The sequence below is a fragment of the Ranitomeya variabilis genome, chromosome 2 (assembly GCF_051348905.1).
Source record: "Ranitomeya variabilis isolate aRanVar5 chromosome 2, aRanVar5.hap1, whole genome shotgun sequence".
Lineage (NCBI taxonomy): Eukaryota > Metazoa > Chordata > Amphibia > Anura > Dendrobatidae > Ranitomeya > Ranitomeya variabilis.
In genome coordinates, this window is record NC_135233.1 from 48,989,385 (window position 1) to 49,133,563 (window position 144,179).

Genomic DNA, 144,179 nt, shown 5'->3' on the forward strand with positions numbered 1-144,179 from the left:
CAGTGTGACCCCCCTTTGATCCTGGAACCAATTTATCACTTGTTAAAGGGATGAACCATTTCAGACTTATACTTTCTGTATCACTCACACTGCACGGGCGTCACATTATACAAGTGATAACACAACGCCCAGAGCTCAGCGTGTAATATACAGCTCGGAATAGTGAGGACACGAGTGGAGGTTACAGCCCCACACCATGTAGTCACTTCTTCTGTGTGACCTGTGGGCGAAAGTAACTAAATAAACTACACTTCCCGTCAGGCAGTTCGGCAGTGACGTCATCGAAGCGCGCCGCGGCCCTGCGTTACTATAGTGACGGGAGAGCGTTTCCGAGCCCCTGATCTGTATTAGTGAGACGTGATGCCCCGCTCCAGGTAAGTGCATGTGCTGGGGAGAGGGGGAGAGGGGGAGAGGGGCAGGGGGGCGGTAGGAGCCACCGTCAATGTCTGAGGTGCCCACGACTGGTGGAAGCGATCGTATCGGCCGATTGCAGACCGGCCTTTATGTCTGTGGTCGGCTTACAAGTGGTTTGCATCGGTGAAATCTAAGCTTATATTGAGCCATATTCATTGTTATATTAGTATTTATGAATATTTTGCTAGTTTTTTTATATTATGGAGCCGATCATTTGCATGAAAAGTGTGATGTTTGCAGCAGGCCCTGGAGACAGACAGCACAGGAGTCAGGACAGCAACCCATGACCCCTACATAGCTATTAAAGGGGTTCTCCAGGCTTGGGTATGAAGGTCTGAGGTCTCTGTCTGTGAATCCTGGCAGCGGGCAGTGCACACACTGCCAGGATTCACCGCTGCTGGTGAGAGTGTTTTTTCCATGGATCGCACTCGTCAGATTTCCTCACACGTGTGAGCAAGCCCTTCTGCCCACTCCCGGCCACATTCCTACTAGACGTGCTCGGCCTCACTTAATACAAGTGAATTGATCGAGGCTGCACACGTCTAGTCTGCACGTGACCGCTGCTCTCGCAGGAAATACCGGTGGATCCTGACAGCGTGCGCACCATTTGTTTCAGAAAAGCAACCTTTTTATTATGGAGCCTGTTCCTCTGCAGCTGTTACAGCGTCCGCTCTTCTGGGAAGGTTTTCGAAAAGATTTTGGAAGAATCTGTGGGAATCCAGTAGAGCATTTGTGCGGTCAGACCCTGAGGTTGAGGAGAGGCCGGGCCAAAAATCGTTGTTCTAGTTCCAAGGTGGTGGATGGGGCTGAGGTCAGGTCTCTACGGCCGGTCATGTTCTTCTACACCAAACTCCTGCCATGTCTGTATGGACCTTGTGAACTGGGCGCAGTCATGGGGAACAGAAGACGGTCTTGCCCAAACTGTTCCCACAGAGGTAGAAGCTGCAATTCTCCAAAATGTCTTGTATAGTGAAGCATTAAGATTTCTCTTCACTGGAATCAAGGGCTGAGGCCAAACCTTGAATACCACCACCACCAAACTGTAGAGCTGGCACAATGCAGTCAGGCAGGTAATGTTCTCCTGGCATTCACTAAACCCAGACTCCTCCATTAGATGCCAGATAGAGAAGTATAATCCGTCACTACACAGAACACCTTTCCTCCAGAGTCCATGGTGGCAGCTTTACACCACTCCATCTGACGCTCGTCATTGTGCTTGGTGATGTAAGGCAGCATGCAGCTCCTTGGCCATGAAGCCCCCAGAGGAGGTTTGGACAGTTATGGGGCCATGGGGTCAGCGGTGCTTTGGTGATTTTTCTGCCCTCTGATCCTCAGCACTTGGCCCCCGGCTCTGTAATGTTACGGGGTCTCCACTTTATGGCTGGGTTACTGTGATTCCTTCTACTTCTCAGTAATATCACTCACCGGTGATGGGGGAAGAAATGTCCTGAATGGAATGGTCACCCCGATGGCTCCTATTACAGGACCGCGCTGGTATCGGTGAGCTCTGCACCATCAGGAATTGTGCCACATGTTAGTAAAGGCAGACCGTGGGTGAGGGGCCGGAGGTTATACACTGACAGGGGGGTGGATGAAAAACCAGAAATCAATTATTAATTTATGTGCCCATACTTTTCCCCATCAGTATTTGTAACCCAAAATACTCCAGAATTAGGAATGCAGCTCTGGAGTAAAAAACACTACAGGCTGCAATTCAAGTTCAGTAATGTTTGTACATATTGTTATGTGGAGAATATATCTATCCATGAAGCTCTCGGAGTTGAGCAGGCAGGTAATGGTGGAAGGGTCCCGGTATAATATCACTCTGCTGATCCTGCGTCGTCTTCTCTTGTTTCAGTGATAATCTTTGGGACCTCGCAGTCGCCGAGGTGCAGATGAAAGAAAACACTGAGGATGAGTCCATAACGTCCACAGACACTGACAGATCCGTGTTCTTCATAGGCAACAAAAATGGGGTAAGATGTCATAATGGCAGATCCTAGACCACAGAGATGAGAAAATAGCGAAGTCAGAGACCCCCTCCGGCTATATGCACTGCGTCTTTTAAACGCCAGCAGCAGCTACCGAGTTATCCCAGGTGAAGCCGCTTCAGGAAAACGCCGGCAGTCGTTTTGAGGTTTCGCCGTTGTTCTTGCAGCGGCTTCACCACTGGCATCACTTACTCCATGCTGTGTACAATGAGCATGTCACTTCTTTTAATCGATTCATGGTTTCCGAGCCTCGAAACAGATAAAATAAGTGTGATCTGATGCAACATGCACAGCAATGTCGTTTTTATATTGCCGTGAACAATGTTCATTTTATAGAGCATTTTTGCGGCGCTTTTTCAGGCGGAATCTGGTCGAAATCCGACTTAAAAATATAACTTGTGCACATACACTTAGGCTGAAATCATACCCACCATTTCTTGAGTTCACACACCAAAAACTGCCTTGTGTGATTCCAGCCCATATATGTATAAATAAATATTAATTATTAAAAAGCAGATGCTGACCTAAGAAATTAATAAGGACTGTAAACAGGCCATGTGCTGCCGAGAACAATGGCATCTTATGATCACTGAACGATAAGTTACAGATCATTCAGATCACATCTGAAGCGCGGTCAGTTAGACAACCGCCGATCAGCCGCGGTTTGGTGCCACACATTGTCTAATGGACCTTTACGTCAGCGTGCTCCTGGTGTATGGAATGCCGGTATTAGTACATTTCCTCTCTACAGGATCCACAGATCTTTCCTGGGCAGATGGTGGCTGATTTAATCAGCCATCATGTGCCTCTAACAGCACAGGTTAACCTGTTACATCCCACTCACAACCTCTGACAGCAGCAATAAACACACGCCGTCAAGGGGGGAAGGGTGCGCCATTCTACGCTCCCATCGGTGCGCCCATGATGTGATTGCGGCGCTCCGATGAGTTACCATGACAACCGGAGGTCTGCTGGGGACCCACGTGCCTGTCATTATGATACTCCTGTGAGTACCGGCGTTCATAGGAGATCGTGAATTTCTCTATACATAGTAGTGCTGATGCACCGCTGGGTAACAGCACAAGGGATCGGATGATCGCAGCTTCAAGTCCCCTAAAGGGACTATTACGTACAGTAAAAAGTCAAAAAAAATGTTTTTAAAAATATGGAAATAAGAAAAACCCCTTTTGCCCCATTAAAAATAAGACAGTTAAAAATATTTGGTATCGCTGTGTCCGATGTATCAAACTACTGTATAAAAGTAAATTAATCTGACTGGTAAACCAACGTAACGAATAAAAAAATCAAAACGACAAAATTACGTTTATTTTTTGGCCGCCGCAACATTGCAATAAAATACAATAGGAAGCAAACAAGAACATCGTATCTGCCCCAAAATGATATCAGTGGAAACCTCAGCTCAGGGAGTGCCCTCACACAGCCCCATATCCCGAAAAATGAAAACGTTACTAGTCTCGGGAAAATGGCAACAAAAGCATTTCCTAACTTTTTCACCACTTAAAAATAAAAAATAAACGATACATGTTTGGTATCTGTGAACTTGTACCGAGCTGCGGAATCATATTGTCAGATTAGTTTTACCATATAATGAACATGGTAAATTAAAAACCCAGCACAGAATTGTAAGATTGCACTTTTTTTTGCAATTTCACTGCACTTTGAATTTATTTAGCGTTTCCCAGTACGCGATATGGTAAAATCAATGGCGTCATTCAAAGGTACAACTCGTCCCGCAAAAAACAAGCCCTCACACGGCCATATTGACGGAAAAGTAAAACAGTTACGGCTCTGGGAAGAAGGGGAGCGAAAAAACGAAAAAAAAGAAAACGGAAAATCGTTGTGTCATGAAGGGGTTAATTGACAGCGCTGTCTCCTATTGAAATAGGGCACTTGCACAGAATAGTAGAAATCCCAGGAGAAAGACTGTTCTGTGCCCGCAGCGGCACTGTGACCATGGGTGGGAGTGGAGATGGCCGGCGAAACATCAAAACACAACCTCGTGACACATCACTGGAATCAGGGTCTCTGCCCCTACATCATGCTGCTCTCAAATTGCATAGCAAAAACCTGCTGTCAGATTCGATTTGATGGGAAGGTACAGTTCTTCTATACACAAGGACCTGTGCTTTTATGTTGATACAGATTTGGAGATGGTAGATTTCCTTTACGGTGCCTGCATGGTATAGAGCGCTGCTGCGGCACAATGCTGCTAACCAGGCATTGCCAGGCTGGCCATTGACACTTTACCCTCCGATTGCCGGTGGTTGGCTGATCAGCTGATCGATCCTTATATATCCCTGATATATATGTAGAGGTCCCTTTTGGAGGTGGCTAACAATATAGTCTTTTTCCTCTTCTTTCTGGTAGAGAGCTAATTAGCATTTTTATTACCATGGAGCATTGCTGCTCTGAGTCCATATACAGCCGCTCCTTCCCCAAATGAGACGTGTTGTGTTCCTGCTTAGTGTTATTAGCATTTTATATTGACATTTTTTTTCTTTTTGTTTTTTGGATGCAGGGGAAAACCAGCATCATCCTGCGCTGTATCGACAGGTATTCCTTAATCAAAGTGGATAATAAGGGACGGGAGACTTCTTACAGGAGTATTTGCCAAGACGGTGCCAAGCATTGTGATTTCCTGGGGTCTGACTGTACAATAGGAAGTAACAGATAACCGTGCGGAATATGTTGGTGCTATATGAATAAAATTATTATTATTATTAACCCTTACAAGCGCACTTCATCATTGCGATAATGGGGTCACACAATGTCACCGCTGACAGGTCAACCACAACTCAGAACTGTAGTCTGGTAGTGGACAACCCCTTTTTAAATGAAGTAGTCCTCCTGGCAAAATAAAAAAAAAACCCCATATACATACTCTCCTCCTGCTTTGGAGCCGTTCTATGGATGTCACCTCTGGCCTGCTTGGGTCCGCATAGCATTGTTATGCCACATGGACCCTGCAGTCAGTCAGCAGCCACTGTTGGGTTGCTGTGCTCTCACTTCTTCCACTTTGGCTACATATTTCAGAGGGAACACTACTTATGGGACTGCATATGCATTAATAAGCCAGAAGTCCTGAATACTCCATACAAGGCTGTGCTGTATTGATTTCCTAAGCACTCATAAAGCAAATCTTATTTGGAGTTCAAAAGGCATAGAATAAAGTGACTTTTGCTCACACCCTTGTCCGATGGAAGTAAGAGTGCAGCAAGGAGGGCAATTTCATCTAAAAATGGGTTGGACAATCCCATTAAATCGAGAAGTGTCAGCTGCTCAGCTCAGAGCTAAAGTATCACATGTCTGCAGTAAAGGTATGTGTCCACGTTCAGGATTGCATCAGGATTTGGTCAGGATTTTCCATCAGTATTTGTAAGCCAAAACCAGGAGTTGAACAATTAGAGGAAAAGTATAATAGAAACATATGCTCCACTTAAGCATTTATCACCCACTCCTGGTTTTGGCTTACAAATACTGATGGAAAATCCTGACCAAATCCTGATGCAATCCTGAACGTGGACACATACCCTAATGGTGGACCTGTGACTTACGGACTTGTGCCTTCTGATGGTTGGGATATTTATTGAATGCTTTGTCACCTGGGGAGGATCTTACAGGTGGATGTCGCTATCTCCTACAGTCTTACCCCTGTTAATCAATAACTCCTGCATTCCTATATATTAACCCTATACCAATCCCCATGGGATATATTGACCTTTCTGAACCAAGGCTTTGTGCACAGTAAGGCCCTTTGTCAAAATTAGTTACCGTAATTGTCATATCCATTAAGGCTATGTGCACACGTTCAGGATTTCTTGCAGAAATTTCCTGAGCAAAACCGGACATTTTCTGCAAGAAATCCGCATGTGTTTTTTCACGCGTTTTTGACTCGTTTTTTCACGTTTTTTTCCGGAGCTTCCCAATGCATTAAATAGCGGGGAAAAACGCGAAAAATCCTCAAAATTAATGAACATGCTGCATTTTTTAACACGATGCATTTTTTTTTTTTTCGCGGAAAAAAACCGCATCATGTGCACAAAAATTGCGGAATGCATTCCAAATGATGGGATGCATAATGTATGCGTTTTTTATGCGTTTTTATAGCGAAAAAAACGCAACTTGTGCACACAGCCTATAGGCACCTGTCCATTTCACAAGCTCTGTAGAAAAGCCTGGCCTTGCTGTTCTCATACCTACACCATAACGCTGCTTTTGGAGCAGATTCCAGTCTAAGGCCACATTCACACGATCCTTTTTTCACTGCGGATTTTTCAGGTCCTTTTTTGGAAAATCCGCAGTGAAAACCGCGGTGCTTTTTTCCTGCGGTTTTGTGTCCTTTTTCTTCTGCGGATTCCACTGCGGGTTTCCAACTGCAGTTTCCTATTGGGGCAGGTGGAAACCCGCAGCGGAATCCGCAGAAAGAATTGACATGATACTTCTTTTTTTCCGCAGAAAATCCGCGCGGATTTTCTAGCGGAAAAAAGGATCGTCGGCACAGCGGATTTCGTTTTCCATAGGGTAACATTGTACTGTACCCTGCATGGAAAACGTCTGCGGATCCGCAGCTGCAAATCCGCTGCGGATCCACAGCAAAAACCGCATCGTGTGAACATAGCCTAACATGTCCGGGAACTGTCCCGATTCTCTTACCATCTCCTCTTCATAAAGTGATTGGCAGAATGTGCATCTGACACAAGAGATGTTGACGCTGGTGTTAGTATTTTTTGCCTTGAAATTAAAAAAAAAAAAAAAAAAACAACAGACAAAATATATATAATATAATAAATAATTTAATATGTATAATTAATTAATACATAATTTTTTTGTAAGAACAATCAGAATGGATAACATTACAGCATACGATAACGATTACTGCAGCGAGGCCATATTGGATGTTAGGAAGCACCCGAGACCCTCTGTAGCCGATTCCGCGCCCGCACCTCCGCTCATTTTCAATGGGTTTTGTTTTTTGCACCTTTATAACCAATGTAACAGCTGTGAAACGTGTCTGTACAATGAAGGAGATGATCATTGTGTTTTCTAATCACAGGGATGAAGCTCCTAAACCCACTTTGGCATTAGAGTATACCTTTGGTCGGAAGGCAAAGGGACACAACACTGTAAGTATTCCGGGCACCCCAATTTTGGAGCCGTTTGGTAATTACTTGTCGGAAAATGACCTGATTGTTAATGTATACCACCAAGGACGACCCCAGTCCATACGATCTCTTAGGGCACATGGATGTCATAGACCAGTGTTCCCCAACTCCGATCCTCAAGAGCCACCAACAGGTCATGGTTTCAGGATTTCCTTAGTATTGCACAGGTGATGGCACCAACATGATCTCTTGAGGACTGGAGTTGGGGAACACTGTTAAAGAGCCTCCAGCCGCTAAAGTGACCACCGCCCTGCCTTTCTCAAGTATGGTCACCCTACCTGGTGCCCTCCACCTATGTCCTGATGCCTCCACCGGTCAGATCAGTGTTCCTTCCACCTGCTTCAAAGATGGCTACAGCAATGGGAGCACAGTGGTAAGTCTAAACCACGTCTTCCCTGCTTTTCTTGTACTGTGGGATCAGAAAGGCAGCGGAGGCCCAGCATAGATTTCCCACCGTAGCTCCCATGCCGCTGCAGTGGCCATCTTGGAAGGCTGGTGGAAAGGAACGTCGATCTGAGCAGAGGAGGCATCGGGAGGGAAACTGAGTAGGGTGACCACTCATGAGAATTGTATAGTCACTTTCAGTTCCAGGGTGGACATTGTCATCTTAAAGGGGTTTTCCACTCTTTTCTAAAAGCTAGCTAACGGGAGTTTTACTTACAATTAGGCCCCCCCCCCAGCACTCCAACACCCCTGCTTAAGTGGTCTACGTTTGGCCCAAAAATGATGACATCATGTCCAACAGTCACCTGACCCTGCAGACAATCCGGGTCCTCAATGGTCAGCCGCCATTTTTATAACGGCTGCCCCTTATGTTCTATGAGTTTTGTGTAATATATGCAAAAGGGACGGTGTCACCGAGTTTACACAAGGCAATATAAGAACTATCCGATCTTGCGCCATAGATGAAGCTGCAGGGGCATTCTGAGCGTGAAACGTTGATAATTTATTTTCCTAGGGAGATAAGATTAGGATTTATGTTCTGTACTAATCAGTATAGGACGCTGCCTCCTAAAGATTAATGTACGTCACCCGCCCTCATATAGTCCTGACAGTGTTGTAGCAGTAAAGTATCTTAATTAGCGCGCATTCTTCAATCATTACCACTTATTTTATTGACAAAATCTTTTTCCCCTTAAAAATCATGCATTTAATTAAATTAAAAAAAAATTGTCCCCAAAGGGTCTGAATCTTTATCCCCAACCACTCTCCTCCAATCATGCGCCTCCCGGGCAACTTTTGAACTTTCATCTTTTTTGTCCCCATCTGTATTTTCGCCATTTTGTTTTTTCTTTTTCTTTTTATGGCGTTCACTGCACAATAAAAGTGAACTGACATCATGAATCTCCACCTCAGTACTATCACGACTTTGTTAAACTTATAAGTTTTTTTGGGGGGGGATTTTAGAAATTCAAAAAATTCTAAACCTTGTAAAATGAAAAAAGTTTTCTGATAAACATAACTTTTTTTTATTTTTCTGTCGACGGAAGCTGTGAAGGCTTGTTTTTTACGTGGCGAGCTGGTGTTTTTATTGACACAATTTTTGGGTACAGGGGACATTTTGATCATATTTTATTGTATTTTACGGGGGGAAAGTTGTGGCATTTTGGTTTGGATAGATCTGACATGATGTTACCAACAAATAAGAAATTGGCAGCGAGATCAACTTTTAGATATTTTTATAATTTGCTCAATGTTTAGTAAATAGTTTATTTTTTTAAATTTATGCTTTATTTTTTAGCCTTTGGTGGATTGGAACCTGCCATTGTTTGGGCTCTTGTTCCATATAGAGTGTGTAATGAAATTGACAATCTTCTGTGAAGCCGAGCCACAGGCCCCATAGGATTCATAGGAGGACCAAGATGCTAACGACAGAGGCCTTCAGTAGGCTCCCAGCCGCCATGATATTTCCTGAGCTTCGCACCCCACAATCTTATTTAGAGAGGGGAGGAGGGGTTTGATGAGCACCGGTGTACTCGAACCCCGGCACACAGTCCATTTAAATGCTGCTGTCTTTGATTGGCATCGGCATTTAAATGGGTATTCCCATCTCCAAGATCCTATCCCAATGTGTAGAAGTTATAACAATAATAATATTGGCAAATGCCTCCAATTAGGAATGTAGTCTAGTTCTTCTGATTCTCTATGTCACTTACCCCATGTGTAGGACATTGCAGCAGCCTCGGTATTCATGATCAGGACCACTCATATAGTGACAGTTAGTTAGCTGTTAGTAGTTGTAACCATGGATACTTAATGCCCTATACATGGGGTAAGTGACATACACCATGTTCCAAATTATTATGCAAATTGGATTTAAGTGTGATAAAGATTTAATTGTTTTGTTTTTCAAATAAACTCGTGGATGGTATTGTGTCTCAGGGCTCAATGGTTCACTGAAATCAATCTTAAACACATGTGATAATTGGTTTTCCAGATGATTCTAATTAAAGGAAAACTACTTAAAAATGATGTTCCACATTATTAAGCAGGCCACAGTTTTCAAGTAACACGGGAAAGAAAAAGGATCTCTCTGCTGCCGAAAAGCATCAAATAGTGCAATGCCTTGGTGAAGGGATGAAAACATTAGAAATTTCCCGAAAACTTAAGCGTGATCATCGTAGTGTTAAGAGATTTGTGGCTGTATCTGAGCACAGATGTGTTTGTGCTGATAAAGGCATAATGAGGAAGATTTCTGCCAGGCAAGTTCATTGGATTAAGAGAGCAGCTGCTAAAAAGCCATTACAAACCAGCAAACAGTTATTTGAAACTGCTGGTGCCTCTGGAGTCCCTCGAACCTCAAGGTGTAGGCTCCTTCAAAGGCTTGCTGTGGTGCATAAACCTACTATTCGGCCACCCTTAAACAGTGTTCACAAGCAGAAACGGTTGCAGTGGGCCCAGACATACATGAAGACTAATTTCCAAACAGTCTTGTTTACTGATAAGCGTTGAGCAACCCTGGATGGTCCAGATGGATGGAGTAGTGGATGGTTAGTGGTGGATGGTACCATGTCCCAACAAGGCTGCGATGTCAGCAAGGAGGTGGAGGAGTCATGTTTTGGGCCGGAATCATGGAGAAACAGCTGGTAGGGTCCTTTAAGGTTCCTGAAGGTGTGAAAATGACCTCTGCAAAGTATATAGAGTTTCTGACTGACAACTTTCCTCCATGGTATAAAAAGCAGAAACGTGCCTTCAGGAGCAAAATCATCTTCATGCTGACAATGCCCCATCTCATGCTGCAAAGAATCTGAGTCATTGGCTGCTATGGGCATAAAAGGAGATAAACTCATGGTGTGGCCACCATCTTCCCCTGACCTCAACCCTATAGAGAAGCTTTGGAGTATCATCAAGCAAAAGATCTATGAGGGTGGGAGGCAGTTCACATCAAAACAGCAGCTCTGGGAGGCTATTCTGACTTCATGCAAAGAAATACAAGCAGAAACTCTCCAAAAACGCACAAGTTCAATGGATGCAAAAATTGTGAAGGTGACATCAAAGAAGGGCTCCTATGGTAACATGTAACTTGGCCTGTTAGGATGTTTTGGCGTTAAATAGCTTTTTTGTTCAGTGAATGTGACCTAATGCTGCAAATTCCAGAAATGAGCATTTTCAGTTCTTTAAAACATATCAAATGTTTAGAAATTCTACTGTGCCTAATAATTTGGAACAGTGCATTGTGAGTTTTTATTCATTTTGGAGATTATACTGTTATCATTGGGAGGTTTCTTCAATAAAATTCGATGTATACTTTAACGGGTGATGACTTTTATTAGACTGACTGTGATTTGCACTGACCATTTAGGAAAATCCGAGAAAAATGTCAGTTGCATAATAATTTGGAACATAGTGTAGTGAATCAGAAGAACTATACTACATTTCTAGTTTAAGGCATTTTCCAATATTATTATTGTTATACTTTCTACATATTGGGATAGGATCTTGGAGATGGGAAATACCCCTTTAAATGATTAGATGGTTAAACAGAATGTTGATCCTGTTAGTGGCAGGTGCTGGCTGTATAACACCTCTCCTGAGACGTCTCCAGAACACCTACACTTTACATCAGGAAGGGGTAAGTGGTGACAGAATGGGGTAGCTATTCTGCACCCATCATGTCTGACCAGATAGAACCCTATATTTGCTGTGCATTGTGCTGTGCCATTGACTAGTAACACACTCTGCAGTTTTCGGTGACTACTTTGATCTCCGCTCTCTTTTGAAGACCAACGTCAAAGTCCTCTACTATAAGGCTTTGGTGCATCACCAAAACTTCCACAGCCACATTTTCTCGACTGAACATGGCTGGTGAAACTCGTCTGTCCCTCTATCCCCTGGGCTTCTATGCTGGGTGTGATCGTAATATGTGTTTTTCACTTAAATAAAATAATAACTAAAATATATATTATTTTTTTTTTTTAGCCAAAGAACATTGCCCACTTTTGGGAACTTGGAGGAGGGACATCGCTGCTGGATTTAATTCCAATTCCTATTACTAGTGAGAATGTCCGGTAGGTGGACAACATTATCTGCCATTTATTTGCAGGACCCTCCTGCATTTTTATTTTGATCAGTTTTTCTATCACCAAACAGCCGCAAAAGTGTTTCCCTTAGCAAGCCGATATTTCAGTAGGTGCGTTTAGTATTTAGCCCTTTCCTCACACAGGACATACGAGTACGTCCTATTTCAGGTCCCTATGGGAGCAGCAGGCTCAGGAGCTAAGCTCGCCCCACACATGGCAGATGCCGGCTGTATTATACAGCCGGCGTCTGCCTCTATTAGCAGCAGCCGTAGTAGGTGCCGTTCTATGCTGTTAATCCCATAAATGCCACTGTCAATCTCTTGACAGTCTGAGGACACACCATTTCGGATGTCTATCGTCCTCCCTCCCCCACCCCACATAAAATTTAAAAATAAAGTAATAAAAATAAATAAATAAATACTTTTGGTATCATCTTGTCCGTAACGACCTGATCTGTCAAAGTGTGAAATTTATTTAAGCCGTGCTGTAAAAGCTGTAAAGCAAGTCGAAAGGCTGAAAAGTTTTTTTATATTTTTTAGTTGCCTCAGAAATGCAATAAAAAGCGATCAAAACATCTACCCCCCCCCCCAAAATGACACCGATAACTTTTACATTTCTAAATTAATAAATATTTCTAAAATATTTTCATCAATTAAATTAAAGAAAAAAACCATACGTTTACTATCACCTTAATCATAGTGACCTGGAGAATCCTGTTTTTAAAACATAAGGAACTCCATGAATGCAAAAGCCAAGAAATGATGGCGGAATTGCATTTTTATTTTCACCAGTTCACCGAACTATTTTTTTCCATGGCTTTCCGTACATTATATGATAAAGCAAATGGTGTCATTAAAAAGTACAACTCATCAAGCAAATAATAGGCTGTCAAGGAAACAATATATAAGTTATGGCTCTTGTTATGGAAGAAAAAAGGAGGAAAAAAGAAAAGCGCAAAAACGGAACATCGCCCTTTGTTAAAGGGATTTGGGTTGCTGTAAAACTACTTTGGGTGTATCACAAGTCAGTAAAGAAGCTCATCCTGTAGCCGCTCTCGGCAGCAGGCAATATATTGCTCCTAGATGTTTTATTAGATCATTTCTTTATTGCTTTTTATATCACTTTTATTTTATGTTAAAGGACCTTTTCTATAGTACTCGTCCTCGACCTGTCAAAGCCTAATGACCTGTGGCCCACAATGGACAGCCTCTTACAAGTCACCAGAAAACACGTGGATAAAATTGTCGCAGATATTGGGAAATCCAATCCCAAGGTGGCAAAAGAAATAACGCAGAACATTTGGAGGACGATTCCCAACAACCATCCTGTAGGTATCAAGAATGTGTCCATATTAATAAGGCGTATCCTCATCTCCTACATTTGTGGCATAACCACTGCATAGGCCATATACGTACAGTAGATGGGGGGCCGAGGAATGGGATTTATGTCTGTCTGGAGGCCGTCCGCTGTCAATGGAGAGGTGGTCGGCCTTCACATAGAAATGAACAGGAATTCAACCACCTCCCCACTGACCGTGACATGCGTCAGGGCCCCATTGTCTTAGCCGTATACACTTACCCTATGGATATGTCACAAATGGGCGAGAAAGTAGTAAGGATGTTGCAAATCATGTCATAGGACCCAGACCAGGGGCCACATCAGCAATCTGTGGCTGTCAGACAGGAGCCTTGTGAACAGCCCCAACCTGCCAGCATTGATTAGCCGGCCTGGCCTGACATCACAAGCATGTCACAGCATAACTCTGACATTTTGCCAGGCCAACTAATCAACAGAAGAGCCACGGATGCTCTCAGGTAAGACGAGGTTCCCAGGGCTACTGTTCAGTAGCAGCAGATTACTTTGTGAGATAGGAATATCACTTTGAGGATGAAATAATGTGTTATTCTTCCAAGTATTCATAGCATCCCACAAATCCATTGAATTGAAGAGTTGGTCAAGGATTTGAAAAATATGGTTGCGTTCTTCAAGAAACAGCACCACACCTGTCCACAGCTCATGAGTGGTATTGCAACTTTGCCCCATTCATTTCTGTGGAGCTGACCTGCAGTACCAGACACCTCCCAGGTGTGGCGCTGTTTTCTTGTAGAAAGCAGCCTTGTTTTTGTGCTAATCAGTTTACGCCCTGTGTTAATGTACCTACAGTTGTGCTGTAGTGTATGCTATTTTCCTATGAATCTTTCATTGTATTAAGATTTCTTATTTCTCTTCCAAACAGGACAGAGAATTGATCGACCCCTTCCCATTGCCTTTATTAATTATTGGAAGCAAGTATGATATCTTCCAGGTAAGAAATTGTGTTTTTTTATTTTACCAATAAGCAAGTCTGTTAAAGGGAACGTGACAGCTGATACATTCTGCCCGATCCAATAGCCGTATGTATCATGTATCAGGCCCTGGATATGATGTCAGCCAGGTATGTTTGACTCTGAAACACTGCGGGGACCGAGTCACATGGGAGACCAGTCGGACAGGGGGATCCCCTTTGATTTCTCCCTGCCCTCTCCCTTTAATGACAGGTCTCTCCCTATGCACCCAGACCTGTCACTTACTGGCAGCGGGCAGTTAGAGGGGGTTCCTGTTGGCAACTCCCGCCCCCTCTCTGTGAATGACAGGTCTCTCCCTATATACAGAGACCTGTCACTCACTGACAGTGGGTGGTTAGAGGCGGGTCCCCGGGTGGCCTCTCCCTGCCTTCTCCACTTGAGTGACAGGTCTCTCCCTATACACGCAGACCTGTTACTCACTGGCAGTGGTTGGTTAGAGGCGGGTCCTCATTGGCTTCTCTCCGCCCTCTCCACTTGAGTGACTGGTCTCTCCCTATACATGCAGATCTGTCACTCACTGGCAGTGGGCGGTTAGAGGCAGGTCCCCGGGTGGCCTCTCCCTGCCCTCTCCACTTGAGTGACAGGTCTCTCCCTATACACGCAGACCTGTTACTCATCCTCATTGGCTTCTCTCCGCCCTCTCCCCGTGAGTGACAGGTCTCTCCCTATACACGCAGACCTGTTACTCACTGGCAGTGGGCGGTTAGAGGCGCGTCCTCATTGGCTTCTCTCCGCCCTCTCCACTTGAGTGACAGGTCTCTCCCTATACATGCAGACCTGTCACTCACTGGCAGGGATGGTGAGACATAGGTCCCCGGTGGCTTTTGAAGTGGTTTTTTTTAGGACATATGGAGGTCATAGGGTAAATCTCCCATTTAGGGCCTCATCCTACATGCCACAGCACAGAAGCGCTAATATTCAGTTACTCTTGCTGTGGCAGACTGGAGCAGCCTATGAATTACTTAAACGGATATTTATTGAAATAGTCACCTTGCAAGTTCCTCTGATGTCCGCTCGGTGGCCCCGGCAGTCCCGTGAAATCATTACATCACTTGACTGCTGCAGCCTTTACTATTCCGTTAGAGCGGACGTTCACCCTGAGGGAGGACTGAAGGGCTGCAGCTGATCAGTGGCCAATGATCGGCTGCAGAGGTCAAGTGACAACAATTTTCTGTGACCGACGAAAGACAAAGCGCGGATATCGGAGGAGCAACACCACGCGGGGAGGCAAATATCGGTTTATGCTTTTTTGTTTTTTTTCTGGCCACTTTAACAGTTAAGAAGGGGTTATCCTTTAAGGTTGTTCCACAGACAAATGGCACACATTGCCACGTTTCTGGCTCAGACAGTCCTGGCAAATATCTTAAAGGGGGTGTCCAGTACTAGGACAACCCCTTCTTGAACTAAATGTTTGGCTCCAATAAAATAATAAAACCCATTCTCCCCTCCTGTGCCGGCGCCGTTCCCACGGTGTCAGCACTCACTCTCCCCGGGGCTCTCATGTGGTGTTGTGATCACCCAATCAGCTCTTAAATCTTCAGAATGTCAATTCTTTCACCTTTTTTTGCTGCAGATTTCATCCATACTAGTGAGTGGGGAAAAATCTGCACCAAAAATGCCTGTAAAAAAAAAAAAGCTTAAAAAATGCACCGTTTTTCTTACCAAGAAATGCAGAAATGGTGCAGGAATTTTTGCACAAAAAAACTTAGTGTGCATCTATTCCGATCAGTGGTCCGCACATGCCCACCAGAATAGAAATCATGATTTCCTGACTGATTCTTTGAAGCCGTCATTTATATTGAGGGTTTTATTTTAGTTACTGTTAATTGGTTACTAATTATTTTGTTTTATTGATTTCAGGATTTTGAGTCTGAAAAAAGGAAAATAATAAGTAAAACGCTCCGATTTCTATCCCATTACTTGGGAGCATCACTACTGGTTGGTATCCATCTTGGGATTTTAACATTTATGTTGATTCTTTATAGATTTGGCTCACAATATAAAAGCTGAACTGGTTTATTCTGCAAGTTCTCGATAAAAGAGATGAAATAAGAACTTTACAATCACTTAGAATAGTTTTCAGCTTCAGGGAGAAACCCTCCAGAGAGTCCTTATATACAGTGCATGGCTGGAATATATGGAAACTTGAAGGGTTATTCCTGAAATAGTAGCTTATCCCTTACCCCTTATTGAGAGGCATTCATGCCGAAAAACTGACAGAATTGCAATGATGGAACGGGCCCATAGAGCAGAATTTGTATTTCTTCAATTTGCATAGAATCAGGAAAAAGTATAAAACCAGATGCTGGCACAATGGAGACCTCGTGGGCCTTTATTATAAGGCTGCCTTATTCCTGCTCCATACACATATATGTTCAGTACACGCTTGTGCACGAGGCCATAAAGTCGTCGCTCTGCCAGGACATTTCTTCCTCTAGACCCCGATATTGAGGCTGTATCTTTGTTCTTTCTTACAGTTCACTGGTAAGGCCGAATCGCACAAAAGTGCGTTACGGTCATTTGTAAATCATTTGGCATTTGGACAAGACAAGAGGTAAGTCACTTACTGATGTACAGATATATAACTACTTGTTACCCAGCCCTATCTTAATCATCTGCAGCGACATGTGCTTTTAAGAAGTCGTTCACTACTTGGACAACTTCTTGTCACACCCCTCGCTTGGCCCCATAAAATAAAGCTTGCACTCGCCTCCTGTGCCGACGCCATTCCTGCGGTGTCGGCACTCACTCTCCCCAGTGTCGGCACTCACTCTCCCCAGGGCTTCGGTGCTGTTGTTGTGACATGTGACAACGACGGCCAATCAGCGCTGGCGTCACTGTCCCCGCCTCCTGTGGAACTGAGCATGAAGAGGAAGTCAGAGATCGGCTGCAGCCCGGACTTCCTCTTCATGTTCTACATGTCTGAAGATGGGGACAGTGATGCCAGTGCTGATTGGGCGTCGGTGTCACTTCTCACAACAACCACGAGAGTAACGGCACCGGTACGGGAGGTGAGTATAAACTTTATTGTTGTATGAGAACCAAACATTCTGATCAAGAAGGCGTTGTCTTAGACCTTTCCTTTAAAGATTATAAGTGATCTCTTCTTAATAGGATCGGTGGTAACTTACTGATCGGTGGGACCCACTCCGAACCAAAGAAGGGAAAGTAGCGGAGGTCTAGCACATCTACCTCCGCTCTATTTATTCTCTATAGGACTGCCAGAGATAACTGTACAGCACTTGGCGGTCTCCGGCGCTCCCGTAGACAATGAGAGGAGCGGTGATGCGCATGCTCGACCTCTGCTCCATTCAGACCAGTCCTTTCTGAGCCCTGTTCTCAGGATCGTTGCCCAGACCCCCAGCTATCAGTACACTGTTCTCCCTCCTATGGATGAGGATAACTTTCAGTCCGGAGTCGTCTTATCTGGACAGTCCACGACGATCAGATGTTATTCTGGAGGGGAAAGTTGCAATAGGAGCGTGTTTCTGTATGTGCGATTAGTCTCTTACCAATTAGGTTTATAATTATTAATCATTAATGAATGACCTTACTTGCATCACATTGTGACCCCATCTGCTCCTCTGTAACCTGCAGCAAGGTCACGTCTGTGGATCACAACAAGCCGCTCATCATCCCAGCTGGATCAGATTCCTTAAGTCAGATTGGTAAGATGTTTTTCATTCTTAAATCCTGGAATCTCGATTTGTGGTTTGTGTTCACATAATTTTAACCCCTTCCTGACATTCGCTGCATGTGTACAATGCATGTGAGGTGTGGGTATGCAAAGCGCCAGTCCCTGTTATTAACCTTTGAAATGTCAGTCTCTGACAGCGCCATGAATACGTGACATTTACGTGCGTATTGCCCTCCACTTTCACCCTGATGATGCCGATGGGTTGCCTTGGCAGTTGGCGGCCTCCTGAAAGCCCCCTTGGCTTCTGTGTTGGTACTCCTGTGAAGCCTGGTCACGGGCTGGGCTTCATAGGAGACTGCCGTTTTAGTTATATATTGCAATACAGGAGAATTGCTTTATATAAAACAATGAATCATATAATCAAAGATTCAAGTCCCTAAGGGAACTAAAAGTTTTTATACCCATGTATGTATAAAAAGAAATAAAGGCTTGTCAAATTGTCTTTGGAGCCGAAATGTTGTTTTTTGCAGACATGGCAAATTAAAAGTTTGCATATTTACACATACTGTGATATATACACAATATGTATATGTTACCCAGAGTGGCATCAGTAACAATGGTGATTCATCATCAACAGAAAAATGTAAAAGTCTACGAGTCTCAGCAAATGGCGACACAACTATTCCTTTTTTAACGATCCAATATTACGGTTGTTTGGTGTCGGACCCCCACCGAGCTGAAATTGGCGGTGCTGGTTGTCGGTCTCCCACCCATCCGATATTGACGACCAATGGAGCAACTCTTTAACCCTGCTGTTCTGTTAGGTCAAAAATGACCGTTTTTGAAATTCTATAATGTTATAAAAATGCAGCGTGTGATTCTGAGACTTGAGGCTCCCTGACTTTTCGTCATTAGGGGGGTACTCTCTGTGGGAATTTTTTTTTTTTTTAATTTTTGTTTACTTTATTTGGTACAATTTTTTTTACACTTGTACTGTTCGGTCAAAAATGACCGATAGGCCTTTATTCAGCTCTCCAGACAATTTTTGACAAAAATAAAGGTGCTATCACCTCATTTTGAACTATATATTGCATCTACTACTATTTATCAATGTATCTGACTACTTTTGGTCAGAACAGATTTACACATACCAACATTTTCAAGTTGCGATACAGCCGACGGATTCGCTTCCAGTATAGCTATGCACAATTTATTTCACTGGTTTTTATTGACCCTGCTGTTCATATAGATCTAGTTCCATTCAGTTGTCAACATTTCATATTGTAAATCATGATTTTCTGATTTTCCATGTGTTTGCTGGTTGTACAGTATTACACTGTACATAAATGTTAATTTATTTGATTCAAAAAATAAAAGTTTTTGATTTAATTTTTCATCTGATTATTGAAAACCATGTTCACATACAGTAAAACAATGCAACAGGTAATCAAATAACACTTGAATTAGGTACAAATCACAACTTTGTTAGGTCCGGTCAAAAATGACCGGGAACAGTATAAGTGTATAAAAAACAACGTTTTTTGCCATTTTATAGAGAAAAAAGCTTTTTTTTTGCCTTTGAAAAAAGTATATCTACATAATGTTTGATATTATTACTTATAGTTAACATTTAGATCAAGATTTTTTTTTTATCTGCAAAAATAATCAATTTTTACAAAAATCGAAAAAATACCATGTTCCCTTTTGGATATAAAAAAAATATAAAACAAGCTTTGTATTTATTTTTTTTTCTGGTATTTGAACAACCATCTTCACAAGCAATATAATAGTGCAAAAACTGTTTAAAAAAACCACTTAGATTAGCTAAAAATGATTATTTTATAAGGACGGTCAAAAATGACCGGGAACAGTACAAGTGTATGTGAAATCTAAACAGAACAGCAGGGTTAAATTTACCAATACTTTTATCTTACCTAGGAACCCCTCCTGCCTCTGACGGTGACCTGAGACAGGTTAGCGCCCGAACACCCATGGAGCTTTGGAAGAAGACGTATGAGAGAGCGTTTCCTCAAGAGGTAATGCAGTTGGAGCTCCAATAATTGCAACACCAAAGTTGGTGAAAATGATGACAAAAGAAACATTTTTTTTTTTTTACAAATTTGTAAAGAAAAAAAAAACAATTGTATTTGTATATTGTTTTCTGTTTTTTTTCTCTTTATGGAGTTTCCCATACCTTGTAACTAATTTACTGTATATTTTGTTTGACCGAAAAATAGAATTTTTTTCTTCATTTTTTAGCTCACTAAGGGAACATGAACCTGCAATCGTTTGATCACTTTTTCGACAAACTACAGTTTTGAGAATATAGTCAAAATGATGTTCTCCTATGAAGCCACTGGCTGGGCTACACAAGAGAACTAAATCGGCAGCCATGGGGACCTTCAGCATGCCCCTGCCTAGCATAACCACCCTGGCACCTCATGATCATGTTGCGAGGAGGCAATGGAAGGCAGTGCATGCATCGGCAGGGACGCCATTTAAATGCCGCCGTTAGTGATTAATAGCGGTATGGTTGTACGGCAGCGCTCAGAGCTCCCTCCGGTCACTGCTGTTACAGGCAGATGTTGGCTGTATAACTCAGCCAGAATGTCAGTGGTATGGGGTGGACTTGGCCCTATCATACATGTGGACCCACCTGACTTACTATTACATCATGCTTTCGGAAGGGCTTAAAAGCAGTCCTTTAACTGCATCCCATTGATTGCAATTTCATGTTCCCACTCCAGTTTTCTATTCTCTTTGTATATTTTGATTATTCGTCCTGTTCCCGAAATCAGATGTTTAGAATTTTTCCATGTACTTGAAACGCCCAGGGCTGGGGATGAGAAAAAGCCTTATAACGAAGCAGCAGAGCATCCACTTGTGTGGAAAGATCACCAATCTGATTACAACTTTACACTATAATAAAAGTAATTAGATTTATTGTGGGCCTAATTGTGCACAGCAATAAACCTCAGGTCACCGTGTCTATTTCAAGGCTAAAGGTACCTTCACACGAAGCGACGCTGCAGTGATAGCGACAACTATGCCGATCGCTGCAGCGTCGCTGTTTGATCGCTGGAGAGCTGTCACACAGACCGCTCTACAGCGACCAACTATGCCGAGGTCCCCGGGTAACCAGGGTAAACATCGGGTTGCTAAGCGCAGGGCCGCGCTTAGTAACCCGATGTTTACCCTGGTTACCAGCGTAAAAGTAAAAAAAACAAACAGTACATGCTCACCTGCGCGTCCCCCAGCCTCTGCTTCCTGACACTGACTGAGCTCCGGCCCTAACAGCACAGCGGTGACGTCACCGCTGTGCTTTCACTTTCACTTTAGGGCCGGCGCTCAGTCAGTGCAGGAAGCAGACGCTGGGAGACGCGCAGGTGAGCATGTACTGTTTGTTTTTTTTACTTTTACGCTGGTAACCAGGGTAAACATCGGGTTACTAAGCGCGGCCCTGCGCTTGGTAACCCGATGTTTACCCTGGTTACCAGTGTAAAACATCGCTGGTATCGTTGCTTTTGCTGTCAAACACAACGATACACGGCGATCGGACGACCAAATAAAGTTCTGAACTTTATTCAGCAACCAGCGACATCACAGCAGGATCCTGATCGCTGCTGCGTGTCAAACTAAACGATATCGCTAGCCAGGACGCTGCAACGTCACGGATCGCTAGCGATATCGTTACAAAGTCGTTTCGTGTGAAGGTACCTTAACTCGTATCAGCGTCCGAACTCTGCTGCTGGTGATATTTCAGCAAAGCAACGCTGACATATAGAAAATGCTTGTGAATAATTGCGATATGGTTTGTTACGCTGTGCTCGCATGTCCGTTTTCGCTCATCTGTTCTGTTTAAGGACCAGACAGACAGAATTAGTGATTCTGTGCATCAGGTCTGCAAACAGAAGTAGAGGAGCCCACGGATTATTATGGGGGGAAACTTGATGTCCGTTTTATAGATAGGAAGAAATGGTTCTGCATGCTGATCTTTTTTTTTTCTGTTCTACAAAAACAGGGCCCAGGCGGACCCCATAATAATGTAGCACCTCTACTTCCGTGTGCAGAACTGATGCTGGTCCTAAAACAGAATGTCCGATCGGACATGTGAACAGAGGCTTATTTGGGATGTAATATACAAATTACCGTATATACTCGTGTATAAGTTGACCCAAGTATACGCCGAGGCACCTAATTTTGCCACGAAAAACTGGTAAAACTTATTAACTCAAGTATAAGCTGGGTATGCATTGTCCCCTATTCCCTATTCTGGTATGCATGGTTCATCATCCCAATCCTTGTATGCATGGTTCCTTGTATGCATGGCTCCTTATTCCCATCCTTGTATGCGTGGCTCCTTATTCCCATCCTTGTATGCATGGCTCCTTATCCCCATCCTTGTATGCGTGGCTCCTTATCCCCATCCTTGTATGCATGGCTCCTTATTCCCATCCTTGTATGCGTGGCTCCTTATTCCCATCCTTGTATGCATGGCTCCTTATCCCCATCCTTATATGTATGGCCCCCATGAGAAAAGCATTACAAAATAAATCCTACTTACCTTCCCTGCACGCCCTCGCAGCATCTCGTTCTGGCTTCCAGCATCTCCTGCGGCCGGGCGATAACGTGTCCCCGCTCATTAAGGTAATGAATATTCACCTCTCTATGCCTATGGGAGTGGAGAGAGGTGAATATTCATTATCTTAATGAGCGGGGACACGTGATTGCTCAGCTGCAGGAGCTGCTGGCACTGGAGCGAGATGCTGCGAGGGCGCGCATGGAAGGTAAGTAGGATGTTTGTTTTTTTGTTACACTGGAAGCCGGCGGCTGCGGAAGCAACTGTGCACGCAGTAAGATAAATGAATATTCATTGCCAGTGCAGTGAATATTCATTTATCTTTAGCAGCGGGCACAAGCTTTAGCCGCAGCGTCCGGCTCCTGCCTCCTGTCACCCGCTGCTCCACCGCTCCCCCTACCCTGCTGTAAACTGGGACAATGACTCGAGGGGGCTTTTTCAGCACAAAAAAGTGCTGAAAAACTCGGCTTATACACGAGTATATACTGTAATTGTAAGTGACAGCTGAAATGATCAGGTACCTACAACACAATTCCCTGAACGCAGAGCACAACCCAAGCGATATGCCCTACCTATTGTCATCAGACCTACCAACCGCACCGTAAAGAGCGTTATAGAAGCCATAACTTATCAGTAACTTTTGCAGAGGGTTTATTATCCACGTACGTGATAAGACTCTGTATATAGAGGTCAATGACCCCGAGTTACCTGTACTACAGTGCATAGTGGATTTGACATAAAAAGCAGAATATTACATTCAGGTAAATTAGGAGATTCATTTATATGTCTTAAGTCCCCCATACACCTTCGCATAACGTAGACTAAACACTCTGATATTGACGGGTTCAGCCGACAGTCTAAACATCCCAACAGATGGTGTCAGGGGGACAAGGATTTGGCATGTTCGATTTCAGACTACCAATCCTTTTGTTCCCTTGAGATAAGCTGCCGCCATAGATGTCTGGCAGCGGCCTTCTCATACAGAACACAGGAGCATTTAGCAGAAGGAGCGTTCCTGTGTGCGGCTGAACGGTCGGCCTATATATGTAAAGTATATAGGGGGCATTACGATACAAACACACAGAGCCAGAGAAAGCCGAGTATGGCGCCTGGCTATTTCTAACATCCCATAGACAATGAATGAGTGGAGGTCGAGCATGCTCATCTCAGCTTCATTCTGGACGGGGCTCTGCAGATTATTATTATTATTATTTATTTATAAAGCACCATTGATTCCATGGTGCTGTACATGAGAAGGGGTTACATACAAGTTACAGATATCATTACAGTAAAAAAAAACCTAACAATGACAGACTGATACAGAGGGGCGAGGACCCTGCCCTTGCGGGCTTACATTCTGCAGGATTATGGGGAAGGAGACAGTAGGTTGGGGGTTGCAGGAGCTCCGGTGTTGGTGAGGCGGTAGCTCCGGTAGTGGTGAGGAGGCAGCGGGGTCAGTGCAGGCTGTAGGCTTTCCTGAAGAGATGAGTTTTCAGGTTCCGTCTGAAGGATCTGAATGTGGTGGATAACCACAGATCCGGATTCATGGGTTCAAGAGCCTTGATCTCGGGATCGCTGTATTCCTGAGTTCTAGAACCCTGATCTTGGGATTGCTGGGGCTCTGCAGAGCTGGGTTCCTGGGTTCTAGAGCCCTGATCTCAGGATCGCTGGGGCTCTGCAGAGTCAGATTCCTAGCTTCGGTTCCAGAGCCCTGACCTTGGGATTGCTGGGGTTCTGCAGAGCCGGATTCTTGGGCTCTAGAGCCCTGACCTCGAGATTGCTGGGGTTCTGCAGAGACGGATTATTGGGTTCTAGAGCCCTGACCTCGGAATTGCTGGGGTTCTGCAGACTCAGATTCCTAGGTTAGGTTCCAGTGCCCTGACCTTGGGATTGCTGGGGTTCTGCAGAGCCGGATTCCTGGTTTCTAGAGCCCAGATCCCAGGATTGCTGGGGTTCTGCAGAGCCGGATTCTTGGGCTCTAGAGCCCTGACCTCGAGATTGCTGGGGTTCTGCAGAGACGGATTATTAGGTTCTAGAGCCCTGACCTCGGAATTGCTGGGGTTATGCAGACTCAGATTCCTAGGTTCGGTTCCAGTGCCCTGACCTCGGGATTGCTGGGGCTCTGTAGAGCCGGATTCCTGGGTTCTAGAGCCCTGACCTCGGGATTGCTGGGGCTCTGCAGAGTCGGATTCCTAGCTTTGGTTCCAGAGCCCTGACCTTGGGATTGCTGGGGTTCTGCAGAGCCGGATTCCTGGTTTCTAGAACCCTGATCCCAGGATCGCTGGGGCACTGCTTGCTTCCCTATCACGTCAGTGGCGTCACATCTGCAGATATCCGCTAGCTCACATGCATGAGCTGCAGGTAAAACTCGCCTCTACTATTCATTAGCCATCACTGGCCCCACTCACCTGCTGATATAGATGTCAGCAGAATTAGATTACCCCCCTTAATTATTATTATAATATTTTTCTATCAAAATATAAAATAATTTTTACCCAAATAGTAAAAACACAACAATTATTATTTTTCATTTTCCCACCTCCCCCAAAAATGTAGTAAAAAGCAATAAAGAAATGCTGCCAATAAAAACTTATTCTCACCATGGAATAAAAATAAGTCTTCACACATTTATCAATGGAAAAAAAGAGAAAACACTATAGGTCTCAGAAAATGCTGACACAAACCAAAACTTTGTTGTTGTTTTCTTTTTTGTTTTGTTTTTTCTGAATTTCATGGAAAAAAATATTTTTTTATTATTATTTCACCACACTTGGAGTTTTTTCACCATTTTTCAGTACAATATGTGGTAAAAAGAACAATGTAATTCATAACTACAACAAAACAAGCCCTGCTACATCTATGGAAAGATGAATAAAAAAAAAGTTATGGCTCTTGATGGAAAAAGGGGAGGAAAAAAAACAGAAAAATGGAGAATCGCCTATTTGGGAAGGGGTTAATTAATTCTAAAATGTAAAATATGATCTTGTTGTCTTTTATTAGAATAAAAATGACTCCAAAGATATGAAGGACCCAACGAAAGACGCCCAATATGCGGAAAGGGAGGTTGATGCCACGCGAGCTGTGAAGGATCAGGTATGTGTGTGTCACTAGTAGACGTCTCCTGCTGGGTTACTGCAGGTCACATACTGGGATTTAACCAGCTGTTCTTTTTAGCGTCTGTGCCGGCTTATCAGCAATACTTTTGTTGTGTAATACCATACAAAGGTAAGTTATATGGCGAAGATAATTTCTGGAACACGGAGAAAGCTGTTTTTCTTCATCCCTTCCAAGTAATGTCACCTTGACCTAAGCGACATCTTATGTATCTGTCCTGACCTCATGACTAACATTGGTCTTGGTAGGGTGTGAGTGTTTTGGCGGCCAAACGTGCCGATATCGACAGTATAATATGTACCGACTCTTCCCTGACAGATAAGGATCTGGCATGTCTGATTTTGGACCGCTGATCCTTTTGTTCTCTGTGTCGCCCCCAGAGGATCTCTCATAGAGAACACAGGAACAAACGTCGCTCCTGTGTATGGAGGAGTTGGGAGAGATCGGACGTACCATCGTTCAACTGACAGCTATCTACTGTATGTGGCACCCCATCTCAAATATTGAATCATTTTCAGAAACAGAAAATTGAAGAAAAGTAGGCAGGCAATGACTTAAGGAGTTGTTCGCTTTTAGACAGTATTTTGCCCCGGCTGCAATTTATTACTATATAAATCTTCCTTGAGTCCACCGTCGAGCCTCCGCCACTGGTCCCGGTGTCTGGCATTGACTGCGGCACTGCAGAAAGTCAGGCTTTGCCCATGTAGATAGAGTTCACTAATTGGCTGCCACCCTGTTGAAATGGCGTCATCGCCTTAGCCAGCGCCGTACACCGGGAGCAGCGGCAGAGACTCGTCATTGGACCCAGAGAAGGTGAGCCAAGAAAAGTTTGTTATGTTTAAACAAACTGAAGCCGGGGTAGAATATCGTCTGAAAGGGAACAACCCCTTTAATCTAAATGACTGCACACCACTAAAATAAAGTATCATGAAAGAGAAAGAAAAGGTAGTGTGTGTATGTAACCAGCAAAAAAAAGTATCCTTAGCCATAAAATAAATTAATTTGATTAATCATAAATAACAGGCCAGATCGTATCCTAAAAACACTTAAAAAGGGCCTGAAGACAAGTCAAAGGACTGAAGTCAAGGAGTATCAACCAAAAATGGCTGCACCCCAACCAAGTAGACAATAGAGGAATAGAAGCACAGGTAAAATAGGTGAAAGTTATCCTGACCAAATGTAAGAAATGCTAGAAAGCTGCAAGAAAAGCATGTGACGTGTACTCTATGAGGAGAGCATAGAAGGCAGGAAGGTATTAGAGAAGAACACCCCACGGGTATCGCTGCTCACAGAGGCTTCCTCAATCAATAGCGGTAAAATGGTGAAGCGCGATTCCACCTTTGTTTTTAGGTCTCCTTTTTACTGCATACATAGTATAGTAAAAAATGACCTAGAAATACGATTTGACAAGTCAGTACTAATACGTCGGTATAGAACTTTTATCATTTTTTTTAATCAGCCCAAAAAAGTCTGTTAAACCAGCTGTTCAGTGATATAAAGGACTTAGCGCCTATAAGAATGAGACTACCACTGTACATTTTATGGGGTCAGTGCTTGAGAGAATAACTTTTCAAATCCAAAATAGGGGGCTGTGGTGGTTTGTTGGTTTGGCAATACGCTCAGTGCACCATTACGCCTCTCAATGTTCTTTTTGAGGACCCTCACTTCTGATTGGCACTGCCCGCTTGCACAGAGTGAGCGTTGCCTGAACCCAACCTGTGTGCCTGCGCATGCACACTGACACCGCCTGAGCCTGGCCGTGCACACACAGCGCTGGCGCTCTCCACCTGGGATTCTCCCTGTCTCTGTGGCTGCCCCTCGCTTCTCTGATGCACCTGGAAATGTACCGAGAGAGCAGCTTCAGAGAGGAGCCAAAATTATTTGTGTAAATTTGTTCGCTTTGTAACATATAATTGGCTCCTAAATGTTTCAGCTTGGAAGCCAGAGGGGCGCGCTAGCCCCCGGCAGAAAATCCCATGATGTGCACCATACAATAGACCACACATGCTGTACACATCGAGGCTGTATTCGGGGTTTGTACATGTAAAAAGTTGTATTTTTCACTGGTAAGTTGAGCATTTGGCCGAGAATAACCTCGAGACTTGTACGTCAGCTTATCAATGCTTAATTACTTATCAGTTACATTTGGAGAATGTTTATCGTCTCGGCACATAATAACACTGTATATTGAGGTCACAGTGGCCCAGAGTTATCTGTCTATGGAGTGGATTCTGTTATCATGTGTTTTACTCGGCCTTTCTGCAGAACTAAGGCCCCTGTACACATCAGGTTAAAATTGGTCAAACCTGTCGAATTCAGTGGGATCTGCCGACCATTGACCACATAAGTGCTCGGCCGAGTGTTCCCGTGTATGGAGGAGCCGGGAGAGATAGCTGTGGGCCACACATGCGCTCGGCCAAAAGCTCGTCTTACGGCCCCTTTACACATTAGATAAAAGTCAGGCAAACCCATGAAGATTGGCAGGATTGGGCAACAGTCTAATGTGTATGGTGGCCTATCGGCTCTCCCCCAATAGATCATGTCGGAGGAGAGAAGGATCCGCCTGTTGAATTTCAGTGCCTGATCCTTTTGTTCGGGTCGAGATAAGACGGTGCCAGACTCCTCTATAATAAAGAGCACGGCGCTCAGCCGAGCCGAGGACATAGAGGATGAATGATCTTTTGACAGCTTTCTAATGTGTACGGGCACCTTTACAGAAGTCTCAAAACAGCCATTGGAGGCATATCAACAGGATCCGTCATAAATGTTGGGTCCCCAATCTCCATTCCTACTGGTAGTTCTAAGTTTATCATTTCCATGGCACCCAGCTTAGAAGTTACCTCCATTAATCTTGGTATTGATAAGGTCAACCACGTTTGCTTTTCACCAGTTCAGCTGGGTCTGTGCACATGTCAGTGTGTTTCCACAGACCGTGTGTTTGTGGGTAAAATACATTGACATGTTAGTTTTTTAACTGCAATCAGCGCAAGAAGGGAAGAATGTTGAGTGCTATATTCAACTGATAACAGCTAGAGCAGGCGACGGCTGATGGGACTACTACTCCCTTCAGCCTACACCTGTTTCCACTAATAACAGTGACAGCAGACGGCGGCTGATTGGGAGTATTCATCAGTCGCCACCTGCGTTATAAATAAACTAAATGGCAGCCCGATTCTAAAGAATCGGGAGTCTAGAATCCATATATATTTTATTTATTCAAATGTAAGAATAATTTGGTGGGCGGGGACCCTCGGCCTCCGATTTGGTTGGCGGGGCCCCACGGCCTCCGATTTGGTGGGCGGGGTCCCTCTGCCTCCGCTTTGGTGGGCGGGGCCGCTCGGCCTTCGATTTGGTGGGCGGGGCTCCTCGGCCTCCGATTTGGTTGGTGGGGCCCCTCGGCCTCCGATTTGGTAGGCGGGGCCCCTTATCCTCCGATTTGGTGGGCGGGGACCCTCGGCCTCCGATTTGGTGGGCGGGGCCCCTCGGCCTCCGATTTGGTGGGCGGGGCCCCTCGGCCTCCGATTTGGTGGGCGGGGCCCCTCGGCCTCCGATTTGGTGGGCGGGGACCCTCGGCCTCCGATTTGGTGGGCGGGGACCCTCGGCCTCCGATTTGGTGGGCGGGGACCCTCGGCCTCCGATTTGGTGGGCGGGGCCCCTCGGCCTCCGATTTGGTGGGCGGGGACCCTCGGCCTCCAATTTGGTGGGCGGGGACCCTCGGCCTCCAATTTGGTGGGCGGGGACCCTCGGCCTCCGATTTGGTGGGCGGGGACCCTCGGCCTCCGATTTGGTTGGTGGGGACCCTCGGCCTCCGATTTGGTTGGTGGGGCCCCTCGGCCTCCGATTTGGTTGGTGGGGCCCCTCGGCCTCCGATTTGGTTGGCGGGGCCCCTCGGCCTCCGATTTGGTGTGTGCTCTGCCTGGGGCCACTGTGCTCTGCCTGGGGCCCCATATGCTGCCTGGGGCCCCTGTGCTCTGCCTGGGGCCCCATATGCTGCCTGGGGCCCCTGTGCTCTGCCTGGGGCCCCATATGCTGCCTGGGGCCCCTGTGCTCTGCCTGGGGCCCCATGTTCTGCCTGGGGCCCCTGTGCTCTGCCTGGGGCCACTGTGCTCTGCCTGGGGCCCCATGTTCTGCCTGGGGCCACTGTGCTCTGCCTGGGGCCCCATAAGCTGCCTGGGGCCCCTGTGCTCTGCCTGGGACCACTGTGCTCTGCCTGGGGCCCCATATGCTGCCTGGGGCCCCTGTGCTCTGCCTGGGGCCACTGTGCTCTGCCTGGGGCCCCATATGCTGCCTGGGGCCACTGTGCTCTGCCTGGGGCCCCATATGCTGCCTGGGGCCCCATATGCTGCCTGGGGCCCCTGTGCTCTGCCTGGGGCCCCATATGCTGCCTGGGGCCCCCATGTTCTGCCTGGGGCCCCTGTGCTCTGCCTGGGGCCACTGTGCTCTGCCTGGGGCCCCATATGCTGCCTGGGGCCCCTGTGCTCTGCCTGGGGCCCCATATGCTGCCTGGGGCCCCTGTGCTCTGCCTGGGGCCCCATATGCTGCCTGGGGCCCCTGTGCTCTGCCTGGGGCCCCTGTGCTCTGCCTGTTGCCCCATGTTCTGCCTGGGGCCCCTGTGCTCTGCCTGGGGCCACTGTGCTCTGCCTGGGGCCCCTGTGCTCTGCCTGGGGCCACTGTGCTCTGCCTGGGGCCCCATAGGCTGCCTGGGGCCCCTGTGCTCTGCCTGGGACCACTGTGCTCTGCCTGGGGCCCCATATGCTGCCTGGGGCCCCTGTGCTCTGCCTGGGGCCCCATATGCTGCCTGGGGCCCCTGTGCTCTGCCTGGGGCCACTGTGCTCTGCCTGGGGCCCCATAGGCTGCCTGGGGCCCCTGTGCTCTGCCTGGGACCACTGTGCTCTGCCTGGGGCCCCATATGCTGCCTGGGGCCCCTGTGCTCTGCCTGGGGCCACTGTGCTCTGCCTGGGGCCCCATATGCTGCCTGGGGCCCCTGTGCTCTGCCTGGGTGTAGGACACTGGTGACGTCACTTATCTCCGGACATTAGCTCCGGACATTAGCTCCGGACATTAGCTCCGGACAAAGCCACGGAAGTTGGCACAAATTGCAGGAAGTAGTATTCTAGGCAATTATATATTAGATAAGTAAAAGATTCGGCATGGGTTTCCCTGTATTTTTGATAACCAGCCAGGGAAAGCTGATAGCTGTGGGTTGCAACCCTCAGTTGTCAGCGTCAGCAATGCTGGTTATCAAGAATAGAGGGGTCCCCATGATGTTTTTTTTTAAATTATTTAAATAAATAATTTTTAGAAAATTAAATAAATAATTTATAAAACCGTTGTGGGGCCCCTCATTTTTGACAACCAGCCTTACTAATGCAGACAGCTGTGGGCTGGTATTCTCAGTCTGGTAAGGGGCCATGGATATTGGCCCCTCCAACCTAAAAATAGCAGCCCGCAGGCTACCAGAAAAGGCGCATCTATTAGATGCGCCAATTCTGGCGCTTTACCCGTATCTTCCCATTCGCCCTGTTGCTGTGGCAAGTGTGGTAACATTTGTGGGGTTGATATCACTTTTGTATTGTCTGGTGACATCAAGCCCACGGGTTAGAAATGGAGAGGTGTCTATGGAAATTGAGGTGTTTAATTTTGGTGAAAATTACTCGCACAGAGCAACTTAACACCGTAGGTCTCAGTGCAGACACTACCAGCAATCGCGAGTACGGGGGTCCTGAGTCCCCTGAGTGCACACTCCCTCTTCATGTAAAGTCTGGAGGATTGGCACAGATAGCTAAGCTCTGTTCTTGGTTGCCTCTGTCAGTTTCATAGATTATGTATAAAGCGGCAGCGCACATGTTTGTGCCCTATGCCATTGAAGGGGGGATCCTGTTACTGTGATTGGTGGTACCCCGGTGGGCACCAGCTCGTCAACTATCCTTTAGATAGTTGCAGTCTTGGTAAACCAACTTTAACACCTTCCTGACATCTGTTGAATACAAATAGTGGATCTCGGGTGCATGTGTATGGAATGGGCTTGGGAGTTGAGCCTGCTTCATACAAGGCAGATGCTGGCTGTGTCATACAGATTGCGCCTGCTTCTGCCAGCAGTGATCAGATCTAGCTCAAATAATCCCTTAAAAGCCCCCTGACAATCTCTGACAGCGTCACCTAAGTATTGCAATCCGAGACGGGTCACCCACTACCGCTGTGACGCTACCACCAGTAAAGGCCCCAATCACCAGGACCTTTGTGCTCCTGTGAGTGGCTGGGATTCCTAGGAGATCATTTTACTGTATACTGCAGTACTTCAGTATATAGTGTAAGTGATTGGAAAATTGCAGGTTAAATTCCTCTACGATAAGTAAAAATAAATAAAAAGGTTTTTAAAATATTAAAACAAAAAAATATAAAACTAAAACGATAAGAGTTTAAATCAATCCATTTTAACCGGTACAAAAATAAAAAGAAAGAAAATTAGAGAAATAAACACTTGGTATCATCAAATCCACAAAAATCCTATCTACGAAAATACCAAAATAGTGAAGCTATAAAGAAACAAATAATTGCAATGTCAGAATTTCTGTTTTTAGACACTGCACATCACCCCCACCCACCCCCCAGAAAATGAAAAAAAACTAAACGATCCAACCTGACATTCATGGTTGTGTCTGATACAGGTAAACTGAGCGACGCCGTGCACGTCTAGTCGGAATGTGGCCAGAAATGTGCATATCGCAAGCATGTGGTCACATGACCGCCTCGGCACCTGAAAATCCTGACAGTGCGCACTGTGCATACAGTGAGGATTCACAAGTCTGCGGACAATCCCACTCTCTCAAAATGGGCGCAATAAAAACACATTGCTGTAAAGCCAAAAAAAACAAACAATGCCGCAGTTCAGATTTTTTTATTATTTCATCCCATAGGGAATTTTTTTCACGACAAGGTTAATAGCCGTAAAGTGCCCCTCTACCGGTCCCGAGGTCCTTTCCTTAAGCCGTGAGCTCTGCCTCTTGGACACCACACGTCGTATATTGGCGGTAGATGTGACCTCTCACTGGTAATTCCCGGGTTGCTGCCCTTTGCTCTGTCATGGCCGCTCTTCCAGGCATCTCTGGCACTCCTTAGACCTATTCTTGGGTTTCATGCTGATATGTCATTCTGGGCGTGAATATTGTACGATTATCTTATCTCAGTAGATATGACGGTATCTTCAGCGGTGGACTACTGCTGTCCTTTACTGAGATCCACATTACCCTCAGTAATAAAGAGTAAAAATACATTTTTCATGTCATTTTAAAGGGACAGTGACCCTAGAAATTGACAAATGAAGTAAACCAGAGATAAATGAACCCACAGTGATTGTGAGTCTGTGGGATTTTATTAATATTCCTGAAACAAACAGTATTGTAGGAATATTGCAGAGAACTTGGGGCTACCCGCTACTAAAAACTAGAGTTGAGCATATCGAATTGCAGGATTCTGGTTTTCGGTGGCCACTAAACGGGACCCCTGCAAACCTCCTACATGCTGGAGTCCACGGCTCCTCTTTACTATTGTGTGACATGGCGCCAGGCCAGCTTATCAGAGAGGCGCTGCAGATGTCCGCAGGTAGGAGGCGGATCACAGGGCTCATATCCGGTGGTCACGGAATATTGACCCGTCCGCTCAACCACGGTCCTCTAAATTTTTGTGCTTTCCTCTATTGAAAATGTTATAAAAATGGGATCATGGCAGTTCTAAAATAATAAAGACAACCATGTTCACTTAGTGGACTCCCACGACTCCTCTGTACTGGTACTTGTGTACTCTTCCGCCCTCTTCATCTCTCAGTTGGGGCAGTCTGGTGACCGGTGCAGCCAAACATTGACTTCTGTTTTCCAGCAGCGGTCGTCCATCTGAGCCAGAACAAACTGGCTCTTGAGTCTTTCTTTATTTTGATTCAGACATAACATGACCACTGCAGCTAATCCGCAGCTATTGATTGGCTGCAGCAGTCACCCGACGCTCCAACCGGAAGCAGAAGCCAATAGAGCTTCAGGACAATAGTAGCCGTAGTGAGGAGCAGCATGGGTCTAGTAGGTTCATTTTTTTATTTTTTTTATTTTAACACCTCCAGGAGTCCATATTTGAAACATTTTTAGTGGACAACCCCTTTAAGTTCCTTCCAGTTTCTTTCATGTTTGGCTGGCAGAATGTTGGTGGTGCGGCTTTTTACTTAGACTCCTTCCTTGCTGATTTTTCTACAACAGGAGATTATCTGTAGTCAGTTGTCCTTTAGAAAGCAAACTGTTCCTTTTAGAAAATATAGTATATGGATTATGCCTTACCCTGTGGATAGGTGATGACGTGCTGATTAATGGGGGTCCGACTGTTGGGTTATGCTCCAATCCTGAGAATGGGCCTCTGCAGAGCCCCATCTGAATGGAGCGGCAATTGGCCGTATGCACCAACGCTCCATTCATTCTCTATGGGACTGCCGGGAATAGGTGAGCGTGTACTCTCTCGTAGACCATGAATGGAGCCGTGGTGCATATGTCCAATCACCACTCCGCCATTCAGATGGGGCTCTGCAGAGCACGATTCCAGGGACTGTAGGATATCCCAGCGCTCGGACCCCTTGCTGATATCATGTCACTCCATCGGATGGGTGATAACACTTCCAATATTGATTAAGATGTTTATTGCTTTTCCTGCCTGTAAAGCGCTGCTAAATATGTTAGTGAAATACTTGTTTAATGAACTCCGGATACAATATTATTTTACTATTTTGTAGGAACTGGAGCAATACAAAAGGAATGCTGACAAGTCATGGAAATCGATGAGTCTCGGACTCCACACACGATAAATTAATTATTTATTACGTTCAGGTTATTATTTTTTTTATATAAATTTGTGATCAAATAAAAACGTGTATGTTTTACATGTAAATACAATAAAATAGTATAAACACCATAATGATTAAGTTGCTTTGTCGAATACGCATTGAGTTTTAATAGGAGCCCATCCTTAGAGGGAACCTGGACTGTCCCCAAAAGCTATTAACTTGCAGATATGGGGTTAATCTGTAGGTTAATATTATTAAAATGGTAATTCTGTACAGATATGCTAGTAGAGAGCGAGCTGTCAAAGTGCGGGGGCGTGGTTACATCCGCCGCCCACTAAATACTGTGTAGTGACTGAAGCCCCGCTTCTATGACTGAAAGCCGGCGGCTCCTGGGAGGAATAAAATACATCTACCCCCGCAGCTGAGCTTTCAGAAAGCATCCAGGGTAATCTGCAGGTTCATGCCATTTTAAGACCTGACAGGCTCCCTTTAAAGGGAATATATCACCTTGTTTATTTTACTAATTAAAGAGTTTTTTTTCTATTTGTTTTTATTCATTGATCGTCTTTGGTTGGATTGTATTTTTGGTTCTTTTGTTTGTTACATATTTATTAGGGCAGTGATGTCCGAGTTTCAGAGACTTGCTTCACTTCTAACACCTTTTCATACAATAAAGATGGCTGCTGATTCTGCCTCCGAGTGTACACAGCACAAGCTGAAAAGTGATCTCTAGAAAACAGGGAGTGTCCTCTTTTTATATAGTTATTGGCATGTAAAAAAAAATAATTTTAATGCAAGGATTTGCCTGTTCATTATCTATTCCTGATTGTATGATCTGCCTTAGGCTATGTGCACACGTTCAGAATTTCTTGCAGAAATTTCCTGAGCAAAACCGGACATTTTCTGCAAGAAATCTGCATGCGTTTTTTTGTGCGGGTTTTTTGCATATTTTCCGAAGATTTCCCAATGCAATGATAGTGGGAAATCTGCAAAAATCCGCAAAATTAATGAAGATGCTGCGTTTTTTACCGCGATCGTTTTTTTCGCCTAAAAAAAGCATCATGTGCACAAAAATTGCGGAATACATTCTAAATGATGGGATGCATAATGTATGCATTTTTGTATGCGTTTTTATAGCGAAAAAACCCCGAAAAATCCGCAAGGTGTGCACACAGCCTAACTTTGGAAAGTGCACATGATGGTTTGCCACAAAGTGAAATGTCAGTGCTGTAAAACTTTTCTCCTGGGATGGCAGCACATTGTAGAATTAGACCAAGGCTTTACTATATAGCACGGTTTCTGGTTCCAACATGACTTTTATCTGGCATTTTCACTAGTTTTACCCTCTGCAGATTCTCTCTAATTTAGTGGTGGCGTTAGTGAGCGGAGGCTAGCTGCATTGATGCCTCTCGTTCACAGCACACACAGACATGACGGATTCCTGCTCCCCTGTCTCTGTGTAGCACATAGATAGAAGCAGAAGTATGGAGGACATTATAGAGCAGTACTGAGCTGTGTGGCTGTGAATTCAGCACCAAAGTTTGCTAGAAGCTGCAGCTTGATCTGTTTGCGTTCTCATTGCGCTGCATGCTCCTTACTTCTCCCTCTTCTCCTCTCCAGAGGCTTCAGTTTGCTCTGCATCCTAACACTTACCTGCATTTGCAGTCCCTCTGCCCTGGCTGCAGCAGGAGCCTCTCCCTCTGCCCTGGCTACAGCAGGAGCCTCTCCCTCTTCCCTGGCTACAGCAGGAGCCTCTCCCTCTTCCCTGGCTACAGCAGGAGCCTCTCCCTCTTCCCTGGCTACAGCAGGAGCCTCTCCCTCTTCCCTGGCTGCAGCAGGAGCCTTTCCCTCTGCCATGGCTGCAGCAGAAACCTCTCCCTCTGCCCTGGCTGCAGCAGGAGCCTTTGCCTTGGCTGCAGCAGGAGCCTCTCCCTCTGCCCTGGCTGCAGCAGGAGCCTCTCCCTCTGCCCTGACTGCAGCACAAGCCTTTCCCTCTGCCCTGGCTGCAGCAGGAGCCTCTCTCTCTGCCCTGGCTGCAGCAGGAACCTCTCCCTCTGCCCTGGCTGCAGCAGGAACCTTTCCCTCTGCCCTGGATGCAGCAGGAGTCTCTCCCTCTGCCCTGGATGCAGCAGGAGCCTCTCCCTCTGCCCTGGATGCAGCAGGAGCCTCTCCCTCTGCCCTGGATGCAGCAGGAGTCTCTCCCTCTGCCCTGGATGCAGCAGGAGCCTCTCCCTCTGCCCTGGCTGCAGCAGGAACCTTTCCCTCTGCCCTGGCTGCAGCAGGAACCTTTCCCTTTGCCTTGGCTGCAGCAGGAGCCTCTCCCTCTGCCCTTACTGCTTTAGGAGGACTGGAAAACTAAACTCTACACCATTAAAAATGGGAGATTTGTAGACCGTTACCGTGTGTACTGATTGACACATAGCCAAATTTATCTTTTTGTTCACCTTTCTCATTCATTTCTAGGTTCAGCGTTCCTTTATTAGCAGCAGTAATGAAATGTAGCACGATCACAATCCCAGCGATTTGCCCACAGAGGCCTATCTACGAACCAAAATGTCTCTTATTTTGAAACATATTATGCAGCCAATGACCATCGCAGGAACAAAGGCGTAGAGCATGAGAAAGTCAAACGTGATTCTGGAAGGAGCTCCCGGGTACGTGCTCTCAATGAAATCATTGCCATTAGTGAACGGACAGTGACTGTTGGGTTCTGTATTGTTTGCTCCTCCTGTGGAAAAGAAATATTACAGAATAATAACTGAGAAATGTTCTTCAATAGATTACTGCAGTCAGTGTGTCCTGAAACTAAAGTATCTAATCAACCATTTATCTTTTATCTGCTGGTTATTAAACACTATAAGGACAGAAGTATTGGGTCATTGATTTTAGGTTTTTCTTTCAGCCCCATTGCCCCCGATGTATAATGTCCGGTCCCCCCCCACCATGCCGTTTACCTATACTAATGCCGTCGACTAAAGAGCTCCCTGATACCAGCGCGATCCTCTAATAGGAGCCACCGGTGTAACAAGTCATGGGCAGAGGCCAGAAAAGTCATCAATGTTCTGCTGATTCCATAACTGATAAGTCCAAACCTCCTCTGGTAGTAACATCAGCACAAACACTGTGCCCCTGCCGGGAGCTTCATGTCCAAAGAGCAGCATTCAGCCTTACATCACCAAGCACAATGCCAAGTGTCAGATGTAGTGGTGTAAAGCCACCATCACTGGATTTCTTTATCAGGCATCTGATAGATGAGTTTCGTCTTGGTTAATGCCAGGAGAACGTTATCTGCCTGACCGCCTTATGCCAGCTGTAAAGCTTGGTAGAGGAGGGATAATACTATGGGATCATTTCTCAAGGGTCGGCCACAGTCCCTTTTTCCGGTGAAGGTAAATTTTCATAGTTTAAACTTCCAAAGACATTTTGGACAATTGTATCTTCCAACAGTTTGGGGAAACAGTTTGGGGAAGACCATTTTTTTTGTTCCCTATGACTATGCCCAATGCACAAAGTCCAGAAAGGCATGACTGGAGGAGTTTGATGTAGAAGAACATAAATGACCGCATAGAGCTCGGATCTCAACCCCATCCAACACCATGGGATGAACTAGAATGGAGATTCTCCTCCAACATCAGTGTTTGGCCTCACAAGTGCTCTTCTGGATGAATGAGCAAAAATTCCACAGACACCTCCAAAATCTTATAGACAACCTTCCCAGAAGAGTGTAAGTAACATTATGTCCAACATGTTATGGACAATATTACCATCGAAAGCCAAATGGCTCCTGTTGATGGAGACACATCAGTCCTCCATCAGAACCCTCATTATCCTCATAGTCTTTCCATCTCTATAAGTAAAGCGACTGACCAGAGAGATTCAGTCTGTACATAATACATATTTACTTCCTATCTCTTGATACATACAGTTAGGTCCATATATATTTGGACAGAGACAACATTTTTCTAATTTTGGTTATAGACATTACCACAATGAATTTTAAACAAAACAATTCAGATGCAGTTGAAGTTCAGACTTTCAGCTTTCATTTGAGGGTATCCACATTAAAATTGGATGAAGGGTTTAGGAGTTTCAGCTCCTTAACCTGTGCCACCCTGTTTTTAAAGGGACCAAAAGTAATTGGACAATTGACTCCAAGGCTATTTCATGGACAGGTGTGGGCAATCCCTTCGTTATGTCATTCTCAATTAAGCAGATAAAAGGCCTGGAGTTGATTTGAGGTGTGGTGCTTGCATTTGGAAGGGTTTGCTGTGAAGGAAACATGCGGTCAAAGGAGCTCTCCATGCAGGTGAATCAAGCCATCCTTAAGCTGCGAAAACAGAAAAAACCCATCCGGGAAATTGCTACAATATTAGGAGTGGCAAAATCTACAGTTTGGTACATCCTGAGAAAGAAAGAAAGCACTGGTGATCTCATCAATGCAAAAAGACCTGGGCACCCACGGAAGACAACAGTGGTGGATGATCGCAGAATAATCTCCATGGTGAAGAGAAACCCCTTCACAACAGCCAACCAAGTGACCAACACTCTCCAGGAGGTCGGCGTATCAATATCCAAATCTACCATAAAGAGAAGACTGCATGAAAGTAAATACAGAGGGTTCACTGCACAGTGCAAGCCAATCATAAGCATCAAGAAGAAAAAGGCTAAAAAACATCTAAAAAAGCCAGCACAGTTCTGGAAGAACATTCTTTGGACAGATGAAACCAAGATCAACCTCTACCAGAATGATGGAAAGAGAAAAGTATGGTGAAGGCGTGGTACAGCTCATGATCCAAAGCATACCACATCATCTGTAAAACACGGCGGAGGCAGTGTGATGGCTTGGGCATGCATGGCTGCCAGTGGCACTGGGTCACTAATGTTTATTGATGATGTGACACAGGACAGAAGCAGCCAAATGAATTCTGAGGTCTTCAGAGCCGCCATACCGTGTGCTCAGATCCAGCCAAATGCAGCCAAACTGATTGGTCGTTGTTTCATACTACAGATGGACAATGACCCAAAACATAAAGACAAAGCAACCCAGGAGTTTATTAAATCAAAGAAGTGGAATATTCTTGAATGGCCAAGTCAGTCACCTGATCTCAACCCAATTGAGCAGCATTTCACTTGTTAAAGACTAAACTTCAGACAGTAAGGCCCACAAACAAACAGCAACTGAAAACCATCACAGTGAAGGCCTGGCCGAGCATCAAAAAGGAGGAAACACAGCGTCTGGTGATGTCCATGAGTTCAAGACTTCAGGCAGTCATTCCCAACGAAGGGTTTTCAACCAAGTACTAAAAATGAACATTTTATTTAAAATTATTGAATCTGTCCAATTACTTTTGGACTCTTTAAAATCAGGGTGGCACATGTTAAGGAACTGAAATTCCTAAACGCTTCATCCAATTTTAATGTGGATACCCTCAAATGAAAGCTGAAAGTCTGAACTTCAACTGCATCTGAATTGTTTTGTTTAAAATTCATTGTGGTAATGTCTATAACCAAAATTAGAAAAATGTTGTCTCTGTCCAAATATATATGGACCTAACTGTATATTTATTATCAATAAGAACCTATACAATTTACTATAACTCACCGCAAGTGAACTCCAAGTCTTGGAACTCATTCACCACCATAAGTTCACATGAATATCTCTGGTAGGTGATATAGCTTAGGAGCTGGAACACCCGAGGCATTTCTTGTAAACTCCTGAAATAAATATGTACAGTAAGGATTTTCTCTTCATTTTGGGTATTATTAACCCCTTTGCACCACAGCCTGTATTGGTGTTTCTGACCAGGCCCAATTGTTCAAATCTGATATGTCACTTTATGTTGTAATTACTCTGGAAGGCCTCTGCATATCCCAGTGATACCGAGAATGTTTTTTTCGTGACACATTGTACTTTAGGTTAGAAATACATTTAGGATAGTATGAGCACAAGGGCACAGTTTATTGCACAACAGAGGGACTGATCTACACAGTAAAGGTGTGACTTGTTTACAGGCGAAGTTCCCAATATGAATATATGCTTAGATTAAATTTGGGGGTGACAGACTCCCTTTAAATGATTAGCACCAATTTCTCATTTTTTAAAGGACATTTCCAGCATTTATTTAATTTAGAAGTAACTGTGAGGGACCTACAGTGGCAAAAAGAATTATTTGATACACTGCTGATTTTGCAAGGTTTCCCATCTACAAAGAATGGAGAGATCTGTAATTGTCATTGCAGAGACAGAGACTGTAAGAGACAGAATCTAAAAAAAAATCTAGAAAATCAAATTGTATGATTTTTACATATTTCATGCTGTGAAATGCAAATTAAACTTTGTTTGCAATTACAGATGTTTCCTGTAGTACTTGACTACGTTTGCACACACTGCAGCAGGGATTTTGGCCTACTCCTCCATACAGATCTTCTCCAGATCTTTCAGGTTTCGGGGCTGTCGCTTGGTAACATTGAGTTTCAGCTCCCTCCAAAGATTTTCTATTGGGTTCAGGTCTGAAGACTGGCTAACCCACTCCAGGACCTTGAAATTCTTCTTACGGAGCCACTCCTTTGTTGACCTGGCAGTGTGTTTCAGTTCATTGTCATGCTGGAAGACCCAGCCATGAGCCATCTTCAATGCTCTTACGGAGGGAAGGAGGTTGGTGGCCAAAATCCTGTGATACATGACCCCATTCATCCTCCCTTCAATATGGTGAAGTTGTCCTGTCCCCTTTGCAGAAAAGCACCCCCAAAGTATGATGTCTCCCCCACCATGCTTCACGGTTGGGATGATGTTCTTGGGGCTGTACTTATTCTTCTTCTTCCTCCAAACATTGCTAATGGAGTTGATACTAAAAAGTTGTGTTTTGGTCTCATCTGACCACATGACCTTCTCCCATGCCTCCTCTATATCATCCAGATGCTCATTGGCAAACTTCAAACGGGCCTGGACGTGTGCTTGTGTGAGCAGGGGAGCTTGTGTGCCCTGTAGGATTTTAATCCATGACGGCGTAGTGTTTTACTAACGGTAATGTTTGAGACCGGTACCAGCTGCCTTCAGGTCATTGACCAGGTCCTCCTGTCTAGACCTGGGCTGATTCCGGACCTTTCTCAGAATCAACCTTACCTCACGAGACGAGATCTTGCAAGGAGCTCCAGACTGAGGAAGATTGACAGTCATCTTTTGTTTCTTCCATTTTCTAATAATTGCGCCAACAGTTGTTGCCTTCTCATCAAGCGTCTTGTCTATTGTCCTGTAGCCCATCCCAGCCTTGTGCAGGTCTACAATTTTGTCCTTGGTGTACTTAGACAGCTCTTTGGTCTTGGCCATGGTGGAGAGGTTGGAGTGTTATTGAGTGTGTGGACAGGTGTCTTTTAAACAGGTAACGAGTTAAAGTAGGTGCAATTAATACAGGTAATGAGTGCAGAGTAGGAGGCTTCTTAAAGAAAAGCTAACAGGTCTGTGGAGCCAGAATTCTTGCTGATTGGTAGGTGATCAAATATTTATTTCATGGAATAAAATGCAATTTAATTATGTAAAAATCATACAATGAGATTTTATGGTTTTTATTTTTAGTTTCTGTCTCTCAGAGTTGAAGTGTACCTACGATAAAAATTACAGACCTCTCCATTCTTTGTAGGTGGGAAACCTTGCAAAATGGGCAGTGTATCAAATACGGTACTTATTTTCCCCACTGTGAAAGGCAAAGCTGTGAGCTTGGATTTATTAAACTGTCGAAGTGCACAAGTCTCTTGTTCTGGCTATCAGTGGGGTCTCAGTTGTGAGACATCACCGATCTAAAAATGATCACTAATTCTAAGTGCAGGAAAGATATATATCTTGGTACCGTGTTAGCCAGTAGATAGAAAAATATTTAGAATTGAGAGTCCTCAGTGGTTGATTCCTTTTAATGGCTAACTGAAAAGATGGTAACGAATTGTAAGCTTTCGAGACTACTCAGGTCTCTTCATCAGGCAAAGACTAAAAGAAATTCTGAAGAATCACATATTTATGCACAACATAGCACAGAGAATAAAGAAAAAAAAAAAACATGGATAAGACAGGTGGCATGAAGCAGAATTACCAAGAGTGATAAACAGTTCTGTCCATAAATATTGGGCCAGTTCTTAAATAGGGAGTGTTGTATTGTCCTCTGATTGGGGTCTGGTTCTGTTGTGATGACCCCACATGGTCTGAGGGGCAAGTTCCTTAGTTGATGTAAAAAGACAAATCCATGCGACACATTCATTCCTGCAGTGAGACTGTCAAAGGTCATCATCGGTTTTACATCAACTAAGGAACTTGCCCCTCAGACCATTTGGGGTCATCACAACAGAACCAACCCCAATCAGAGGACAATAAAACATTCCTTATCTAAGAACTGGCCCAATATTTATGGACATAACTGTTTATCACTCATGGTAATTCTGCTTCATGTCACCTGTCTTATCCATGTTTTTTTTGTTTTTTTTCTGTGCTATGTTGTGCATAAATATGTGATTCTTCAGAATTTGTATTAGTCTTTGCCTGATGAAGAGCCCTGAGTACTCTCGAAAGCTCGCAATTTGTTACCATCTTTTCAGTTAGCCATTAAAAGGTATCAACCACTGAGGACTCTCAAATCTAAATATTTTTAATTCTAAGTGATAATTTTTGTAGGCTGCAGTACTGCTATAATTGACTTTGTAAAAAAGATTTATAATGCCATTACATGGAATTTCACCTTAATAGTCCTGACCCAACAAGGATCCCAGCGATGTTCAGCAAGGCTACTCCAGCATTGACAATATTAGGGTTGTCCACGATCCCAAGGACGGCAAGAGCGAGGAATTCACCCATCAGATGTGGAGCAAAAGCTGCACCCAGAAAAACTCCGAACCTCACGATCTCTGGATTTAGTCCTACTACCCTGCGGTACAAGTATAAAGTCAGACGATGACTATATGTAAGTTGTATGCTTCAGATTTAATGTTTATGCAGAACGTATGGGAAAAAAACCCCAACAACTTACCAATAAATGAAAGCTCCAAATATGACAATGCTGAGGAAGCTGAATGGAAGGACGTGGAAAACATAAGCCAGAAGCATCTGCCACTTCTGATATAAACCATCCTTGCTCTCCTGGTCGCTGATCGCACGTAGAGCTGGGACTGTACAAGTGACAGAGACACATTTACTGATTGTATTAAATGGGATTCTGGAAAAAACACATTAGTGACTTGTCCAGGTCCTCCTGAGACCCCAACTGATTCAAGTGATGGATTTGGGCTGAGCTGCTGTACCATTGACCGTGCCGCAGTGCCTTCATAACAGTGATTGGAGCTCTAAAGCACCTTCGTTCTCGTGATCAATGAGGGTCCTAGGGTCAGACCCCCACCTATCATAAATGCTGATGGCCTTTTTTTAGGGAACGGACATCTGTGTTTTTTTCTTTTAAACCCCAATCAGGCTTTATACACAAGGAAACAGCATTGTACTTGTGGGTTGTTGAAGTGTAACCTCTTATGAAGCCATACTTGCCAAGTTTACCAATTTACAATGGACAATTCTTTTCAAAAGGAGTGTCTCTTATGCTAACCCTGCCCCAAAGCGAGTGGCTTTTTTACATTCAGCCGCCATAGGACCTGATTTTAGTATTTCCAGGTGTCGGACTCCCACTGATCTGATAGTGGTGATCTCTCTGAGGGATGAAGTCATCAATATCGAGGTGTATGGCAACGCCTTTAAAATGTTGGTAAGCATGTAAAGCTACAACCTAAGTATAAAACATCAGCTACTCACATAATGCGACTGCATTCAGCAGCCCTGTGTAGGACGTTCCTCCCAGACACTGATAAATGATTCCCACACGATCCTGCACGGCTCCTTTTAGTACATCGTTATTTAAGCGAATGAGAAAAAATGCAATAAAAAGTGCAAATATTAAATTTTGGGAAAGACGCATGATAATGCCAATCTTATTCCTGGAAAGATTTCTTACAGTTCTCCTATAGATAAAAAGTAAAAGAGACAAAGTATTATTTATGTTATTTAGTAAAATACAATATTTTAATGAGACTGCTCAGGTTAAAAAATAAACACATTTTCATATACCTAATTAAAGAATTCTGAGATATTAAAGGGGGATCACTGTGTAATACCACATTTCCCCTGTAGAGGCAGTGTAGTGAAATGGAACACCACAGATAATATCATTTATGGGGATCCTTGCAGGGGGAACACCTGTGATAAAGCTAGGACTGACCCACAGCAAAACCGGGGAATCTCCTGGTAGGCCCCTCACATGAGCAGCGCTTGGCACAGTACATTGAGTTTTTGAGGAAGACAAATCTAAAAAACAAAAATCCGATATAAAACGCTAAATACCGGACCTGAATAAGACCACAAGCTTGGATATTGCATTTGGTGTCTCTTTCCGCTTAAAAGGAATCTTTTGCTGCTCTTTGGATTTTTTTGATGAGTCGATATACTCCAGCGTGGTCTGAAACTGCTCCGAGTCTCTGTAGGCGCCTATGATGGCGTGCACCCTGCCGTATGTTTCCATTTCACGCTCTTTGGTCCTCGTGTCCACGGAGGTAAGGTCCACTAGAGAGAAGAATTTAAAGAATTAGACATTTTTACTAAATAGATCCTGAGAAAAAGCAACACTTAAGAGAAAATGCTAATGACTGTCACTTCAGGTGGCTTTTCAGAATAAGCTGTCCTATGTGTGTACACGAAGAATAACATTATTTCTGACCATTATATGACTTAGATCCTGCATGTGTGGATCAGTTTTCTCCATGTGTATCTCTGATTCTCTTATTCTCCAAAAACGTCTATAAAAAGCTGTAATCTGATCTCTCAGTGAGCTGAAATCTGTCTACACTGAAGTCGGATTAGAGCAGTGATTTCAAAGAATAATAAGCAGAAAAATAATTACTTTTCTTTGATAAGATACAGTTAGGTCCATATATATTTGGCCAGAGACAACGTTTTTCTAATTTTGGTTATAGACATTACCACAATGAATTTTAAACAAAACAATTCAGATGCAGTTGAAGTTCAGACTTTCAGCTTTCATTTGAGGGTATCCATATTAAAATTGGATGAAGGGTTTAGGAGTTTCAGCTCTTTAACATGTGCCACCCTGTTTTTAAAGAGACCAAAAGTAATTGGACAATTGACTCCAAGGCTATTTCATGGACAGGTGTGGGCAATCCCTTCATTATGTCATTCTGAATTAAGCAGATAAAAGGCCTGGAGTTGATTTGAGGTGTGGTGCTTGCATTTGGAAGGTTTTTCTGTGAAGTAATCATGCAGTCAAAGGAGCTCTCCATGCAGGTGAAACAAGCCATCCTTAAGCTGCGAAAACAGAAAAAAAACATCCGAGAAATTGCTACAATATTAGGAGTGGCAAAATCTACAGTTTGGTACATCCTGAGAAAGAAAGCACTGGTGAACTCATCAATGCAAAAAGACCTGGGCGCCCACGGAAGACAACAGTGGTGGATGATCGCAGAATAATCTCCATGGTGAAGAGAAACCCCTTCACAACAGCCAACCAAGTGACCAACACTCTCCAGGAGGTCGGCGTATCAATATCCAAATCTACCATAAAGAGAAGACTGCATGACCGTAAATACAGAGGGTTCACTGCACGGTGCAAGCCACTCATAAGCATCAAGAATAAAAAGGCTAGACTGGACTTTGCTAAAAAACATCTAAAAAAGCCAGCACAGTTCTGGAAGAACATTCCTTGGACAGATGAAACCAAGATCAACCTCTACCAGAATGATGGAAAGAGAAAAGTATGGCGAAGGCGTGGTACAGCTCATGATCCAAAGCATACCACATCATCTGTAAAACATGGTGGAGGCAGTGTGATGGCTTGGGCATGCATGGCTGCCAGTGGCACTGGGTCACTAGTGTTTATTGATGATGTGACACAGGACAGAAGCAGCCGAATGAATTCTGAGGTATTCAGAGCCGCCATACTGTGTGCTCAGATCCAGCCAAATGCAGCCAAACTGATTGGTCGTCGTTTCATACTACAGATGGACAATGACCCAAAACATAAAGCCAAAGCAACCCAGGAGTCTATTAAAGCAAAGAAGTGGAATATTCCTGAATGGCCAAGTCAGCCACCTGATCTCAACCCAATTGAGCAGCATTTCACTTGTTAAAGACTAAACTTCCGACAGAAAGGCCCACAAACAAACAGCAACTGAAAACCACCGCAGTGAAGGCCTGGCAGAGCATCAAAAAGGAGGAAACACAGGGTCTGGTGATGTCCATGAGTTCAAGACTTCAGGCAGTCATTGCCAACAAAGGGTTTTCAACCAACTACTAAAAATGAACATTTTATTTAAAATTATTGAATCTGTCCAATTACTTTTGGTCCCTTTAAAAACAGGGTGGCACATGTTAAGGAGCTGAAACTCCTAAACCCTTCATCCAATTTTAATATGGATACCCTCAAATGAAAGCTGAAAGTCTGAACTTCAACTGCATCTGAATTTTGTTTAAAATTCATTGTGGTAATGTCTATAACCAAAATTAAAAAAATGTTGTCTCTGTCCAAATATATATGGTCCTAACTGTATATTACAAAGCTTCATGTCTTCACTTGCTCTGTTAATTCATTAAAATAATTAAAATATTGTTGATGAATTTTAATTTGGAGTTTAGGTTAAGGAGCAGGAATGGTAGCACTCCTGATATTAAGCCACCTTTGCGCTGTGAATCCTTTGCTCTACATAGATAGATAGTTAGACCGATAAAAAGGCAGACAGATGAAACACAGCAGCACTCTGTATGAGCCAAGATGTATGCGAACACTGAAAACATTCAATATAAGCTATGTGGCTACTCAATAAGATGTACTTACAAAAACCCATCAACCACGACAAGGTGACCTCCCTCCTACTGTACATGCCACTCTTGGTCTATAAGCCTAAAGTTAAATGGACAAACCTGCCTCTCCTGGGCTATGAGCCTGCAATTTAAATGGGCAAGTAGAACTAATCAGAATCACCTGCAGGTTAATGGGAGGAATGCAGAGTCAGGAGGCAGCCACAACCTCCAAAAGTGTTGCATATATCTTGGCTAATACAGAGTGCTGCTGTGTTTCCTTTTTATATATTGCAGCTTGCACCTATTCACACTTAGGAGGTGCTGGTCACGTTTTATTTAATATTTTACTAATGGAGGCGTGACTACCTCCAGCCTGACTCTGCACTCCTCCCATTTACCCTGTAGGTGATTTTAATCAGTTCTACTTGCACATTTAAATTATAGGCTCGTGGCCCGGGAGAGACATGTTTGTCTAATTAACTAACTGTAGGCTCATAGTCCAAGACTGGCATGTACGGTAGAGTAGGACCCATGAGAGAGGTCACCTTGCTGTGGTTGATGGGAACACGTGAATTGGCCAATTTATGCTCTAAGAACCTTCATTTTTTGCAAGTACATCTTGCTGAGTAGCAACATAGTTTAGATTTAATGCTTTCAGTGTTTGCATATATCTTGGCTCAGATAGAGTGCTGCTGTGTTTCCTTTTTATATATGATGCAGTCATCGCACCTTGGACTTAGTCACATTTAGGAGGTTACAAACAGATAGATACATAGATAATAGATAGATGATAGATAGAAGATAGATATACATAATAGCTAGACAGACAGATAATAGATAATAGATAGATAATAGAGATGATGGATAGATGATAGATAGATGATAGATAATAGATAGATAGATAGATAGATAATAGATAGAAAGATGATAGATAGATATGGGATAGATAGATAGATAGATAGATAGATAGATAGATAGATAGATAGATAGATAGATAGATACTTTACCGAAAAAGTCAAATGGGTTGGAGTGTTCTGGACATTCATATCCACAATCATCAAAAAACGAGATCATCTCTTGAGGTTTTCCACAGAAAATAAGTTCTCCACAACTCATAATAGCAATCCGATCAAAAATCTTGTAGAAGAAATTAAAAAATAGTCAATTTAGTACTAATAACATGTATGTAAATCAGGTTACACTTTCACAACATAATGATGTAAACCTTGTACGACTTCTGAAGTTTTAAGAGCCGTACCCTAAATTATTAGATGAATGCACAGCTGACTGCACGCTTGATAGGGGAACCATTTATAGAGCTATGATACCATGATATGCGAGAATTGCTATTAATGTATTTTTTATGTTCATTCTTTTAAGTTTTTTTTAGAAAAAGTTTCTGTTACAGCTTGCATAGAGAAAGTTCTAAAACTAAAGTCAAGTAAGGAAAATAGGAAAATGTGTTATCGGGGTGTTGCGCTGTGTTAATACTCACAGATGACTGTAGTAAATCCAGATAATTACTATCATTTATTTTTCTCAAACTAGAGTAAATACAAGCATAGACGAGTCCCAGCGCTATCCACCTGTCTGTGTAATGGAGAATCGGAGCCAGAAACATACAATTGTTGGCCACTTACTTTGAACAGTTCTGAGCGCGGCTGGTGAATGGAAATAATCACTATTCTGTCCTTACGCGCCAGCTGAGAAAGAAGTAAAACGATATGATTTGCCGTCATTGAATCCAAACCGGTAGTTGGTTCATCAAGTAAAATGATCTCTGTGGAAGACAGGAGAGGAACTGCGATAAGTAACGTCTTCACAAACATCTTCCTTTATGGGAGCACCGAAAAAAGAGCAACTCCAGCAAAAAAACATAAATAAAAAATGAACGAGTCCTTCAGTCCGCCTCTTCTCTGTTAGTCCCTACTGCCTTCTTGTATCTGGATGACCTTTAATATTACCGGTATTTATGTCCCTATGGTAATTTGCAGGATGTCCTTAGAGGAGAGTTTTAATCTTCTGTCTGTGGAGTGAGCAGCTGCACTGGCCGCCTACTGCCTGCTCCTGAAGACTGACAGCCCGGACTAGAGGCATTGGAGAAATGCAGGGGGACTAAAGGTTCCAGCAAATTGGCCTGCTTCAGAGTGGCGCTTACAGGCTCTAACATTGTACCTAAGTAACTGGCCACTCTCTGAGGACTGCGGGATGGCCGGTCTATAAACTACAGAATTAAAAAATCCCTCTGTTCTTAAGAATGGGAAGGATTTTTAATAATAGATAAATTGCAAAGTTGTTTATTTTTTTACATGCAATTTGCAGTTTTATCCATTTAAAAAATGAAGTCAACAGCTTTTGCTATGTAATGTAAAAGGAGCAAGAAGTGGAGCGCCCCCACACCGCCGCAGGGCCGAGGGGTACCCGGAGCCGGGCCTCTGGGTCTCAGTCCTGGGGTTGTCACGGTGGCTAGACCCGGTCCGTGGCCCTGTCTGTCAGTGGGGGACGTCCGGTACAATAAGTGGTGTTGTAACGGTGCAGTTGTGGGGTGCAGGTCGCGGGAAATAACGAGGACACCAGGTTGCAGTCTCTTTACCTCTTTACTGAAGATCTCTGAGTCCTCAGTCCAGAATACGGTTCACCAGGCTGCGCAAGTCCGGCCGGTCCAATGGCACTTCCAGAGTTCTCTTCACAGGAGGAAATCTGTGCCTTCCCCCTAGCGCTATGTGTTGTAGTCCTTCCCTGCTGTGCTTACGGAAAGTACCCCACAACTGTTGTGTCTGTTTCTGATGTTCCCTCACAACTCGATTAGATGATGTTCTGCTAATCCTCCGTCCCTCCCTGAGGTTCGGGTAGGAACGGCACCCGTTTGACGGGTAGGCCTGGAGTTCTTCCGGGACCCTAGAGACGCCCCTCTCCCGCAATTGCCTCCCAAGACTTCATAGGTGATTTGAGTTAGACAGCCCGCCTGAGACTGACTGCCCTGCCGCTGTTTGGAGTATTGCTTGAAGCTGAATGTTATTCTACTCCCTCGGCGTTCCGGCCACCGGTAGTGCGCCTCAGTAGGATGTTGCTTCGGTCTTACAGCACGACTCCTACTGGTATTTCTCCTTTTGCATGATCCCGTTTCTCACTCAGCACAATCTATCTCTCTTCTAATCCTTTCTTGGGTACCGCCGCTGCCCGGAGCAGGCACGGTCCCATTACGTTCGTTCTCGTTGCCGAGCCTCTGTCAGGATCCCACCCCTGACAGAGACCCTACTGTATCTTCCCCTACAACACCCTCTGCCACAAGGTGTTGCCTGGTTCCAACCCAGTCAGCTTTCTCATCTAACTTCCTGCCTGACCCCCAGTTTACCCACTATGGTGGGGAGTGGCCTAATGAATAGCACCCTTAGCTCCCCCCGGAGGCCCGGCTGTGAAATGTATTGGTGTCTGTGATACCTGATCAGATGAACTCCTTCAGTGCCATCGGACGCACCATAGCTCCCCATAGTGGCGGAGCCACAGTACTGCAACGACCAGGACTCTGGGGCGCTGCACTCCCCCCTGGTTAAACACAGTACTCCGGGACTGGGAAGAAAACAACAATACAAGTTTAGCAAAAAGACATACAATTTTGTTGAGTGCAAATAACAATATGTATACTTGAACAAGCTTCCCTTTATGGGAGGTGAGGACACTTGAACGTTACAAAACATGGTTAAACATTATAAATTACAGGCTATAAATAACTCCTGTTACCCAACCGGGTATTCTACTAAGTGCAAAAACTGCTGAACAATACTTTAACGTTGCCTTTAAGGACATACACTCTGTATCCACCAAAGGCCTTCCTATAATCACATTATAAGGTAAGTTAACTTTTCATTCTCCTTCTTTGAATCTGCAGGACCGCCTGTCCTATCGGCACCAGACCTACTGCCTCTCCTTTCTGTTACAGGACCGCCCCGTTCAGCCAGGGCCTACCGCCTTTTCAACTTCTATACACAGTACAGATCATAACATTACTTTCAGTTTTAGAAGCACTGAGCCATCTACGTATGGCTCCTAGGAGGACTCTCTACCTAACCCCTACGGGTTCACTTTCTGTCCTCTGTAACACATTATTAACTCTTTCTTTACAATAACCAACTTACTATGGAGGACTCAGGGTTTACCTTCTATCCCCACTTTCTATCAACATTATCAATCATTCCTTTTCTTCCGAGAAACATCATCATCATTTCTTCACAATTAACTGGTTGGATACATATAACTTTCTCATGTACACATTATCATTACTTTCTTTCATCAAACATTATTGCTACCCGTCTTAAAGCAATATCACCGTTTAAGTGCAACAATTGAACATCCCCTTTAAGAAGGGACCAAGTCTCTATGAGGTAGCATTTCTTCTCAAGCTACCAGTCCTTACTCAGCAAAGGTTCCAGTGTGGTATCTTCACAAAGAGTCTCTTTCTAAGTAAAACCAGTAGGAAGCGCCTTTAATAAGGTGCTAACTATTTACAATAAGTTTGTATCATGCACTGTTCATGATTGCGGCAGTTCTTGATAACAGGAAACAAAAAGTGGAAAAACAAACCAATCAATTGGGATCCCGGGTCAACAAAGGGATCCCTTTAAAAGTTAACCCTAGACGGGTTCAGCAGCAAAACAGGAACAAACAGTTAAAGGGAAGAACTATTTACATTATCATGGTTTCGAAGTTTATTCTTGCTCAGGTGGTCTTGGCCCCTGGCCCCCGACTACTGTGGCATGGATTCCAGCGGCAGGCCCCGCAGGGACCACCAGATCACCCGTTGTCTGAATTTGAAGACTGACCCTGCTGGCAAGTTCGGGAGCCGCTACAAAGCGTACAGTGGTGACAGTAACGAGATCGGGCAAACCTGGATCAACCATGGTCGGGGCCACAGGTGACACTCCTTCAGGCTCACATCGCTGAACATTCCGGGCACGCCACCCCTGTTCGTTCCAGTGACGGGTGTACGTCACCTGATCCCCCTCTCGCAATGGTTCGCCATCCCGATCACAGCAGGGAGTTTCCACGTCATAGCTGGCAACGAAGACGTCAGTCGATAGGCCCGGTTCCTGTATTGAGCCCCATCCTTTCTTTGGGTGGAAGGCCGACACCCTTCCTCGCTTTACCACGTCTTTCCTGCCATGCACAGACTTCTTGCGTTGCGTCTCCCGTTGTTCAACTTCATTTCGCTGTTTCCAGTGCTGGAGCACGCATTGATTGTACTGGTCCCAGGTAAGTATCGCGATGGTGAGACCATCCACCGGAACCCCATCTTGCTCAACCCAGGGGGTGTCCCACCGGAACATCACTCCATCCGGGCCCATCTCTATGGGCTCCCCCCACCTGGTTGGTAGTGGCGGCAACAACTTCCCGATCGCGCTGGGGCCGAGGACCACCCGCTCGATGGTGAACGAAGGATTACTGCTGCGGGGAGGATCGGTCGCGGGAGCGGGATCGAGCGTTGGGGCAGGGGTATCTGTCGTACCTGCGCCTGATGTGGTTCCACCGGTGTCGATCCGGTCCGCTGACAAGAACGCTGGAGTCGGCTGCCGCTCGGACTGCGGCTCCTCCAATACGGTCCCCGGACGCGGCTCCGCTCGCTGTGATTCTTCCTCCGCTGACTCCGAGGTCAGGATTGGTGGACTCGGCTCCGCTATCGGTTCCAGGGACTTCGGCTCCTCCGGCTGCAGGGAGCACGGGTCCGCCTCCGATAAGCGAGGGCAACCCGGGACTGCTCCTTCCCCGTTCCGGCACTCGCTGTTCTTCATCATGATCTGCTGATCGGTGGCAATGCATGCATCGGTGTCATGATCTCTGCAGGCAGAGATCATAGCAAGCCTATAGAGGGACAAGCTCTCGGAAGATGGAACTATACTGACCATGAACTAAGCCTGCCGCGCAACTAGAAATAGCCAGGTAGCATTTCCTATTTATCGCTAGATGCCCAGCTCTGGCCTAAGACCTAAATAGCTAGCAGAGGGAAATATAAGACCTGGATCACCTCTAGAGAAATATTCCAAAGAAGACAGTAGCCCCCCACATATAATGACGGTGAGTTCAGATGAAACAACAAACGCAGCAGGAAAATAGTCTTAGCAAATTTGAGGTCCGCTTACTAGATAGCAGAAGACAGATAGTATACTTTCATGGTCAGCAGAAAAAACACTAACAAAACACCATCCAGAGATTACCTTAAACTCTGGCATTAACTCATAACGCCAGAGTAGCAATCCCTGATCAACGAGAGCTTTCCAGACACAGTAACAAAACTTCAGCTGTGAACTGGAACAAATAGGCAAAACAAAACATGGACAAAAGTCCAACTTAACTAGTAGTTGTCTAGAAGCAGGAACAAGCACTGAGAGGCATCAGATAACATTGTTGACCGGCAAGAAACCACCAGAGAAATGAGCTTAAATAGCGACACCCACTACTGATGGAACCAGGTGAAACAGGAAAGAGGATGACAAGTCCAATTCCACAAGCGGCCACCGGGGGAGCCCAGAATCCAAATTCACAACAGTACCCCCCCCTCAAGGAGGGGGCACCGAACCCTCACCAGATCCACCAGGGCGACCAGGATGAGCCCTATGGAAGGCACGAACAAGATCAGAAGCATGAACATCAGATGCATTGACCCAAGAATTATCCTCCTGGCCGTAACCCTTCCAGTTGACCAGATACTGGAGTTTCCGTCTGGAAACACGAGAGTCCAAAATTTTCTCCACAACGTACTCCAACTCACCCTCAACCAACACCGGAGCAGGAGGCTCAACTGAAGGTACAACAGGTACCTCATACCTGCGCAATAACGACCGATGAAAAACGTTATGAATGGAAAAGGACGCAGGGAGGTCCAAACGGAAAGAAACAGGATTAAGGATCTCCAATATTCTATAAGGGCCGATAAACCGAGGTTTAAACTTAGGAGAAGAGACCCTCATAGGGACAAAACGAGAAGACAACCACACTAAATCTCCAACACAAAGCCGAGAACCAACACGACGATGACGGTTGGCAAAACGCTGAGTCTTCTCCTGGGACAACTTCAAATTGTCCATAACCTGCCCCCAGATGTGATGCAATCTCTCCACCACCGCATCCACTCCAGGACAATCCGAGGACTCCACCTGACCGGAGGAAAATCGAGGGTGAAACCCCGAATTACAGAAAAACGGGGACACCAAGGTGGAAGAACTGGCCCGATTATTGAGGGCGAACTCTGCCAATGGCAAAAAAGCAACCCAATCATCCTGGTCAGCAGAGACAAAACACCTCAGATATGTCTCAAGGGTCTGATTAGTCCGCTCGGTCTGGCCATTAGTCTGAGGGTGAAAAGCAGACGAAAAAGACAAATCTATGCCCATCCTAGCACAGAATGCCCGCCAAAATCTAGACACAAATTGGGTACCTCTGTCAGAAACAATATTCTCAGGAATACCGTGCAATCGGACAACATTCTGAAAAAACAGAGGAACCAACTCAGACGAAGAAGGCAACTTGGGCAGAGGAACCAAATGGACCATTTTAGAGAAACGGTCACAGACCACCCAGATGACAGACATCTTCTGGGAAACAGGCAGATCTGAAATAAAATCCATCGAGATGTGTGTCCAAGGCCTCTTAGGAATAGGCAAGGGCAACAGCAGTCCGCTAGCCCGAGAACTACAAGACTTGGCCCGAGCACAAACGTCACATGACTGCACAAAGACTCGCACATCTCGTGACAGGGAAGGCCACCAGAAGGATCTTGCCACCAAATCCCTGGTACCAAAAATTCCGGGATGACCTGCCAATGCAGAAGAATGTACCTCAGAGATGACTCTGCTGGTCCAATCATCCGGAACAAACAGTCTATCAGGCGGACAACGATCCGGTCTATCCGCCTGAAACTCCTGCAAGGACCGCCGCAGATCAGGAGAAACGGCCGACAAAATTACTCCCTCCCTAAGGATACCTGTGGGTTCAGAATTACCAGGAGAGTCCGGGTCAAAACTCCTAGAAAGGGCATCTGCCTTAACATTCTTAGAACCCGGTAGGTATGACACCACAAAATTAAAGCGAGAAAAAAATAAAGACCAGCGCGCCTGTCTAGGATTCAGGCGTCTGGCAGTCTCAAGATAAATCAAATTTTTGTGGTCAGTCAATACCACCACCTGATGCCTAGCCCCCTCGAGCCAATGGCGCCACTCCTCAAACGCCCACTTCATGGCCAAAAGCTCCCGATTCCCAACATCATAATTCCGCTCTGCGGGCGAAAATTTGCGAGAAAAGAAGGCACAAGGCCTAATGACGGAGCAGTCGGAACCTTTCTGCGACAACACTGCCCCAGCTCCGATCTCCGAAGCGTCAACCTCAACCTGAAAAGGCAGATTCACATCAGGCTGACGCAACACAGGGGCAGAGGCAAAACGGCGCTTAAGCTCCTGAAAGGCCTCTACAGCATGAGGGGACCAATTAGCAACATCAGCGCCTTGTCTGGTCAAATCAGTCAGTGGTTTAACGACATCCGAAAAACCAGCAATAAATCGGCGGTAAAAGTTGGCAAAGCCCAAAAATCTCTGAAGACCCTTAAGAGAGGAGGGCTGAGTCCAGTCACAAATAGCTTGCACCTTGACGGGATCCATCTCAATGGAAGAGGGAGAAAAAATATACCCCAAAAAGGAAATTTTCTGGACCCCAAAAACGCACTTAGACCCCTTCACACATAAAGAATTAGACCGCAGAACCTGAAAAACTCTCCTGACCTGCTGGACATGAGAGTCCCAGTCATCAGAAAAAATCAGAATATCATCCAGATATATTATCATAAATTTATCCAGAAAATCGCGGAAAATATCATGCATAAAAGACTGGAAAACTGAAGGGGCATTAGAAAGACCAAAAGGCATGACCAAATACTCAAAGTGGCCCTCGGGCGTATTAAATGCGGTCTTCCACTCATCCCCCTGCCTGATCCGCACCAAATTATACGCCCCACGAAGATCAATTTTAGAGAACCACTTAGCACCCTCTATACGAGCAAACAAATCAGTAAGCAATGGCAATGGGTATTGATACTTAACAGTGATCTTATTCAGAAGCCGATAATCAATACATGGTCTCAAAGAGCCGTCTTTTTTTGAGACAAAGAAAAACCCAGCTCCCAAGGGAGAAGAAGATGGACGAATATGTCCCTTTTCCAAAGACTCCTTTATATATTCCCGCATAGCAGCATGTTCCGGCACAGACAAATTAAACAAACGACCCTTTGGATATTTACAACCCGGTATCAAATCTATGGCACAATCGCACTCACGGTGCGGAGGTAACGACCCAAGCTTGGGTTCGTCAAAGACGTCTTGATAATCAGAGAGGAACTCAGGGACTTCAGAGGGAATGGACGACGAAATAGAAACCAAAGGTACATCCCCATGAATACCCTTACATCCCCAGCTCAACACAGACATTGCTCTCCAGTCCAAGACTGGGTTGTGAGACTGCAACCATGGCAATCCCAGTACCAAATCGTCATGTAAATTATACAGCACCAGGAAACGAATAATCTCCTGGTGATCCGGATTGATACGCATGGTTACTTGTGTCCAGTATTGTGGTTTATTATTAGCCAATGGGGTGGAGTCAATCCCCTTCAGAGGAATAAGAGTCTCCAAAGGCTCTAAATCAAAACCACAACGATTGGCAAAGGACCAATCCATAAGACTCAGAGCGGCGCCAGAGTCAACATAGGCGTCCGTGGCAATGGATGACAAAGAGCAAATCAGGGTTACAGACAAAATAAACTTAGACTGAATGGTGCCAATGGAAACAGACTTATCAAGCTTCTTTGTACGCCTAGAGCATGCTGATATAACATGAGTAGAATCCCCACAATAGAAACACAATCCATTCTTCCGTCTAAAATTCTGTCGCTCGCTCCTGGACAGAATTCTATCACACTGCATACTTTCTGGCGTCTTTTCCATAGACACCGCCAGATGGTGCACCGGTTTGCGCTCCCGCAGACGCCTATCAATCTGAATAGCCATTGTCATGGACTCATTCAGACCTGCAGGCAAAGGGAACCCCACCATAACATCCTTAACGGCATCAGAGAGACCTTCTCTGAAAGTTGCCGCCAAGGCGCACTCATTCCACTGAGTAAGCACAGACCATTTACGGAATTTTTGGCAGAAAACTTCAGCTTCGTCTTGCCCCTGAGATAGTGCCATCAAAGTTTTTTCTGCCTGAAGTTCCAAATGAGGTTCCTCATAAAGCAAGCCCAAGGCCAGAAAAAACGCATCCACATCGCGTAACGCAGGATCCCCTGCTGGCAATGAGAAGGCCCAATCTTGAGGGTCACCCCTGAGCAAGGAAATCACAATCCTAACCTGCAGAGCAGGGTCTCCAGCTGAACGAGACTTCAGGGACAAATAAAGCTTACAATTATTTCGGAAATTCTGGAAGCTAGCTCTATTCCCTGTGAAGAACTCCGGCAAAGGAATTCTCGGCTCAGATACCGGAGCATGTACCACAAAATCTTGTAAATTTTGTACTTTCGTGATGAGATTATTCAAACCCGCAGTTACACTCTGGAGATCCATTATTGTCAGGTGCACACAGAGCATACAGAGATTAGGAGGAGAGAGAGAAAAAAGACTGCAGCAAGGCAGACTGGAGGAAGAAAAAAAAAAAAAAAAATTCCAGCAGACTTCTTATAACTCTCCTTTCTCAACCTGGGTCTTTAACACTTTATTGGCCGGTCAAACTGTCATGATCTCTGCAGGCAGAGATCATAGCAAGCCTATAGAGGGACAAGCTCTCGGAAGATGGAACTATACTGACCATGAACTAAGCCTGCCGCGCAACTAGAAATAGCCAGGTAGCATTTCCTATTTATCGCTAGATGCCCAGCTCTGGCCTAAGACCTAAATAGCTAGCAGAGGGAAATATAAGACCTGGCTCACCTCTAGAGAAATATTCCAAAGAAGACAGTAGCCCCCCACATATAATGACGGTGAGTTCAGATGAAACAACAAACGCAGCAGGAAAATAGTCTTAGCAAATTTGAGGTCCGCTTACTAGATAGCAGAAGACAGATAGTATACTTTCATGGTCAGCAGAAAAAACACTAACAAAACACCATCCAGAGATTACCTTAAACTCTGGCATTAACTCATAACGCCAGAGTAGCAATCCCTGATCAACGAGAGCTTTCCAGACACAGTAACAAAACTTCAGCTGTGAACTGGAACAAATAGGCAAAACAAAACATGGACAAAAGTCCAACTTAACTAGTAGTTGTCTAGAAGCAGGAACAAGCACTGAGAGGCATCAGATAACATTGTTGACCGGCAAGAAACCACCAGAGAAATGAGCTTAAATAGCGACACCCACTACTGATGGAACCAGGTGAAACAGGAAAGAGGATGACAAGTCCAATTCCACAAGCGGCCACCGGGGGAGCCCAGAATCCAAATTCACAACACATCGGACTCCGCCATTTCTCCAGGGCCGAGCTTCTCCATCTCCTGCTTCCCGCCGTTGCGAATCAGGGGGTCATCCTCTGCTTGAGGGCAGGTCCTCACCTTGCAGCCAGAAGCGCAGGGGGCGGTAGCCATTTCTCGCGCCACTCTGGTGGTCTCCTCCCATGGCACGCCCTCCTTCTTCTCCGGCGTAGCAATGGCGGCGGCTTTTGGCGGGAACTTCTCTCAGCAAAGAGCAACACACAGTCTCTCAACAAAGCACAATAAATCACAGTTCCAAGGCACACATGACCTGATTCTTCAGGCTTAAGTAGATCCTGTTCGTGACGCCATGTTTTGGAGCGCCCCCACACCGCCGCAGGGCCGAGGGGTACCCGGAGCCGGGCCTCTGGGTCTCAGTCCTGGGGTTGTCACGGTGGCTAGACCCGGTCCGTGGCCCTGTCTGTCAGTGGGGGACGTCCGGTAAAATAAGTGGTGTTGTAACGGTGCAGTTGTGGGGTGCAGGTCGCGGTAAATAACGAGGACACCAGGTTGCAGTCTCTTTACCTCTTTACTGAAGATCTCTGAGTCCTCAGTCCAGAATACGGTTCACCAGGCTGCGCAAGTCCGGCCGGTCCAATGGCACTTCCAGAGTTCTCTTCACAGGAGGAAATCTGTGCCTTCCCCCTAGCGCTATGTGTTGTAGTCCTTCCCTGCTGTGCTTACGGAAAGTACCCCACAACTGTTGTGTCTGTTTCTGATGTTCCCTCACAACTCGATTAGATGATGTTCTGCTAATCCTCCGTCCCTCCCTGAGGTTCGGGTAGGAACGGCACCCGTTTGACGGGTAGGCCTGGAGTTCTTCCGGGACCCTAGAGACGCCCCTCTCCCGCAATTGCCTCCCAAGACTTCATAGGTGATTTGAGTTAGACAGCCCGTCTGAGACTGACTGCCCTGCCGCTGTTTGGAGTATTGCTTGAAGCTGAATGTTATTCTACTCCCTCGGCGTTCCGGCCACCGGTAGTGCGCCTCAGTAGGATGTTGCTTCGGTCTTACAGCACGACTCCTACTGGTATTTCTCCTTTTGCATGATCCCGTTTCTCACTCAGCACAATCTATCTCTCTTCTAATCCTTTCTTGGGTACCGCCGCTGCCCGGAGCAGGCACGGTCCCGTTACGTTCGTTCTCGTTGCCAAGCCTCTGTCAGGATCCCACCCCTGACAGAGACCCTACTGTATCTTCCCCTACAACACCCTCTGCCACAAGGTGTTGCCTGGTTCCAACCCAGTCAGCTTTCTCATCTAACTTCCTGCCTGACCCCCAGTTTACCCACTATGGTGGGGAGTGGCCTAATGAATAGCACCCTTAGCTCCCCCCGGAGGCCCGGCTGTGAAATGTATTGGTGTCTGTGATACCTGATCAGATGAACTCCTTCAGTGCCATCGGACGCACCATAGCTCCCCATAGTGGCGGAGCCACAGTACTGCAACGACCAGGACTCTGGGGCGCTACAGAAGTAGGGGCAGAGACCCTGACTCCGGGGCCATTAGGGTGATACTGTATACGGTCAGAGTCCGAGTCACTGAGACGTGGTTTGTGTCACTATTCCACCACTCACTGTGTCCTGGACGCAATGAGTGACAGCTCATCCGCCCTATAGAATGAGGGTCAGTCTTGTGAGTGTCCGTTCTGTCATCCAAACTGGGACAGATACACGCTGAGCTGTCTTTATTGTGAGTGACAGTTCAGTCATCTAATCTGGGGCAGGGGCATAATGAGCTGTCAGTATTGTGAGCGACAGTCCAGCCAAGGAAGAGGCGTGCTGGTTGTCTTCCAGGTGTCTGCTGTTTTGGGTGATTACCTAGCTATTTAGCTGGCTGTAAGTGTCTGATTATTGCCAGTTGTAGCTTTAGCTTGGTGGTGTGTGTATGTGCCTTGTTTTCCACTGATCTGTTTCTGATCTTTTGCTGCCCAACCTTGGACCTTGTCTTTGACTATCCTTTTGCCTAGCCCCGTTGTCTCGATCCGCTACCCTCTTGGAATTGTGACCTCGGACTGTGACCTGACTATGCCTTTGTCTTACCCCTCTGTTTAGGAGGAGCTCTCTTGGTATCTGACCCCAGACCTCTTGGCTACCCTGTTTCACGGCTTATCTATGAGTAGGGACTCGGCATCATGTTTGGGACTCAGCGTCACAGTTTGAAGAAATGCCCTTTCGCTTTGATTGATCGCTCCAGCCAGGTGATGTCAGCGCCGACATCTTTGAAATCCAACGCAGACCCTTTTCGTGATCCGGGCTCAGAACGCCTCTGTCATGTGCTGTGAGCTCGGCCAGGCTGATGTGTGTACACCTTGGCTCACTGCGCATGGCAGAGCCAATAATGCCATATTGTTTAGATTTTGTTACATACAAATAAACACGTTACTCACTTGGGTCCTGAATTAATTGGCCTGCAATAGAAACCCTTCGTCTTTCACCGCTGGATATGCCATTAAAAACACGGCCTCCTATGACCGTATCGGCAACATGAGTCAGACTCAGCTCAGCCATGACGGAGTCTACCTGAAAGGTGCAATCATGAGAAGTTAGAATTTATCTGTGGAAGAGAATTGTCATGTTATTGTTGAAAGAATCAAAATCTGATCAGCACCGCCAGACAGAATGAAGCGAATGTGAACAGGGGCAAGCTGCCGAGACTTCATTATATACAAACCATTGAATACAGCAGTGCTCTGTATACGCTAAGATATACACAGACATTGAATGTGGGCTGGGCATTTTAAATGGCTCCACTACTATACAGACTATACTTATTAAACTGAGGTACTGAGTACACAAATTGGCCAGTTACCAAGTGTGCCCAGCAGCCACATCAAGGCGAACTTTCTTTGATGGGACCCTAACATTTTTTTTTTATCAGACATGCCTCTCATCAAGCTTAAAAACATACAAATGTAACGGGCAGAACTAATTAAAACAGCCTTAGGCCAACTTCCTACTATGAGTTTTTGGTAAGTTTTTTATGCTGTATTTTTTTTTTTACAATTGCTACAAAACATAATGTTTTTTTTAAACTGCTGTGGTTTTCCTGGTATTATTAAAATCACTACAAATAATTGCTAGGAAAAAAAAATGCAAAAATTGTCATTTAAATACACTTTTTGCTAATCCATACATACAAAATTTTACAAGATACAAACTTACAATATGGACAAAAGTATCGGGATGCCTCCATTTTTCACTTACAGGATCTTTTATAACCTCTCATTCTACACCCATAGACATTAATATGGAGTCGGCCCCTCTGTAGATATAACAGCTTTCGCTCTTTTGGGAAGAATTTCTACAAGATTTTGGAAGTGTCTGAAATTTTTTGCCCGTTAATCCAACAGAACATTTGTGAGGTCAGACGACACTGATGTTGGGGGAGAGGCCGGGCTCACAATCTCCATTCTAGTTCATCGCAAAAGTGTTGGATGGGACTGTGTGCAGGCGGTCATGTTCTTCCACAAACTCCCCCAACCATGTCTTTATGGACTTTGTGCACTGGACACAGTCATAGGGAACAGAAATAGGGCCTCCCCAAACTGTTCCCACAACTCCTGAAAACAGTCCAATGGCATTATCCCTCCTCCACCAAGCTGTACAGGTGGCACAATGTAGTCAGGCAGGTAACGTCTCGCATTCACCAAACCGAGACTCGTCCGTCAGATGCCAGGTAGCATAATCTGTAACTCCACAGAACACGTTTCCACTGCTCCAGAGTCCAGTGGTGGCAGCTTTACACCACTCTATCCAACACCTGGTATTGTGCTTGGTGATGTAAGGCTGCATGCAGCAACTTGGCCATGAAGGTCCCTGGGGGTGGGGCAGTGTTAGTGCTTATGTTATACCAGAGGAGGTCTGGACTCTGCAGTTATGGAATCAGCAGGGCTTTGGCGACTTTTCTGCCCTCTGCTCCTCAGCACTCGGCCCCCGGCTCTGTAATGTATCGGGGTCTCCACTTCGTGCCTGATTTGTTGTGGTTCCTTCTAGTTCTCAATAATATCACGGGTGATGGAGGAAGATTTCGGAGGGTAGAAATGTCATGACCTGACTTGTTACACCAGTGGCTCCTATTACAGGACCGCGCTGGTATCAGAAAGCTCTTTACGACATTTGAAGAACTTTTGTGCCCCTCTTATTTATGCCCTCATTAACTACTTCCTCTGCCAATTGTATGTTTTAATTCCTCAAAATTCCACATTCATGTAGAAGACGTACCCACATGATTCCTTACAAACGCTTACAGATAGAGTAGTCCATTTACCTACGTAAAACTATCCCTTCTGTCCTAGATTTTTTTTTCTACAAGCCATACACCATCTGTCATTCCTTGCAGTAACCTTTGGCATATGAAGGTAGATAGTGGCAGAGCGGATGTTTATGGTAGAAAACTTTCCATAGGTTTATCTCAGTCATATATCGGTATCATGTGCGGTGTTTAAATGGATTAGGCAAAGAAAGGGTTGGGCAGATTGAATTCAACATGTCTGATCCTTTTATTTCCACCAGAAAAAAAGGCTTTCTCTTTTCTCCACACTTAAATCAGATGAAAAAGCGAAGGGTTCATGAGTTTGGAGGAGACGGGACGGGAGATAACTGCTGGCTGAATGCGTTATACCACACACACCCCAATCTCAGAAAAATAAACAATTTCCAAACTAATTCAGGTATCCATGACTGTGTATGGTATTGAAGGGTTTGAGGTCACTAATCCTTATGGCCTAGGAGAGTGGAGGGGTTGAATGCACCATCCTTGGTGGTATAAGGTAGTATGAGTGCGTTAATGCTTGCTATACTGGTGGTCTAGAGAAGTGGAAAAGACAATGCCTGTGTCGCTAGTGGTATAAAATAGTGAATCGAGTTAATGCCTGTGTTCATGATGGTCTAAAGTAGTGAACATAGTTAATCCCTGTGTCCCTGGTGATCTAGAGTACTGAAGAGAGGTAATGTCTGTATCCGGGGTGTTTTAGAGTAGTGAAGAGAGTTATTGCCTGTGTTCCTGGTGGTCTAGAGTAGTGAACAGAGTTAATGCCTGTGACCCTGGTGGTCTAAGGTAGTGATGAGATTTATTGTTTTTTTCCCTGGTGGTCTAGAATAGTGAATAGAACTAATGCCTATGTCCTTAATGGTCTAGAGTAGTGAAGAGAGTTCATGTCTGTGTCCCTGATGGTCCAGAGTAGTGAATATAGTTAATGCCTGTGTCCCTGGTGGTCTAGAATAGTAACGAGGAAATCAAAAAATAAAAAAATGATAAAAATATAGTAATAATAATAAGAAAGAAATATTTATGTATCTCAATAGAATTAAAATAAACAGAGCAAAAGCATAATAGAGTATAAAATGCTTTTATTGAATTTTATTTGGCAAAAAAATGTAATATATACACTCTTATATATTTTTTATACATATATTTTTAAAGTATATATTTTTTATTGATCTCCAAGTACAGGCACACTTCATTAGTGCCATTGTTTTGCCAAATAAAATTCAATAAAGGCATTTTATACTCTATTATGCTTTTGCTCTGTTTATTTTAATTCTTTTGAGATACATAAATATTTCTTTCTTATTATTATTACTATATTTTTATAATATTTTTTTTGTTTTTTGATTTCCATGTTTAGGGTTCTTTGTTGTTTTTTCAGCTCTCCGAATGGTCTGCCATTCATTGTTTGTAGCGGTCACTCTTTTCCTTTATTTTGAATTTTTATATTCTTATTATATTTGGTATTTCTATTGTATTTAGTAAGGAATTGGACTGCTACATTTTCTTTGGTTTACAATAGTGAATAAATGTAATACCCGTGTCCCTGATGATTTAGAGTAGTGAACAGAGTTAATACCTTTGTCCCTGGTCGTCTACAATAGTGAAGAGAGGTAATCCCTGCGTCACTAGTGGTCTAGAATAGTGAACAGAGTTAATGCCTGTATCCCTGGTGGTCTAGAGTAATGAAGAGAGTTAATACCTGTGTCCCTGGTGGTCTAGAGTAATGAAGAGAGTTAATACCTGTGTCCCTGGTGGTCTAGAGTAATGAAGAGAGTTAATACCTGTGTCCCTGGTGGTCTAGAGTAATGAAGAGAGTTAATACCTGTGTCCCTGGTGGTCTAGAGTAATGAAGAGAGTTAATACCTGTGTCCCTGGTGGTCTAGAGTAATGAAGAGAGTTAATACCTGTGTCCCTGGTGGTCTAGAGTAATGAAGAGAGTTAATACCTGTGTCCCTGGTGGTCTAGAGTAATGAAGAGAGTTAATACCTGTGTCCCTGGTGGTCTAGAGTAATGAAGAGAGTTAATACCTGTGTCCCTGGTGGTCTAGAGTAATGAAGAGAGTTAATACCCGTGTCCCTGGTGGTCTAGAGTAATGAAGAGAGTTAATACCCGTGTCCCTGGTGGTCTAGAGTAATGAAGAGAGTTAATACCCGTGTCCCTGGTGGTCTAGAGTAATGATGAGAGTTAATACCCGTGTCCCTGGTGGTCTAGAGTAATGAAGAGAGTTAATACCCGTGTCCCTGGTGGTCTAGAGTAATGAAGAGAGTTAATACCCGTGTCCCTGGTGGTCTAGAGTAATGATGAGAGTTAATACCCGTGTCCCTGGTGGTCTAGAGTAATGAAGAGAGTTAATACCTGTGTCCCTGGTGGTCTAGAGTAATGAAGAGAGTTAATACCTGTGTCCCTGGTGGTCTAGAGTAATGAAGAGAGTTAATACCTGTGTCCCTGGTGGTCTAGAGTAATGAAGAGAGTTAATACCTGTGTCCCTGGTGGTCTAGAGTAATGAAGAGAGTTAATACCTGTGTCCCTGGTGGTCTAGAGTAATGAAGAGAGTTAATACCTGTGTCCCTGGTGGTCTAGAATATTGAACAAATTTAACACCGGTGTCCCTTGTGCTCTAGGGTACTGAAGAGATTTAATATTTGTGTCCCTGGTGGTCTAGAATAGTCAGTAGAACTAATACTTGTGTCCTTAATGGACTGGAGTGGTAGACAAAGTTATTGTCTGTGTTGCTGGTGGTGTACAGTACCAGTGACTTTAATACCTGTGTTTCCAGTAGTGTAGAGTGACCGAGATTCTCGTGTCTTTTTCCCTGGTGGTCTAGAGTAGCAGAAGTTCTAATGACTATGTCTCTGGCAGGAAATGTTTAAAAAAAAAACAAAAAAACACTTCTGACCAATCAAACCCAATGTTCTGGCATAGGTACAAACAGGGATGAGCAAGTCCTACCTAGTTCCACCCAGTCATACCCCAAAATCCTCCTGGAAAACAGGACTTTTTGGACTGGGGCAGACCTGGATTTTCTGGGATTGTATCTGAAGAAATCTGATACTGTTCAGTTATTCCCTTGAGATTTATTTACCCGGAATGACGACATGTCTCCCATGACTGGTGGCAAGTTATTGGGCTTGGAAAGTAAAACAAAAAAATATAGAGTTGTTCACCAGAGCTCGGCACTGGAGCTTCGAGGGACTGAACTGGTAAGTATGGCCTTCTCTTTTAGGGATCGGTCACACCTCCGATGTTCGTGTAGGAGCGCTATCCATGGTTTTCATATATAGCACTCGCACCTGGGATAGTCTATGGGACATTTCACACGTCCGTGACCAAAAGGTCCACGGAAAATTACCGAGACACGTCCAGTTTTGATCAAAATCGGCAAAGGGTCTGTGAAAAAATCAGAACGACTTACGCGGACTGTCACATGGCAGAAGGCGGAGAAACTTTTCTTTTTTATTTCTCCACTTAAAAATAAGGACCAAACTCTTTTCAAAGTCTGATCAGAATAATCGGTCAGTTTTTCTCGCACGTGGAAAAATCGGACGTGTGAATGAAGTCTTCTGGAATCTTTATTCTCCTAGTACTGCTTACATCGGTCAGAATTTTGGATAAAAGGGTCTGGAATGAGGCAATCGGCGCTGTATCATTCTCCGAACACCTTGGGAAACACACGAGATAATAACCTTATTCCTGATGGCTTCCTTGGAGTGTTTCTGCAGCGACAGCATGGCCGTGTAGGTCAGCGTTTCTCGCACGGTCAGGTAGGGAAGTAAACTGTCGTGCTGCACGGTGCAAACAAGAGAAAAGACTGAAACAGAGAAACGTTTGTGCCATACAGCAGATATACACCTCAATGTACGCAGCTCCAAACTATACGATGGAGGAAATTCATTGGAAACATCAAGATTTCTATATATAGAAATGATTATATTATATATTTTTCATACATGTTGTATCCATGTATTATATGTAATTTCTAAAGTCTGCAACATTCTTCACTCCAAAAAGTGCTAAGTGTGTAACCAAACACTATGTACAATAACAAATTGTATTGTGGTACCGTGTTAACCAAACACTAAAAACTATATTATAACTATAACTATATTATAATAACTATTATAACTATATTATAATTATAACATTACTGTAGGTGAATAATCAACTAATGACTACAATATAGGATCCCTCTAGAATTATTACAATGTTTGATAATAAATATACAATGAATGATACAACATAATTACAAGAGTCTAAATCTAAAAGTTGAAATCAGACGTCCTAATTTATAGTCTATTGTGTAATACCTGTATAATCTATGGGAAGTTGTCATCGAGGCTTTTGCACTAGTTTTATAGCATTAAAAAGCCAAATTTTGTCTCACCGATTTTAGGCACTTTCAAATGGCGGAAGGCCAAAAAAAGTCACAATTCTTACTCCAGTAAGGGGTGTAGTGTAAAAATTGATAAAACGTTTCTAGAGGAGATTTATTAACCTTTTAAAGTATAATACCTGTAAGACATAGGAGAAACAGTCCTGGAATTGTTCCTTCTTCAACTGAGACCCATTCACATGCACCTCACCAACCAACGTTCCTTTATGTCCTATTCTTCCAGAAATGGCATCCAGAAGAGTTGTTTTTCCAGATCCTTAAAGTAAAATGTGGTAAGATTACTGTAAAGGCTCGTTCACACTGCCGTATATCCTCTCATGTCTCGATTAAGCAAACTGTCAGTGTGATCCGAGTGTCGTCTGAGTGTGAACTGATTCAGAGAGAATCACAGCACAACTGTGGAGAAGATGGAGAACTCAATTTCTCCATCTTCTCCATTGTCCCTGTGCGGGTATATCGGACTGCAGTCAGATAAAATCCAAATGCAGTCCAATGTTTCACACACACCCCCCCCCATAGACTTGTATGGGTGACCGTGATCTGAATGACTGATGCAGTCACAGCATGCCGAATCGGCATGAGAAAACAATTGCAGATCTGCACTGCCGCACAGTATATCATTGGGCCAAGTGCTGTCACATAGGACTCGGCCGTGGTATACACCAGTGTTAGCGAACTCTTATACTATATTACAGCACCACACTGTCTGTGGGTTGTACCTGGTATTGCAGCGTGCCCTCATAGAACCTACTATGATCACAAGTTAATGATCTGGCCCAACTTTTGAACTTCCCAAGAGCTGACTATGTATAGTAGATAGTAGACCCAGAGGTAGGTGATATCTCCACATTAGTTAATAAATGCTAAATTTTAAACAGATAGAACCTATTCACTCTCCTATGTTTTATATGTTTTATCAAATGCTTTTAATCCTTATAAAAATACTTATTTTTTTAAGCTCTACATGTTTTTTTTTTACTCCTCCTAGAAATGTATTATCAATTTGACAAGAAGCAGTTTAACATTCTCCTCATAGGGCACATCCTTTCACGCTCTGACATTGTCCAATCAGTGCTGAGATGTCTAAGGAAACGCCGCTTTAATAAGGAGAATTGTGACACCATCTTGTCATTTTATTGATACATTACCAGCAGGAATAGCAGAGGAACCACACAATGTATGCGTATTTACTAAGGAAAGGTCACAGATCCTCTTTAAGTTACAAATTATTAATCCTAAATCAACCACTGCAACTTTATAACTTGAAAACATACAAAGTTGAGACAACCTGGAAACAGATCATTGGTTCTAAAAGTCCTCACACTTCCATCACATTTTATTTTTGGAGATGAAAAAAAGTGTCAAATTCATATATATCCTGACCTGGCCTGACCTTCATCCCTTTTATCTGGATGAAAATGGTTGAAAAGGTGGCTCCTTGATCCCACATGTATAAGTTCACGATCTGCACCATCTTAAAGGGTTTGTCCAAGACTTTAACATTGTTGGCCTATCCTTAGGACAGAACATCAATATTTGATCAGTGAGGGTGCGATGACACCCGGCACCCGCACTGATCAGCTGTTCTAGGGTTGGCGTCAGTCGGATCTGCTCAATGACGGAGTTGCCCAGCACAGCTCCGTTGATGGAATAGTGACCACAGTCGTGTACGGCAATTTGCCCCATATTGATTTGTATAGGAGTCACATGTACAGTACCTGGCTGTGGCCACTATGTGCAGCTCCATAAAACAAAAGAAAAAATGGAAACCAGAGCAAATATAAAAATATTAAATAATTTTTATTACAAAAATAGATACATCATAAGTCATAAATGTATATATAGACAAGCGATTTAAAACAGAAAATGACACCAAAGTGCCACGTCTATGCAGGAAAATAATATGGAGTCTATCTGTAAGCTTGAACTGAATCAGTCAAGGCTGATAGTAACAGTAGTGATAAATACAGAAAGTATATACATTCAAAGTAGATGTAAATATTCATTATGGTCTCAGAGTAAATATAAATATTCAGTATAGTCTTAGTGACATGATTATAAATATAAATACAATTACACCCCAATGATATAGAATATAAGGAAAATCACTAGAAAGGCTCTAGGTAAAAAATCACTTTTCAAAGGGAATCAATATTCCAATATCATATCAATAAAGTGCATAGTGCCATAATGCCATAAGGGGTAAGGATTAACCTGCCCACAGACAAGTAATAGATAATAATGTAGGCACAAGGGAAATGAAGGGGGAAGAAAACCTCACCGAAAGCCAAAAACTGAAAGTATCAAAAGGGCAAAAAAATGCAAGCAAAAAACACAGTTGTATATACAGATAGACAAACCTGCAGAGGACGTGGAAGAAGGAGAACCCCAACGCGCGTTTCACTTAATGCTTCTTTGGGGGGCCGAGCAGTTCTGTCAGTCTCCGTCACCGGAAACAGCTGATCGGCTGAGAGTCCGGGTGTCGCACCCCCCTGATCCGACATTGATGACCTATCCTATGGATAGCCATCAATGTTAAAGTCCCGGACAACCTCTTTAAGCTTGATCTATCACTTGACAGGAATATCTAACTTTGTTCCTTGGTGAAATGCCACTGTTCTCCTGAATCCGGTGTTGTTTTTCTTTTTTTTTCCTGTGTCTCTCTATTCCTGAGATATTGTCCCATCTTCCTTGTATGCAAATTTGATCACATTAGCCAAGTAGGTGTGGTCCTCAACTCTTCTCTGTGAGAGTCTTAAAAAACACTCCCCTTTGACTAACCTGGCTAGATTTACAAACAAAAAAGAGGGGCCCATATCTCTGGAGTGGAGAGGTACAGGTACAGAAGAACAATGCCAGGTTCAGGAGAAACTTATATTTAAATTTTTTATTTTTTATTATTGTTTGCTTTTAATAAGAGTATGGAGAATCATGTACCAAACAAAGTGTATTCTACTCACCAGAGTTTCCTAAAATTGCCATGATTTGACCACTTTCCACGTAAAAGGAAACATCTCTTAAAATTTGCCTTGTCCATTTGTTGTAATATGATTGAACATCCCACCATGGTCCGACACGCTCACTGAAAAGGAAAAAACACAGAATTACTAGTACAATATAAACTTTATATACTTTTGCTGAAATAATCAGTACGCCTGAGCACCATTTCACAAATTACATGTTCAATGTAATGGGAATCTGTCCGGATGATCTTACTACTGAAACTAGTGGTAAGACTTTTTTAGGTGCATAACCTGTGGCCCAGGGGCCATATGTGACCCGCAATGCCATTCTATGTGGCTTCCAACCATATGGATAGAAAAATGTGTAACACCCCAGGGTCCTGGTTGTTACAGTGGCATTGCTTTCCTCACGGGGAGAGTGATGTCACACTTGGAAGCGAGCAGGGATCTTCTTTATCAGGTAAAAACAAGCATACAACATGTTCACACTCCAGGCCAGAAGGGGGAGCTCTGATCCAGCTTGTGGGTGGCTCCCCTATATAAATATTCTGGTCTGGAGGGAAAGTCAGTGAGTCAGAGAGTTGGTTCCTGTCAGAGAGACAGAGGGGAAGGAATGCCAGAGAGGAGCTTGTCAAGGAACATCAGCTTAGGCAGAGCTGGTAAGAGAGGAGTGCAGCTGAGCAGACGTGGGAGTCTGCAGCTCCTGGCAGACAGTGAAGAGAGATAAAGGACTGAGGGGCCGTGCAGCCACGAGAAAGAGCTGCAGCTCCTGGACAGAGATAATACAGAAAGACGAACAGATTTGTAGTGAGCGTGCAGGAGAGCGAAGCACAGGCAAGTGACAACTGGGGAGAACAGCTGCAATTGGGCTACCTCCCTGCAAAGCACATATACCAGTAGCCGGAAGACCGAGATTGTGAGGGACTCCAAGACTTACAGCAGAAACCGGCAGGACACCTGGACTACACGTAACCTGTCCGCCCTAATACCCAGAAGACACAGTGGCGCATAGAGACCTGGATCGTGACAGAGGCCCTATAAAAAGGCTCCAGCCACCTGTCATACGGGTTAGTGTCCCACCTTTATGGAGAACAGAGAGAACTGTGAGGACCTTAACAGAAGCCACAGGCAGTAAGGGACTACACCACCGCGCTTGTAGGAAGGCTTTTAACTCCACCTGGTAAAGGGGACTCTGAACTCGCTTAACAAGCCGGCTGCACCCTGCCTGTACCTGTGATCTGGTGCCCTGGACTGCGGTTGCCTGAAGCCTTCAGTAAACCAGGTAAAGAGACTGCACACCTGTGTCCTCGGTTCTTTATTGCACCATTCACTATCCTCATCTCATCACTGGGAGCCCTGGGGACCTACTTCACCTGTGGGAAGTTATACCATCTTAGCTGCCATAACATCACCCCAGTGGACCCCTTTAAGCAGCGTCGGTCCCCTCTGACCGAATACCACAGCTGGCGTCATGAACACAAACTTTTATTCAAAATCCCTTTTAAAGACATTCCCTTTTACTTGGGTGCCCAGGGCAACGGACCAAGTCACCGCCACCGTGACATCCCCTGTAAGTACGAGTACCCCACGGCCCTGGCGGGCGACTCAAATGCTTCTCTGACAGGTTAAAGGGGTTGTCCAGGACTGTATTCATTTTTAACTATGGGCCTAAGAACTAACAGGCAGGTAGATGCTAACTACTTGCCTGTTGTGCCCGGCGCAGAACTCTGTTGGCACAGAGCGGTCGCAGACTGCTCCTGCCAGCAATTCTGTTGCTTCAGCTGACGTCATAGGTCAGCAGCTTCTCTTCTGCTATGCTCTTTTCACAGCACGTGACTGCTGATGTCATACTGATTAATAGCCAGCTCCCCACTACCTAACTGCGGGGAGCCGGCTGTCAATCATATTGATGTCGGCAGTCACGCGCTGTCAACAGAAAAGAACTGCTCTGCATGAACGGTATGTTCACAATGAGCTTTTTTTATGTCGATTTAGGCCACATTTGCACATTCATCATTTGGTCAGTATTTTATATCAGTATTTGTAAGCCAAAACCAGGAGTGGGTGAAAAATACAGAAATGGTGACGTGTTTCTATTATACTTTCCCTCTGATTGTTCCACTCCTGGTTTTGGCTTAGGGTACATTCACACTAGCGTTTTTTGCAATACGTCGCAATGCGTCGTTTTGGCGAAAAAACGCATCCTGCAAAAGTGCTTGCAGGATGCGTTTTTTCACCATTGACTAACATTAGCGACGCATTTGCGACGCATTGCCACACGTCGCAACCGTCGTGCGACGGTTGCGCCGTGTTGTGGCTGACCGTCGGCTGCAAAAAACGTTCCATGTAACGTTTTTTGCCGCCGACGGACCGCCATTTCCGACCGCGCATGCGCGGCCGGAACTCCGCCCCCACCTCCCCGCACCTCACAATGGGGCAGCGGATGCGTGGAAAAACAGCATCCGCTGCCCCCGTTGTGCGGCGCATTCACTGCTAGCGTCGGTACATCGGCCTGACGCACTGCGGCGGGCCGAGTATGACGCTAGTGTGAAAGTAGCCTTACAAATACTGATGGAAAATATTGACTAAATGCTGAATGTGTGAATGTGGCCTAAATCCGTGTTAAAAAAAAAAAAACAGTGTGAACATTCCATTGGGCCACGTTCACACATTCAGTATTTGGTCAGTATTTTACCTCAGTATTTGTGAACCAAAACCAGTAGTGGAACAATCAGAGGAAAAGTATAATAGAAACAAGTCACCACTTCTGTATTTATCACCCACTCCTGGTTTTGGCTTACAAATACTGAGGTAAAAAACTCACCAACTGGTCAACATTAATAATTAAGGATAAAAACATTGATGTGAATGCTCTATAAAGGGAACCTGTCACCCCCAAAATTGAAGGTGAGCTAAGGCCACCAGCATCAGGGGCTTATCTACAGTATTCTGTAATGCTGTAGATAAGCCCCCGATGTACCCTGAAAGATGAGAAAAAGAGGTTAGATTATACTCACCCAGGGGCGGTCCCGGTCCCGTTCTGGTCCGATGGGCGTCGCGGTCCGGTTCGGGGCCTCTCATCTTCTTACGATGACGTCCTCTTCTTGTTTTCATGCTGTGGCTCCGGTGCAGGCGTACTTTGTCTGCCCTGTGGAGAGCCTCTCTGACCTTTCCTGCACACTGCAGTACTTTGCTCTGCCCTCAAAAGGACAAAGTACACCTGCACCGGAGCCGCAGCGTGAATACAAGAAGAGGACGTCATCGTAAGAAGATGGGAGGCCCCGGACCGGACCACGACGCCCATCAGACCAGAACCAGACCGGGACCGTCCCTGGGTGAGTATAATCTAACCTTTCTCATCTTTCAGGATACATCGGGGGCTTATCTACAGCATTACAGAATGCTGTAGATAAGCCCCTGATGCTGGTGGGCTTAGCTCACCTTCCATTTTGGGGGTGACAGGTTCCCTTTAAGTGAATAAGTATATTTTTGTTTCCATATCATTTTTTTTTTTTTAAATTTCAATAGTCAAGTAAAAATCTCAGACAGAAATAACAGATAAAGTCCAACATTATGTCAATATCTGGGTGATATGTTGGGAAACTACTGTACTATGTAAATGTATTTTGCAGGATGAGGCCATACTCAGGGCTTGTGGGAGCAGTGTATATGTCTATTTTGCCTGGACACAGGCTTAATACTCGATGTCAATGTCATGTCACATCCATACAAACAAGGCAGAGATCAAAGTTCAGTTTATACACAGTTTTGTTGCAAACTAGAGATATAGATAGAAAGAACTCTGACCCCAGATGACACAAAAGTATGAAGCACTGAATGCATAGTAAAAAATTCATACGACATATATATATATATATATATATATATATATATATATATATATATATTTATATTTATTTATTTATTTATTGTATTATTTTTTTCCCACAGTGTAAGTCTGTGTGCACACAGTGAGTTTTAGGTGAGTTTTTGTATGCTGCATATCTTTACTGCTTAAAAAATGCAGTGTCTTTAGGCTATGTTCACACATTGCATTTTTGCTGCTTTTATTTTTTTCTGCATGTAAAAGCCTGCTGGAATCTGCTAAAAAAGCAGGTTTTGATACTTTTTTTTCTGCGTATTTGCTGTGTTTTTATTGCTGTATTTTTATTGCCTCTTATGTATGTTGATAAAGTTTAGTACCCCCCCAAAACAATGATGATGCAATTTCCTTAAAGTTTTTGCACCAAAAACGCAACAAAAACTGATACCTGCCTTTTTTTGCTGCGATTTTGCAATTACGGTACCTATTGTTTGCTGAGGATGAAAAAAAACACTGCAAATTCGCAGAAAAAAACGCTGAAGGAAGTGACATGCTGCAGTTTTCAAAAACGAAGCAGCTTTCCGAGTCAATCAGAAAAATAAAACCGATGTGTGTGCAGGAGATTTCTGAAATCTCATAAACTTTGCTGTAAAAGGCAGCTTAAAATTTGCACAAAAAATGCAGCAAAAACGCTTAAGGCTAGGATTAAGGTTAGGGCTAGAATAGTAAAATAATATAATTATGTTAAAAGAAACCTTACATTTTAATAAAAAAAAAGAATTTCAGCAAGAGCAGAAAAAAACCTAGAAGGTGAAATGGTCATCTATAATTACAGTACATCAATATTTTCTTAAAATAGAATAAATGTGCTTGGGTGATAATGGGATGCAATACTGGACTGGTTCAAGGGACTTGGGAAATGCTAAAATTTTGTCAGGGCACAAAAAAATTTTTGTCTTGCCCCGAGCAATGGCAATCCATGCTATGTCACTGAAAGACATAAGATATGCACATACTAATATATAATACATGAGAATATACATATTACACACATGTGTATATATAACATATGCGCATACACATGCCATAACATTTGTTCAGGCAACCAAAATATTTTCTTGCTTTCCCCCTTTCACATTCATAGTTTTAACAGGCATAGCTTTTTATTTTTAAGTCTTGTTTTTTTTTGCGTTATGAGATCTAGAATTATTAGGTGACATTCAACTAAACAAGTATATAGGTATTACAAGTGTATTAACTTTTAGGCTGGAGTCACACTAGAGAGGAATACGGACGAGTGCTATGCGAGAAAAAAATCTGTTTTAATGTTAAAATAATGTTAATCTATGGGGCAGCTCCCATCATCCGTTTTTATATTTATATTATACGTGCGATTGAAATTGCAGCATGAACTCAGATGAACTCTTGAGCGTGGGAAAATGCCAGCTGATTTTCCCACGCTCAAGAGTTCATGCTGTGAGGGAGCGCAGCTTCAGCGATGTCACCGCTAGTAACTGAAGCTCCGCTCCCAGCATTTCATTCATTCCCCAGTAGTTTACAGCCGGGCTGGTAGCATTAGTACAGCTCCTGGTTGTAAACTATATATCCCCCAGATATGGATTATTCCGTGGGACTGACTGTACGCCAGACAGGTATGGGTATATTGTTGGTTTGTTATTTTATAATTTATTACAGGAGATTGAGGGCATCGTTTGGATTGGCAGAAGAATAAAGATGGCAAAACTGTGTTGTCTTTCATTTCATTAAAAGACTTTATTCTGCATGTGTGTGTGTTTATTTAACCTTTTACAAACTTTAGGATTAGTAATGGATAGGTGTCTTATTGACACCTCTCCATTACTAATGGGCTTAATGGCACCTTAAAATAGGTGACATTAACCCCTTATTACCCCATATGCCACTGCCACAGGGCAGTGGGAAGAGAGAGGCTAAGTGCCAGAATTGGTGCATCTTACAGATGCGCCTTTTCTGGGGTGGCTGGGGGTAGATGTTTTTAGCCGGAGGGGGGGCAATAACCATGGTCCCTCTCTAGGCTATTATTATTATCTGCTCTCAATCACTGGCTTTCCCTCTCTGGCGCAGAAAATTGCGCGGGAGCCCACGTCAGTTTTTTCCTTGAATATATTCTTTTAGTAAATACATACAGGTCCCAAATTTTACACACACATATTAGTAACAGTATTAGTCACTGACATCTATAAATCTAACTGTTCTTCAATGGTTTACTGTATGTAATCCATGTCTCCTATCCTGTCGGCTTCTGCAATTACTTCACAGAAGCCGACAAATGAATTTCCGGCTTTTCTGCTATCTCTCTATGAAATATAAAGATATATATATATATATATATATATATATATATATATATATATATATATATATATATATATATATATACAGTGGGGCAAAAAAGTATTTAGTCAGTCAGCAATAGTGCAAGTTCCACCACTTAAAAAGATGAGAGGCGTCTGTAATTTACATCATAGGTAGACCTCAACTATGGGAGACAAACTGAGAAAAAAAAATCCAGAAAATCACATTGTCTGTTTTTTTATCATTTTATTAGCATTTTATGGTGGAAAATAAGTATTTGGTCAGAAACAAAATTTCATCTCAATACTTTGTAATCTATCCTTTGTTGGCAATGACAGAGGTCAAACGTTTTCTGTAAGTCTTCACAAGGTTGCCACACACTGTTGTTGGTATGTTGGCCCATTCCTCCATGCAGATCTCCTCTAGAGCAGTGATGTTTTTGGCTTTTCGCTTGGCAACACGGACTTTCAACTCCCTCCAAAGGTTTTCTATAGGGTTGAGATCTGGAGACTGACTAGGCCACTCCAGGACCTTGAAATGCTTCTTACGAAGCCACTCCTTCATTGCCCTGGTGGTGTGCTTTGGATCATTGTCATGTTGAAAGACCCAGCCACGTTTCATCTTCAATGCCCTTGCTGATGGAAGGAGGTTTGCACTCAAAATCTCACGAAACATGGCCCCATTCATTCTTTCATGTACCCGGATCAGTCGTCCTGGCCCCTTTGCAGAGAAACAGCCCCAAAGCATGATGTTTCCACCACCATGCTTTACAGTAGGTATGGTGTTTGATGGATGCAACTCAGTATTCTTTTTCCTCCAAACACGACAAGTTGTGTTTCTACCAAACAGTTCCAGTTTGGTTTCATCAGACCATAGGACATTCTCCCAAAACTCCTCTGGATCATCTAAATGCTCTCTAGCAAACTTCAGACGGGCCCGGACATGTACTGGCTTAAGCAGTGGGACACGTCTGGCACTGCAGGATCTGAGTCCATGGTGGCGTAGTGTGTTACTTATGGTAGGCCTTGTTACATTGGTCCCAGCTCTCTGCAGTTCATTCACTAGGTCCCCCCGCATGGTTCTGGGATTTTTGCTCACCGTTCTTGTGATCATTCTGACCCCACGGGGTGGGATTTTGCGTGGAGCCCCAGATCGAGGGAGATTATCAGTGGTCTTGTATGTCTTCCATTTTCTAATTATTGCTCCTACTGTTGATTTCTTCACTCCAAGCTGGTTGGCTATTGCAGATTCAGTCTTCCCAGCCTGGTGCAGGGCTACAATTTTGTTTCTGGTGTCCTTTGACAGCTCTTTGGTCTTCACCATAGTGGAGTTTGGAGTCAGACTGTTTGAGGGTGTGCACAGGTGTCTTTTTATACTGATAACAAGTTTAAACAGGTGCCATTACTACAGGTAATGAGTGGAGGAAAGAGGAGACTCTTAAAGAAGAAGTTACAGGTCTGTGAGAGCCAGAAATCTTGATTGTTTGTTTCTGACCAAATACTTATTTTCCACCATAAAATGCAAATAAAATGATAAAAAAACAGACAATGTGATTCTCTGGATTTTTTTTTCTCAGTTTGTCTCCCATAGATGAGGTCTACCTATGATGTAAATTACAGACGCCTCTCATCTTTTTAAGTGGTGGAACTTGCACTATTGCTGACTGACTAAATACTTTTTTGCCCCACTGTATATATATGTGTGTGTCACTGACCTATTCTATGTCTGTATATCTATTCTATCTATTCTATGCTGCACAAGGCAGATCATTTGCCGGCTTTTAATCTATCTATCTTTACATACGGATCACTGTTCGGGAACATCCGTGCGATTCTCAGCTGTCAAAATCGGACCAATTTTTTATACGGTAAGTGTGACTTCAGCCTCATTTTGGGCTTAATGGAGAAAAAAACCAATCATATAATTATTTGAATGTCATTTATTGATTACCATAAATAATGTGTTAACTGCATTGTATGTGTGGTTGCTATTACAGGCATACCAAATATGTCCATGTTATCTCCAGACTTGTGACATTTATGTTTAAAATATGTATACAGTGTACAATTATATTATTACCGTATATATATTTTCTTTTTTTGAGTCATATTAGGGAAAATAAACTCTGACTTTTATTTTACCGATAATATGCAATTTTAAAGAGACTTATCTCTATGTACCAGTACAATATGCTTGTAAAGAAGAAGAATACCATTTAGCTCCTTAGGCAGAGAAATTTCTCCTATACTTAGCAGTCAAGCTTGTATTTCACTATTAAAGTTTCTTCCTGCCATTCTACAGGTTATGATAATATTTAAAGGCAAAGTCCAATTATATAGAGAAGTATCTTCATGTACCAGTACAATATGATTGTAAAGAAGAAGAATGCCAATTAGATCCTAAAGCAGAGAAAATTCAGTGAAGCTTGTGGCTCACTATTACAGTTTCTGCCTGCCATTCTACAGGTTATGAGAATATTTAGAAGCAGCTATTAAGCATAAACAGTTAGTGAGTGCCTTTTTCCCCAATGTCCTGAGTCAGAAGAAGGAGAGCGCACACAGGAGTGTTCTGAGTGACAAATGACACAACTGAGTTGCAATACAATCGACATAAGCGTTGTCACTGATCTTCCACACTGGGCCCTCTCCCCCATTGGTCACATGCAGTTGAACCTCTGAGTCTTTCCCCCTTTAATGTTCAGCTATATAGTGGCCCATAGGGAAGGGGGCTCAGTGTAGAAGAAGGGGCAATGTTTATATTGATTGCACTGCAACTCAGTTATATTGTTTGTCACTCAAGAAAAAGCTAGGGGAGGTATATTAAATGACGCTCGAGTACATGGATATTCATAAAGCATATATCTGTATTAACTTTGGCTAGGGACGTAATGGCATAAGTCCCTCCATGGTGTGCGCATGCACCCCAGTCCCAACATCTTCCTTCACCTGCAAAGGTCTCAACATGTTGCCGGCGCACATCACTGACATCATGGAGACATTTTCTCATGACATGCACAGGATGCATCTGCGTTGTGGGACTGGCGCCTCATACACCAACTGCTTGGCTTAAGACTAAGCTTTTTGGAATATATACGGCATGCAGGAGAGGTCATTACACACACTCCCCTTGAGAAAGCACCTCAAACAAAACGTGCGTTGTGGTACTTGTGGTGGTCGCTATACTATATACACAATGGCTTTCAATATGTATCTATATGTAGGTATCAATTTAAGATTTTAGTGTGAATGGAGTTTACTGCATCATCATTATCAATTTTCATTGCTGAATCAAAGAGATAGATCCAAATGTCACTTTTGCCCACGTCCAGTCTAGATTACCTTGCAATTTTATGCTGGATCTCAAACAGATTTTGCTTCTGTAATCCGCGGACAGTCTGACTTGCTTTTTAATATTTCATGCAGTCATTGAGAAATATAGTCAATAATGTGCTATAATGATGGCCTGAGTTTATTACCATCATCATTATCATTAAGCTGTCAAGTTTGGGGTCCCAAGTTCACATTTTACAATCATGGTTCAATTTTTAAAACCATATTTGTTATTATTTGTATTATTATTTATTTTATATTTTTGCCTTATTTTATGAAATTCCATGTATAAAGCAGACACATTTAGTTTTCAATATAGCCGCCAAATTAATATTTTTGGTTTATGGTATCAAGTATATGCAAGTCATTAATGACATTGCTGCAAAGAACAATATATAACGCCCTCTACCTAATCGTCCCATACAACGTTAACCCCTTACCTGACAGTATAGCAGATGTTGCTCACACTAATACTGCAGTTGGATCCCCTTTCGGCAATCATTGTACTTGTGTCTTCACCGTCATCCATCGTTCTTTAGTGGCTGATTTTTCTTTGGACAGTTCTAGACTAGACTTGAGTATTAATAGTCCATGTACGGCCGGTTGTGTATGTGCGCAGTGTCCTCCCCTGCAGTAACCCTTATCTTCCATGAACTGAGCTGGCTGGGAAGTGTGGTGCTGTTATCTGATAATACTTTAGACTTTTGCCACTGGATCGAAATAGACAAAGTAATTTATTAGGAGACATTACACTGGAGGAGAGGGTGTGTGTGACTATAATAGAGCTCAGATCATATTCTAGTGTCTACCTGCGAGGCTGTCAGAGCAAAGAGGTTCTGCAGAGGACGCTGAGCAGACTTCCTGAAGAACCATATTACTGCAGACTGCATGTCAGATTACCGGGGTCCAAGATGGATGAGAGCGGTGGCATCGAATTGCTAAAAAGACAAAGGCGATTTCCTTCTGTAAAAGTAAGAACATAGTGATCGTATATAATACATTTTTTATATATTATAGGGTTGGTCATTGATACCAAGCATAAATTATACAAAATTATTTTGAATACTATAAACTGTGGAAATATGTTAGTGATGTAATGGGTCTTATTAATAGTCAAAATAATAATAATATTATTATTTTATTAGTAGTATTATTATTTTATTATTGTTATTATTTAATATTTTGGCGTCACAGCCCCTGTTGGCCTTTATGACAGACCATTTTTTTTTATTCACTTTTCTATTGTTTCATGCAGAAGACATAACTTTTCTTTTATTATTTTGGCAACATAGTCATGAACACTTGTTTTTTTTTGTATTTTCCATTAATATCATTTTGGAAGTCATAGAACTTATTAACAAACTTTTATTAACTCTTTATAAGAAAGAATATAAACAAAACAGCAATTCTGCCACTGTTGTTTTTTGTGTGTTTTAGTTTTTACATTATTCACCGTTCTGCATGAATAAACTTTTATTTTGTGGGTCAGTACGAATGTGGCGATAGTTTCTATATTTTTTTATTTTTTATTACTTTTGTACTATTAATACACTATTTGAAAAGAAAAAAAATGTTTTTTGAAGGTGCCATTTTCTGATATCCTTAAGTTTCACAATTTTCCGTCAGTGGAGCCGCATGAAGGATTATGTTTACATGACAAGATAATTTTTTCTTTTCTGCCAAGTTGTCATAAGTGACTTTTTTTTTATCACTTTTCATTAACTCTTTGGGAGATGAAAAGAACAAAAAAACAGCAATTCTATATTTTTTTAAACACCATTCAGTATAATTATCATATTATTTTTATTCTGTGGGCTGACTTGATCGCTTCAGTACAAAATTTATAACTTTTTGTATGTTTTGCTACACTTTCAAAATAAATTACTTAAAAAAAAGTCCTCTTTTTTAATTACTGTATATATTTTTTTGCCATAGATGGAGTTATGTGAGGGCTTATTTTGCTGTGGGACAAGCTGTAGTTTGATGCCCATCTTATATCCTTTTATTTTTTAAATGACTTTAAAAAAAAATCACTTTTTTAGAGTCATTATATTGTAAAAGCCCTAAAATTGTGTGAAGGCTTTTTTTTGTGTAATGACTGGTGACATTTTTATTGGCACCATTTTAGAATACATGTGAATTTTTTACCACTTTTGATTTAATTTTTGAGACAAGATTAACAGTAATGGCAATAATGACAGGTTTTAATAACTGCATTCACCTTATTGGATGGAAATTGATGCAGTTTTATTGGGTTGTTATGAACATGATACCAATAATATGAGATTTTTTTATTTACAGCACTTAAAATGTTTTTCTTCGTTTTCTTTTTACAGTAGCTATTAGTGTCACAAAGGGACTTGGACCTGTGATTCTTAGTTTGCATTGATAATACTCGGTACTACTTGTGTACTACAGTGCATTATCTACCTTGTCAGTGTTTGAATGACAGCCAATCGGGCTCTTCCCCCAGCAACATCTGATTGGCTGAGAGATATGGCAGACCCATTGGCACCCCACCATATGCTATTGAGGTGCTCATTGGCTGACAGAGGGATCGATCTCCCTTTGTCCAATTCTTCACAGTAGTGACAGCAGCATCCGCACTCTTCAAGAAGAGTTACTTCAGCAACTGCAGTTATTTCTACATTTGTGTGTTCTACCTGCTGCAGAACCTCATAATACACACCTCAGCTGCTGCAGAAGCTCATAATACACATCTCAGCTCTTGCATAACCTAAGAATACACACCTCAGCTGCTGCAGAACAGCATCATACACACCTAAGCTGCTGTACAACCTACTAATACAAACCTCAGCTGCTGCAGAACCTTATAATACACCTCAGCTGCTGCAGAACCTCATAATACACATCTCAGCTGCTGCATAACTTAATAATACACACCTCAGCTGCTGCAGAACATCATCATACACACCTCAGCTGCTGCAGAACCTCATAATACATCTCAGCTGTTGCAGAACACCATCATACAAACCAATGTCCCTGAAAGTGTCAATATTACTTTAATACAGTTTTATGTTTTGTTTATTATTATTTTATTACTTTTACATGACATTTATTAGTGATTGGAAACTTTATCTGGTTTTCATGATGCAACAATACAACCCTCTTTTTTTCAGACTGACGGAAAAGATGATTTATTTGTTCCTGAAGAAGACAACAGTCTATATTTTACATACTCAGGAGCCCCGAACGTGCTGGAGGTTAAAGAGTTATGTTACCAGGTAATCCTCTAGTCTCTTGTTTCTATGGTCCTGACAGTTTGCACAATCTGATTTCCCTTTTTAGGAAAGAGGTTGTGATTTTCCAAAATAACAATCTATAATACTAGGGGAAATTCTACAGTATAAATCGACTTTCTGTGCAAATGATAAATGAATTAGGCCGGCGTCACACTCAGCGTAGGGAAATACGGTCTGTTTTTTACGGCCGTAATACGCAGAGAAGCTCCTGAACATTGATCCGTATTCAATGCGAGGACGCGATTTTTATCTCCAAAAATTATCTGTGTGTCATCCATATGGCATCCGTACGGCGAGATTTTCTCTCTGGCTTGCAAAATGGACATAGAATGAATCCATGGGCTCAAATATTTGTGAAAACATATACGGTATATGCAGTATGTATATATATATATATATATATATATATATATATATATATATATATATATATATATATATATATAACATTGAGACACATATATTATATTTCATACAGAGCTAGATAGCAGAAAAGTCGGCAATTCAATTGCCGGCTTTTCATTTCTCCTTCACAAACCCGACAGGATATGAGACATGGTTTACATACAGTAAACCATCTCATATCCCTTTTTTTTTTGCATATTCCACACTAGTAATGTTCGAAGTGTCTGTGTGAAAAATTTGGGCGCTGTAGCTGTTTAAAATAAAGGGCTAAATCACGGAAAAAATTGGTGTGGGCTCCCGCGCAATTTTCTCCAGTGACTGAGGGCAGATATTAATAGCCTAGAGAGGGTCCATGGTTATTGCCCCCCCCCTGGCTAAAAACATCTGCCCCCAGCCACCCCAGAAAAGGCATATCTGTAAGATGCGCCTATTCTGCCACTTGCCACTCTCTTCCCACTCCCGTGTAGTGGTGGGATATGGGGTAATAAAGGGTTAATGTCACCTTGCTATTGTAAGGTGACATTACGCCTGGTTAATAATGGAGAGATGTCAATAAGACACCTATCCGTTATTAATCCAATATTAATAAAGGGTTAAAAAACCACACACACATTTGAAAAAAGTATTTTAATGAAATGAAGACACATGGTATTATAATATCTTTATTACACGCTCAATCCAATTGAAGACCCTTGTCACCTGAAACAAAGTTAAAATAAAAAAACAACAATATCCCATACCTCTCACAGTCAAGTCCTATGATGTAAATCTATCTGAAGGTGTTAAATAATTTTACAAGCAGGAGCCTGCTAATGCAGCTGTTGCCCCTGCCTGTAAAAACTAGGGAATGAATGGAATGCAGGGGAACGTGGCATCGTACAACAAAATCCATATTGAAAAAAAAATTCCAGAATTGTTATGTTCGTTGCCTTTGCGGATTTTATTTTGGATTTTCTGCTGCCATTGCTGATTTATCAGATATCCTTTTTTGAACACTTTTAAATTAACAAATGCAAATAAAAATTGTATCACTTCATTAATGTTTGAAGCTTCTTAGAAAAATTATTTTCATTAGAATATGTTAAAATGTTCATTATTATTTTAAAAGAAGTAATTTATCATTATTTTTGTATTAGTATTATCATTATTAATGGTAATAATAATGATGACCTTTAACTCCTTCCTCCGCCCCCTCCAACCTCCCTCATCTCTGCTGAGGACTTTGCTACACACTTTCAAAATAAGATCGACCAGACAAGGCAAGTCTTCATTGTTCAACCACCACAACCCCTTTGTATACCAGACCAATGCCCAAACCCCATAACCTCCCTATCCAACATCACTGAAGGGGGGCTTAATTGTCTCCTCTCCAAATCGCACCTCACCATCTGTGCGCTCGACCCCATCCCATCCCACCTCCTCCCCAACCTCACCAACCTCACCACCACACTTATCCCATCCCTAACCCACCTCTTCAACCTATCACTAACTTCTGGCACCTTCCCCTCTGCGTTCCAACATGCCACAATCACGCCTATCCTTAAAAAGCCAACCCTCGATCCAACTGCTATGTCCAGCTATCGCCCAATATCGCTGCTCCCATTCGCTTCCAAACTCCTGGAGCAGCACGTCCATGCTGAACTCTCCTCCCACTTCTCATCTAACTTGTTGTTCGACAATCTACAATCTGGTTTCCGCCCCCATCACTCAACTAAGACTGCCCTGACCAAAATCACTAACGACCTACTTACCGCCAAAGCTACTGGACAATACTCTGTACTCCTTCTAGACCTGTCCTCTGCTTTCGACACAGTTGACCACTGCCTCCTACTACAGATCCTCTCCTCCTTTGGCATCAAAGACCTCGCCCTATCCTGGATCACCTCGTACCTTTCCAATCGCACATTCAGCGTCTCCCACTCCCACACTACCTCCTCATCCCACCCTCTCTCTGTTGGAGTCCCCCAAGGCTCTGTTCTAGGACCCCTACTCAATCTATACACTTGGCTTGGGACAACTCATAAAGTCCCATGGATTCCAGTACCACCTCTATGCTGATGACACTCAGATCTACCTCTCTGGCTCAGATGTCACCGCTCTGCTGTCCAGAATCCCAGAGTGCCTATCAGCCATATCCTCCTTCTTCTCCTCTCGCTTCCTCAAACTCAATGTGGACAAATCTGAACTCATCATCTTTCCTCCATCCCACAAATCTTCCCTACCTGACCTATCTATCGCAATCAATGACATCACGCTTTCCCCCGTACCCGAAGTCCGCTGTCTCGGAGTAACCTTCGACTCTGCCCTGTCCTTCAAACCGCACATCCAAGCTCTTTCCACCTCCTGTCGCCTCCAGCTCAAAAATATCTCCAGAATCCGTCCTTTCCTCAACCCTCAATCTACTAAAATGCTTGTGCATGCCCTCATCATCTCCCGCCTTGACTACTGCAACATCCTTTTCTGTGGCCTCCCTGCTAACACCGTTGCCCCTCTCCAGTCCATCCTTAACTCTGCTGCCCGACTAATCCATCTCTCTCCTCGCTACTCCTCTGCTTCCCCCCTCTGCAAAGCTCTTCACTGGCTCCCATTCCCTCAGCGTATCCAGTTCAAATTACTAATACTGACCTACAAAGCCATCCGTAACCTGTCTCCTCCATATATCTCTGAACTAATCTCCCGATATCTTCCCTCACGTAATCTCCGGTCCTCCCAAGACCTCCTTCTCTTCTCCACACTTATTCGCTCCTCATCCAATCGCCTCCAAGATTTCTCCAGAATATCACCCATCCTCTGGAACTCTCTGCCCCAACACGTCCGACTATCAACCACAGTCGGATCCTTCAGACGGAACCTGAAAACTCATCTCTTCAGGAAAGCCTACAGCCTGCACTGACACCGCTGCCGCCTCATCACTATCGAAGCTACCGCCTCACCAACACCGGAGCTCCTGCAACCCCCAATCTACTGTCTCCTTCCCCATAATCCTGTAGAATGTAAGCCCGCATGGGCAGGGTCCTCGCCCCTCTGTATCAGTCCGTTATTGTTAGTTTGTTTACTGTAAGTGATATCTGTAACTTGTATGTAACCCCTTCTCATGTACAGCACCATGGAATCAATGGTGCTATATAAATAATAATAATAATAATAATAATAATAATGATGATAATAATAATGATGATAGTAATAAAATAATAATATCTGATGTCTGAAAATAATAATAATAAATATTATTTCATAATAATAATTATACCATTATTATTATTATTAGTATTATTAATAATAATAATAATAATAATAATAATAATAATAATAATAAATTATTTCTTTCAAAATAATAATACTAAACATTATAATAATAATAATTAATAATAATATAACAATAATTTTATTTTTATTATCCCCTAATTTATTTTTATTATTTATTTTTATAATGATAATAATGATGATAATCAAATAATAATAGCTGATATATTTGAAAATAATAATAATAAATATTATTTCATAATAATACCATTATTATTATTACTATTTTTTATTATTATTATTAACAATGATAAAAAAAATAATAATAATAAATGACTTCTTTCAAAATAATAATACTAAAAAATTCTTAATAAATTATAATAATAATAATGTAACAAACATTTTATTTTTATTATCCCTCCCCTAGGTGAATTTAAATGCTCAGATTCCTTGGTACGAGAAGTTGGCAGAATTTAAGATGCCCTGGAACTGGAATGAAGGTGCCCAGACATCAGCCATGACAAACCTTAATTTGAAAGTCACCAGTGGGCAAATGTTGGCAGTCATCGGAAACTCTGGTAGGGCATCTGATACTCATGAATACTCTAAAGCAGCATGGAGGGGAGATATCTGCTGAAAAGTAGCACAGGGATTAGTTTAAAGGGGGTTTATGGGGCTTTGACATATTGATGGAAACCAATTTTTAAAGTCCTGGGAAAAAAAGTTTAAAGGGGCGCTCCAATAAACAATGTTTATCAGCATTTATAGTCTGCAAACAAGGTTTCTGTAAACCTCACCCAGAAGTGGAATTCCAGCGAGATAAATAATACTATTTGACCAATCAGCATTTTGGTAGGAATGCACATGGTACCTTGGTATTATGGAAGTGATCAGTGATTTTAGGGGAGAATAGCTGAGTAATATAACGAGTAGTGAAACACGACAAACTTATATTTTTGTTGGATTCATACAGAATCATCATAATATCTGGATTTTCAGGGAATGCCCTCCACCCTATTGTCTGTCTTTGCAGGTTGTGGAAGGACAACGTTATTGGACATCATAACGTGTAAAGATGAAGGAGGGAAGATTAAATCGGGGCACGTCCTTATTAATGGGAAGCTGACCACCAAGCATCTGGTAAAGAAGAACGTAGCTCATGTCCGGCAGGATGATCAACTGTTACCGCACCTGACAGTTCGGGAAACGTTGTCATTTATCGCAAAACTCCGACTTCCGAGATCGTATTCAGAACAGCAGCGGCAAAAACGGGTGAAGGAAACATTTATACTGTTTAAGAAATGTAAAAAATGCAAATTGTCTCTTCAGACAGGAAGAGGACTAGAACTTTAGTGCCACCGTAGGAAGTAGCGATCCTAAAAGTCAATATCGACCATCTAACGAGTCACATGACAGGATAAAAGCCAAACCAGAATCTCAACCTCAATTTGCAGACACTGTGTATTGGGGTACTGCCCCTCATCAGTGCTAAGTGTGAGATCTGGTTTGGGTGGGTGAGACGCATCTGACCGGGATCCAAGGGGCAATGTTTCTTCTTGCGAAGAGTGCCATGTCAAGTCTGACATGCCAAGGTGAGGAGACTGTTAAGCCTTCCAATGCTCCTCTGGGAAATATGAAAATTGTCTCTTCAAGAGTTTTGTCTCATTAAGGAATTGCATATTTCCCAGAGGAGCATTGCAAGGCTTAACAGTCTCCTCATCTTGGCATGTCATTCTTCACAAGGAGAAATGTTGCCCTTGAGAAATGTTAAAGAGACAGACAGACAGGTACGTTGATAGACTGATATTAGAAACATACATAGATAGATAGACACAGTAGATAGACAAACATATAGACAGACAGACAGACACATAGATTTTGACTATTTTGCTCAGATTATTTTTATTGAGATTTTCATATTTTTTTTTAAAAAAAGGTTGAAGACGTCATAGCAGAACTTCGGTTACGACAATGTGCAAACACGAAAGTAGGAAATGCATACACACGGGGAGTATCTGGTGGAGAAAGGAGAAGAGTGAGCATTGCTGTACAACTTCTGTGGAACCCAGGTAAGATGCCTGATGGAATCCTCTATATGATAGAAGAATAGTACTGCGCGATAGACAGAGAAAGCGAGACAGATAGATACACATTTCGGACAGTTTGGCTTCTACATCATCTATGGTCCGTAGAATGAGTTAGCAGTGATCTTGTCTGACAGAAGGGTATTACAAGCTTTTTTCCTAAACCATATTTTAAGCAGATTTATGACCAGTTGAAAATTCAGCTTTGTTGCGGTATTACATCAGCTCATATTGTTCAGAAGAAGAGTTACAGACTGGTAACAGCCATCAGCTGAGCTCACTGATGGATCCACTGTTAACACATTCTGCAGTCTGCTATGCACAGTGATACATAGAGGAAGCAGGCAGTCTAAAATGTTTAACCAAATCTTATTGCAAATATGCATAATATAAAGTAACTATCTAGAATGCATCTACTACATCTATGCATCAGTCTACTCTTTTTTTGTGTAGGCATTCTGATACTTGATGAGCCCACCTCTGGGCTGGATAGCTTTACAGCACATAACCTTGTGATAACCTTGTCTCGTCTGGCTCGGGGAAATCGAATGGTTCTATTGTCCATCCACCAGCCGAGATCCGACATATTCCAGCTCTTCGATTTAGTTCTTCTGTTATCATCAGGAGCCACTATCTACTCTGGAACAGCAAAAGACATGGTTCAATACTTCTCCTCTATAGGGCATCCCTGCCCCCGATATAGTAACCCTGCAGATTTTTATGGTAAGTTATTTAAATTACGGTCTTAATTAAATATGTGAAAAATTGATATTTGCTCTAATCCAAACAGATAAACTTTCAATGTATTGAGCTAAACTAGAACAAACCGTATGTCTAATCATGGTCATTGCAATCCAGATTATCTATTCTGTATGAATAAACAGATATGGATCACAGGCCACGCCCCCATGACATCACTATACAAAGCACAATGCTCTGTGTGCTGCAGGCTGAGCCCCGCCTCCTGCATACAGGGCTGTGCTCAACTGATTGGCTGTGCTCCATTCAAAGCACAGACAGGAAATCTCTGTACTCTGTGCTTTGAATGGACTGTAGCAGGAAGTAAGAGCTGGAGGACACATGACCATGTGACAGCGCAGAAACAAAACAGAATTTTAACAGCAAGTAAATTGTGAAGTTTCTCAACTTTTCATAGGCTTTACAATGATTTAACAATCTGTGTGCCCAGAAAACCACCTTTTTTTTTGCTGAACATATGCCAATGAGGGGGTGAAGATAAACTTGTATTTTTTTATTTTTTTTTTAAAGCAATAACATGATTTTGTAATAATGTGTTGGAAGATGTGTATTCTATATAAAGTATATCTCTATGTGTACCTTCAACACATATTGGAAAGTAAAGATTTGGCATAAAGAAATTTTTTTTTAAAGAGGTTGTCCACTACTTGATGGCCTTTCCTTAGGATAGGTCATCAATGTCTGATCGGCGAGGGTCTGACACTTGACAACCCCCCTCGATTAGCTGTTATCAGTGTCGGAGGCCTCCAGCCAGAAGTACTTACTTGCAGAGCTGGCTGATCAGACATTGATGACCTATCCTAAGGATAGACCATCAATGCAAAAGTAGTGGACAACCTCTTTAAAGCTAATAATATTTATAAAAAAATTAACAGATGTTATTTCCTACATTTCACCTAGGCCAACCGCTACACTGATGCTGCCACCATGTGCCAGTCTTTGCACTGGTTGCCCATCCGCTACAGAATCCCATCTAAACTTATCACTCTAACACACAAAGTTCTCCACAGTTCTTCACCTCTCTACATCTCCTCCCTCATCTTCGTCTAGCACTATACCCATCCTCTCTGTTCCAATAATGACCTAAGACTAATATCCTCTATAATCTGAACTTCCCACTTCCATCTTCAGGACTTCTTTCCTGCTGCACCAATTTTCTGGAATGCGCTACCCCGGACAATCAGATGTATTCCCAGTAACTATAATTTCATGCATGCCCTAAAAATTCTGATCCTGGTTGTTGACTGGTTCAGGCAGCATTTTTTGAATGCTCTATTTATTATACTGATGGCTGGACCTTACACGACAAGCACTTAATTTTTACCTCTTGTGTTACACCTATTTTCTCATAAATTGTAATCTTGTGAGCCGGGCCCTCACTCCTCTTGGAATGTGTTCAACTCTCTATTGTTCTGTTATGTCTTTATTATTATGTGCTGAAGATTTTGAAAGAAGCCACCAATCAATCCATCTTCTCCATGACACCCATGCTGCTGTTACATTGTACTTTGTGCTCGATATCTAAATCATATGACAGGCCACTGCTCACCTCAAGATCAGATCACTTTTCTCCTGCTGCTTTTACTAATAATTTAATTGGCAACATGAATTAGATACAGCTCTGGCAAAAATTAAGAGACCACCACATCAAAACCCTGTCATGGCCAGCCCAATCTCCAGACCTGAACCCCATGGAAAACCTCTGGAATGTAATGAAGAGGATGATGGATAGTCACAAGCCATCAAACAGAGAAGAACTGCTTACATTTTTGTGCCAGAAGCCGTGTGAAAGACTAGTGGAAAGCATGCCAAGACGCATGAAAGCTGTGATTAAAAATCATGGTTATTCCGCAAAATATTGATTTCTGAACTCTTCCTGAGTTAACACTTTAGTATTGTTGTTTCTAAATGATTATGAACTTGTTTTCTTTGCGTTATTTGAGGTCTGAAAGCACTGGTTATTTTTTTAATTTGGACCATTTCTCCTTTTCAGAAAAAACAAACAAAATGTATTGCTTGGAAATTCGGAGACATGTTGTTAGAAGTTTATAGAATAAAAGAACAATTTACATTTTATTCAAAAATATACCTATAAAGAGAAAAATCAGACAAACTGAACATTTTGCAGTGGTCTCTTAAATTTTGCCAAAGCTGTTAACTCTCTGGATAAAGCTTTTTTTTCTCTTTCTTGTCAGTGGATCTCACCAGCATCAACTATCGAACCAAAGAGGAAGAAATGGAAACCTTGGAGAGGACAAAGTCGCTAGCAGAGATTTTCTGGGATAAAGTAAAAAACTCTGATGATTTCCTTTGGAAAGTTAATGACGGGAATAGGGAACTTCCAACCAGCGAGACAAGGTGTGTGTCTACAGGTTTACTAGATGACAGACCTTGTCAAAAAGTTTGTTTCTACACATTTGTTCTTTCACATTGCGTTTTTCCACCCGTTCGTTGGCTCTGTTGTGGATTACGTCCGAACGCCCCGCTAAACGGGATTTGGGCCATAGACTATAATGGGGCTGACAGAGTGAACATGCGCTCTGACGTGCACAATTTGTGAACGAAAAAAGCTGCAGGGGAAATAAGCGAAGCAAAATAGGGTCTTATCCGGTGCACATTCAATATATATATTTCAGATGGTGCTCACCTGGTGCTGCTTTCATCGCGGCATGAAATACAGAGACATTATCAGCGATATAATTGGAAATTTGTGGATATAATCCGCGCTGCTGAATAAATTAGGAATCCAGACGTTTAAAATATAGATGATGGTGGTTTATTCTCAACGCCTTTCAAAATCCATACAACTTCTTCCTCAGGAGACAACCACATGTATCATGTATTCTGTTGCATAAAGAATCCACCTTGGAGAAATAATATAATATATGTATCTACTATATAATTGTCTAAGGGGTACTTCCGTCTTTCTGTCTGTCCTTCTGTCTGTCTGTCTTTCTTTCTGTCTGTCACGGATATTCATTGGTCGCGGCCTCTGTCGGTCATGGAATCCAAGTCGCTGATTGGTCTTGCCAGCTGCCTGTCATGGCTGCCGCGACCAATCAGCGACGGCCACAGTCCGATTAGTCCCTCCGTACTCCCCTGCAGTCAGTGCCCGGCGCCCGCTCCATACTCCCCGCAGTCACCGCTCACACAGGGTTAATGCCAGCGGTAACGGACTGCGTTATGCCACGGGTAACTCACTCCGTTACCGTCACTATTAACCCTGTGAGACCAAGTTTTTACTATTGATGCTGCCTATGCAGCGTCAATAGTAAAAACCTCTAATGTTAAAAATAATTAAAAAAATAACAAATCATTATATACTCACCTTCCGCCGCCTTTCCCGCTCCTCATGATGCTCCGGTGACCGCTCCATGCAAGTGGCAGGTTCCAGTGGCAAGGATGGTATGCGAGAAGGACCTGCCATGACGTCACGGTCATGAGACCGCGACGTCATCACATCCTGGGACCGGAAGCTGCCGCCTGCACCGCACACAGGCGACAGAACTACAAGGGGCCCTCGGAAGGTGAGTATATGTTTATTTTTACTTTTTAACCTGTGAAATACGTGGCTGGGCAATATACTACATAGCTGGGCAATATACTATGTGACTGGCCAATATTCTACGTGGCTGGGCAATATACTACGTGGCTCTGTGCTGTATACTACGTCGCTGTGCAATATACTACATGGCTGGGCAATATACTACGTGACTGGCCAATATTCTACGTCGCTGTGCAATATACTATGTGGCTCTGTGCTGTATACTACATCACTGGGCAATATACTACGTCACTGGGCAATATACTACGTGGCTCTGTGCTGTATACTACGTAACTGGGCAATATACTACGTGGCTGGGTGATATACTATGTCACTGGGCAATATACTACATGGGCTGTGCAATATACTACGTCACTGGGCAATATACTACGTAACTGGGCAATATACTACGTGACTGGGCAATATACTATGTAACTGGGCAATATACTACGTGGCTGGGCAATATACTACGTGGCTGGGCAATATACTACGTGGCTGGGCAATATACTACGTGGCTGGGCAATATACTACGTGGCTGGGCAATATACTATGTGGCTGGGCAATATACTACGTGACTGGGCAATATACTATGTAACTGGGCAATATACTACGTGGCTGGGCAATATACTATGTGGCTGGGCAATATACTACGTGGCTGGGTAATATACTACGTAACTGGGCAATATACTATGTGGCTGGGCAATATACTATGTGGACATGCATATTCTAGAATACCCGATGCGTTAGAATCGGGCCACCATCTAGTATCTCATAATAAGGAATTCACTTCATATTGTTCAATCCTCCCTGTTTTTTTTTTCATATTGTCAGTGTTAATATGCCAGCTACTCCTCTGGAAAAGGCAATCAAGATAGATGCAAATGAAGTAGATGAGCTGCCTAAAGGTCTTCATCAATTTGCAGTATTATTAAAGTAAGTTCTGCTAATGATAAATCTTCCAATAAATCACAACTTCTCACCTAAAGGGGTATTCCCATCTCAGATCCTAGTAGTAGTATTTAGTAGTTGTAATAATAATAATATTAGCAAATACCTCGAGTTACAAATGTAGTATAGTTCTTCTGATTAGCTATATCGCTTACACCATGTGCAGGCATTGCAGTAGCTTAGGTATCCATGATCTTTGCTATTATCATTGTAGACATTTCACATATGAATACAGTGTAATAGGTTACTTTTCATCAACCCATAAAACACGGACCCCAAGGATAACTATTAGCCCTAAAGTAACCCCCAAACGTGGTTGTCTTCTAGAAGATATGGTGGCCACTGACATTCCTGATATTAATGCGTATAGCAATGTAATAAAATAGCTCCACCAGTCAGTATACTGGGTAATACTAAAAGTATTGGGGTTGTCTGTTTTCCTCAGCCGCCATGTATCTAACGACTTCCGGGATCTCACCACTTTACTAATCCATGGCATTGAAGCCGTATTAATGGCGCTGTTAATTGGATTCTTATATTATGGGCAAGGAAAAAACGGGCTCTCTATACAAGACACAATTGCCTTACTTTTCATGAAAGGGTCACTAACTCCTTTTGCCGTTGTCCTAGATGTGGTTGCCAAATGTAAGTACTTTACTTTTTTCTTTTTTTTTTGTTATCTCTATTTATATACTCATAGATCAAGATTTAAGTAGTTTTTTTAATTTCTTTTTATCATAATACTTTAAAATTATTTTTTAATTTGCTTTATTCCTTGATATCTACTACTTATCTGTTGGCTGCTGGTCCTGGCACTCCCACCGGTTACTCGGACCAAGGAGCAAAATCAACTAGATTATGCTTGTGCATGAGCAGAAAAGTGCAATAGCTCAAAAGTCCATGGGTCAGTATACGGCCCTGGCTGCACTTAGCACAGGGTTGTATACTTGATTTTTTCTTTTTTCTTGACAGCTTATCAAAAAAAAAAAAAAATCACGGACAATGAACTTTTTAATGGACACATTGGAATACCATAAATAAATGAACCACTAAAATTCTATCTGATGCACTGTATTTCTACAATCCATAATTCAGATATGTTATCTGCATTCACTGTAAACTGTAAAATGATTATAATTACCGTGATACAAATTTTTACAAGTTTTCCAGCATCAAAAAAATCATGAACACATCAATTTTTTTTGTTACTGATGTGGAAAAAAAAGTACCTTATTTTTATAGACTGTCCAGGAGCTTCAGATCGGCGGTCAACCCTGACTTGGGCAAAAGTTGATATTAATGTCCACTTATCAGTTGGAGGCTCCCAAAAGTACACATTACTCATGAAAGGTCAAAGAGTTAAACATTCTATGAAAGGCTGTAGATCCTCTAGAGCGTACAGGAACCAAATTTACTACAGAAAAGGTTCAGGGGCCGAATCATCAACACTGGCGTAGCTCAGACTCACGCTACGTTCTGCTGGAGTAGAGGGCGCCAAATTCATTAAGAGGTGCACTCCACTTAGTGAATTCAGCACATATTCTGAGTGGTGTACACCCCATCAGAAATGTTACCTCTGTCAGAGACTGGAGTAGCAGATGTACCATATAAACCCCCAACACTTTTGATGAACTGGGCAGGTGTCCCGCCCCAGTTCCTTCCCAAATCTGCCCATTTCATCAGTGCTGATTCAAACTGGCTTAAAAAGCCAAAGGTTGCAATTTTTTTTGCTTGCGTTACGCAAAATATTACAACTTTTCAAAGCTTTTACGAATTGGCCTTAGAAAAATGACAAAAACACACAAAATAAGTTGCTATACCAAAAAAGCTAAACCGGTATACCGTTACGAGCAAAAGGGTAACAATGTTTTGAACTTTTGACTTTCAGGCTCCATAGCTCACCATCCACTACTGTTTCGAGCATGAGACTACCATCATTTTATAGATAATCATCTTGACTATCTCATTGGTAAATTTGACTTGCAGCTATTTAGCATTTGATTAGGTATGCAGATTCTTGTCATATCACTGAATTGTTACTGTTTTGTTAATGGTGGTGGCAAAATCTTTTTCTTCCTGCATTCTACAAATTGTAACCTGTTCTCACATTTGCTAATAGCTCCATGTCTTAGTAGGTTGATTCCCATGTGAAAGGTCACTGGTTCAAATTGATGAGCAGCCATGAAGAAGATTTCCCAAGAAAAGAGAAACCGCATAAAAAATTGTCAAACTGCATCATATGAGCTCCACAACAGTTGGAAGAATATAAAATGAAGTTCATCCATTCAAAAGCCAAGAGGCTGACGTCCATGCAAAATATTGGAATTAAGAAGTCAGCTCATCACAAGGTCTATCAATACTGGCTCGTATGCTTCATAATAGTGAGATCATAGACATTCATGCAAGTACCATGAAGTGCATGTTACACAAGTCTGGAATGGTGGCTCAAAAAAAGATGTAGAAGCCTTGACTTAAGAAGCGTCGGCTTGAGTTTGCGAAAAAGTACGAAAAGTGAACAGTAGAAAATTGGAAATGGGTGATTTGGAGTAATGAAACGAAAGTCAATAAACTCGGCTTTGATCACTGCAGATGGGTCTGGAAGAAACAAGGGAAAAGGGGCTAATGATCGAGAAATTGAAGTAACTGTCAAGTTCGGTGGAGGAAGCCTGATGATATGGGGTTGTTTCACAGCCAAGAGCGTTGGATTCTTGATCAGGATCGATGGTGGTCTCAATGCTGAGCTATATGTGAGTATCCTACAATGCCAGTTACTTCGTACACTCGAGTACTGTGGGTAAGAAAAGGACAACATAGTGTTCCAGCAGGATGACAAACTGAAGCATACGTCAAGATTGGCGATTAACTGGTTCAGTGACAAAGAAGTAGAGGTGTTGAATGGCCCCCTACAGTCCTCAGACCTCAACCCAATCCAACACTTGTGGGTAGAGTTCAAGAAAAACTGTATGCATACCCGAGTGAGTCGACCAGTATGCACAAACTTTGGGAACATGTAGAAGAGACCTGGGATCTAATTTCGGTTGAGCCATGTTTAAATCTGATCGAGAGTATCCCCAAAATGATTGAAAGCCAAAGGCGGATTTACAAAATACTAGTGGAGCGCCCCCACACCGCCGCAGGGCCGAGGGGTACCCGGAGCCGGGCCTCTGGGTCTCAGTCCTGGGGTTGTCACGGTGGCTAGACCCGGTCCGTGGCCCTGTCTGTCAGTGGGGGACGTCCGGTGCAATAAGTGGTGGTGTAGCGGTGCAGTTGTGGGGTGCAGGTCGCGGTAAATAACGAGGACACCAGGTTGCAGTCTCTTTACCTCTTTACTGAAGATCTCTGGGTCCTCAGTCCGGAATACGGTTCACCAGGCTGCGCAAGTCCGGACGGTCCAATGGCACCTCCAGAGTTCTCTTCACAGGTGGAAATCTGCGCCTTCCCCCTAGCGCTAGGTGTTGTGGTCCTTCCCTGCTGTGCTTACGGAAAGTACCCCACAACTGTTGTGTCTGTTTCTTAAGTTCCCTCACAACTCGATTAGATGATGTTCTGCTAATCCTCCGTCCCTCCCTGATGTTCTGGTTGGGACGGCACCCGTTTGACGGGTAGGCTCGGAGCTCTTCCGGGACCCTAGAGTCGCCCCTCTCCACAAGTTGCCCCCCAAGACTGCATAGGTGATTTGAGTTAGACAGCCCGCCTTAGACTGACTGTCCTGCCGCTGTTTAGAGTATCGCTTGAAGCTGGATATTATAATACTCCCTCGGCGTTCCGGCCACCGGTTATGCGCCTCAGTAGGATGTTGCTTTGGTCTTACAGCACGACTCCTACTGGTATTCTCCTATTGCTATGATCTCGTTTCTCACTCAGCACAATCTATCTCGCTTCTGATCCTTTCTTGGGCACCGCCGCTATCCTGAGCAGGCACGGTCCCGTTACGTTCGTTCAAGTTGCCAAGCCTCTGTCAGGATCCCACCCCTGACAGAGACCCTACTGTATCTTCCCCCACAACACCCTCTGCCACAAGGTGTTGCCTGGTTCCAACCCAGTCAGCTTCTGACTAACTTCCTGCCTGACCCCCAGTTTACCCACTATGGTGGGGAGTGGCCTAGTGAATAGAACCCTTAGCTCCCCCCGGAGGCCCGGCTGTGAAATGTATTGGTGTCTGTGATACCTGATCAGATGAACTCCTTCAGTGCCATCAGACGTACCATAGCTCCCCATAGTGGCGGAGCCACAGTACTGCAACGACCAGGACTCTGGGGCGCTGCACTCCCCCCTGGTTAAACACAGTACTCCGGGACTGGGAAGAAAACAACAATACAAGTTAGCAAAAAGACATACAGTTTTGTTGAGTGCAATAACAGTAAGTATACTTGAACAGGCTTCCCTTTATGGGAGGTAAGGACACTTGAACGTTACAAACATGGTTAAATATCATAGCAACATGCTATAAACAACTCTTCTTACCCAACCGGGTATTCTACTTAGTGCAACATTGTTGAACAATAATTTAACTTTGCCTTTAAGGATGCACACTCTAAATCTCTAAAAGACCTTCTTATACACATTATAAGGCAATTTAACTTTTACATTCTCCTTCTTTAGATCTGCAGGACCGCCTGTCCTATCGGCACCAGACCTACTGCCTCTCCTTTCTTACAGGACCGCTCCTTTCAGCCCGAGCCTTCTGTCTTTCAACTACTATACACAGTATAGAACATAACATTACTTTCAATTTAAGAGCACTGAGCCATCTCTATATGGCTCCTATGAGGACTCAGGGTTTACCTTCTATCCTCATTATCTATCAACATTATTAAACATTTCCTATAGAACATCAACCTTCTCATTATTTTTCTCACTAACATGCACGCTGGACACTTCGTCTATCCCTACGGGTCCACTGCGTCCTTCTTCTAGCTTTCACTTTCAGGGAACATCATCAGCATTTCTTTACAATTAACTAGTTCAATACATGTAACTTTTACATGTAAACATTATCATTTTCTTTCAAGGCATCGTTATCACTTTACTGTTTTAAGGCAGTATTACTCATAAGTACACAGATGGACATCCCCTTTAAGAGGGGACCAAGTCTTTATGAGGTAGCATATCTTCTCAGGCTACCAGTCCATACTCATCAAAGGTTCCAGTGTGGTATCTTCACAAAGAGTCCTTTTTGAAGTAAAAACCAGTAGGGGGCGCCTTTAAGAAGGTGCAACTATTTACAATAAGTTTGTATCATGCACTGTTCATGATTGCGGCAGTTCTTGATAACAGGAAACAAAAAGTAGAAAAACAAACCAAACAATAGGGATCCCGGGTCAACAAAGGGATCCTTTTAAGAGTTAACCCTAGACGGGTTCAGCAGCAAATCAGGAAACAAACAGTTAACTATTTACAGTTTCAGGTTTCCGAGGCTTAGTTGAACTGCTTCCAGGGCTGCACCTGGCACTTAACCCCTCTTGGCCCGGGAAGGGTGAAGTCCAGGGTTGCACCTAGTGCTGGACACACGCCGTTAATCCGTCTCTCATGTACAGTTAAATCATGCGCAGCGATGGAGGTCTGCGCAGCTTGAGTATGGGCATTTGCTGCAGCAGAGGTATCGGCTGCTGCAAGATCAGTCACTGGAACGGAGTCAGCAGCTGTGGCACTAGCAGTCACTGGAGGGGTGTCGGTCGTCGGGGCAGGGTCGTCTTTCATACCTGCTTCAGATGCGGTCCCTCCGATGCCGGTCTGCTCCGTCTCCGCTGAGGTCTGGAACGCTGGTTGCGGGGCCTTGTGCTGCGGCGTTGTCATCTCTGCATGCAGCATACCGCTTTCCGGCAGGGCCTTGCCTTCCAGCTTCGGACCAAGCGAGGCTGCCGACAGGCGTCTGGTGAGGCTCCCGATGATGGTCTTCTTCCACCCGGCCTCAATGCTCAGCTGCGTCTGCAGGAGTTGGTGGGTCAGCTCGTCCGCTCCGATCTGCAGGAGGTCAGCGTCAGCTGCGGAGGTCTGGCTGCGGTGCCTCTCCGGGTAGCTGGGGGAGTCCTCGGCTCCGACCCCACGCTCCGGCTCCAGGCGGCTGGCCATGGCGTCCTCTATGTCGTTGACTTCTTCTTCCTGGTCCTTTTCCCGCTCTCTCCTTCGTGGGCGGTTTCGCTTTTGTTGTCTCCGCCCCCCATTGAGGATCAGGAGGCGGATCTCGGCTGCTGACGGACACGTCCTCACAGCACAGTAATACTTAGACTGGGCGGCCATTGTCTTTCGCGCTCTTCAGCTTGTTCACGCCCACTTCCACGCCCTTCTTCTTCTCCTGCGCTCCTTTTAGCGCTGTAATGGCGGCGGTTTTGGCGGGAACTTCTGGCGGCAAGTGGCAACACACAGTCTTTGTAATAAAGCACAGTCCAAGCACGATAACTCACAGTTCCAAGGCACACATGACCTGATTCTTCAGGCTTAAGTAGATCCTGTTCGTGACGCCAAGTTGGAGCGCCCCCACACCGCCGCAGGGCCGAGGGGTACCCGGAGCCGGGCCTCTGGGTCTCAGTCCTGGGGTTGTCATGGTGGCTAGACCCGGTCCGTGGCCCTGTCTGTCAGTGGGGGACGTCCGGTGCAATAAGTGGTGGTGTAGCGGTGCAGTTGTGGGGTGCAGGTCGCGGTAAATAACGAGGACACCAGGTTGCAGTCTCTTTACCTCTTTACTGAAGATCTCTGGGTCCTCAGTCCGGAATACGGTTCACCAGGCTGCGCAAGTCCGGACGGTCCAATGGCACCTCCAGAGTTCTCTTCACAGGTGGAAATCTGCGCCTTCCCCCTAGCGCTAGGTGTTGTGGTCCTTCCCTGCTGTGCTTACGGAAAGTACCCCACAACTGTTGTGTCTGTTTCTTAAGTTCCCTCACAACTCGATTAGATGATGTTCTGCTAATCCTCCGTCCCTCCCTGATGTTCTGGTTGGGACGGCACCCGTTTGACGGGTAGGCTCGGAGCTCTTCCGGGACCCTAGAGTCGCCCCTCTCCACAAGTTGCCCCCCAAGACTGCATAGGTGATTTGAGTTAGACAGCCCGCCTTAGACTGACTGTCCTGCCGCTGTTTAGAGTATCGCTTGAAGCTGGATATTATAATACTCCCTCGGCGTTCCGGCCACCGGCTATGCGCCTCAGTAGGATGTTGCTTTGGTCTTACAGCACGACTTCTACTGGTATTCTCCTATTGCTATGATCTCGTTTCTCACTCAGCACAATCTATCTCGCTTCTGATCCTTTCTTGGGCACCGCCGCTATCCTGAGCAGGCACGGTCCCGTTACGTTCGTTCAAGTTGCCAAGCCTCTGTCAGGATCCCACCCCTGACAGAGACCCTACTGTATCGTCCCCCACAAAACCCTCTGCCACAAGGTGTTGCCTGGTTCCAACCCAGTCAGCTTCTGACTAACTTCCTGCCTGACCCCCAGTTTACCCACTATGGTGGGGAGTGGCCTAGTGAATAGAACCCTTAGCTCCCCCCGGAGGCCCGGCTGTGAAATGTATTGGTGTCTGTGATACCTGATCAGATGAACTCCTTCAGTGCCATCAGACGTACCATAGCTCCCCATAGTGGCGGAGCCACAGTACTGCAACGACCAGGACTCTGGGGCGCTGCACTAGCAAAGCAATAAAAATTAAAATTTAGATCTTTAGGAGCAAAACAGTAACAATGCAGTGACAAGACAAGAATCTGCATAAGTAATCACATGCTAAATATTTGCAAGTCAAATTTATGTATCAGATAGCCAGATGATTATCTATAAAATGATGGTAGTGTCACAATTATAATTATTAAGGTCTGTCTTAAAGGTACCTTCACACTAAGCGACTTTGCAGCGAGAATGACGACGATCCGTGATGTTGCAGCGTCCTGGATAGCGATCTCGTTGTGTTTGACACGAAGCAGCGATCTGGATCCTGCTGTGATATCGCTGGTCGGAGCTAGAAGTCCAGAACTTTATTTTGTCGCTGATCACCCGCTGTCCATCGCTGGATCGGCGTGTGTGACACCGATCCAGCGATGTGTTCACTTGTAACCAGGGTAAATATCGGGTTACTAAGCGCAGGGCCGCGCTTAGTAACCCGATATTTACCCTGGTTACCATTGTAAAAGTAAAAAAAAAAACACTAAAAAAAAAAACACTACATACTCACATTCTGATGTCTGTCACGTCCCCCGGCGTCCACAGGGTTACGCGCTGCTGCTCAGAGCTTCCTGCACTGACTGTGTCAGCGCCGGCCGTAAAGCAGAGCACAGCGGTGACGTCACAATGGTAACCAGGGTAAATATCGGGTTACTAAGCGCGGCCCTGCACTTAGTAACCCGATGTTTACCCTGGTTACCCGGGCGCTGCAGGGGGACTTCGGCATCATTGAAGACAGTTTCAACGATGCCGAAGCTGTTCCCCTGATCGTTGGTCGCTGGAGAGAGCTGTCTGTGTGACAGCTCCCCAGCGACCACACAACGACTTACCAACGATCACGGCCTGGTCTTATAGCTGGTTGTGATTGTTGGTAAGTCGTTTAGTGTAACGGTACCTTAACTCTTTGAGGGTGGAGAAACAGTGTAAATGCCCACATAGCTCTTACCCACAGCTATGGGAATAAATCTTTATTCTCCAAAGCGTACTCACCACTAATTAAGCAAATGTGCAGTTTCTGAATTGATAGTGAGGTGGTAAAGGGAAAATTAAAGAATATTAAATAGTTCATAGTCCTTTAATTTACTTGAAAAACAAATGTTCATCTGGTTATTCTTTGAAGCTGCATAAACGAGTCCTAGGTGACACCGATACCTCTCTTTCGTCTGCCCCCTGAGCTCTGGTTCCTGCTACTCCCATGGTCAAATCTGTATTCAATATTCAAAATAAGTTTAAAAGGTTCAACACATGATGCGGATGCCTAATGTGTAGAAACATGTTACCTTTCCACCACAAAGCAGTACGTGCAGTATATCCTACTGGCAGAATTAGGACATGTTTTATAGTCACCAGGAACGTACGGTACCAGTGTCATGTTAGGCTAGGTTCACATTGCGTTAATGTGTGCACGCTAACGGACAGCGTTGCACGGCGAAAATGTCGCAATTAACGCCGTGCAACGGGTCCGTTAGCGTGCCCATTGACAGCAATGTAAATTTCTCCTGCAGCGCATCACTAGCGCGTGCCTTTTTCGGCTCACGCTAGTGATGTGCCGTTCTTCTGTGACGCGCCTCGGACGCTGCTTGCAGCGTCCGCGGCGCGCCCGAGGTCCGTTCCCCGCTCTCGCAGATCGAGAGTGGGGACGTTAACGTGACCCCAAACACGGCCCCTAAATAAACATTGCGTTAGCGCAATCCGCTAGCGCTAGCGCTAAACGGATTGCCCTATAACGCAATGTGAACCTAGCCTTATAGAGCAGGAAAAGTTGAAGGGATTGATTTATTGCTTGTGTAGAACTTGTTTATTATAGTTTGAAATCCCTGCTCATTCTAGGCTTAGGAGTCCAGTGGTCGGAGTCACGTCACAGGCTAGACCCCCAAATCCAGAATGGGAGGAGATTAAAATGAATAAAATACAACACAGGCTTTGAGATTGGATAATGAAATTAAAATGGTCTTACACATTATAGATAAAAAAACAAAAACATTCGAAATATTTGCTAATTAAAAATACATTTTGCTTCAATGTAAATTATTTTCTTTCAGGTCATTCAGAGAGAGCGATGCTTTTCCATGAATTGGAAGATGGATTGTATTCTGTTACCCCATATTTTTTTGCCAAGGTAATTTTATCATTAAAGTATATAAGAGATATCTTCCCTATTAGCCTGATCTTCACATAGTACCATATTTTTCCGACTATAAGACGCATCGGACCATAAGAGGAACCTAGGTTTTAGAGGAGGACATTAGAGAAAAAACTGAAGAAAAATTTGGTCAATTCTCTCCCAATATCCCCTATCCTGGTATATATGGCCCCCTCATCCCCATCCTTGTATGCATGGAAACCTCATCCCTATCATGGAATGCATAGCCCCCAGCCCTCTCTTGGTATGCATGGCCCCCTCATCCCTATCCTGATATGCATGGCCCCCTCATCCCTATCCTGGTTTGCATGGCCTCCTCAACCCTATCTTGGTATGCATGGCCTCCTCATCTCTATCCTGGTATGCATGGCCTCCTCATCTCTATCTTGTTATGCATAGCCTCCTCAACCCCATTCTGCTATGCATGGCCCATTATCCCTAGTCTGGTAGGCATGCCCCCTTATCCCTATCCTGGTAGGCATTGTCCCTCTCATCCCTATCCTGGTATGCATGACCTTCCTCAACCCTATCCTGGTATACATGTTCTCCTCATCCCTATTCTGGCATGCATGGCCCTCTCATGCCTAGCCTAGTAGGCATGGCCCCCTTATCCCTAGCCTGATATGCAGGATCCCCATGTCCATCCTGGTATGCATGGCCCCATCCTTATCCTGGTATGATTGGCCCTCATCCCCATCCTGGTATGTATGGTCAAAACAGGAAAACATAAAGAAAGCATAAGCCATTATACTTAACTTCTTGCGCTCCCTCGCAGCGTCTTGTTACAATGCCAGCAGCTGATTTATGCTTGTAAACAGCACATGGCAGTAATGTCATGCGCTGCTTACAAGCAGTGGACAGCTGCCGGTATACTCACTGCTCTCTATGCCAGGACTATGTGCGTCGAGAGCAATGAAAATTCATTGCGCTTTAATAGGGGACATGCTGTTAGTTCCAGCCGCTGGCTTCCTGCAGCTGCCGGGCTTTCGCGTGTCCCCACTACTAAAGGGAATGAACATTCTCTGCATTCCACACCTATGAGAGTGGCGAGAAACTTCTGTGGCAAGAAGAAGCAATGTGAAATGTCCACATGCTACTGAACGCTTGTTATTAGTTTCATAGGGGGCCAAATAAATGTTTTTTAATTTTGATATAGGTCCATTAGTGTTACCCTATCCTGGGAATAATCTTCGATTTGCAGATCTATTCATGTGCCCAATGTCAGCAGACGTGGGTGCAGCCATTGTTAATGGTAGAAGCATCAATTCTAAATACATACTTTATCTAGTGATCTACTTTGTCTACTTTGTCTTAGTATCTGAAGACCTATTCTGGGGCTTCTGGTCTTGGCCAGTGTTCGTACCCATCACATTTTCACGATGTGAAAATTAATGTGGATTTCCTATTTTGAATCCAATTGAAATCAAATTATAAGAAAGGATATGGCTATATTTAATTTGATTTTATTTTTTCTTTTATCAGGTCATCGGAGAGCTCCCAGAACACATCGCTTTTGTAGTTTTCTATAGCGTTCCTATATATTGGCTGGCAAATCTAAACCCCGGGGTGGATAGTTTCTTCTTAAACTTCTTGTTGATGTGGCTTGTGGTTTATTGTAGTCGTTGCATGGCTTTGTGGATGTCGGCACTGCTACCTACATTACAGATCTCTTCTTTCATGAGTAACGCCATCTATACAGCTTCCTATCTGACCGGGGGATTCATTATCAGGCTGGATAATCTTTGGGAAGGTAGGTTTATAAATGAGAAGAAATGTACAGAACTCATTATTTTAGTATTACAATTGAATATAACACGACACAATGTGTTGAGACATTCATAATATTCTAGTTTCAGCAAATAAAGATTATGACAGATCTTAAGATCTTTGCTTGTAGTTATTGAATGGGTTATTGAATCCCATCAATCAGTTGATTAGTGAGCGCTATACCCCTTTAATAGCTACGGTTCTGTAGATTTGCAGTAGCTGGGCTTCAGATGGTAGATCTTTGTGGCTAAGTCCCATTCTAGTGAAGAGACTCGGCTTCAATTCGAAACACTCCCACCACCTAAAGTATGAAGCCTTTCTTGGTAGAAATGATCGGGATAGAGTGGCTTTTCAGGCAGCTGATTGGTGGAGTTGCCAAGCGTTAGACCCCCCACTGCTCCGATAGTGATGGCTTAAGAAATGGCCATCAATATTGTAGTCCTAGAAAACACCATCAACATAGGACTCAGATCCCCATTTATCAAGACTGGCATTCTTGATGAAAGATCTGCTGGAGTAAGATGCGCTAAGTTCATCAGTGAATTGAGCTGCCGAGCGCCAAAACCTGAAATGTACTCCATTCAGGGACTAAATTATATTTCTATATTAATTTATGACATTTTTGTTGCATATATTTTAATGAAGTTGTCACTTGTGCTTGGTCTCAACTACTGTCACTTTTCAAAAAGTTGGTGGAGTTGGTAGGAGGCGGTGAAAAACGGCAACATTTGCAAAAATGTTTGCCCAACTTCAACTTGTGAAAACATTTTGCAACCTTTCAAACATTGTTAATCCCGAATTCTGTCAAAAACGGTTTGATAAATTGGGAACTAAAGCTCTTCGGCAAAATGGATGCGCCCGCGAATTATGGTTAAATTGTGGAATTACTGTGAATCATTTCCAAAATTGTTTATTTCAGTGGGGTGAAGGGACTACCGACAGGCGCAGGCACCTTTGCCAGTGTGTTAACTTACACAGGAACAAAGGATCAGATCATTTAAAATCCAAATGTCCATCTCTTTCCTCAATGGGGAAGGAAGGAAGAATGGAATCAAAGAACTATGTTGGCACTATTGACTTTAACGTGATGTGCACTTATGCCAACATTTGACCACAGAGGAGTAATGACATCTATATAAAAAAATGAAATACAAACATTGAATTATTTCAGATCATTGCAAATACTAAGAGAACATAAATATTTAAAACTTATATACCTGTGCTATTTTTTTGACAGTGCCATTTTGGATCTCCTTCGTCTCTTTTCTCCGTTGGGGTTTTGCAGGACTCATGCAAGTTCAGTTTACAGATGTGACATATCAAATCGAAGTCCGAAACTTTACAATCAATATTCCCGGAGAATTGGTAAGACTTCAGCGTAGTCACAGGTTTAATAAATTTATAGTTGACCCATTGGTTGTAACATAAACTGTGCCCAAGTTGGCGGCATGAACACCTGAGCTCAGTTATTGTCTGCAGCGCTGACAATAACAGACACCATGAGCAGCGGTGGAGGCTCATGCTGGAGCTGGGGAGGGTGTGTAAAGAAAAGGGTTTTTTTTTCTTAAAAAACTGAAGCCGAGGGTCAGGAATTTTGCAAAATTGGAAAATTGAGAATGCATACAGCAAAGTGCTGATGTCAGAAGGATCCTCGGCTATGGTGTCTATAGAACAGTTTATAGAATCATCTCCTGTACACCTCTCAGAACCTCCAGAAGATCTGGGAGAAGTATTTTGAGAAGCGAACAATCTATAAGAAGTGCCTCTGAAACTGATCTAAAAAAAAAAAAGACAGAGGTGTAGAGTGAGGTATGCAAGGGGACGAGGCCAAAATCTCCTTGTGATTTCAGGAATGAGTGCGAAACGTAACTGGACATGGAAGACTGTTCTTCTTAGACAAGATCCTCTTTCATTGTTTCCCAACCGTTTGAGACAAAAATCTCAGATCATAGTGAAGAACACTTTTTTTTTAATCCAGAAAAAGGGTTTAAGTGTTGGAATTTGTGTTTGTATCCACCTCTATTACATACAGAACTTAAAATCTTATCTGCAAGCCTCATTTTATAGAGCAGGAGGAGCTGGGCAAATTAATATATATACACATACAGTTATGGCAGAAAGTGCTGGCACCCTTGAAACTTGCTCAGAAAATAAAGTATTTCTCCCAGAAAATTATTGCAAATAAAAATGTGTTTAACAAAACATGTGTATTTCCTTTGTGTGTACTGGAAGAACATAAAAAAAAAAGAGAAAAAATGCAAATTGCACATCATTTCACACAAAACAGCAAAAATAGGCAGGACAAAATTGTTAGCACCACCAACTTAATGTTTAGTTGCACGATCTTTGGAATAAATAACTGCAATCACTTCCTATAACCATTAATAATCTTTTTACACCTCCCAACTGGAATTTTTTACCAAAGTGCTCCAGGTCTCTTATATTTGAAGGGTACCTTCGTCCAAGAGCAATATTAATATGTCTCAAGAGGTGTTCAAGAGGATTTAGATCCGGACTCATTGCTGCCACTTCAGAACTCTCCAGTGCTTTGTTTCATTCCATTTCTGGGTGCTTTTTGAAGTATGTTTAGGGGTTTAGGGTCATTGTCCTGCTGGACCTAGGACGCAAACCCAGCTTTCTGACACTGGTTACTATATTGCGACCCAAAATCCTTTGGCAATCTTCAGATTTCATGATGCCATGCACACGGTCAAGGCATCCAGTGCCAGGGACAACAAAACAACCCGAAACATCTTTGAACCACCACCATATTTGACTGTAGGTAGTGTGTTATTTTATTTGTAAGCCTCATTCCATTTTCAGTAAACAGTAGAATAATCTGCTTTACCAAAAAGCTCTATCTTGGTCTTATCTCTCCACGAGACGCTTTATCAGAAGGATTTTGTCTTCCTCACATACAATTTAGCCAACTGCAGTCTTGCTTTTTTTAGGTCTGTGTCAGCAGTGGGGTCCTCCTGAGTCTCCTGCCACAGCATTTCCTTTCATTCAAGTATCAAAGGATAGTTTGTGCTGACACTGATGCACCCCAAGTCTGCAGGACAGCTTGAATTTCTTTGAAACTTGAATAGAGCTGCTTATCCACCATGCAGACTACCCTGCGTTGCAACTTTTAATCAATTTTTCTATGCTATCCACATCCAGGGAGATGTAGATGCCATGGGTTGTAAACTTATTGATTATGTTGTGCACCGTGAACAAAGGAACATCAAGATCTCCGGATTTGCAACCTTAAGATTGTTCATAGTTTAAACAATTTTGGTTCTCAAGTCCTCAGACAGTACTCTTCTCTTTTTCTGTTCTCTATGCTTAGTGTTGCACACACAGAAGCACAATGCAAAGATTGAGTCAATTTCTCCCCTTTTTATCTGGTTTCTGGTGTGATTTTCATGTTGCTCACATCTGTTACTTGCCACAGGTGAGTTTGAACATGCATCACATGCTTGAAACAAAGTTGTTTACCCACAATTTTGGAAAGGTGCCAACAATTTTGTTTTGCCCATTTTTGAAGTTTTGTGTGAAATTGTGTCCAGTTTGCCTTTTTTTCTCTGTTTTTTTTTGTGTTGTTCCAACACACACAAAGGAAATAAACATGTGTATAACAAAACATGTATAATTGTAATAATTTTCTTGGAAAAATACTTCATTTTCTGCAACAATTTCAAAGGTGCCAACACATTCAGCCATGACTGTACTTATAGAAGAAAGAATAACATTGTGGAACTCACCTCTGCATAAGAGCTCCGAAGACTTTATTCCAAAAAAGTAAAATTACAGCGTGGTAGTATGTGGCATACTTCAATGTACAACCAACAGCTGTTTCGCACCAAGTGAATGCATCTTCCTGGTCCCAATTACTCTGTAATTTTCCTTTTTCGTAGTAAAGTTATCTGAGCTTTTATGCACAGGTGAGTGCCACAATTTAATTCTTTCTACAATTCATTTGAACTTTCTACAGTTATTTGTTATGCACCATAATAGTATACAGTATGTTGATCATGTTTATGCCGAGAGTGTGTATGTATATATATATATATATATATATATATATATATATATATATATATATATATATATATATATATATATATATATATATATACACACATATGTACACATACACTGACGAGCAAAAGGGTAACAATGTATTTTGAACTTTTGACTTTGAGGCTCCATATCTTATTATCCACTACTGCTTTGAACGTGAGACTACGATCATTTTATAGACAATTATATTGGCTATCTCATACATAAATTTGATTTGTGACTATTTAGCATATGATCAGTTCTGCAGATTCTTGTCATGTCACTGTATTATTATTGTTTTGCTCCTAAAAATTTTGATCCTAATACTTTTTTACTCTTTTGCTTGTCAGTATACATACATACAGTATATATATATATATATATATATATATATATATATATATATATATATATATATATATATATATATATATATATATATATATATATATATATATATATATATATATATTCTGCACATGTTGGCCCATTTGAGCCCTCTACAAATGAGTAATTAGTTGGTTTTTTACAACATTCCGATGTAATCAGTAATGACCATTCCTATCTTATCACTTGCACAGATTATCCAAAGCTTGGACTCGGACAAGTATCCACTGTACGCCTCGTTTCTTGTACTCATCGGCATCGTTGCTGGTTTTCTTGTATTATATTACATATCACTCCGGTTTGTTAAACAAAAATCAAGTCAAGATTGGTAATGAGAGGACCACACCTGAGGGCACAAGGGCATTGTTTTATGATGATACTGTGATGAGTTATGGATTGGTGACGACTCTCATTAACCTCTCTGTCATTCACTATAATAACTTTTTTAAAATTTGGAAATCAGGGACTTTTTTTGGTATTTCTAAAGATGCAAAAAAGTTCAACGAATGCAAAAACTGGAAAACAAAACAGTCCTTATATTGTTATGATTTTAGGCGATGAGGACAGATAAATAGATAATTGATTCGAGCCACTGCCTGATTGAACTACGGTATATAAGGTTGGGATGCACGTTTACAAATATATTGTGCATTTGCTGAGATCTATGAACTTTGGGCTGATTGGATTTCGGTGATTAGAATTGTTGAATTTCGTTGAGAAACATGTTTTTTTTTCCGGGCACAAGCAATGGCCAGATGTGGCGCTGTTATGGAAGAATTCAGCCACTTCATTAATTTATGAGAACGTTTCTATTCTAGTAGAACATTCTAGTGTTGGCACAGACTCCTCTTGAAGTCTATAGTTAGCAGGTACATAGTCAAGCTCCTATTAGTTGAAACTATATAATGTAAGAACTATTTAAAACAGAAATCCTAGTAATTCTTAATATTAACTTATCAGGAGTAACTTCCCCAGTGTTAAAAATTCCAAAATGTTATGCTTAAATATTCTTTAAAAAATATCTGTATGGCATTTGAAGTTTTGTTATTCTCTTACCGATCTCTAAATAGCCATAGATTCAACAAATGTATTATTAAACAATTATGTATTAAAAGAAAAAAAGACACTCACGTCTCCGATCCCCAGCCGCTCTTGTTACAGTGCTGCCTATTTTTCCCTCTGGTCTCTGCTTCATGCTGCTGTGATGATGTCAAATACACAAGGTCATTTGACCGCTGCAGTCAATCACTCACTGAAACGAGTCACCGCTGCAGTCAGTGATAAGCTAAACAGTAATTTCCTATGTGTTGAGATGGACCGGTAAGTAAAGAACAGTGGGAGACAACTAGAATGGGAGCTTCGAGAAATTGTGAGCCTCTTAGGCTGTGTGCACACGTAGCATATTTTTCGCGTTTTTTTCGCTATAAAAACGCTATAAAACCGCGAAAAAAACGCTAACATTAAGCATCCTATGTAATAGAATGCATTCCGCATTTTTTGTGCACATGCTGCATTTTTTTCCTGAGCGGAATCGCATTCCAGAAAAAAACGCAGCATGTTCATTAAAATTGCGGAATCGCGGCGATTCTGCACACATAGGAGTGCATTGATCTGCTTACTTCCCGCACGGGGCTGTGCACAACATGCGGGAAGCAAGCAGATCATGTGCGGTTGGTACCCAGGGTGGAGGAGAGGAGACTCTCCTCCACGGACTGGGCACCATATATTTGGTAAAAAATAAAAGAATTAAAATAAAAAATAGCGATATACTCACCTTCGATGTCCCCCGAAGTGTTCCCGCCTCACCGCTGCATGCTGCCGCTTCGGTTCCTATAGCTGCTGTGCGGTGAAGGACCTGTGATGACGTCGCTGTCTTGTGATTGGTCGCGAGACCGCTCATGTGACCGCTCGCGACCAATCACAAGCCGTGACGTCATCGCAGGCCCTTCACCGCACTCCAGCTATAGCAACGGACGCTGCTGAGGTCTGCAGGTGAGTATAACCATTTTTTTAATTTTTTTATTATTTTTAAACATTCTATCTTTTACTATAGATGCGGCATAGGCAGCATCTATAGTAAAAAGTTGGTCACACTCGTCAAACACTATGTTTGACAAGTGTGACCAACCTGTCAGTCAGTTTTCCAAGCGATGCTACAGATCGCTTGGAAAACTCTAGCATTCTGCAAGCTAATTATGCTTGTAAAACGCTAGTTTTCTGCGGGTATATGCATGCTAATTCTGCATGCGATATACCCGCGGCAGGAGGCGCAGAATTGCCGCGGAAATTTCCGCGGCAATTCTGCAACGTGTGAACTCGGCCTTAAAGTGAAAAATTGCCAACTTAACAAAACCTTCAAGCTATTATGTTAAATTTAGTAGTGCCGGAATTTTAGAAATGACATCTGTGCAAACAAAACCTGCATTTTTTTGCTATAACAATTCACTATATAGATGCTCAATGTCGGAACGAAAGGTATTATGGTGCAAAAAGATGGAAATGTTTGATTTGTCAATGTCTTTTTAGATTAAATTACGGTAGTTAGCAAAAAAAGTAAATAAAATTGTAAAATGAGTGCTTCTCCGTATCTTCAAATGCAAAATATTATTTTTAACAAACATTTTCAATTCTAATTTATAATGAAGAAATGTGTGTATATAGCTAAGTAATTTAAGTTTACAAGCGTCTTATCAGCCCCCGGAGGGCTGTTTGTTGCTGGTCAACAGTTCATAATAAAAATATTGTTTTTCAAGAACTTGGAAGATTTGTGTGATTTTTTTTTAAAACAATTAACAGTAAGTCCTATGGATAATACAACCTTCAAGTATCAGACATCTCTGATAGGAAAGGAGGGTTCTCAGTGAAGAGCCTCAATTGGTGAAAACAGACTTACTTACAAGTAATGCCGAGTATGAGAAAAGTATGCAAGATAGCCCTCCTTTAGAAAAAAGAAAAACTCATAGCCAAAAAAGAGACCCCCAAAAGTCATCTGTCTGTAGACAGCAGTTTCAGGATTCTTTTTCCTCATCAGATTAGAGCAGGTTAATGGTCTGAATGAACTGTGACCCACAGCGATATCATGTCTTTCCCCCAGCCAAACACTACCCTGTACTATTCTAACAAGGAATAAGAACCCAGAAAAAATGGTCTACAAATGCATGGCTCTTCTTTTTTGAAAATGTCTTTGATTTGATTTTCTTCCTGCTGAAGTAGAGTTAATTTGCATATTTATTTACATAGTTACATAGTTACATAGTTAGTAAGGCCGAAAAAAGACATTTGTCCATCCAGTTCAGCCTATATTCCATCATAATAAATCCCCAGATCTACGTCCTTCTACAGAACCTAATAATTGTATGATACAATATTGTTCTGCTCCAGGAAGACATCCAGGCCTCTCTTGAACCCCTCGACTGAGTTCGCCATCACCACCTCCTCAGGCAAGCAATTCCAGATTCTCACTGCCCTAACAGTAAAGAATCCTCTTCTATTTTGGTGGAAAAACCTTCTCTCCTCCAGACGCAGAGAATGCCCCCTTGTGCCCGTCACCTTCCTTGGTATAAACAGATCCTCAGCGAGATATTTGTATTGTCCCCTTATATACTTAAACATGGTTATTAGATCGCCCCTCAGTCGTCTTTTTTCTAGACTAAATAATCCTAATTTCGCTAATCTATCTGGGTATTGTAGTTCTCCCATCCCCTTTATTAATTTTGTTGCCCTCCTTTGTACTCTCTCTAGTTCCATTATATCTTTCCTGAGCACCGGTGCCCAAAACTGGACACAGTACTCCATGTGCGGTCTAACTAGGGATTTGTACAGAGGCAGTATAATGCTCTCATCATGTGTATCCAGACCTCTTTTAATGCACCCTATGATCCTGTTTGCCTTGGCAGCTGCTGCCTGGCACTGGCTGCTCCAGGTAAGTTTATCATTAACTAGGATCCCCAAGTCCTTCTCCCTGTCAGATTTACCCAGTGGTTTCCCATTCAGTGTGTAATGGTGACATTGATTCCTTCTTCCCATGTGTATAACCTTACATTTATCATTGTTAAACCTCATCTGCCACCTTTCAGCCCAAGTTTCCAACTTATCCAGATCCATCTGTAGCAGAATACTATCTTCTCTTGTATTAACTGCTTTACATAGTTTTGTATCATCTGCAAATATCAATATTTTACTGTGTAAACCTTCTACCAGATCATTAATGAATATGTTGAAGAGAACAGGTCCCAATACCGACCCCTGCGGTACCCCACTGGTCACAGCGACCCAGTTAGAGACTATACCATTTATAACCACCCTCTGCTTTCTATCACTAAGCCAGTTACTAACCCATTTACACACATTTTCCCCCAGACCAAGCATTCTCATTTTGTGTACCAACCTCTTGTGCGGCACAGTATCAAATGCTTTGGAAAAATCGAGATATACCACGTCCAATGACTCACCGTGGTCCAGCCTATAGCTTACCTCTTCATAAAACTGATTAGATTGGTTTGACAGGAGCGATTTCTCATAAACCCATGCTGATATGGAGTTAAACAGTTATTCTCATTGAGATAATCCAGAATAACATCCTTCAGAAACCCTTCAAATATTTTACCAACAGTAGAGTTTAGACTTACTGGCCTATAATTTCCAGGTTCACTTTTAGAGCCCTTTTTGAATATTGGCACCACATTTGCTATGCGCCAGTCCTGCGGAACAGACCCCGTCGCTATAGAGTCCCTAAAAATAAGAAATAATGGTTTATCTATTACATTAATTACCGTATATACTCGAGTATAAGCCGAGATTTTCAGCCCAAATTTTTGGGCTGAAAGTGCCCCCTCGGCTTATACTCGAGTCATGATCGGTGGTGGGGTCGGCGGGTGAGCACGGTCATATACTTACCTGCTTCCGGGGGTCCTGGCGCTCCCCCTGCACGTCCCACTGTCTCCGGGTGCCGCAGCCTCTTCCCCTGAGCGGTCACGTGGGACCGCTCATTAGAGAAATGAATAGGCTGCTCCACCCCCCATAGGGGCGGAGCCGCATATTCATTTCTCTAATGAAGCGGTGCCGGTGACCGCTGACAGAGGAAGAGGCTGCGGCACCGAAGACAGGCAGGGGGAAAGAGCGGGACGCCGGGAGCAGGTAAGTATCGCATAGTCACCTGTCCGCGTTCCACACGCCGGGCGTCGCGTCATCTTCCCGGCGTCTCTCTGCACTGACTGTTCAGGCAGAGGGCGCGATGACGCATATAGTGTGCGCGCCGCCCTCTGCCTGATCTGTCAGTGCGGAGAGACGCCGGGAGGATGGCGCCGAGGAGCTGCAAGCAAGAGAGGTGAGTATGTGTTTTATTTTGTTTATTGCAGCAGCACAGATTTATGTGGAGCATCTATGGGGCAACAGTGCAGAGCACTATATGGCAGAGCTATGGGGCAACAGTGCAGAGCACTATATGGCAGAGCTATGGGGCAATGGTGCAGAGCACTATATGGCAGAGCTATGGGGCAATGGTGCAGAGCACTGTATGGCAGAGCTATGGGGCAACAGTGCAGAGCACTATATGGCACAGCTATGGGGCAATGGTGCAGAGCACTGTATGGCAGAGCTATGGGGCAACAGTGCAGAGCACTATATGGCACAGCTATGGGGCAATGGTGCAGAGCACTGTATGGCAGAGCTATGGGGCAACAGTGCAGAGCACTATATGGCACAGCTATGGGGCAATGGTGCAGAGCACTGTATGGCAGAGCTATGGGGCAATGGTGCAGAGCACTATATGGCAGAGCTATGGGGCAATGGTGCAGAGCACTATATGGCACAGCTATAGGGCAACGGTGCAGAGCACTATATGGCACAGCTATGGGGCAATGGTGCAGAGCACTATATGGCAGAGCTATGGGGCAATGGTGCAGAGCACTATATGGCACAGCTATGGGGCAATGGTGCAGAGCACTATATGGCAGAGCTATGGGGCAATGGTGCAGAGCACTATATGGCACAGGTATGGGGCAACAGTGCAGAGCACTATATGGCAGAGCTATGGGGCAATGGTGCAGAGCACTATATGGCACAGCTATGGGGCAACGGTTCAGAGCACTATATGGCACAGCTATGGGGCAACGGTGCAGAGCACTATATGGCACAGCTATGGGGCAACGGTGCAGAGCACTATATGGCACAGCTATGGGGCAACGGTGCAGAGCACTATATGGCACAGCTATCTATGGGGCAACGGTGCAGAGCACTATATGGCAGAGCTATGGGGCAATGGTGCAGAGCACTATATGGCACAGCTATGGGGCAACGGTTCAGAGCACTATATGGCACAGCTATGGGGCAACGGTGCAGAGCACTATATGGCACAGCTATGGGGCAATGGTGCAGAGCACTATATGGCAGAGCTATGGGGCAATGGTGCAGAGCACTATATGGCAGAGCTATGGGGCAATGGTGCAGAGCACTATATGGCACAGCTATGGGGCAACGGTGCAGAGCACTATATGGCACAGCTATGGGGCAACGGTGCAGAGCACTATATATATGGCACAGCTATCTATGGGGCAACGGTGCAGAGCATTGTATATATGGCACAGCTTTATGTGGAGCATCTATGGGGCCATAATGAACGGTATGGAGTATCTATTTATAATTTTGAAACCTGCTGCATTTTCCACCCTAGGCTTATACTCGAGTCAATAAGTTTTCCCAGTTTTTTGTGGCAAAATTAGGGGGGTCGGCTTATACTCGGGTCGGCTTATACTCGAGTATATACGGTAGTTCTCTTAGTACTCGTGGGTGTATGCCATCCGGACCCGGAGATTTATCTATTTTAATCTTATTTAGCCGGTTTCGCACCTCTTCTTGGGTTAGATTGGTGACCCTTAATATAGGGTTTTCATTGTTTCTTGGGATTTCACCTAGCATTTCTTTTTCCACCGTGAATACCGTGGAGAAGAAGGTGTTTAATATGTTAGCCTTTTCCTCGTCATCTACAACCATTCTTTCCTCACTATTTTTTAAGGGGCCTACATTTTCAGTTTTTATTCTTTTACTATTGATATAGTTGAAGAACAGTTTGGGATTAGTTTTACTCTCCTTAGCAATGTGCTTCTCTGTTTCCTTTTTGGCAGCTTTAATTAGTTTTTTAGATAAAGTATTTTTCTCCCTATAGTTTTTTAGAGCTTCAATGGTGCCATCCTGCTTTAGTAGTGCAAATGCTTTCTTTTTACTGTTAATTGCCTGTCTTACTTCTTTGTTTAGCCACATTGGGTTTTTCCTATTTCTAGTCCTTTTATTCCCACAAGGTATAAACCGCTTACAGTGCCTATTTAGGATGTTCTTAAACATTTTCCATTTTTTATCTGTATTCTTATTTCTGAGGATATTGTCCCAGTCTACCAGAGCTGGGAGGAGAGCTGCAGCTTTAACCAATGATAAGACAGGAGGCGTGTCCCAGACTACCTTACTCTCCCTGTAGACTCTGTAGTTGGGCTGCAGTCACAAATCATAGCGCTACCATAATGGTTCTGTGCTAAAAGGCTGCCAAAGTGGAAGCATTACTATTATTATTTATTATTATAGCGCCATTTATTCCATGGCGCTTTACATGTGAAGAGGGGAATACATAATAAAAACAAGTACAATAATCTTGAACAATACAAGTCACAACTGGTACAGGAGGAGAGAGGACCCTGCCCAAGAGGGCTCACAATCTACAAGTGGGTAAACATCTGCTACAGGAACAGATTTGACTGCAGACTTATAAAGCCCCCCAGTGCATGCACTGTGGTCTGCAGGGTTTCATATTCCCAGCCAGTCGGAGTGGCCTCACCCCGTACACTTGAATGAAGCGGAGGATGCACCTTGACTAGTGACAGGGCCGTCCAGTGGGCGTGGCTGACTAGAGGGCGCCGATTATAGCGCTGATGAGTACCCACAGCTGCCAATCTTCTTTAAATATCCCTCAGGACACACACATAGTTACAGCCCCCCGAGGAAGCCCACGCGAAACACGCGTTGGGGCTGCTGGATGAACACTGGCACTAACTCTATGGGTAAGATTGACATGGCCTTACTATTATTCCTCTCCTGTTAAGGTTTACATGATCGGTTACTAACATGGCTGCACTGGGAACATGCACTGCTGCACTTTATCAGGCACTATGCACTTTTATGTCTTAGCTTCTTACACAGATATTTAGCATGACATGTTCTTAGTGTCTCTGGCTCTGTTCAATTGTGCCCATGGTGCGATTTTCAGTGTTTTTTGTCCTCCGTATACGAGCTCTGTCTGTACCCTGTCCATCAAGTCTGTATACATTTTGTATTGATTAATAAAGTTGTTACTTTTTAGTAAGGCTACTTTCACACTAGCGTCGGGCTCGGCCCGTCGCTGTGCGTCGGGCCGACGTTCCCGACGCTAGCGTGGTCTCCGCCGCACAACGGGGGCAGCGGATGCATTTTTCCAGCGCATCCGCTGCCCCATTGTGAGGTGCGGGGAAGCGCGGGGAGGTGGGGGCGGAGTTCCGGCCGCGCATGCGCGGTCGGAAAAAGCGGACCGTCGTGAGCAAAAAACGTTACATGTAGCGTTTTTTGCTCCCGACGGTCCGCCACTGCACGACGCATCCGTCGCACGACGGGTGCGACGTGTGGCAATCCATCACAATGCGTCGCTTAATGTTAATCAATGGTGAAAAATCGCATCCTGCAAACACTTTTGCAGGATGCGTTTTTTCGTCAAAACGACGCATTGTGATGGAATGCAGTTAACGCTAGTGTGAAAGTAGCCTAAGTTACGGTCTTGGGATTATATTTGCTCTGTGTTTTTTGTGTAGGATATATCTAGTAGTGGAGTTTTCCCTGTCATTTAATGCGTGTCCATTTTATGGGTGTATTCCTGTGAATCTTTGATTGATATGTATCAGTGGAACTTGTTCTTAGGATTTCTCTGTGTGTTCACAGCTCATTCCATTGATCAGATGGACTTTAAAGCATGTGAAAAAACGTGGCTTTTACAGCTTGACAAGGTGTTCAGCAGCGGCACGTGTACGGTTTTAGATTCCAGATCCAGGGATCTGGCTGACTTGTCCAATAGATTTAAGGACCTGCTACATAAAAGAACCCGCCTTTGGTGGAACAAATCTTTTTTGGAACGGTATATCTCCTGTGGACTGATCCCAAGAGGATCATGGATCCAGGTCTTTCCCTCCTTCAATATAGATGATAAAACGTTCAAAAATCAGTGGGAGGATGTCGCATCAACTTGTTCAAAGGGCTTTATGGCACTTTTGATTAAAAACAATGAAATGACTATGAGTGAATTAGACAAAGATCTAGATGGTATTCAGGAAGAAATTATTAAGATCCTTACTCCTGATACAAATATGACTTTTAAAAATGAGCTTGATCTAGATATCCAGAAATGGGAAAAGGAAATTGTAGCCCTTAAAACTAAAAAGTATCAACGTGATGTCTCAGATGCCCAAAATAACAGAGTCTATAGGTGAAGGAATAACCAGACTAATAGGAGATCTGTATCAAGGGCGAGATCTGTATCCTTCTCATCTATGTTTAGAATTGAGAGTCCTCAGTGCTTGATACCTTTTAATGGCTAACTCAAAAGATGGTAACAAATTGCAAGCTTTCGAGACTACACAGGTCTCTTCATCAGGCAAAGAGTAAAACAAATTCTGAAGAATCACATATTTATGCACAACATTGCACAGAAAACAAACAAACAAACAAACATGGATAAGACAGGTGGCATGAAGTAGAATTACCATGAGTGATAAACAGTTATGTCCAGTTCTTAGATAAGGAATGTTTTATTGTCCTCTGATTGGGGTTGGTTCTGTTGTGATGACCCCACATGGTCTGAGGGGCAAGTTCCTTAGTTGATGTAAAAAGACAAATCCATGCGACACATTCATTTCACCACTAAGACAGTCAAAGGTCGTCATCAGTTTATATTCCCAGACTCTTCTGTCTCTCTTAGATTTGAAGTTACCTTTTAACACAAGTAATTTCATGTCCATAATGTTATGATTTGGGAGACAAAAATGTATTGCCACAGGTAGATCAATTCTTTTTTCTCTTATTGTATGGCGGTGAGAATTCATCCTTGTTCTAAGCTTTTGCCCTGTCTCCCCCACACACAGACCCCCAGTTGGATGTTTAGTACAAATAATTAGGTACACCACATTGGTGGCATGGGGGGTGGGGTAAGAACAGTTAATAATTTAAGAAAGAATAGAGGTACAGAGAGTAACTTTTAATTTTAATGTATAAATATATGAGGGGACAGTACAAAGACCTTTCTGATGATCTTTTTAATCATAGACCTGAGACAGGGACAAGGGGGCATCCTCTACGTCTGGAGGAAAAAAGGTTTAAGCATAATAACAGACGCGGATTCTTTACTGTAAGAGCAGTGAGACTATGGAACTCTCTGCTGTATGATGTTGTAATGAGTGATTCATTAATTAAATTTAAGAGGGGACTGGATACCTTTCTGGAAAAGTATAATGTTACAGGGTATATACACTAGATTCCTTGATAAGGCGTTGATCCAGGGAACTAGTCTGATTGCTGTATGTGGGGTCGGGAAGGAATTTTTTTCCCCATGGTGGAGTTACTCTTTGCCACATGGGTTTTTTTTGCCTTCCTCTGGATCAACATGTTAGGGCATGTTAGGTTAGGCTATGGGTTGAACTAGATGGACTTAAAGTCTTCCTTCAACCTCAATAACTATGTAACTATGTAACATTAGATGTGATGCAGCTGAAAGTACCTGGTATCTTGTAGTCCTGATGTGAATTGGGGATCTTTATCTTGTCCGTGGTGATTATAAATGGACAGGTTTTACATTTTTTCTGATTGCAGGGAAAGGTACCTATAGCTGTTGGAGAGGACAGGGAGCTCTTGACAATGATGCTTCTTAGATTTGGGGGCTGCCTAAAACACAGTAGTGGGGGGTCTGGGAAAATGAATTGTAAGCGGGCATCTTTTTGTAGTAAAGGTTGTAATTTCCGGGCAGCTCCCCTTAGCAAGGAAATTACAACCTTTACTACAAAAAGATGCCCTATATGTTATCAGCATTCCCTGACAGCCTCAGTCATTCCGGTGGGACATGTTGGGAGCTATTACTCCACTGCATAAACACCATATGCAGTTGGAACTGATGTACTTTGGCCTGTGGGACATCAATCAAACCAGGAAAGATATAGAATGGCATGACTGCTCAGGAGATCGGGAATACCCACCAGACTATTCATATTCGCTGTACGCCGCTTTATTTTTCCCTTAAAAGAGTTATTCTCAAGTTATCTCTTGATCAGCAAACAGCTTTCCTCCTTGAGTGACCGTTCTGGTGAATATCAGAGCTGTAGTATTAGTAGAATTATAAAACTTAGCACAAGTTGAGCTATTAGTGCTTGTTCTGAGTCTATACTGCTATCACTGTATTTTAATTTTTTTATAATTGTCAACTTTTATTGAAAATAAACATTTCCAAAGTGATTAACATATAACATGAATATCGGCATTCTCTTATAGAAAACAGTGTCAAACTATAAATTGTCAAATCAATGAGCCAGTAGGATATTGCCGACATTATATTAGGTGGCATTATAACAAATGATATAAAAGCAGAATGTTCAACCATTGTATACATAAATTGGTATACTCAAAAGTGGGGGACCAACCAAACAGACGCAAGACAGGACATTGACAAGGGGGGAGGGTATCTGAAAATCAGAAAGGGGAGATCGGGGAGTGGCTATATAGTCTAGTGAATCGGGTTCATGTGTTTATGCTATCACAGTATTTAAATATAGAGATAACATAGCATTTGAATAAGTACCTGGGTCAGGAAAGTGAGAGTCAAGATTAGGCAGCGATGGTGGGGAACTGGTAATTTTTCAAGATTTACACAGCATTATTAGGAAATTTGTATTTTTGATGATAAATCTTATTAAACAACTGCAGTGCTGTCGCACAATCCAAAAGGTTAATAAACTTGAACATTTAAGAAAATAATAACAATATTTTGTCTGTCTTACGAGATCTATGTGTGCAGAATTATTTGGCAACTATTAATGTGCAGAATTATTATGCAACTAAACGAAAAACATGTTCCCATTTCTATTGTTTATTTTATTTTTTAAATTTAAATAATAATCAAACAACTCAAAATGAAAAAAAATACATTTATGATATTTCAAAAACACACCAGTAACCAACATGTAGCCCCCCATCATTTCAATAAGTCATAAGCTTCATCCATTAAATCTGTCACTTTCTTATCTGTTGACAATCAACTTTTTTGGACAGCACCAACCACAGCCTTCCAGACACTGTTCACGGAGGTGACTGTGCAACGGGGGCCAGGGGACTAGTCGTGGCTGAGGTTGGCAGCAATAGCACACCCTGACCCTCTGACATTTTGGTAGTGCATTTGTTGGTTCACTTACTTGCACATCAGAGTCCTCTCCAGTCTGCTGAGGATCTCGTTCTTGAAGTCCCATATAAAGACAGGCAGAGTCAAGTTCCAATTTAAAACAAACAAGTTTACTCAGTTCTTTTCTCAATTCATCCAGATGGGTCACAGGTACAGCACAAGATTCATCACACAGTACAGTCATTCTTTTCTCTGTGCTGTCCCTCACTCTTTCAGGAATATCGCAGGGTCGTACCATCGTCTCCAGTACCGCAGCGTTCTGTCTGACCAGCCTAGCTACATTCAGGCGTATTCCCACCGACATTCAGGCGTATTCCCATGCAGTTTACTGCAACCATGTTGAAGCTGCCCTGTATTCCTACTCCTCCCGGGTGACCTTTGATCTTAGGCTCTGGACGAGCTGAGCGCCTTTACATTAACCCCTTCATGACCCAGCCTATTTTGACCTTAATGACCTGGCCGTTTTTTGCAATTCTGACCAGTGTCACTTTATGAGGTAATAACTAAGGAACGCTTCAACGGATCCTAGCGGTTCTAAGATTGTTTTTTTCGTGACATATTGAGCTTCATGTTGGTGGTAAATTTAGGTCAATCATTTTTGCATTTATTTGTGAAAAAAATGGAAATTTGGCAAAAATTTTGAAAATTTCGCAATTTTCAAATTTTGCATTTTTATTCTGTTAAACAAGAGAGTTATGTGACACAAAATAGTTAATAAATAACATTACCCACATGTCTACTTTACATCAGCACAATTTTGGAAACAAATTTTTTTTTTGCTAGGAAGTTATAAGGGTTAGGCCGCCGTCACACATGCGAGTTTTACAGACGTAAGAGCGCAGAAACTACGTCCGTAAAACTCGCATAACATATGGCACAATGATTCTCAATGGGTCTAGTCCTATCAGCCGTATATTACGGATCCGTAATATACGGCGTTATACGGCCGTACAAAATCGCAGCATGCTGCGTTTGTCAGCGTATTGCGCAAAAAAATCGCCAATGAAAGTCTATGGGGGCGAGAAAAATACGGATTCCACACGGACCAGCAGTGTGACTTGCGAGAAATACGCAGCGGTGTTAGTGAAAAGTCGGTAATTCAATTGCCGGCTTTTCATTTCTCCTGCCTAAACCCGACAGGATATGAGACATGGTTTACATACAGTAAACCATCTCATATCCCTTTTTTTTTGCATATTCCACACTACTAATGTTAGTAGTGTGTATGTGCAAAATTTCAGCTGCTAAAATAAAGGGTTAAATGGCGGAAAAAATTGGCGTGGGTTCCCGCGCAATTTTCTCCGCCAGAGCGGTAAAGCCAGTGACTGACGGCAGATATTAATAGCCAGGAGAGGGTCCATGGTTATTGGCCCCCCCGTGGATAAAAACATCTGCCCCCAGCCACCCCAGAAAAGGCACATCTGGAAGATGCGCCTATTCTGGCACTTGGCCACTCTCTTCCCACTCCCGTGTAGCGGTGGGATATGGGGTAATGAAGGGTTAATGCCACCTTGCTATTGTAAGGTGACATTAAGCCAGATTAATAATGGAGAGGCGTCAATAATGACACCTATCCATTATTAATCCATTTGTCTGAAAGGGTTAAAAAACACACACACAAATGATTTAAAAGTATTTTAATGAAAGAAACAAACAGGTTGTTTTAGTATTTTATTGCTCTCTCAATCCATCAGGAACACCCTCGCTTGGCAAAATAATAAACACACAATATACATACCTTCTGATGTCCTATCACGTCCCACGAGGTAATCCATCTGAAGGGGTTAACTAATATTACAGGCATGAGCTGCGCTAAACCACTCGCTCATGCCTGTAATCCCCGGGTGCTGAAAGGAAAGCAGAGTGATCTATACTTACATTCAGTCGCGGTGATGCGCCCCTGCTGGATGTTCTCATAAACTGCAGCCTGGAACTTTTTCCCACGCCCCAGGTCATATGAGAACATCCACCAGGGGGCGCATCACCGCGACTGAAGGAAATGTAGGTCAATGACTTACAAGCACGAGCACAGCTGCATTTGCAGGGTTCTTGCTTGTAAATAATTTTAACCCCTTCAGATGGATTACCTCGTGGGACTTGACGGTTCAACAGAGGGTATGTATCTTGTGCATTCATTGTTTTGCCAAGCGAGGGTCTGCAAATGGATTGAGAGAGCAATAAAATATTAAAACAACTGCTGTGTTTATTTCATTAAAATACTTTTAAATCATGTGTGTGTGTGTGTTTTAACCCTTTCAAACAATTGGATTAATAATGGATAGGTGTCATAATTGACGCCTCTCCATTATTAATGTGGCTTAATGTCACCTTACAATAGCAAGGTGGCATTAACCCTTCATTACCCCATATCCCACCGCTTCAGGGGAGTGGGAAGAGAGTGGCCAAGTGCCAGAATAGGCGCATCTTCCAGATGTGCCTTTTCTGGGGTGGCTGGGGGCAGATGTTTTTAGCCACGGGGGGGCCAATAACCATGGACCCTCTCCTGGCTATGAATATCTGCTGTCAGTCACAGGCTTTACCACTCTGGCGGAGAAAATTGCGCGGGAGCCCACGCCAATTTTTTCCGCCATTTAACCCTTTATTTTAGCAGCTACAGCGCCCAAATTTGGCATACACACACTATTAACATTAGTAGTGTGGAATATGCAATAAAAATGGGGATTTGAGATGGTTTACTGTATGTAAACCATGTCTCATATCCTGTCGGGTTTAGGCAGGAGAAATGAAAAGCCGGCAATTGAATTACCAGCTTTTCACAGATATCGCGCTGAAGTAAATATAAATACAGACTATATATATATATATGTGTGTCTCAATGACATATATATATATATATATATATACTGTATATATGTTTTCCCGAACATTTGAGCACATAAATCCATTAGATGTCGGTTTTGCAAGCCTGCGAGAAAATCTCGCAGTACGGATGCCATACGGATTACATACGGAGGATGCCATGCGCAAAATACGCTGACACACCCTGCCTACGGATCACTATTTTGGGAACATTTCTCCGTATTACGGCCGTATTACGGCCGTTAAATATGGACCGTATTGTCTTACGCCAAGCGTGACGCCGGCCTTAAAATTTGACCAGCGATTTCTCATTTTTACAACGAAATTTACAAAACCATTTTTTTTAGGGACCACCTCACATTTGAAGTCAGTTTGAGGGGTCTATATGGCTGAAAATACCCAAAAGTGACACCATTCTAAAAACTGCACCCCTCAAGGTACTCAAAACCACATTCAAGAAGTATATTAACTCTTCAGGTGCTTCACAGCAGCAGAAGCAACATGGAAGGAAAAAAATTAACATTTAACTTCTTAGTCACAAAAATGAACTTTTAGCAACAATTTTTTATTTTCCCAAGAGGAAAAAGAGAAACTGGACCCAAAAGTTATTGTACAATTTGTCCTGAGTACGCCGATACCCCATATGTGGGGGGGGGGACCACTGTTTGGGCGCACGACAGGGCTCGGAAGGGAAGGAGTGCCATTTGACTTTTTCAATGAAAAATTGGTTCCAATCTTTAGCGGACACCATGTCGCATTTGGAGAGCCCCTGTGAGACTAAACATTGGAGCTCCTCCACAAGTGACCCCATTTTAGAAACTAGACCCCCCAAGGAACTTATCTAGATGCATAGTGAGCACTTTGAACCCCCAGGTGCTTCAAAAATTGATCCATAAAAATGAAAAAGTACTTTTTATTCACAAAAAATTTCTTTTACCCTCAATTTTTTCATTTTCACATGGGCAACAGGATAAAATGGATGCTGAAATGTGTTGGGAAATTTCTCCTGAGTACACCGATACCTCATATGTGGGGGTAAACCACTGTTTGTGCACACGGCAAGGCTCGGAAGGGAAGGAGCGCCATTTGACTTTTGAATGAAAAATTAGCTCCAATCGTTAGCGGACACCATGTCGCGTTTGGAGAGCCCCTGTGTGCCTAAACATTGGAGCTCCTCCACATGTGACCACATTTTGGAAACTAGACCCCCCCCAAGGAACTTATCTAGATGCATAGCGAGTACTTTGAACCCCCATGTGCTTCACAAATTGATCCGTAAAAATGAAAAAGTACTTTTTTTCACAAAAAGCCTCAATTTTTTCATTTCCACATGGGCAACAGGATAAAATGGATCCTAAAATTTATTGGGACACCATGTCGCGTTTGGAGAGCCCCTGAGTGCCTAAACATTGGAGCTCCCTCACATGTGACCCCATTTTGGAAACTAGACCTCCCATGGAACTAATCTAGATGTGCAGTGACCACTTTAAGCCCCCAAGTGCTTCACAGAAGTTTATAACGCAGAGCCGTGAAAATAAAAAATAATTTTTCTTTCTTCAAAAATTATTTTCTAGCCGGCAATTTTTTATTTTCACAAGAGTAACAGGAGAAATTGGACCACAAAAGTTGTTGTCCAGGTTGTCCTGAGTACGCTGATACCCCATATGTGGGGGGGAACCACTGTTTGGGCACACATCGGGGCTCGGAAGGGAAGTAGTGACGTTTTGAAATGCAGACTTTGATGGAATGGTCTGTGGGCATCATGTTACGTTTGCAGAGCCCCTGATGTGCTTAAACAGTAGAAACCCCCCACAAGTGACCCTATTTTGGAAACTAGACCCCCCAAGGAACTTATCTAGATATGTGGTGAGCACTTTGAACCCCCAAGTGCTTCACAGAAGTTTACAACGCAGAGCCGTGAAAATAAAAAAATCATTTTTCTTTCCTCAAAAATGATGTTTTAGCAAGCAATTTTTTATTTTCACAAGGGTAACAGGAGAAATTGGACCCCAATAGTTGTTGCCCAGTTTGTCCTGAGTTTGCTTGTACCCCATATGTGGAGGTAAACCACTGTTTGGGTGCACGTCAGGGCTCAGAAGGGAGGGAGCACCATTTGACTTTTTGAACGCAAGATTGGCTGGAATCAATGGTGGCTCCGTATTGCGTTTGGAGACCCCTGATGTGCCTAAACAGTGGAAACCCCTCAATTCTAACTCCAACACTAACCCCAACACACCCCTAACCCTAATCCCAAATGTAGCCATAACCCTAATCACAACCCTAACCCCAACACACCCCTAACCACAACCCTAACCCCAACCCTAATCCTAACCCTAATCCCAACCCTAACCCCAACCCTAACCACAACTTTAACCCCAACACACCCCTAACCCTAACCATAACCACAAACCTATTCTTAACCCTATTTCCCACCCTAGCCCTAATTCCAACCCTAACTCTAATTCCAACCCTAAGGCTATGTGCTCACGTTGCGGATTCGTGTGAGATTTTTCCGCACCATTTTTGAAAAATCCGCAGGTAAAAGGCACTGTGTTTTACCTGCGGATTTACCGCGGATTTCCAGTGTTTTTATGCGGATTTCACCTGTGGATTCCTATTGAGGAACAGGTGTAAAACGCTGCGGAATCCGCACAAAGAAAATACAATGCAGCGTTTCCGCGTGGTATTATCCGCACGATGGGCACAGCGGATTTGGTTTTCCATAGGTTTGCATAGCACTGTAAACTTGATGGAACACTGCTACAAATCTGCAGCGGTCAATCCGCTGCGGATCTGCAGCCAAATCTGCACCATGTGCACATAGCCTAATTCTAACGCTAACCCTAGTTCTAACCCTAACCCTAGCCCTAACCCTAGCCCTAACCCTAGTGGGAAAAAAAATATTTTCTTTATTTTAGTATTGTCCCTACATATGGGGGTGATAAAGGGGGGGGTTCATTTACTATTTTTTTTATTTTGATCACTGTGATAGGTTTTATCACAGTGATCAAAATGTAGCTGGACCAAATCTGCCGGTAGGCAGATTCGGCGGGCGCACTGCGCATGCGCCCGCCATTTTGGAAGATGGCGGCGCCCGTGGAGAAGACGGACGGACACCGGGAGGCTCGGTAAGTATGAGGGGGGAATCGGAGCATGGGGGAGCGGACAGGACGATGGAGGGGAGCGGAGCACAGGATGGAGGACTGGGGAGGCAATTGGTGGCGATGGGGGGGACAGATCAGGGTTTCCAACCATGGCCGATGATATTGCAGCATCGGCCATGGCTGGATTGTAATATTTCACCAGTTTTCATAGTGAAATATTACAAATCGCTCTGATTGGCTGTTTCACTTTCAACAGCCAAGCAGAGTGATCGTAGCCACGGGGGGGTGAAGCCACCCCCCCTGGGCTGAAGTAACACTCCCCCTGTCCCTGCAGATCGGGTGAAATTGGAGTTAACCCTTTCACCCGATCTGCAGGGATGCGATCCCTCCATGACGCCACATAGGTGTCACAGGTCGGATTGGCACCGACTTTCATGACGCCTACGTGGCGTCACAGGTCGGGAAGGGGTTAACATTGCGTGGCACCGCTGCCTTTTCCAGGCTCCCAGGCCCTACTAACCAAATACAGGAAGCTCTCTCTACCTTATACACAGCTGGCCCCTCCCAACTAAATCCTATTGGTAACTTGTTTCTATTGTGCCACCCTCTAGCGGGCTAATCTAAGTACTATGTTTTCCTTATATCAGTACAGTACAGGAACACTGTACATTAACAGGATTATGATACAAGGCATTTATAAGACATAACAATATATGCACATATATATATATATCAGAATATACCAAACATATGAGATGTACCAGCACTTTCGGGGACATGAAAGTAGGTGCAGGGTATAAGCTGTTCCCTGTAACCCCTTACAACTGTTTTACTTCACCATAAATACACTGTTTAACGAGGGCCCACAGGTTCTCAGTGTAATGCTGGTGAGTGTGGACCCACTGCACCATGGGCCAGGCTTACCCTGGAGTGGCGTGACTAGGTGTCTACTGAGTCTTTACTAGAGCCTTTGGTGGTGAGGATAGGCTGGGCTGCTGGTAAATGCTAGGTACCACTCCAGGACAGTGCCTGGGATTGCAGCAGCTGACCGGAGGGTTAGATCTGCGGGTACGTGGTATAGGAGGGTGAAGACAAAGACTTGGTTAGACGGTCTGGGGTCGAGGCAGGCAGCACATGTTCAGGATACATAGCTGAGGTCAGCAGCAGAGAGGTCAGACAGGATGGGAGTATGAGTCAGGTCAAGTCAATAATGGAAAAACAAAACACACATGCACAAACAGGACTCTAGTAGAACAAAGTGACTAGGAACCAAAGTTTGGGCAAGGAGTGGTGGGAGGAGCTGCCTAATAAAAAGTCCGCTGGCAAGGGATAGGCTGGGAACATAATCTCTGCAGGACACAAAAGGGTTTAATTCCTGCAGAGACCGGCACCATGCCCTAAAGCCAAATGGAAACACGTTCATATGATGAAGTGCTGAGGAGTGCTGTAAGGGGTAAAACTCAGTGAGTTGATCTGAGGCGAGGAGAAGCCACATGTGACCACAATGAAGGTGGCGCTGAATAGGCGTGCGAGGTACTTCAGTGATATTCACTATGGTTTAGGTTGGGTGAGAAAGGCGCCATATCATTATTCTTTCATCTTTAAGGCCTTTACTGGTAGCCGAGCTATGGAGACTTTGATGCTGCGTTTGAGCATTGTCCTGCATAAAAATCACAGATAACCAGCTCACCCAAATCAGAGACGTCCTGAAGCACGGAACTCAAGGAACCATTTGTAGTGAAATGCAAAACAGAAAAGAGGGATTCCAGCTTCATCGATTGCAAAATTTGTTCCAAATAGAAGGATTTTCTGTTTCTGATTTTTTTCCTGCATCTCTTCTTGAATAAAGTGTCTTCTTTGAACTCTCATTAGGTTTGGGACTTGATTTTGACTCCATCTTCAACTCGAAAAGGTCCAAATAGCTCATCTTTAAAAAAAAAATACTAGCCCATACCTGTACCCTACCTCTACTTACTGTAGCTGGCGTCTGAGTAGAAGTGGAGGTCTGTACCCAGCCATGGGCCCATTCATTAAGAGTCACTGTCATCTCATCAGTCCATAAAACCTTTGAACAAGCTGTCTTAGGATGTTTCTTGGCCCAGTCTTGATGTTTCCACTTCTGTGTCTTGCTCAGTGGTGGTCGGGTTTCAGCCTTCCTTACCTTGGCAATGTCTCACTTAACACCTTGTACTTCTGGGCACTCTAGGGTCATTGCAGTCCTGGAATATGACAGCACTGGAGGATAATGGTTTCCTGGTCACTTCACGTTTACTTTTCTCAAATGTTTTGCATATTTTTTTCTCAACATGTTTTGTTTTTGGGACTCTGTCGACTATTTGCAACAAAACTTTTGATGATTCTGTGATCACGTCCCAAAATCTGAGCAATTTCAATAATGCTGCCTCACTCTGTAAGGCTTTTAACAATTTAGTACTTTGTGGAGTCAGATTAATCTTTTTTGTTCCATTTTGTCTGAGAAAAACAAGCTGCCTCATAATAGTGCACACTTTGATAAAGGTAGTTGGATGCTTAGGCCACACCCCACTTATTAGACATCACCTGATCTGCTTCATCCACTAGGCATAGAAGTTTATGCAGCTTGGAGTTGGAAAATCTGCATGAAAATGATATTGTCAAAATACTCACTTGACAAATAATTGTGCACAAAGTGTATAAAAGCAGCTGAGATGGACGGGGAGTGAGGTGAGTAGATAACTGCTATATAAAAATCAAAGGCCATGATAGAGGTAGCTGGTATGTTAGGAGTTAACTCATCTCCTGGAAATTAACTACTGCATGTACTTGGCCAGGGTCAGGGCAGGCACTACTGGCTGAGCTCAAAAGAAACCAGCTGTACACTGTAAAAGATTAAAGCTCTCATTATAGGAAAATGACAGCATATAGAAAAAATAGGTCAATTACAAACATGCTTATTTTCATCTTGTCAAACTAACTAAAGCAATTTAATATTTGGGGGATACCCCTTTAATAGTTCAAGAGTGCCATATTTCTAAACTTACCACTCTGTATATGTTCTACTCTTAAAGGATGATGGTTATATAGGTTAGCACTTAAAGTATTTGTATTATTATTATTATTATTAGTATCAATATCTAATGTATATTTTATAATGTGTATTCAAAGACCATAGACTTTTGTAAGAAAGAAAGAAAAGAAAATGAGACCTCATTTACTATTATAGTAACAGATTACTAGATTTCTGGGGTACTGTGTATATAATCTCTTCTGTTAGGTAATAAAAATACCTTTAACCTTAGTGCCCTGCAATAATTTCTCAGAAGAAACTTTTAACTTACTTTATTAATTCTAAAGTAGACGAGTCATCAGAAATTGTAATTACTGTACCACTATGGTTCACAGGAGTGCACAAAGATTACTACTAACCTAAGTTCAATGACTGTCTACAAGGTAATTATCTCTGGAACAAATCGGAGCACCAGAAGATAGAGTTTCAATACTAAATATACTGGTTAACAGTAACCTAACTGCTGGGTATTACTATTAATAATAATCTTTATACAGTATAACACCAATATATTTTTCAAAGCTTTACAATTCAGAGGGTAGATGTACAAATATCCTTACAGTAGCAGGTAATTCAACAACTTACAGAAGTATTCCTAACAAACTTTTTATTTCCTAAACTTGGGTAAATGTATATATAGTGTATGTGGTTTAATATAATCTCCGATCTTGGTCTTCCCCGGTTTTCAGCGCCATTCCGGACCATTACATGATGGCTTTTGTGAGTCACAGATTTAGGCAATAAAAAGTTTGACAGGAGTGCTTCTCTAATCAAGAATAGTGTAGGCTCAGCTCGCAGGTTTACATTATATAATGATGAAAGAGGTAAAAACTGCTTGTATTGTGTGGTCTGCCCATCTTATATAATAAATTAGGTTATACATATAAAGCAGCATGAACCGGTAACCAGTCAGTGGCTGTATATATATATCCAAATACTAAGCGCTACAGAGTACAAGGAGTTGAGAAAAACAAATGATAGTAAGGACCAGATTCTAATGAGCAATGTAGGAAAAGAGAACAGAGAAAAGGTAGATTTTGACGGAATATAGGCTGAACTGGATGGACAAATGTCTTTTTTCGGCCTTGCTAACTATGTTACTATGTTAGATAAGTGGTATGGTAGGCCTGCTTAAAGTGATGTTTTAAGAACAAGATTAAAACTTTGTAAACTGGGAAATACCTTGTTGGGGGAAGTGGAATCTAAAGAGCTGTTCCAGCATGAGAAAAGTTTTGGAGACAGCAGTGAAAATTTAGATTATGGAGGATGTTAGTCTTAGATCATTAACATAACGCTAAGCAAAGGTAAGGTGGTAGATGGAAATGAAAGGTGAGTTGTAGATTGCAGCACAGTGGAGAACTTTGTGGGAGAGAGTGATAAATTTGTATTGCATTTTACATTGAATGGGCAACCAGTGCAATTACTGCGACAGAGAAGAAGCATCTGTGTAGCAGCTGGAAAGAAATATGAGCCTGATGTGCGCATTCAGGATAAATTGGAGAGAAGAGAGTTTAGCGAGTGGGAGACTAATTAGTAGAAAATTACAGAAGTCAACTTTTTTTTTTACAAATAATATACAAAAACAATAAAATGCAATATGTACTACTATACTACTTTATAAACTACCAATTGTCAAGCCCATTTTCAGCTCTACACCAGTATGATGTCGGTTCTATCTTTTCACTTGACTGCTGGCACTTAGGGCTCATACTCACTTGCGTGAAATACGGCCGAGTCTCGCATGATAAAGCCCAGCTCTGCCGCCGGCACTTCAGAGTGGAGCGTGCGGCCGCACAGCAATACATGGAGCTGCACGCTCCGCTCCCAAGTGCCAGTGGCAGAGCTGGGTGTTACCATGCGAGACTCAGCCGTATTTCACGCAAGTGAGTATGAGCCCTAACAGTGATAACAGTGCAGCATTCATGGTTGTCAGCAGAACATGTGCTATATCTGTAGATTGTTTTGTGGATCATCAAACTTTGCATTGCAATTACACAAAAGGTTAACTATTCTACGCAAACAATACAAAAGATCTACTTCAGTTATATTGCTGCCAATAATCTTATGAACCTTCATACCCTCGTAATAACATTTATCTCTCCTGCGCTCACAATTAGCATTTATGTAACCGTTGCTTCATCATAAAGTAGGTAACAGGGCTGTGTCTTTACATATTTTTTTTCCCGAGTTTAATGAGAATTAAAGCGAAGTGGCATGATAGGCGTATATTCCCTTTGAAGAAAGTGTTATTATTTTACTAAGGGAAATATAGGGACTCTGACGGGGATGTCCAAGTAGTGGACAACCCATATACTAACTGGTGCCAGAAATGAATTTCACTTGAATGCATTAAGTAGATCCATGAATATTCTCTCTTGATTGCCACTCTGGCATACGATTTAGATTCTCGGGTAATAGGCCGGCACAGTAAAGCCTGGCATGTTTTTGAGTGACCTGGTGTAATACTGTTTTCTAAGGAACTAAACACAGAAAATTTAGAATAAAAAAAATCCACCCTTAAAGCCCTAATAAAGGCGTCTTCTCCATCTATACCAGGAGATCAGCCATGTCTTCCCTCCTTCTCACTAACTTGTCTAACAATGAGACAACTAGCTGCAGCAGAAGCCTCCCCCTCTATATTATCACTAAGACCCGCCCCCTTGACCAAGAGGGTGGGGCTTTAGTTAACTAATAGTGGAAGATGGGCCTAATTAGCAAGAGATTATCCCCTGTATCTCTAGGGATTTCTACAAGACTGGTTGCTCCAAGATCATGCAGAAAATGCGTCAAACGAGGACAACTATATTTATAGCTTAATTTAATCATTTATTTCAAGGTTTAGAGTTCCTGTAAGGTCTCCAGTCCCTGGTGTATTGCCTTGTAAACTGACCTTGACTTTCCAGTGATCTTATAAATGGTCCTGCAGTGCCAAAATCTGCAGACTTTCATATTCAGCAGAAACCGCAGTGTGGATGATCTGGGCTCCTGCCACATCCCAGATAATTCTTAGTAATGTGTATTAGTATGTGTAAAGCCTGAATGTCATCCAAGGACTAGATCACGGATAAAATTGATAAACTTATCATGTACTCTTCAATTTATGCAGAGTTCATCCTGCAGTAAGTGAAGGTTACTCGAGTCTACAGCTATCTATATTTTGTTTTTTTCTCTTTTGGCACCTGATATACGGTAATAAAAAGAACAGCCGTTTATGTCATATGAATAATATATTGATCCTTATAAACTTAGTATGTAACAAGTAATAATTGTAATAAAGTCTCCAAAAAAAGAAAAATGATTTAAAGGGGTTGTCCGTAACTTTTATATTGATGGTTTATCCCTAGCATAAGTCATCAATATCTGATCGGTGATGGTGTGACAATGGGCACCCCTGCCAGTCAGCTATTCCCAGAGCTGGATGTGCCCAGTTGTAAAGCTCAATAGCACAGCTCAGTCAGCTCTATAGTGACGGTGGCCAGATACTGCACATCTTCCCCCCCACTTGAATAAGTGGGGAGCGGATGGTGCAGTACTCACCCCCACCACTATGCAGCTGAAGGAGCTGTGTGGTTCCCAGTATTCACAACAGGTGATCGTAGGGGCGCCAGGTGTCGCACCCCCATCGATCAAATATTGATGACCTATATGAAAGACAGGCCATCAATATAAAAGTCACGGACAATCCATTAGTGATAGTCTGCTATCTTTGTTCATGTAGAAGAATGGTGCTGTGTAGCATCCTTTGTTGTTGTGGTGTTGTGTCTGGTGTTGTTGTGGTGTTGTGTGTAGTCATGGGGACTCAGCCTCGCGGCATGGGTGCTGTGAGGCACCAGGACGCCCGCCCTGCTGAAGCATTGCCGTTGTGATGGTGGTTTTGCACCTTTTAGGCTAGGGATTCACTTAAAGGTTCGCCGTGAAGTGGCAGTGGGCTTCATAAAGTCCACTTGCGTGCACAACATGCAAACAATACAGGAAGAATGTGTGTGCCTCCAATATGGCCAACCCAGGGGGTGGGAATATTAATTTAGAAAAATTCAAAAATAATAAAAAACAAAATTTGAGGAAATAAGACATTCCATTTAAAGAGGAGCTTTCTCTGGATTTTATTTTTAATTTAAAATGACTACCTGCTTCAATTGCTGCTGCTCCACCGATTCTAGAACAGTTTTTCTTTTTCTTCGATGCCCTTCTGTTACAAAGTTACACCCCACCGGTGATATTGATGCAAAATTTCCCTTCCACCAACTTGGCATGTACTACAGAACTTTTCTGTGGGCATGGCCATGTTTTGATTGGCCAGCTTCAAAAGAGAAAAAGCAAACGATCACAGAAACGTTTGGAGGTATACACCTAGTTAGTTGAATTTATGGGGGTATAACTTTGGAACAGAAAAAAAAAACTGTTCAAGAATCAATGGAGCAGCGGCAATTGGAGGAGGTACTCTGTTTAAATAAAAAAAATCTAGTGAAAGTTCCCTTTAAGTCCTTATAAAAAATTAGTGTCAATTTCTAATACAATTTGGAATATAAAAAAAAAAAAATTTAAATCCTTCGTTTGTCTTGAAAGGCGAAAAAATAATTTACAAACACAAAAAAAACAATGATCTTAATCAAATTTTTAAACCTCCCAAAATTTGGAAGGAAAATATTATTCGTACCGTTATAATTTTTTTTGGTCTTTTTTTTCTGTTTCAAAAACCACTTTAAGGCATTTATCACCCAACGAGAACCTTCTCCTGTAGTATATAATGGGAGTAGATGGGTGTGTGGCTCACTTGAGATGTTTTCATATCTTAACCCTCTGTAGCGTTGTTACCGCATTCTCGTCAGACTTTATATTGAATGAAATCTCACTTCTACCATCCTAGAATAGGCGAGCAGCGGGGGTCCAGGTAATTCACCGACTGCACATGTCATTTTAAAAGTCTTAAAATAAAAGGCCAATAGAAGAGTATTATAATTAGATGGGAAATTATAGGCTACTCTGTTTGTTGCACACATCGCTCAGCGAAATTAACAATAGAAGTAATTCGAGAAATTACAATTTTATCTGAAGTATATTACAGATTTTGAATTGTTACCATCATTTGCAATTACCAGCTGAATGTACCGTCTCTGCGAGAGAACGTATTTCGCAAGACGAGCTATCTAATAGACCTTTTAAAACATGCGATGGAGATGCTACTTTTATGAGGCTGATAATAATCATCTGCTTTTAACTATATGTACATCTCTGTTTTGATCATTTAATTGAAGTGTAATGTATGCGTTCATTCAAATGGGAAATTGTCAGGCTCCGTGAAAAGTAGGTTAAAACTTTCTCGAAGAGCAAAAGTCAAAGCAATTTGTCCTATTTTCTCATTCTGTAAATATGGCTACAATTTTTGTGTCCCATTAGACTTAACCCGTTCACTTCAGGGCGATTTTATATATATATTTTTTTCTTTTCGCATTAATTTCTTTCCTTCTTTCAAAAGCAATATATTTTTTTTTAATTTCCATCAACAGCATGATGGTTTTCTTTTTTTTTTTGTAGTTTTCAAATAACACTGTTCACTAACATATAATGTACTGAAAATGGTGAAAAAAATCCAGGTGGGGTGAAATGGTGAAAAAAAGTGCCGTTCCACCAGTGGGTGTTTGGTTTTCATGTTTATGGAGCACATTGTGCAGTAAAAAGGACACTGCAACATGATCAGGTGACTTTTAACCACCAAAAAATGGAGTTCCATACACGATAAGTATAAGTAAAAATAGTTATACTTTATTAAAGATACCAAATACATAATATAAAACAATAAATCATAAAGACAAACAAAGGACCCTAGTGAGGAAACAAGTAAATCCTCGGCATAGACAATAGATTAAATTACATTAAACTTCCTATCATGGCATAGGTAACCACCGCTACAGAGTAATATTGTTTGTATGGCACCCAGTTCATTCTCATGCTGTGAATATAATCAATGGGACTGAATGCCTGTGCACTGATAACCGTCCCAGCGGCTGTCACAGTGGCGTGCACGCATATCCAGGGACACAATCATAGCAGTATATCTTAATGCAGCAATATCTTACCCATGAAGGAAGAGAATCTCGAATGCCGAGGTACCCGGTAACGCCCCCCTTGACGCGCGTTTCGCGTTTGCTTGATCACAATGAGGGAGTGTATGGGACTGCCAACATGCTAACCCCTTTATAGTGGCATTCATTATGTGGTCCGTCTCATGCGCGCGTGCGCACCGCCACCACAGGAAGTGACGTACCCGCTTGCCGGCATTCATCAGGAACGCACGTCAAGGGGAAATCCCCAGATGACGTCAACAGACATGCGCTCCTGAAGCAATGAAGCCGGAAACACGGGACTCCTCCAGTGGGTGCAGAGCGCACGCGCGAGACCTGAACCACCATATTGAATGCTGGCAAAGAAGAAGGTATACGCACAGCACAGGTAACTATCTGTAACTGTGATTATAACATGAAAATACCAGTCAAAAAGTGTGCCATAACATAGTGAGTGAAAAGTGCAAAGTGCAATGAATAAATAACACCCCAGTATTAACTTTGTTCATAAAAACAAATACATTGCATTGAATGAATAATCCTACTATCCCATATTTAAGGATAATTAATAACTAGTGAATGAAGCAATATCCCAAAGAAAGGGATTGTGTATAAATATATAACAACAATGTGCACAAGATAAAAATATCATATATAAAAAACAAGTATGTAAAATACAGAAATACAAAAAAACAAAAAATACAAAATACTAAAAACAATAAAGTGACTTGGTGCTGAATGGTTCCACCCATCCTGATATAACATGGAAAACCACATAAAGCTGTGCGTTCTTCTTTATTAAGACCAGCATTTTCAGAGATTAAGTAAAAATATCTTCTCCAGCTTTGTATACTGCCACACAAAAGAGGAAACCACAGGTTGAAAGTCTTAATCTAGGGGTATAAACAATAATTAAAACATAAATAAAGAGAAAAAACAAGATAAAAACGTTTGAAATTAAAATGCAATATTAGATCTACCAGGATTATTAGTAACTGCACAGGGCACATGTGGACAAGGGCTATCATAAAAATGAAATAAAGCTCAATTTTTCATTAACGCCTACAGGGGCCATTGAATTCAGGGTAACAATCCATCTACACTCTGTTTGAGACAGTAATCGTTTCATGTTCCCCCCTCTGCTACCACAATGCACTTGATCAATTCCCAGAATCCGCAAGCCCCTAGGATCACATGCATGAAATAAACGAAAATGTTCTATTGTCTATGCCGAGGATTTACTTGTTTCCTCACTAGGGTCCTTTGTTTGTCTTTATGATTTATTGTTTTATATTATGTATTTGGTATCTTTAATAAAGTATAACTATTTTTACTTATACTTATCGTGTATGGAACTCCATTTTTTGGTGGTTAAATGTGTATCAGGAGTATACACTTACTAATATGGGATTAAATGGGTGCATTAAGTCACTTTTGACGTTTAATTGATATGGGACCCATGTTTCTCTCTGTGAGTTTGATTACAACATGATCAGGTGAGTATGAATATGTTGATACCAAACTTGTATACATTTTTTTTTTCTATTTTGGTAGCTAAAAGAAAAAATCTGAATTTTGTAAAAAAAAAAAAATGGAGGTATATGCCTCTATTTTCTGTTTTTTGTCAAAAAAGGTGTGCGAGAACTTGTTTATTGCATGATGAGCTGACTTTTTGAATGTTTTTTATTGCATTTTTTGTGGATTGTTTTCTTATTTTATGGGAATAAATTCATTTGACATCTGTACTGATCCCTTCCTGTCACTTTCTACTGGAGCCCAGCTTGGCTAGTTGTCAAAAATAGGGGGGAACCACACACCGTTTTTTAAAATTATTTATTTAAATGATAAAAAAATGGCGTGGGGACTCCTCTATTCTTGATAACCAGCCATGATAAAGCTGACAGCTGAGGGTTGCAACCCGCAGCTGTCAGTTTTGCCTGCACTGGTTATCAAAAATAGAGGGGAACCTATGCCGTGTGTTAATTTATTAATTTATAGAGCAGTCGCTGACTGATAAATACTCCCCATCAGCCTCCTCCTGCTCTTGCTGTTTTTAGCTGCAGCTTTTGTAAGCTGATAAGAGTAGCACTCCCATCAGTCAACGCCTGCGACTAGAGGTAAACTTTTTACCGCTGGTCACAGCTACTGGCTCACGCTCTCATCTGACAGCGTGTGAGCCCCAGCACTCTGACCAGTGGTAATAATCCTACTGCCGATCAGAGCCGCCAGTGTTTCTTTTGGGAAACACCCGATGATCGGGGTGCCGAACCTGAACAGTAACATGGACGTCCTGGATGAAGTTCGTGTTCGGGGTTCGTGCCTGTACAGTAGTTGTTCAGGATGAACCACAAACTTTACTGTTTGGAGTCGCCCATCTCTATTTAGGATCATTATTCATTTGCAGAAGCCATCGTTTTTTCAACTTTTTTACAGATGGAATTATGTTTGCATCAAGCGTTTGTTGAAATTTACTTGATTCTATTCTTCCCTCTACCCGTGAAAAGTCTCAGGGGGCATTGGCTGCAACACAATACCAAAGCATGATTGATCTCCCACTGCTTAGTGGTTGACAAGATGGTTTTTTTTTCAGACATTCTGTGCCCTTTTTGCTCCACACATACCTTTGATCATTGTGGCCAAAAAGTTTTATTTTAACTTCATCGGTCCTCAGGACTTGTTTCCAAAATGCATCAGCTTTGTTTAGACGTTCTTTTGCATACTTCTGATGCTGAATTTTATTATGAGCACGCAGGAGATTTTTTCTTCTGTTGACTCCATGAAGGCCATATTTGTGCAGGTGTCTCTCAACAGAGCCTGTTAAATCTTTCTGAAGGTCTTTTGCAGTCAAGCGGGGGTTCTGATTTGCCTCTCTAGAAATCCTGGGAGCAGCTATCACTGAGATTTTGCTTGGTCTTTCAGACCTTATCTTGACCTCCACTATTTCTGCTAACTGCCATATCTTCTCCTGCTTTGTGGGCCTACACCATTTTTACTTTCAGAGTGCTAGGCAAACCTGGTCTTTCCTAACGATGATGGTAAACAAGCCATAACTCTAATAGGCTAACTAAGGTCTGAAACCTAGGTCAAAGTTATCTGAGCACACAAATCTCAAAGGGTGCCAAAACTTTTGCATCTGCCCATTTTCCCATTTGTAATTTCTAAAATCTAATAGATGAAAAAAATTAATAAAAATTATATATATTGCCCCAAATACAAAAGAAATGAGTCATCTTTAACTTTAGTCCTTTTACAGATCATTTCATTTGATGTGTTTCTTTATGCAAATTTTAGCTGCGTTTTACAGTACCACCAAATTGCATGAAATTTCAGAAATCTCATACACACAGCTTATTTTTTTGTACTCAGCATTTTGAGCAAAACCTGGGCTTTTGCAGAATGAAGCATCTCACTACTTTCAACGTTTTTCACCCATTGAAAGCAATGGGTGGTGCAAAAAACGCTCTGAAAACGTAGGTATCAGTTTTTGCTGCATTTATTCTGTTGAAGTAGAAGCAGATTTTTGTGCAATAACCTTTATTAGCATGCATAAGACAAATGTACCATAAAAAAGCTGCAAAAACCAGCCCCAAAATGCAGTAAAAAATGCAACAAAAACTAAGTAAAATCTGCTTTTTTTGCAGCAAGTTGCTTACTGCCAAGAGAGCGTCTTTTGCCTTAGGAAAAAAAAATGTAGCAAAAATGTAATTTGTGAACTATTCACAATAACAGTAATTTTAACCGGAGGTGCCCAAAGTTTTACATGCCACTGTATATCCTCCCAGAAACCTGAAGAGATGAAAGGAAGAGGAACTGAGAAGAAAAGCAGACAGACTCACTGCAAGAATTCAACTGGTCTATACCATGCAAGGTAAACTCCTTAACTGAGGGGCTGGAACTCCTAAACCCAAGTTCACCTAGAGGTATAGCCAGCAAGGAAGTACAATGCAGGGTGAACATATAAAACCCAACCCAAAATGTGATATGTGTTATGATCCTAGTGGCAAGGATCGCAAGTCGGACTAGCTAAGTAACTAAACAGACTACAAACTCTGGGGAAGTGGTAACTGAATTGACCGCAACCTGATCCTATCCGCACACAACTATAGGTAGCCGTGGAACGTTACCTGAAAATCCTAGACGTCTCTTCACGGCCTGAGAAACTGACTATTCCTAGAGGGAACGAAAGTCCTCACTTGCCTCAGTGAAATGACCCCAAAGATATAGAATAGCCCCCCACAAATATTAACGGTGAGTTAAGGGGAAAGCACAAACGCAGAGATGAAATTAGATTAAGCAAATGAGGCCCGCTAACACTAGATAGCAGAAAATAGAAAGGGAACTGTGCGGTCAATTAAAAACCCTATTCAAAATATCCACGCAGAGATTGCTCGAGCCCCCGCACCAACTAACGGTGCGGGGGAAGCAACTCTGTACCCCAGAGCTTACCAGCCGCAAGAAATCACATATTAGCAAGCTGGACTAAACTCATCATACACAGAAATCATATTGCAGACTGATGAGCAAAAAATAATTAAACAGAACTTAGCTTCTCCTGAAGAGACTGAAAACGAAGATAATCAGGAGTAATCAGAATAGCACTGAATACATTGACAGCCGGCAACAAGTAGAAGTGAAACAGAGCTAAATAGGAAACTCCCAAGTGAATAACGAGGCAGCTGATCCAGCCACAGACCCGCAGGATAACAAACAAAGCCACCAGGGGGAGCCCAAAACAAAAGTCACACAATACCACCTGTGACCACAAGAGGGAGCCTGAAAACAGAGTTCACAACAGATATGGCAGACCAAAATGAAAAAATGGAAAACACCTCAAGAGGAGCAAGCCAAGTAGGAGGAAAAAAGACACTTGGAACCATCAGCATTTGAACAGCGAAGAAAAGGCAACAACACAGCAGATAAGGGTACCAACCATGCAGCAACAGGTCAACGGATCGAATCCCCAAACTGAGCCATGACCCCTCCATGTTGCAGCCGATTCTAAAAATGTACTGCACATGACTGCAGGCATTCCTAATGTCTCTGTGTGCCATATATTTGCAGGTATCATCGCTGCTTGTTTCCACCCAATAACTGAAAATGAGAGATGGAGCCTGCTGAGGAGAAAACTGGTGAAAAATGCAGGATACAAGTCATGTAATGGCTAAAAATAGTGTAATCCTTATTGAGGGGTTTGAAGGGGTAAAGTTCCTGTTTGTGGAGAGCACTACAATGCTACCTTGGGAACTTAAATATAAATATAGCCTCTTAAGACAGGAGGAGGACAAGAACGCTAGTGCCAAGTACTGGAAGTACAAATTCTAAAAGTCAATGTCAATCCTTTAATAAGCAATGTGGATCATCCTCTCGACCGGCAGAGACTGACTCACAACGCCGCGGCCCCATCCCACTCCTCTTCTTCCTTTCTTGTCTGTTGCTGCCCAGGCACTGTGCACAGACCACATGCTTCCTCCTTCTTAAAGGGGCCACACGTGCTGTCCTAAAGTGTCCCCAGCCAATGACTGGGAGACAGATGTTCAGGCACCTCAGCCTGCATGGTGCTGCCAGTGCAACATTGTTAGTCTGTTCCTCATCATGCTTTGCAATTTTCAGGCCCCATTCTGCTAGTTCTCTCTAGTGTCGGTCTGTCCCAAACTTTCTGGCCAGTAATTGCCTAGTCAGTCTGTATTACAGCCTGACCCAATATCACCTGCCATTGCAGTCTGTACATGAGCTGGATCCACCTGCACCTGCTGTGCCAATCTGCATATCAGACGTACCCACCTGCACTGACTGTGCCAGTCTGCATATCAGCTGGACCCACCTGCACTTACAGTGTCAACCTGTATCTCAGCCGGACATGTCTGCACCAGCCGTGCTAGCTATATCAGCTGGGCCCACCAGAACTAGCCGTGCCAGTCTGTGTATCAGCCGGACCCACCAGCACTTGTCGTGCCAGCTGTACCAGTAAGCACCTGCCTGCATTAATTGTTCTTTCCCTCTGGGCCGTTCCGGCTGCCAGTCCCTTGGGGGCCAGCTGCCTTGCATCCATAGTCTGTCCTGCAGTAGCACCTGGTATTCATCGGGAGCCAAGCCTAACCCCACCATGTGGGGATCTAGTGGAAAGTTAGGTTCTCAACTAATCACACCATTCCAGGCTCTTCTTGGACCACGGCACAGTGGTTCCAACACTCTTATTACAGTTTACACAGGCCATGGAATCCAGTGACTCTCAGGCGTAGTGTAGTTCTGACCTATACCAGGAGGTATCCCTCCAGAAGTCTCAGCAGGATAAAGTTCTCTCCTACCTGTGGACAGTAACCACCCATCTTGTCAACTCCTGCCTCGTCAACACCTACCCAAGCTGCGACCATCTCGGCCATGATCCAACAGCCTGCCAGCTATGTGCCCAGCTTTGGAC

At 43.1% G+C, this 144,179-nt stretch overlaps 3 protein-coding genes across 5 annotated transcripts; 2 read left to right on the forward strand and 1 right to left on the reverse strand.

The window, feature by feature from the left end:
* Positions 1 to 240: 240 nt before the first annotated feature.
* Positions 241 to 37,201, forward strand: DYNC2LI1 (dynein cytoplasmic 2 light intermediate chain 1). Of its 2 annotated transcripts, none has more exons than XM_077282390.1 (14): positions 241 to 374; positions 2,273 to 2,390; positions 4,945 to 4,979; positions 7,480 to 7,549; positions 12,008 to 12,096; positions 13,249 to 13,435; positions 14,345 to 14,413; positions 16,314 to 16,391; positions 16,931 to 17,007; positions 18,051 to 18,121; positions 20,029 to 20,126; positions 25,670 to 25,762; positions 34,551 to 34,644; positions 37,065 to 37,201. In XM_077282390.1, exons 1-13 carry the CDS (start codon positions 361 to 363, stop codon positions 34,620 to 34,622), a joined length of 1,071 nt encoding a protein of 356 aa, XP_077138505.1. In that variant the 5' UTR covers positions 241 to 360; the 3' UTR covers positions 34,623 to 34,644; positions 37,065 to 37,201. The 2 variants fall into 2 exon arrangements, with proteins under 2 accessions (XP_077138505.1, XP_077138506.1); XM_077282391.1 differs by lacking the exon at positions 241 to 374 and adding an exon at positions 434 to 527.
* Positions 37,139 to 80,678, reverse strand: ABCG5 (ATP binding cassette subfamily G member 5). 2 transcript variants are annotated; one of them, XM_077282388.1, is made up of 13 exons: positions 80,488 to 80,676; positions 70,559 to 70,680; positions 67,718 to 67,854; positions 66,892 to 66,990; positions 61,326 to 61,458; positions 49,074 to 49,213; positions 48,441 to 48,570; positions 44,970 to 45,183; positions 44,380 to 44,585; positions 43,610 to 43,748; positions 43,322 to 43,507; positions 40,204 to 40,316; positions 37,139 to 37,329 (listed from the first exon to the last, which is right to left on the reverse strand). In XM_077282388.1, the coding sequence occupies exons 1-13, from the start codon at positions 80,574 to 80,576 to the stop codon at positions 37,139 to 37,141; spliced, it is 1,899 nt and encodes a 632-aa protein (XP_077138503.1). In that variant the 5' UTR covers positions 80,577 to 80,676. The 2 variants fall into 2 exon arrangements, with proteins under 2 accessions (XP_077138503.1, XP_077138504.1); XM_077282389.1 differs by lacking the exon at positions 66,892 to 66,990 and having other exon boundaries at positions 80,488 to 80,678.
* Positions 80,679 to 80,840: 162 nt separating this feature from the next.
* On the forward strand, positions 80,841 to 110,744 carry ABCG8 (ATP binding cassette subfamily G member 8). Its single transcript, XM_077282386.1, has 13 exons — positions 80,841 to 81,018; positions 83,188 to 83,292; positions 87,386 to 87,536; positions 87,992 to 88,230; positions 88,895 to 89,027; positions 89,496 to 89,765; positions 91,997 to 92,159; positions 94,177 to 94,278; positions 94,739 to 94,938; positions 103,983 to 104,059; positions 105,566 to 105,833; positions 107,088 to 107,215; positions 110,476 to 110,744. The coding sequence occupies exons 1-13, from the start codon at positions 80,959 to 80,961 to the stop codon at positions 110,611 to 110,613; spliced, it is 2,034 nt and encodes a 677-aa protein (XP_077138501.1). The 5' UTR covers positions 80,841 to 80,958; the 3' UTR covers positions 110,614 to 110,744.
* The last annotated feature ends 33,435 nt before the right edge of the window (positions 110,745 to 144,179 follow it).

What these genes read in the sequence shown, in the direction of transcription:
- DYNC2LI1 (XM_077282390.1), top strand. An exon ending in ATCCTGCGCTGTATCGACAG is followed by an intron (nt 4,980 to 7,479) that starts GTATTCCTTAAT and finishes TTCTAATCACAG; the next exon opens with GGATGAAGCTCCTAAACCCA. An exon ending in ATTACTAGTGAGAATGTCCG is followed by an intron (nt 12,097 to 13,248) that starts GTAGGTGGACAA and finishes TTTATGTTAAAG; the next exon opens with GACCTTTTCTATAGTACTCG.
- ABCG5 (XM_077282388.1), bottom strand. Translation starts at nt 80,576, where the DNA reads ATGGATGACGGTGAAGACACAAGTACAATGATTGCCGAAAGGGGATCC. An exon ending in AACATCTGCTATACTGTCAG is followed by an intron (nt 70,681 to 80,487) that starts GTAAGGGGTTAA and finishes TTTCCTTTTCAG; the next exon opens with TGAGCGTGTCGGACCATGGT. An exon ending in GGCAATTTTAGGAAACTCTG is followed by an intron (nt 67,855 to 70,558) that starts GTGAGTAGAATA and finishes TTTTACTTTAAG; the next exon opens with GATCTGGAAAAACAACTCTT.
- ABCG8 (XM_077282386.1), top strand. Translation starts at nt 80,959, where the DNA reads ATGGATGAGAGCGGTGGCATCGAATTGCTAAAAAGACAAAGGCGATTT. An exon ending in TAACCCTGCAGATTTTTATG is followed by an intron (nt 89,766 to 91,996) that starts GTAAGTTATTTA and finishes CTTTCTTGTCAG; the next exon opens with TGGATCTCACCAGCATCAAC. An exon ending in CCTAGATGTGGTTGCCAAAT is followed by an intron (nt 94,939 to 103,982) that starts GTAAGTACTTTA and finishes ATTTTCTTTCAG; the next exon opens with GTCATTCAGAGAGAGCGATG.